Source organism: Manis pentadactyla, chromosome 15 (assembly GCF_030020395.1).
Source record: "Manis pentadactyla isolate mManPen7 chromosome 15, mManPen7.hap1, whole genome shotgun sequence".
In the NCBI taxonomy this organism is placed as follows: Eukaryota; Metazoa; Chordata; class Mammalia; order Pholidota; family Manidae; genus Manis; species Manis pentadactyla.
Genome location: NC_080033.1, coordinates 6084949 through 6206844, shown reverse-complemented (window position 1 = coordinate 6206844; position 121896 = coordinate 6084949). Strand labels below are relative to the sequence as shown.

The 121896-nt window shown below is 45.1% G+C and overlaps 2 protein-coding genes and 1 non-coding gene across 3 annotated transcripts; 1 reads left to right on the top strand and 2 right to left on the bottom strand.

Moving 5' to 3' along the window:
- Nucleotides 1-418: 418 nt before the first annotated feature.
- On the bottom strand, nucleotides 419-22742 carry LOC130680899 (zinc finger protein 541-like). Its single transcript, XM_057492679.1, has 13 exons — nucleotides 22244-22742; nucleotides 18784-20599; nucleotides 17064-17122; nucleotides 16627-16786; nucleotides 14992-15316; nucleotides 6400-6463; nucleotides 5668-5810; nucleotides 5188-5291; nucleotides 3914-3989; nucleotides 3275-3363; nucleotides 1040-1183; nucleotides 695-876; nucleotides 419-584 (listed from the first exon to the last, which is right to left on the bottom strand). Exons 1-13 carry the CDS (start codon nucleotides 22471-22473, stop codon nucleotides 419-421), a joined length of 3558 nt encoding a protein of 1185 aa, XP_057348662.1. The 5' UTR covers nucleotides 22474-22742.
- Nucleotides 22743-25911: 3169 nt separating this feature from the next.
- Nucleotides 25912-71571, top strand: LOC130681114 (synaptic vesicle membrane protein VAT-1 homolog-like). Its single transcript, XM_057493310.1, has 7 exons — nucleotides 25912-26052; nucleotides 28447-28543; nucleotides 33788-33920; nucleotides 46966-47095; nucleotides 50892-51107; nucleotides 70155-70297; nucleotides 71424-71571. The coding sequence occupies exons 4-7, from the start codon at nucleotides 46988-46990 to the stop codon at nucleotides 71569-71571; spliced, it is 615 nt and encodes a 204-aa protein (XP_057349293.1). The 5' UTR covers nucleotides 25912-26052; nucleotides 28447-28543; nucleotides 33788-33920; nucleotides 46966-46987.
- Nucleotides 50151-50288, bottom strand: LOC130681177 (small nucleolar RNA SNORA15). Its single transcript, XR_008994232.1, has one exon. It is a non-coding gene; the product is annotated as a small nucleolar RNA SNORA15 (small nucleolar RNA).
- Nucleotides 71572-121896: the final 50325 nt, after the last annotated feature.

Genomic DNA, 121896 nt, shown 5'->3' with positions numbered 1-121896 from the left:
AACAAGTGAGTGAGGCTTTGAAACTCATGTGTGCCTGTGGAGTAAACCATCCAATAGTTCTTAAATAACCTCTGTGGTTGTGATGGAATGCTGGGTCTGAGATATAATCAAAAGGATCACTGGAGAAAAAGACTAGGAAGCCTAACTGTGATACGTGACCCTGGGACACACTTGGAAGAGCAGGAAAAATCAGATGCAGCATAAATAGTGTGTGTATGGAAACCATGCTGCGCGCTGCTCCGTCACGGTGCCCATCGGTCTAAGGTGGACAAGCCGAGCTGGTCAGGGGGTCGGGGGGTGGGGGTGGAGGCAGAGGGATGCCCTGAACACCTCGGGGAGGCTAAAGGGAGAGGTGATGGCCCGAGGTCCTCATCCCGATGACACGCTGCCTGGCCCCGGTTCACGGCCCAAATCACCACTACAAGGGGCCCATGTCAGCCCCCGTCTCCCCTTCCTCCTCCTTCTCCTCCTCTTGCAGCTTAAGGGCCTTCGCTGGCCTCTCCTCCCCGTCAGTTCTTTCCACGGGGTCCTGAAGCCGGTGCCGCTTCATGTGGGCATTTCGACTCTTTATCTTGTCAAACACCCTGCAGAGTCAGCAGAGGACATGGGTCAAAGCAGGGGGAAGGTGGGCTGAGGGCCACGGGGACAGAGGGCAGGCTGTGCGGGTGCATCCGGGGACAGGGCTGGTGCCCACCTCTCACACTCCCCACAGGGAAAAGCTCCTTGGCCCTGGACGCACTCCGGAGGCTCAGGGGTCCGCTTGGGAGCAGCACTTGGGCTCGTGGTGATAACGGATTCTCCCCTGCCACTCTCCGTCTCTGTCTTCAACTCAGGGGTTGGATGGTGGTTGGGTCTCTTCTTAGGGTTGCAAGTGGCCTGCAGAAGGGGCAGAAACGACATCAGGGTGCCAACCTTCCACCCTTCTGAGAGTGATGCTTTCCTCTGTAGGGGCCCCTTCCCCACCCCAACCTGGGTGATCAGTAGGTCTTCAGACCAGCACTGAACTCCAGTGAGACCCCCTTGCCCCAGAATCCCCTACCTTTTCTTCTGTTGGGTCTGCCTCGGCCAGCTTTCTTTTGACCTTCTTTTTCAGTCCTGGGGCCCGAGAAGATGTAGTAAACCTGACCCTCTTTTTCCAGGTGTAGTAGTACTCAACACACTGGGCCACGGTCTTTGTCTGGACCTGGTGAAAGAAAACAGCAGCGGGCTTTGGGCACTGCCTCACATGCCCCCTCGCCATGGGGCTACGCACTTTCTGAAAGCTCTCCTGGAATGTCTCTCCCCTTGGGCTTGGCACGCCCCTGGGCTACAAGGAGCACAGAAGCACAGAGTCCTGCTGGTGATGAGGGGCTCAGAGTAAAGCCACCGTAGCCAGCACCGTCCAAGCTCTGCACACTCTCTGAGCCCCAAGTCAATCCCGGGAGGCCTTCCCCACGGGAAGGTGTACACGAGGGCTCCCTACACAGGTGCTCACTGTGACGTCAGGCCTAATGGCTATGCATTTACCAGCTGGGACTCCCTGCAGCAGGACGCCCTCATCAGCAGGTACCACACAGCCTTTGCAACAGCCAGGCAGAGCCCTACAGCACACAGATAAGGGGCCCATGAGAGGAGGGGTTTTCAGGGCACAGTCGGATACTTGGGCATTGAGACTCCAACATGTGCTCTCCCCCCACTAAGAATGGACCCCATTAATAATAACTTCTGTAAAAACAAAGCAGAACAGGAAAGTTTAATTGCTCTAGGAAAGCTATTTCTCAGGAAAATTAAATTGGCCATTTAAGATGTGGGGCTCACTTCAGAAAATACTTTCTCCATGTGAAATTTTTTCAGCTCTGTATATCTTCAAAGACTAGGAGCCAGAGTAGTAAATCCTCTGCCTAAGAAATATCACTACATTAGAAGAAAAAAAAAGAACTTGGACTTCTGCTTCCAAACAAGATGGAGCGAGCAGCAGGAGCTACACTGAGCTTCCCATTCAAAACAATGAGAAGAAACAGTCAAAATGTCTGAAATGATGTTTGGTGAGACGCTAGGCAAGCCAAGAACAAGTCTTTCTGAGAGACAGAAAATAAGCCCCCACTGTCCCTACACACTACACCCTGAGAGAGTTTCCAGGCCATGGTCTGGGGAGAGGGGTCCGGGCAGAGCCCGGTGGGCTTCCTGAGCTGAGATGGGAGGGGGGGTTCTGGGAGAACAAGGCGGTGAGAGTTCACAGGACAAGGCAGGACAGGGAAGAGAGCTGCACAGATGAAACTTCCACAGATCTGGGGGGCGCTCCCCTCGAGCGTTCAGCAATGTGCTGACCAGCATGTGCGAATGAGGTGACCCAAAACTGGGTAAAGAACCACCTGGAAGAAGTAGATGAAAAGGCACTTTCTTGAAAAAGTTCAGTGTACACCTATCATGTGAGCCACTCATTCCTTTCCTAAGTATTTACCACCTGCCCCGCCACCAACACTACTTGGTCATGTAGAGATTTGAATGTGAATGTTCACAGCAGCTTTTTTTATAATTGCAGATACCTGGAAACCACGCAGATGTCCCTCAGTAGGTGAATGATTAAACGAACTGTGTTACATCCACACAATGGAATACTCCTCAGCAAGAAAAAGGGTCCACACAGTAACATGGATGGACCTCAAAATAGTGATGCTGAGTGTAAGAAGCCACACAAGGCAGACAAGCAGTGCACATGCTGCAGGATAGATAGAAAACACTGGAAAATGCAAACAAACTTATAGTGACAGAAAGAAGATAAGGAGGTGATTAGGGACAGGGGTGGTAGGAAAAAGGGATTTATCACGGGGGCAGGAGGAACCTTTTGGGGGTGATGAATGTGTTTCTTATCTTGATCATGGTGATGGTTTTGCGGGTATAAACATCAAATCTTACATTTTGGTTACGTGCAGTTTTGTGTGTATCAAGTTAAAAGAACAAAAAACATCAGCAGACATTAAGTGTAGTATGTTCGCATCCTTTTCTGAATACATGTGTATGTGCATGTAAGATCTGTACGGACAAATGCCTGAGGTGCCCAACCAAAGTCAGAGGTCATCATTCAGAAGTAGGATGACGGGGATGGGTGTGGAGGGCTTTGAGCACGTGATGGCATTTCTGTACTCTCTGGAGTTGTTCACATCAGTGGCTTTATAAACTACAAGCAGTTTACAGTGTGAACAGCGTGTCACCCAGATAGGCCCTCCAGCTCTAGCTCCTCTCAGCGGTGAGAGATGAGGCCTTGTCTACACCAGCCCACCCACGTACACCTTACCATCTGGTGTATCAAGGAAAAGTTGTTCTTATGAGCCTGGAATGCCTTATTAAACAGCTCCTTCTCTGTGGGGGTCCAGACGTCTGAACCTATTGGAGAAACAGGAGGGAGAAGGACAGTTCTGCGGCCACAGCCGTGACTGAAATGCAGCCTGCCCTTTTTAAAGCTGTCATTACCGAGTACCAATGATGTGCCAAGAATTCTGTTTTATCTCATACAATCCTTAGAAAAACCTTAGCTGGTTGGGATCAGTACTATCCCCACTTTACAGATGCAATAACAAGGCTTCCATTGGTTAACAGACTTGCCAACGGGAGGCAGGGACCCCCAGTTGCCTGACTCCCAGGCTGGGGTGCTCAGCCACTGCATCTGAGCCCGCCTTCACCTCTCCCTGGCCAGGGGACCCCTTTCCTGGCTGGGCACAGACGGTGAGGGAATCCCTGGAAGGGGGAAGGAGGACCCAGCCAGGAGAGAGAGGCACCCCCTGAGGTCCCCTGGAGAGGAAATACCCTTCTGGAAAGGCAGGAGAAGGAGGGCCCCAAGAGCACGCCCAGGGGCACAAGCAGAGCCTGCTGAGGAGACCGACTGGCTCTCGGGTACTAGCCGGGCACACCCACCCCCGCAGCCTCGCTCCAGTACCTGCGTAGTGATAGTTGGCGAGAGGGTGAGTCGGCGGCTTCTGGGGTCCGCTCAGTAGGAGGGTCTCTAGGGCCACCTGGAGCAGGAAGGAAAGCAGGCTACTTTCTGAGGGAGGGAAGGTGAGGTGGAGGCCTGCCTTCATCCCTTCATTCATTTGAAAAGCACTGACAGGCCCCCCTAAAGCCTCCCACGCTCCACGGCTACTCAGCGCGTGGTGGGGCCGTGGGCTGGCCGCGGCCTGTGAACTGCAGTGGACATGCCGGCTCCGTCACTGCGCATACTGCTGAGTGCAGCTGGGGTTTTTCTCAGTAGGGTTTTCTTGATGAAGGAAGCAGTGTGCGGATTTATTCCGGCACCAGCTCCTTCCTTCGTCAAGGACTGGCATTTGGAGGAGCCCTGCCTGTGCCACGCCCCATTGTATTTTCTTCATAGCACTAACCACTAACAATTTTTGAAAACAGATTTCCCTTTGACTGTCCTAAAATTAAAATGTAAGCCCCACAGAGAAGGATTTTGTCTCGCTCACCAGTGTAAACCTGATCGGGACTGGCCGTGGAACCTGCAGGGCCCAGCACAGAATGAAAACGCAGGCCCCTTTTAGAAAATTTGTTAATTTCAAAAATGGTGGAGGCAGAGCATTAGACCGAGTGGGGCCCCAAAGCCAGCCGTGCCCCAGGGCCACGACACTCATGAGGGCCAACAAACATGTGCTGGTTCCTTGGCTGAGCACCTACTCTGTGCCGCCCACTGCCTTGCAACCTGAGGAAAAGTACAGTTGCCAACACTGACTCCTGGGGCCCTAACTCAGGTGACTTGACCTCCCTTCCCACTACTCAGAGTGGGACTTTTTATTTTCTAAACTTCAGGATGGTCAAGCGGGTCCTTGGAGGAAGCAGATATTTTTGTTGCATCAGGGGTTTTCGTACATGGGCTTTTAATTAAAAAGATAAAGCTCCATCAATAAACCAGATCAGTGCAGGACCTGAGTCAGTCTACTCGGCTCCACTCCCCATGACCCTGCGATCTCGGAGGAACCTGGTGCTCTGCTGCTGCTCCAGGTAAATAACTGACTAACTGAGCCCCATCTACACACTTGCCCTACAACTGACAAGGACATCAACCCCACAGCCACTGGGGAAAAGGATGGGTGGCCTTTCTCAGTTTTCATGAGCCGCAAAGCCCACAGATGGCACGTTACATGCACCAGATCCGCAGCCTCAGCAGGGCAGGGACTTCCCAGGGACCCACCAATCCCGCCCCTGCCTCTAGCTCACCGGGACGTCACCCTGGGCTTCGTGCAGGCAGTGCAGAGCGAGCTCCAGGTTGGTGCCCCCTCCTGGCATCGTGCTGGAGCAGGCCAAGTTGCAGAGTTCAGTCACTGTTCCCAGCAAACGTCCCCAGCCAAGCGTGAGAGATGGGAGACACAGGGAGTCAGTGAATACCGGGGAGGACATGTCCCCAAAAGCACAGGGAGGGGCTCCTTGTCCCTGTCTCCCTCACAGTTCCCTGAAAAGCAGGCGAAGGGAAGGACGGGGGGAAGGGCAGGAACCCTGCTCCTGGCACCTGCTCAGGATGGCCTGGCTGGTTACTGCATGAGGAGAATGAGGGGCGGGAGGAGAAGTCCTAGTCCCACAGCCTGCTACCCCACCCAGGGATACTGCTTCTTGGTCCAGGTGAGACCTGGGAGGAGGAACTCCTTGGAGATGAGGGAAGGGGGGTTACCCTTGGGAATTTGGCCCCCATGTCTCAGCCACCTCTATCCAGTGTTTCTGGATTGCTTGTCATATCGTCCCATGGCTTCCAGACGAGAGAAGCTCCATCTTCATCGGTCTCAGCAGGAGGGCGCTCCAGGAGCTCCGGGATCTCAGCCTGAAACTCGCCTCCTATCCTGATGTGTCTGAAATGAGGCCACACACGAGACATACACATGTGACTAATATGGGAAATAAGACGGAGATGTGTGACGTGCCCTGCTCTCAGGCCACAACCCTGCTCTGTGGAAACCTGTCATCTCCCAGATGCATCTGCTGAGTATTCGTCACCCCTGACAGACATGGACAAGTGTTCTAGATACCGTCCAGCTACACTCTCTTCCTCCAATTTTCTTTACCACCAGGCTTCTCCCTCAGGGGCCCCTCTTGGAGTCCAGGGCAGGGGAGGTGTATGCTGATGCCTGGCATGCTTCTAAACCCATGGCCACATCCCCCTAGTCACATTCCATGGATACTCAAGCCTCACATGTGCCATCACCAGTTCTACTTATATCCCCAGGGTCCTGGGCATTTGTCCCCGTGGGCCGAACTATGGGATGCCCAGAAAGAAGGAACACTGGAGGAACTTCCCACATACACCCAGAGAAATCTACCACTTCTCTCCCAGAGAGCAGCTAACGCCCCTGTGAGGAAGGAGCTCTGAGGGCTCACAAGGAGGGTAAGAATATCCCCACTTTGGTAGGACCTCCAGGATCTAAGTCTGTTCCAACTCACGGTTCAGTGCTGAGCTCCGTGTCATCCTCGAATGCGCAGATGCCAGAAGCGTCATTCACTAGATCTAGAAAACACGCAACAGAAAGCTTCAAGAACACGGACTGGAAGGCATGCAGGGGCCCCTTCTGCCTGCCTTTGTAGAGCAGCTGAAAGCAGGGTTTCCAAGCTTGCAAGGTTGGGAGCTCCCTCAGAACACTAACAATTGAACTACCGTATGATCCAGCAACCCCCCCGTGTGGGAATTGACCCAGAAGGACAGAAATCGGGGTCTCAAAGAGACACCTGCACTCCCATGGTCACTGCAACGTGATTCACAATAGCTAAGATGTGGAAACTCCCAAGATGCCCATCGACATATGAATGGGTAAAGAATATGTGGTTTATACATACAATGAATCCTATTTAGCATTGAAAAAAGGACATTTTGCAATATGCAACAACATGGATGAACCCCTTGAGAACATTAAATGAAATAAGCCAGTCACAGAAAGAGAAATACTGCATGAATGCACTTAACATGTAGTATCTAAAACAGTCAAATCCATATAAAAAGAGAGGAATGGTGATGTCCAGGTTTAGGGTTGTGGGAAATGGGGTGTTACTAACCAAGGAATGTAAAGTCTCAGTTAAGCAAGATGAATAAACTCTAGAGATCTGCTGTATGGCACTGCCAACAATACTATATTGAACACTTAAAAGATTCGTTAGAGGGTAGGTCTTATGTTCACTCTTCTTGTCACAACAATAATTGTTAAAAAGATCATGTGGAAGAGGACTAGGACTTCTGAAAATACAAAGAGTAAAGAATAAAAAAAAATACAGAGAGAAAAATAAATGAATGAAGGAAAACGAAGAGCCACAGACAAATGTGGGACATCAATAAGTGCAGCAACACATGCAATGGGAATACAAGGAGGAGTGGAGAAAGGAACAGAAAAATATTTAAAGTATTTAGTGGCAGAAAGTGTGCAAAATGTGACCAAAAAACAGTACATACATCCAAGAAACTCTATAAACTCCAAGTAGCATAAACACAAAGAGCTCTCCATCTGGGCACATCATAGGCAAAATACTGAAAGCCAAAGATAAAGAGCTTGAAAACAAAAAGAGAAAAATAACGTGATATACATGTACACTCCAGTAAGATTAACAGCTGACTTCTCATCGGACATGACAGCAGTTGGAAGGCAGTGGGACAACATGATCTCATTGCTGGAAGTAAAAACTCAACCAAGAATCTTATATCCAGCAAATTACCTTTCAAAAATGAAGGTGGAAAAAGACATCCTTAGGTAAATAAAAACTGAGGAAACTTGTTGCTAGCAGACGTATCTTACAAGGAACATTAAAGGGAGAGAATTATTCAGCCATGAAAAGAAATGAAGTTCTGATATACACAACATGGGTGAAACCCTAAGTTTTCATGCTAACTGGAAGAAAACACAAAGAAGCACACATTGTATGATTCCCACTTATATGAAATGTCTAGAAGAGCCAAGTCTACAGGACAGAAAGTAGATTTTTGGTTACCTACAGGTGGGGACAGGGTCGAGAGGGGAGGGACAAGTGACTACTGAGTACAGGGCTCCCTTGGACATGATGAAAATATCCAAAAATTGATGGTAGCAACGGTTGCACACACAGCTCAGTGAAATACCAACTAACAATGTATAGTTTATTTTAAGGGGATGAATTGTATGACATGTGAATTACACATCCACAATGAAAATAAATACTACAGGAAGTTCTTCAGACTGAAAGAGAATATGACATGAGATGGTAATCTGAATCCAAACAAAGAAACAAAAAACACTGCTAAAGGTACTTATATAGGTAATTATTAACCTCAGGCTAAATGCATACTTTTTCTCTTTTCTTAATTGAACTAAAAAGTAATTGCATAAAACACTACTGATACAGGCCTGTAATTTACAAACATATATATGACAACAAGAGCACAAGAAAGGGGAGATGCATTGGAGTAAAGAAATAGCACTGCATACAGTAACTCAAATCCACAGGAATAAATGAAGAGATGAGAAATGGGAACTAAAAATGTTATGTAACAAACTGTATAAATAATGCTTGCATCCGCTGATTCTCTCAGTTTTTGTTACATAAAACAAAATTGTATAATATAAGAATTGATGTTTTGCTGGGTTTATATACACACACACTCACATAAACATACATATATAAAGTACATATATGAATAATAAGAGCAAGAGGGTTCGGAGAAATAGAGCTGTATAGTAGTAATATTTCCGTATTTCACTGTAAGTGACGGGAGGGACAGGGAGGAAGGCAGAAACCCTACTCCTGGGACCTGCTCAGGATGACCTGGATGGTTACTGCATGAGAAGAATGGGGGGCGGGAGGAGAAGTCCCGGTCCCACAGCCTGCTACCCCACCCAGGGATACTGCTTCTTGGTCCAGGTGAGAACTGGGAGGAGGAACTCCTTGGAGATGAGGGAAGGGGGGGTACCCTTGGGAATTTGGCCCCCATGTCTCAGCCACCTCTATCTGGTGTTTCTGGATCGCCTGTCACATCGTCCGATGGCTTCCAGACCAGTGAAGCTCCATGTGCAATGGTCTCGGCTGTAGGGCGCTCCTGGAGCTCCGGGATCTCGGCTTGAAACTTCTTTCCTCTCCTGATGCGTCTGAAATGAGGCCACACACGAGACATACACATGTGACTAAGATGGGAAGTAAGACGGAGATGTGTGACGTGCCCTGCTCTCAGGCCACAACCCTGCTCTGTGGAAACGTCTGTCATTTCCCAGTTGCATCTGCTGAGTATTCGTCACCCCTGACAGACATGGACAAGTGTTCTAGATACCGTCCAGCTACACTCCCTTCCTCCAATTTTCTTTACCACCAGGCTTCTCCCTCAGGTGCCCCTCTAGGGGTCCAGGACAGGGGAGGTGTATGCTGATGCCTGGCATGCTTCAACATCCATGGCCACATCCCTCTAGTCACATTCCATGGATACTCAAGCCTCACATGTGCCTTCACCAGTTCTACCTATATCCCCAGGGTCCTGTGCATTTGTCCCCGTGGGCCCAACTATGGGATGCCCAGACAGAATGAATATTGGAGGAACATCCCACATACACCCAGAGAAATCTACCACTTCTCTCCCAGAGAGCAGCTAACGCCCCTGTGAGGAAGGAGCTCTGAGGGCACACAAGGAGGGTAAGAATATCCCCACTTTGGTAGGACCCCCAGGTTCTAAGTCTGTTCAAACTCACATTCGAATGTGGGGCTTGGTGTCATCCGTGATAACATGGTTGCCAGAAGAGTCATCCAGCTGATCTAGAAAACACGCAACAGAAAGCTTCAAGAACACTGACTGGAAGGGATGCAGGGGCCCCTTCTACCTGCTTTTGTAGAGCAGCTGAAAGCAGGGTTTCCAAGCTTGCAAGGACGGGAGCTCCCTCAGAACACTAACAACAGAACTACCCTTTGATCCAGCACCCCCACTTGTGGGTATTGACCCAAAAGGACTAAAATCAGGCTCTCAACGAGACACCTGCACTCCCATGTTCACTGCAACGTGATTCACAATAGCTAAGATGTGGAAACAACCAAGATGCCCATCGACATATGAATGGGTAAGGAATATGTGGTTTATACATACAATGGAATCCTATTTAGCCTCGAAAAAAGGGAATTTTGCAATATGCAACAACATGGATGAACCCCTTGAGAACACTAAATGAAATAAGCCAGTCACAGAAAGAGAAACACTGCATGAATACACTTAACATGTAGTATCTAAAGTAGTCAAATCCATATAACCAAAGGGTGGAATGGTGTTGGCCAGGGTTAGGGTCTTGGGAAATGGGGAGTTACTAAACAAGGTGTATAAAGTCTCAGTTAAGGAAGATAAATAAACTCTAGAGATCTGCTGTGTGGCACTGCCAACAATACTATATTGAACACTTAAAACATCTGTTAGACATTAGGTCTTACGTTAACTCTTCTAGCCACAACAAAAATTCTTAAAAAGATCATGTGGAAGAGGACTAGGAGTTCTAGAAAGACAAATTGTAAATCAACAAAGTAACAGGTAAAAATTATTTTTAAAGCAGTTAAAGTCTCCAGAAGTTATCCTGAAGGTATACAGCATTTTAAGAAATATTCATTCAGGACAACTGAGTAAATGTCAGTAAGAATAGTGAGTTTGTGGCACCTGAGCCATGACTTGCTCCCTTACCTACCAACCCCATGCACTGTGTATCAGAACCTCTACTTGGAGGGCTCTACTCCAGGGAGGTGTCACCAGGGACACAGGGGTTCCCTCTCCTCCCAGCTCTCATGCCTAAAGAGCTAAAGGAAGGTACAATGAAAAATGCTCAACAAAGAGAGAAAACTATTAAGAGGTAGAAATTGTTTTTTTAAAGAAACAAATGGAAATCTTGGAGTTAAGATCCATAACCAAAATGCAGATTGGAGCTGGCAGAGGTAACCAGCAGCCAACTTAAAGTGAGATCCATGGAGATGATGGATTTTGAAGAACAGAGAGAAAAATAAATGAATGAAGGAAAACGAAGAGCCACAGAGAAATGTGGGGCATCAATAAGTGCAGCAACACGTGTAATGGGAATACAAGGAGGAGTGGAGAAAGGAACAGAAAAATATTTAAAGTATTTAATGGCAGAAAATGCCCAAAATGTGACCAAAAAACAGTACATACATCCAAGAAACTCTATAAACTCCAAGTAGCATAAACACAAAGAGCTCTCCATCTGGGCACATCATAGGCAAAATACTGAAAGCCAAAGATAAAGATCTTGAAGGCAAAAAGAGAAAAATAACGTGATATACATGTACACTCCAGTAAGACTAACAGCTGACTTCTCATAGGACATGACAGCAGTTGGAAGGCAGTGGAACAACATGATCTCATTGCTGGAAGTAAAAACTCAACCAAGAATCTTATATCCAGCAAATTACCTTTCACAAATTAAGGTGAAAACAGACATCCTTAGGTAAATAAAAACTGAGGAAACTTGTTGTTAGCAGACATGTCTTACAAGGAACATTAAAGGGAGAGAATTATTCAGCCATGAAAAGATATGAAGTTCTGATATACACAACATGGGTGAAACCCTAAGTTTTCATGTTAACTGGAAGAAAACACAAGGAATCACACATTGTATGATTCTCACTAATAGGAAATGTCCAGAAGAGCCGAGCCTACAGGACAGAAAGTAGATTCGTGGTTACCTACGGCTGGGGACAGGGCTCCCTTGGGACATGATGAAAATATCCGAAAATTGATGGTAGCAATGGTGGCACAGCTCTGTGAATATACCAACCACCACCCTATTGTGTATTTTAAGGGGATGAATTGTATGACATGTGAATTACACCTCCACAATGTAAATAAATACTACAGGAAGTTCTTCAGACTGAAAAAGAAAATGACATGAGATAGTAATCTGAATCCAAACAATAAACACTGGTAAATGTACTTCTATAGGTAATTATAAAAGTCAGTATAATTGCATATTTTTTCTCTTTTCTTAATTGACTTATAAAGTAATTGCACAAAACACTACTGTTATAGGCCTGTAATTTATAAACATATATACGACAACAACAGCACAACAAAGGGGAGACGCATTGGAGTAAAGAAATAACACTCCATACAGTAACTCAAATCCACAGGAATAAATGAAGAGATGAGAAATGGTAACTAAAAATGTTATATAACAAACTGTATAAAGAATGCTTGCTTTCCTTTATTCTCTCAGTTTTGGTTCCATAATACAAATTCGTATAATGTAAGAATTAATGTATTGCTGGGTTTATACACCCACACACATACATATATAATATACATATATAAATAATAAAAGCCAAATGGTTAGGATAGATTGAGCTCCATAGGAGTAGTGTCTTTGTATTTCACTGTAAGTTATTATACATCTGAAGAGATTCTGATGACATTCAGATGTAATTTTACATTGTAGAGGAACCACTAAGGAAGGATTAAGAAAAACATGAAAAGCTAAAGGAATTAAAATGTTACAATAGAAAATACTTAATACATAAGTAAGCCAGAATAGAGGAACATAAGGAGGAAAAGGCAAGGTACATTCAGAAAAGGAAATGCATAAAGGTAAATGTAAACCTCCCTATATCAATGTAACATTAAATGACACCAGACTGAATAAACCAATCAAAATGCCGAGTTTGTAACATTAGATAAAAAATGTATGATCCAACTAATATTATCTATAGGAAACATGGTTTATTTAAAAAAAACACAAGCAGTTTGAAAATACAAGGTCAGAAAATATATACCAAGTAAACAACCTTAAAAGAGGCAGAATGGTACTGTTAGGCTAATTAGACTTTAAAACAAAAAACATAGAGATTATGATAAAATTATTGCAGTGATGATAAATAACATTGTAGTCATATCATGAGAAAAACAATCACTCCATCAGGATGTTATGACAATTATAAGCATATATGCACCTAAAAACAGAGTCCAAAAATACATGAAGCAGAAACTGACACAATTGAGTATGAAATACACAATTCAAAACAATAGTTGGAGATTTCAGTACTTGCAGTAATGGATCGGACAACCACACAGAATGAAACAAGACATAGGTACATTTTTGGTGTGTTCCACCCAACATCAGTAGAATATATTCTTCTCAAGTGCACATGGGACATTCTTCAGGACAGAACATATTGTAGCTCATAAAACATGTCTCAATAAATTTGAAAGGACCAACTTAATACAAAGCATGTTCTCTGACTGCAGTAGAATTACATTAGAAATCAATAAAAGGAGACAATTTGGAAAATTCACAAATATGTGGAAATAAAACAACACACTCCTCAATAATCAGTGTATTTAAGAAGAAATCAAAAGAGAAATTAGGAAATATTTTGAGATAAAGGAAAGAAGAACATAACATACTAAAACTTATGGAATGTGGCTAATGCAATGCTCCAAGGGAACTTATAGCTGTAACTGTCTGTATCAAAAAAGAAGAAAAATCTAAAATCACTATGGTCAGTTGATTTCCACAAAGGTGCCACACCAGCTCAATGGGGGAAAGAATAATCTCTTTAACAAGCGGTGCTGCAACAACTGATACCCCCACGCAAAAGAATGAATTTAGACTCCTATCTCACATAATATAGAAAAGGTAAGTTAAAATTGATCCAAGACCTAAATGTAAAAGTCAAGATCATAAAGCTCTTAGAAGAAAAAGGAGTAAAAGTCAGCATAATTGCATATTTCTTCTCTTTTCTTAAGTGACTTAAAGTGACTTTTGGTCAGGCAAAACCGTAGATACAACACCAAAAGCACAAGTGACAAAAAATAAAATCTCTTGTACCACAAATGCCATAAATAAAATGAAAATACAAGACATGATACAGGAGAGAATTCCCAAATCATATATCTAATAAGGGACTTGCATACAGAATATAAACGGAGCTCTTACAACTCAGTAATACAAAGATAATAACTCGATTTTACAAAGGGGCAAAGGATCTGAATAGACATTTCTGAGAAAATACACAAATGGACAATAAGCACATGGGAAGATATCAACATCATTAGCCATTGGAGAAATACACATCAAAACCACAATGAGATATCTTATGCCCACTAGGAGAGTTATAATTGAAAAAGGTAAGGATCGTTGACAAGGATGTGGAAAATTGGAACTTGCGTGCCATGTGCATGGAAATTTATTCCCATGGCTCAGCCGTTTTGGAAAACAGTCTGGCAGTTCTTTCAACTGTTAAACATAGTTACCAGTGACCCAGCAATTCCACTCCCAGGCATAAGCTCAAGAGAAATGAAAGCCTTTGTCCAACAAAAACTTGTATGTGAATGTTCATAACAGCATTATTCACAACCATTAAAAGATGGAAACAGCCCAAAGACCCATCAGCTATAAACGGATAAAATGTTGTGTATCCACACAACGGAATATTATTCAGCCATAAAAAGGATTGAAGCACTGTATACGCTATAACATGGATGAATTTTGAGAACATTATGCTAAATGAACAAAGTAAACACCAAATGTCGCATACTGTATGATTCCAATTACATGCAATGTCCAGAGTAGGTGCGTCCATGATGATTAGAGATGATTAGTGGTTGCCCAGGGCGGGGGAGATGGGAGCTGTGGGGGGGTGTGACTGCTAATGGATACAGAGCTGCTTCTGGGGTGATGAAATTGCTCTAAAATTACATAGTGTGATGGATGCACAACTCTGAATTTACTAAAACACATTGTATACTTTAATGGGTGATTCATATGGTATGTGAATTATGTGCCAATAAAGCTGCTAACAAAATTTTTCTAAAGGACAGGCAGAAGGGTGATCAGGCTAAATGGCCTCTACATTTCCCTTCTGCCTGTAAAATTCTCAGCACCTAGAAGGCTGCTGGTTCCACATGGTCCTGGGATACCTCTGAGCAGCCATGGGACCCTCAAGCCAGACACAGCCACAGGCCAGAGAGAACGCCTGGACCAAATGCTACACGTTGAGGTGGATCTGGCCCATTGCAGGCCTGCCGAGTGATGCCCCAGCCTCACTCACCAAGCTTGCTGCTGATGAGTTTGTCAGGACCAGCCTGAGTGGACATGGAACAGAGAGTGCTGGAATCCAGCCCAGACCCCTCCCGGATGGGGCTGAGCACCAGGGGCAGTGTATCGGGAGAACGCGGGCACAGTCCCTGCAGGGAGTGGTCCCCCAGGAGCACTGGAGACTGCAGGCAGCTCTGGTGGCCTTCTTCAGGGCCCAGCCCCCCAGAGGCAGAAGGGGTGGGAGGCAGGAACGATGCCTTGGGTCGGGGGCACTTTCTCCGCTTTCTGGGCTGGCTGGTCTCCTCCCCATCTCTCTCCTCCTGGTCTCCGTCCTGTCCCTGGAGAAGAGAATTCAAAGCCACAGGGGGGTGACTTGGGGCCACATGTGCACAGCTCAGTCTTCAAGGGGGTGCGAGCACCGGCAAGGGCACTGCCCACAGAGACAGAGGGAAACATAACACCCAACACCCCTGTCCGAGCCGGGCTCAGCAAGGGAGCCAAGCATGGCCACCACGCTCGATCCAGACCCCGGATTCTCGGCCTGGATGGATGATGCCGGAAGCTTCCTCATGTGCCCACCCCACCAGGGAGAGGCCCTGATACACAGGGTTTTGGAGATGTATGAGGCCAGCGTCAAGTTGGTAAAAAGATTGGCACTTAGAGATGGGGCCGGAGATGCAGTGCACCAGTATGACAAAATGAAAAATGACCGCAGCTCCGTGAGATGGATAAACGGATCTATGAACCCTGTTGCCCTGCCTGGAGGGGGCTTCTCCAGGTGGGACCCTCCAGTACGGGCTGCAATGGCTGATCCCGTGAACTTAACCACCTCCACACAATCTCCCCTTTTTCTGCCAATCTTACTGCTCCTCATCCCCCAAGTCTCAGCTCTGACCCCCTCCTCCAGGAAGTCCTCCTTGACCTCCTCAGGCAGGGTCTCTGGTGTCCCCTCAGTCCCTCTCCTCCCCCTCCCAGCCCAGCCCAGTCTGAGTCCTCACTGCCTGGCATGGGTTCATCTACTCGCATGGACTGGGAGCCCCAGGAGGCCAGGCTGGGGCCATCCCTGTCACCACGGTGTCCCCAGCACTGCCCCCACAGGGCCGGCCCAGAAGGTGAATGAATGAATGAATGTGCAAGCCAAGCTGTTCTGGAGAGATTTTTTGTGGCGTCTGGTTTGAGCTTTGCCTATGACTTCCACTGGCAGGTTGTGCAGGAATCAGTGGGAAGAAAGTGGACCAACCAGCACCCACCTTGACTGTGCACCCCGGGGGCCAGCTCACTGGGCCCAGAGGCATCCCCAGAGGAGCTGTGCTCATGCCATCTGGGGGCTTCACGGCTCCTGGGGGGCTCTGTGCCTCCACCTCCACCCTCAGCGCCTGACTCAGAGGCTTGAAAAACTCTGTGCCCGACACCTAAACACAGGAAGAGATGGCAGCGTAAGAGGAACCGTAGGCAGGCGGCAGAGGGGATGCTCCAGGCTCAAGCGCCGGCCTGCCCCCCAGAGCAGCGCAGCCTGACCCCTCGTCCCTGCCCAGGCTTCCCCGGGGGGCGCCTCCATCCTGAGACCATGACACCCAGCCACAGACACCCTCCCCGAAAGCCTGTGAGCGCCCTGCGAGCACAGAACCTACTGTGCACGCCCCTTCACCTGCTGGTCCTGGTTCGCTCGAGGTGACAGCCACTGGTCGTTGAGAAAACACATATGGCTGATTAGCCCCTCCTCTGTATAAAACATCTGGCTACAATTCTTGCAGACATACGCGCTCCTTGACTCTGCCCAGTCTGCAGGGCCTCCATTTTGCTGGTTACTGTGGAGAGACACGGCAGGGGGGAAGAACGGGAGAAGGGGACTCCACCCCTGTATTCTCTGTTTTTTTCTTTTTTTCTTTTATGTCTAATCCACTGACAACTCTCGATGAATCCCCAGAAATGGAGACGATACCCCCTTCCTTCGTGGCCTGGCATGTACCTCTTCAGGGCTGAAGCATCCAGAACTCACTGGCCCAAGGCCAGCACATAAAAGCCCCCAGAGCACTCCTGAGAGGTTGAGCCCCACGCCCGGCAGGGAGGGGTTTCTGAACTTACCATCCGCCTGCCGTGCTCTCCTCCTTCACTGGATCGGGGAGCTGGTAGGTATTTCCATCCTGAAGATGAAAATACATCTGAACCAACATATCAAAAATGAGGCATCTGCAAGGACTAAAACTACAAGGTGCCGAGAAGAAAACACAGGTGTGACTCCGTGACCTTGGATTAGGCCATGCTTTCTTGGATGACACAGAGAACAAACTGGACTTACCAAAACTTAAAACTTCCCTGCATCAAGGGACACCATCAATAAAGTAAGAACCCACAGAATGGGAGAAAGTCATTACACGTTATACATCTCATAAGGGCCTTGTATGTACAATACATAAAGAACTCTTACAGCCTAACAAAAGTCAAATAACCCGGTTCAAAAATGGGCAAAGGATATGAACAGACACCAAACCGAAGAAGACATGAATGGCCGATAAGCACATGAAAAGATGCTCAGCACCATCAGCCATTAGAGCCTCGTGAGTCAGACCATGATGAGGCAGCACCTCACAGCCACTAGAATGGCTATGGTAAAAAAAAAAAAATTGGACAATAGCAAGTGCTGATGAGGCTGTGGAGTAATCGGAGCCCTCGTACACTGAGGATGGGGATGTGAAATGGTGCAACTGCTTTGGAAAAGCCTGGCAGCTTCTCAGATGGTTAAGCACAGAGCTACCCCATGAACTGATAATCCCACCCCTAGGTCATTCCCAAGAGAAATGAAAATGTATGTCCCCACAAAAACTTGTATGAATGCTCACAGAAGCACTATTCACGATGGCCAAGAAGTGGAAACAACCCAAATGGCCATCAACTGATGAATAAACAAAATGCGATGTATCCACACAATGGAGTATTATTCATACATAAAAAGGAGCGAAGCGTGGCATATGCTACAACATGAATGGACTTTGAAAACATTATGCTGAGTGGAAGAAGGCAGACATGAAAGGCCACAGTGTATGATTTCAATAATATGAAGTGTCCAGAGTAGGCAAATCCATAGAGACAGGGGTAGATTCGTGGTGCCAGGGGCTGGGAGGTTAGGGGGAGACCTGGGGGGACAACTAAGGGTGTGGGGTTAATTTCTGGGTTGATGAAAAATGTTGTGGAAAAAGTGGTAATGGTGCACAACCTTTGTTAGTACTACTAAAGATCATCAGATGGTGTGATTTAAAATGGCCAATTAGATGGCATATGAATATTAAAGCTGCTTAAAAACGAAGAGGATACAGCTGTCGGGTGCTAGACCTGAGCACGTCGCAAAGAGAAGCGGCTGACCGCCTGGCGCCCAGGTCCTCGTGGCCACCACCTGGGAAGGAACCAGGCTAATGCTGCACAAGTGCTGACACATGTGGGCACCCCTGCCCCACAGCCAGAGATGGCTTCTCATGAAGGAATACTGAGGGGGAAGGAACTCTACCATTATATCCTCTGAAGAGTTTGAGGGGCAAACCCAGAAGGAAGAGAAGGGCAAGAGGAAAGCAGGCAGAAAAAACTCAGTGAGGAAAGGTGACACGGGGCGTCCCAGCGACTTTGCAAAGCCTTCATCCTGGCTTTTTTGCGGGGAAGGTTGGTGGGGGGCCATGATGTCTCTAAACCTTCACTTCCCCTCTGTAAAACTGGGTCTGAGGACTCACGGGCACTAAATAAAATGTCTGGACACTCAGAAATTCGGAAACAAGTGATGAGTGAGTCTCTCATCTCACAGCATAAAGTCAGGTACCTGGATCCTGTTGGATATCGTCAGCTTGGACTTTGAGTCCTGCGGGGTGTCCACTGAAGGCCCGGCCGATGAGAAGGAGGCCATGGCCACCTGGCTGGGAGAGGCCTCACAGCGCGTATCCATTTTCACCTTCTCCTTCTGGAAGTCCAAGAAACATTGGGCCCACATGTTGCCAGAGAAGAGCCTGTGGCCTCTGCCCTGGGAGCAGGCCGGGCCCTTTGCACCTTTCATGGCCCCCAAGGCCAGGCCATTCTCCACCTGGGCCTGCTTCCGTGGGAGCTGGGCTCCGGCAGGATTGTCCCCACTTAGCTGGGTCTGCCGTGGGCCCCCTGTGGGGAGGATGTCCCCCAGGTCTAATGGCCCTTTCGTGGATCTCAGCTGCTTGGCCAGAGAGGAGACATCTGCATTCCCAGGGGGTTCCCATGGTACAGGGGCCACTTTTGGTCCTCCCTTCGTGTCCCGTCTATTGATGCCGGGCAAGGCCTCTCTGGGGAAGGCGGGCGTGGTTTTTCTCTTGTGGGGCGGGGATCCCTCTGGCTCTGGGTTTGCAGGGCCAGGATGGAAGGAGTCAACTGTGGGTGCCAGTGGTGGGGGCTGGTGTGGCCGCGGCCCCTGCAGTGGCTTCAGCGCAGCCTGCTTGCCCTCAGGCACAGCATGCTGGGAGGAGGCCACAGCCACCTGGGAGCCAGAGATGAACACCTGGGAATTGGTGATCATCTGGAGCACCTGCATCTGCCCTTGACTCACCAGACACTCCTGCGAGTTCAGGAACAACTGCCCGGAGAGCGGCGTTGTGTTGTCAGATGACAGCCCACTCGGCTTCAGGGCCTCCTGGAGGCCGGGATCCTCCACGTGCTGCTGTGAGCAGGAGTCGCTGTTCTTGGAAGCCCTGGTGTCCCCTTCCTCGCCGGTATATCCAGTGCCATTGGAGGCCTCCCCAGGTGCCTTCCGGAGTGTTGGGGGGAGGGGCAGTGCATCCTCCAGACTGGGGCCACCGCTGGGCGAGGGCTCCCCCATCAGGGAGGTGCTGCTGGGCCTGGGCCCAGACTCGGAGCCCTCCTGAGGGGACATGGAAGTGGGCTTCTGGATGGCAAACGCATCATTCCCTTCGCTCTCGGGGCAGCCTGGCAGGTTCCGGAGCCACTGGAAGTTGTGGTTTGAAGGCTCAGCACTGGCGGGCGCTGCCTGGCCTTGGAACAGAGGCAGGCCGGCCGGCAGGGTCCCACGTTCCTGCCTGCTCTCCAGGGTGGGCGGTAGCTGGGGCGGCCGCTCCGACTCAGCTGGGTGTGGACCACCATCCTCTGCTACCCTGGAGTGAATGGCTGTGAACCCAGTGGCGGGCTCCTTCCACAGGAGGTGACACTCCTCAGGAACATCACTGCCCAGGGTCCCTGGGGCCGCTGGGGTGCAGGGGTAGGGCCCCAGTGAGGGTGGGGAGGGACAGGCTGTGTTTTTCCCTTCCCCGTCATCTGAGGGCCCGGCCAGGACTGGGCCGAGAGAAGAGATCTCCTGGTGGACCATGCTGCTTACAATAGAGCGCAGGGGCTCTCGGTTGGGCAAAAGGGGGCCTGGGGACCTGGCTTCTGGAGGCACCAGGGACCGCAGGCCATCCACAGCAGGCTGGCCGGCCACCTCGTGGGCAGGAGAGGAGTCCCCACAGGCTTCTTCCTCAGGGGGGGCCTCCTTCAGGATGCACAAGCCGTGCCGGACCTCGTAGTGCCGGCGCAGGGAGCGGTCATCACAGTAGCTCTTGCTGCAGCCCTGCTCCCTGCATGCAAAGGGCTTGGTCTTCTGGTGGGTGAGCAAGTGCCTAGTCCTGGAGTCACACACGAGAAGGGAGTCAGAGGTCACTGGGGCTCAGCCTCCCACTGCAGGGTCCTGAGCCTGACTCCCCCAACAGTGCTCCCAAGGGGCAGTGGAGCTCAGAACCACAGTTCAGAACCTGCACTCAGCCCCCGGCTACAGTCAAAGCATCTGGAAGGGGTGCCCCTCTCCCTCACCGTTAAACATACCCCTTATCTGAGAGAAAAGTCAACAGAAGCCAGGCCAGTGTTCCCCAGAATGGGTTCCCCAGGAACACCAGCCCTCCTGAGTGGCACCCCCGAGGACGTGGGCTCCACTGGCAAGTCAGTCCCAACAGAGCACCGTGTGCTTCTTGGAGGTTCACGGGAGCAAATGTAACAGCCACATAGCAGGTAGGTAGACAGAGGGTCATCTGCTTAACCTGCCATGTCTCTGAAACCTAGTTGCCCACAGAACTGTTTTTTGAAATAGTTCCTCTTAGTGCCCTCAAGAACCAATTTTGCAGAATACATTTGAGGAAAAGCTCATTTGGGGAGCATCCTGCCTTTAACAAAGGAGTCTTTCCCCTATCATAGAATTCCTATAAGGGGACAGCTGCCTGAAAACCCCCACAGGAAAAAATACAATTTACAGATGCCCAAACAGAACATTCTAGAAAACAGTCAAATGTGCCTCCTATAAAATAAAGGAATACAAATATGTCCTATGTTTATGTCATACTTATATCTACATTAATAACATAAACAGATGAGTAAATACCCTCCGCATTCCCAGCAGCCCTACTCTGGACAGTCCTAACAATGCGGCACATGGGGCATGCTGATAAATGACAGAGCCCTTCTCCAAAGGGCGGCCCTGGCCTCCAGTTGAGGAGAGTGGCAGAGACCCAATCTCCAGCTCCCCTGTTAATCGGTCTGTGACATGAGCAAATCGCTGCCTTTCCCTGGCGGGGGGGGGGGGGCTTGGCGAGAGGATGAGTGGGAAGGGGGGTCAGTCAAAGCCCTCTGGGAAGGCCAGGAGCATATAAAATGCAATGGACTGCCGACTCCCACTTGCCAGTCTCTTGGTTTGAGGAAGTCTGTCTGTCCTTCCTCACTAGCAAGAAAAGCTTATCATTTACCAGACATTAGGAACAAAAGGAATTCTGCTCCAGACTCCTTATGGGCTTTCTTTTAAAATCAAGAGTTAAAAAAAAAAAAAAAATCAGGAGTTAAAAGAGAGAGACAAGAGTTAATGTGCTATTGCCCCATTCTAGGCACAGGGATTTTGGAATCTCTCATGCCCTGTGGAGTCCCGGTACATGTTCCTCAAATAAACACGGGCTGGTTCTCCTCAGGCACCTATCACTGTCTCCAAATATTTCTCCATAAAGTTAACCTGATTCCCTCCATGACAAAATTGCCTCGGGATGTCCCGTCTGCAAATCAAGGCAATGATTTTCTCATTGGTGTGACTTTGGGAGCTCGCAAGGGTGACCTGTTCAGGGCAGTGGCAGACCTGTCCCCAGACACAGAGTCCTCGTCTAAGCACGGGTCACAGGGACCCAACACCGACAGGGTGTGTCAGGCTCATCTGGGAGGTGATGAGAACGACCTAGGAACATGCCCCCTCCTCCCCAGGCCCCTGCACAGATGTTGGTGACCAGACTCCTACATACAGGTGGTCCTTGCGCTTAAAGGCCTTGCTGCAGATTCCGCAAACGTGTTTCCGATCCTGGCTGTGCGTCAGGTAGTGCTTGCTAAGAGAGCTGGCGCGGCTGAACACCTTCCCGCAGAGGCTACAATCCAGAAGCAGCTTCTGAGGTGAAGTGTGATGCTGCTCTTCTTTCCCTGCGCTCCCGGAGGTGGCCCTGCCTCCTTCGTCACCATCTCTAGGCACCTGAAGCATGGCCAGCCTCAGGTCTAAACAAACAGAAGGAGAAAGCCCACGTTAGAGACACCTGGGGACATGGACGAGCTCGGCTAAAGCGCTCCCCGACTCTTAGAACCACAGTAGACGCGGGAAGAGAGACCCAGGAACCCTTTCTCCATCTCCAGTACCTTAATTCACAGAGAAAACAAGACGTAGACCGGGGAGTGGGGAGAGAAAGGACCCTGGTCTGGCCACACTGCAGTACAGTACCCAGTCAGAGGCCAAACTGTGGTCAGTTGTGGCCTGGAAGGATTCTAAAAACCAGGTTGCCGTGGCTGCAGGGGCCTTATGACATCATGGCCCTCTCACAAGGGCAATCCAGAAATACATCATCCAAAACTTACAGAAGTATAAATCCTTTCTCCCAGCCACTTTTACCTTTGGGTTTTTAAAGGAAATAATGTACACTTATATGAGGAGTTAACTGCAGGGGAATTACCCGCAGCATTGCCTTTCCTGTTAGAACAGCCTGCTACCTGTTCAGAGAGCATGTAGGTGACACCATCATGGTTTAAATGGTCTAGGACATAAGCATTTAAGGTAAAACTGTGGAAAACTATCTGATGACATGAAAGGACATTCATGCATTAATACTAAGAAAAGAGCAGCCTGTTACAAAACAAAATTATCCTAGTCTTTAAAAAAGAAAAATAAATTTTAATAAGAGAACAGAGAGAATTGAATAGACTGATAGGATTATGAGCCAATTTTATTTTCTTCTTCTTCGGTACTGGAATATGTCTCCATGCTTTCTGTGTCCCTTGGTAAAGTGATAAAAGGTATTTTAACAAGCCATGTCACCTGAGGACCAGACCGGGGGTGTGCAGGTGGCAGAGCGGAGGTCTTCAAATATCCCGAGGGCCAGCTTGTGAAGGAAGGAGCAGATTGCTTCTGTCTTGCAGAGGAATGGCTGTCTGCAGAAGCTCCTGTCTGGGACAGAGATAGCTTGGGGTCCAGGAAGCAAGGGAAACTGACCTCAAATCTCCAGAACCTAAGGCTCTGGGTGCCAGGACTCTGCAGGCTCCCTGCTGGGCTCACAGACACTCAGTAACTGTCTCCGGTATGCATGAATCATGGAAGATTTTTCTACCCCTCAGATTGGTCTTCCAGGTGGAGCACACTGCCTCATGAGAGGGCAAGTTCAGAATTCACCCTTTATCTGGGACTCTGCAGAGGTGGGATCCAAGAATCCAACAGGCCAGGTTGTGGGGAGCGGAGGGGGCTCAACTTTAGGAGCCAGAGTGCTCAGCCTCTGAGCCTGAGACCCAGCAGAGAGACCGAGCAGGAAGGAGCCTGGGGTGACTAAGGGATAGGGGTGCAGACTGGTTAAGTGGTCTGTGAATACTTAGAATTAACTTAACACAGGGAATTTCCCGCTCTGATTTCTCCCTGGAATACCGGGGTCTGGGTCTGGGAGCAGAGCAAACAGCTTCCTTCCCAGCCCCCAAGGTGGGATGAGGTGTTCTCTGTTTGCTAAAGAGTAAGTTAAGAATCCTACATTTTTAACTTCCTGGGTACTAAAATACAATCTTTAAGATGGAATCTTTCCTGCCTTTTACTATGTTGTTTAAGGCTGGGCCTGCATGCTAAATTAGTTGCCTAGGTTACAGAACTACTTAATTAGGGACCATATAGGTAAACTATATAATGTTTACCTATAGGTAAAGTAAAGATGAATTAAGCTGGGCCTGGAGAAACCTGGACTGGATCACCAACGGAAGAATCAAGCGGCCCTGGGAAGTCTTGGAGTGTTGAGGGTTTATTTTACACCTGCGGGCTCAGAGGGGAGTAATCTCCCAAGGTCTGAGCCCTGAACAAAGGCAAGGGGAGCAATACATATCTTTCTGCTTTCGTAGCTGCAACATTTCTGCAACATTTCTACGTGCACAGCAAACGACCAAGCAAGGGGGAGTAAGTGCCTGGTAGAGCCGGGAGTGAAGCTCGGGGGAAGTTGAGTTTCTGTTGTCTTTGCGAAGAAGAGCAGCAGAAGGGAGCCACCTGGGCCAGACCGCTGTCCTTGTAAGGCGTTCCCTGTCAGGTACACTGCTCTGACTGCCAACATCCCGCCTTGCTTTTTCCGGAGGTCCTCCCCCTACTCTGACTACACCCACGCTCCCTGTCTCACAAGGACTGGCGATCTGCATCAGCACATGTCTCCGCCCTCCTTGCCAGGTCTCCTCTCTGGAAAAGTCTTTGAACTCAGCGGAGGGTTGAGCTCTGACTCCAGGACGAATGGAGAAGTGCAAATGTGGTTACTGGGGTGTCAGTGTGAAGAACCCCATTCCCCCCAGGTAGACTTTTCGTTTCACATTCTAGTTTGCATGTCCCTCACACACAATTCCAGGGTTTAATTGCATTGCTTAAATTGATTTTAATTGCAGGGAGGTTCCTGGATCCAACCGTGGCCCCACGGTCCTTCCCCCCACCCCCCAAGGTCCTGGTTCCCGGATTGTCAGTTGCTTCAGCTTCACTGGCAGAACTTGCTTCCACCCCGCTGGAAAAAGCTTTTCACTTGAGCTGTTTTCACTGTGGGGAAGAAAACATCTTTCCCAGCGACAATGGTCCTCGCAACTCTGCAACATTGTATCAATAGTCTGAAACATCCAGATACGTAGGATGCAGACCTTGACGGAAAAAGGAGAAAAAGTTAGTGAACAAGGGACCTGCCAGCAGGGGGCGGGGCTGACCCAGCCCAGCTCAGGGCTCCGCCTCACCCGCCCGCCGTCATGCGCAGTCCGTCCCCGCGCACGCCCCGCCCCCAGGTCGCCCGCCTCTTCCTGCCGCGCGCAGGTCCCGGCTGACCTACAAGCTCCCACCGTGAGGCGGCAGAGGCCCGGAAGAGCGTGAGTCCTCCCGCCCTCCGTCCGCCATACGCGGCCCGGGGTCCCTCCGGTCTGTTCCCCGCCCACCACCGTTTTACCTCCGACGTCGCTGCGGCCGCCCACGCGCACCCCTTGCGGTTCACAGTCCCCGTGAGGCTGGGCCCCGCCCCTGGCCTCTCTTCCACTCCCGTCTCCCGTCGTTTTCCTGCCTGAATCCCTTCCCTGGCGTCTCGGGCCTCTCGCGTCTGGTGACCCTCCACCGGGGGCTGTGCGGCTCCCGAAGCACAGCGCCGGCCGCCCAGCTCCAGGAACAGGCCCACCGCGCCCGCCGGTCTCCTGCTGGCCCCTCCGGCCGACCTACGCCCCCAACCGCCTCCCCGCGGCCTCGGGCCGGACCCTCTGCCCCCCAGGCCGCCCCTGCGAGGCGCCTCTTCCCCAGAGCGCGGTGCGGGAGGCGAGCCGGGACTCCTGGGACGCCCGGGCTCGAGCCCTGATTCCGCCGACGGTGAACGTGGTCTACCGGGAGGCCGGCGCCCGGTGCCTCCGCGCCCCTGGGCTCGCGGGCGACGGCGCTCGGGAGAGGCCGGGCCGGAGCGGCGGGGACAGAAGCGGAACGAGTGCGGAGACCGGGGGGCTGCGGGAGAGCAGGCGCCCGGAGAGGACGGGCAAGCCCGTGAAGGAGCAGGCGGCGGAGCCGGGGAGGCTTAGAGGCCAGCGGGACCTCCGGGTGGAGGTGAGCCCCCGGGGAGGGAGGCCCTTGGGGGGCGGCGGGGAGGAGCTCGGGGGGAGTCCGGGGAGGGTGCGGGCTGGGAGCCATGGCCGCAGGGCGACGTGGTGCAGGGCCCGAGAGGACCGGGGCGGCCCGGAGGGCGGAGGAAGGGAGCAGAGCCGCCGGGGGTGCCGGAGAGGGTCGGAGGGCGCGTGACCGCGCGGGAGGGCACCGGAGTGACTGCGCTGGAGAGTGTAAGAGGGCGGGCATGCGGGGAGAGCGGGGACCGTGAGGAAGGCTGGGGAGAAGGGGCAGCAGGAGGGGAACCAGGTGCAGTGTGGGCGGAACAGGGGTGAGAGAAGGCACCGAAGGGAGAGACGGCAGCAAAGGGGAGGGCACCTGAATGAGAAGCAACCCAGCGGAAAAACACAAAATCAAAGAGAAAAAGAAATAGGGAGGTGGATATACAAAATAAAAGATGGTAACACAACATTAGAGAGGCAGGGGTGGAGGCTGACGGGGCGGTGGTGGTGAGGCTCTGGATCCTGGTGATTGCTCAGTGATTCAGTTGTGATACATTGGTGGCTTTAAAAATACATCTAAAATTCGTTTCAGTGGTAGAGATGAGACTGAGAATTGCAAAACTTCTAATAGGCTTGGGCAATTTATATTGTATGTCAGAAAATAGCTTAAATTTGCAACTTTTAGCCTGAGGGCAGTGACCTGACTTGGTCAGTGGTGGGTCACCCCCTTCCGTTTTCCTGGTGTGGGTTAGAAGTTGGGAAAGACAAGTGTGGACGAAACGACTCTCACTGTACGGTGCTCTTTTTAAGGGTACAGTAAAATGACTGCTTTGTTTTTTAGTTTCTTTATAATGGAATTTAATATATGTATATATATATATATATATATATATAGACACTTAACATTTAATTCATAATTTGGTAGTTTGAGATAAATGTTAGTTCTTTCATTTTCTACTTCCTTATGATTCTCAAATAAGTTTTGGTGGCCTTTAATGAACTCATGTCATTCTTTCATCAGGATGATATATTCTTACATTTATTTTTAACATCAAAATGACTTAGACTTGAAAAACTAGACGTCATTTCCTTTTTAAACTTGTTTGTGGTTTAAGTCAGGCCTGCAGTCTCTGTGCCCTGTATCTTCTGTCTTGGACGTGTTCTTTGGTGACCAGTTAATAATTTTAGACTGTTTGATGTAGTTGGTAGGGATGTCAGTGATGTTTTAAGAGTCAAAGACTAATTTAACCAGTTTTGTAGTACTCAGTTTTCTTCCGTTTTACGTGATTTATTAACATAGTGAGCTGTGACCTCAGAGTAGTTGTTCCCCTCTGGTCTCTCTTGTCTTTTTTCTGCAGTGTTGAAGATGTGCCGGATTGACTTGGAAGTTCTGTGCAACAGAGCCCAACTATGTCTGGTGCAGTAACATTCTCAAAAGAAAAACAAAACCGCACCCATGTGTAAAGCTGAAATGAAAAGGAAGCATGCTCAGAACTTACTTCTACAACTTACTCGTTCAGTGTTGTGCACACCTGTAGTCGCTTTTTCACAATTCTGCGTTTTAAAAACATTTCACAATGACTTTCTGGAAAGGAATTAAGTGTTGGTATCAGGGTGAGAACCTTGATGTGTAATCCTGACTCGTGGATGTTACTTCGGTCAGCAGCCACAAATGGTGGTATGTGCATCCGAAACACACAAAGGACCCCCGCACACAAACACAGGTCTTCTATGCACTCTATTCTCCCATCTTTAAAAGCAAACGTTATCGCACACACTGCAGCAGTGGGGACCCTGGCTGTCCCCACACCCCTCTTCAGGTCACAGACCCGGTCTTGATCACACCGCATGGAGGCCTGACAGCCCTCCCTGCAGCCACCCCCAGCCTCAGGAGAGAAGCTCAGCGCCCTGGTGCTCACTGCTGCACACAGATGACATACGTTAAGGCTGGTCCCGTCTCACCTCCTGGAAGGAGAACCTCTGGTCAGGTGACACTATATAAAGGTTTTCACACCGATAGTAACACGTAACTCGTTTCCAGGAAATAATTGTAAAACATTTTAGAAATACAGAATTGCAAAAACATAGCTATGCATGTGCAAAATATTGAAAGAGTCCGTTGTAATCTCTGAGCAGATTTCTTTTTAATTCACCTTTATTGATGCATAGGTTTTTGGTTCAGAGTGTGCAAGGGCTTCCCAGGAAGGCGGGTATCTGAAGAGATGGTGGAGGAACTCACTGGGTGGCCTAAGGAGGTTATTGTCCGCGAGTCCCTCCTGAGCAGTGGGCAGCAGGGGACTGTCCTTTCCACACCGGGAGGTCCCCCCATGTGGTTGTGGCAAAGGAGGGGAATGCGATGACTCTAAGCATTAAACGGCATGTTTTCCGCATTCAGGATTGGCTTCTAAGAAAGACTCACGTTCCCTGAGGCCAAAGTCTGGAAAAAGAGGAGGAGGATGGCAGAGAAGGAGCCGGGAATGGCTGTTCCTCAGGTAAAGTCCCTACCCTTTGGGTGACCTTCTGTCTGTCCTTCCTGAAGGGCCCTTCCTGGGTCTCCCTGAGCTCTGACCCTGACGGTATTACCCCTGGTCACTCCACTCACCCCTCAGCACCTCTCATCCCCACTTCGGTTCCATGTCAGCTGACCCAGTGACATGGGGCTTGTGTGGGGGATGGGGCATCAGGGTGGGTGGGCAGCAGGGACGCATCCAAGGCTGCACCTGGATACACCGTCAGCTCTCTGTAGCCCAGATGAAAGAGGCTGCAGGGGGAAGCCACATACTAATGTTCATAAATATGTGGTAAGTTGTGGGAAAGGAGACCAAAGAGGGGCAATCTTTTCAGCCTGATTTTTAATATATTTGAAGCTGGACACATGAGTCACTGGCTCAAAATCTTCATGATTGGGAAACACCATCAGAGATAGAGGGTGTGGGATTCTATCATGCATTTTAAATTATGGCGTCCACCTTTGCAGCACAAATGGCTCCTGGTCTTATGCGTGGTAATGACCTGGCTGGGACTTCGGGTAGTTCAGCACTTTGCACGGTACTCCGGGCCGGGTGCATCCTGGGCCGCTCCCCGGGCCTGAAGGAAAGCTTCCATTCTCACTGTTTTATGTGTGCCTTTCATACAGGGCCCTTGTGTTTACTATTCCTGGTTCCTTCAGTGTTTATCTTCAGTTTGTCAAACATTGTCAACGACTTTTTTCCCATTAACTGAGATGATTGTGTGTTTCTTTTCCCTTCCCTGCTATTAATGGAGCGCATTAGCATTGAGTGGTTTTTGTATGTGGAATATTCCTAGCCGTGCAGGAATAATTCCACTTGTGGTCTGTACTGGTTTGAATGTGCTGTTGAGTTTTATTTGCTCATATGTTAAGGATTTCTGCATCAATGTTCTTCAGAAATATCGGTCTCTACTCTTCTTCCTGTCTCTTTTTCTGGGTTTGGTGTCAGAATCGTGATTCCATACAAGTGTTTCTGAAGATTTATAGCAGGATTCATGTTTATTCTTCTGTAAGTATTTGGTAGGCTCCTGGGGAAGCCTTCTGGTCCTGGGTGTGTGTTGGAGGTTTCTGAGGACTGCTTGACTCTCTCTCTTTGTAACTGTTCACATTTTCTTTATTACTTGTTGATGTGGTCTGCGAGGTTGTATGGTTCTCTGAATGTACCCATATTTTCTAGGATATGTAATTTCTTGGCATATAATTGTTCATAGTACTTTCTTATAGAATATTTGCAACATTTCTGTGACACCTGTTGCAGTGTTCCCCTTTCATTTCTGATTTACTTGAGGGCTTATCGCCCTCTCTCTCTCTCTCTCTCTCTCTCTCTCTCAGCCTAGCTAAATGTTTGTCAATTTCTAAATCTTACAGAAAACTTGTTCTTGGTCTCTTGATTTTATGTAGTTTTCCTATTCTGTTTCATTTCTCCCTGCTCTGATCTTATTCCTTCTGCTAAATTTTGGTGCAGTTTGTTATTCTTCTGATTTCTTGAGGTATAAAATCCTATTTCTGATTGGAGACCACTCCTTTTCTGAAATGTAAGATTTACCACTGCAGGCATCCTCCTCAGTGCTGCCGCCACTACGTCCCGCGAGTTCGCTGTGTTGTATTTCCATTTTTATCGTGACAGTTTTAAAAATCCATGTGATTTCTTCTTTGACAGAAAATCTAAACTTTCAAGTAATTTCAAGTATACACTGTAGTGTGCCAGCGATACTGTAGATCTCCAGAACTTATTTCTCTTGCATAACTAAAACCTTGTACTTTTTGATTTTTGAATGGCATCTCCCCATTTCCTGCTTCCCCCTCCCCTGGCCAATCATGTTGTACCCTCTGATTCTCTAATTTAGACTATTTTAGATTCCACATACAAGTGTGATCATACAGTATTTCTCTTTCAGTATCTGGCTTGTTTTAATTAGCATAGTTTTCTCTAAGGCTATACATACTGTTAAATAATGACAGGATTTAACTCTTTTGTAGAGGTGAATAGGATTATATTGTACATATATATATAGCATTTTCTTTATCCATTCTTGTGTCACTATTCATTTAAGTTTCTATACTGGTCTACTGTGAACAGTCTTTCGGGGAAAATTCATGGAGTATTGGTATGTCTTTGAGATCCTGATTTCATTTTCCATGGATATAAACCCAGTACTGGGATTAATGGATCACATGGTAGTTCTGTTTTTAATTTTTTGAGAACCCTCCATTATGTTTTCCATAGTGATCAAACCCATTTCCATTCCCACCAACACTGTGACAGTGTTTCCTTTTGTTCCACATCCTTACCAGTTTTCATTATCATTTGTGTTTTAATAACAGCCATTTTAACAAGTGTGAAATGGTATGTCATCATAGTTTTGATTTGCTTTTCCCTGATGATTAGTGATGTTGTGTAACTTTTCATATACATGTTGACCATTTGTAGGTCTTCTTTGAGAAATGTCTGTTTAGGTCTTTTGCTGATTACTTTTTATTGAGGTGTCACCGATATACAGTCTTATGTTGGCTTCAAATGTACAGTACAGGGGTGCAACAGTTACCCATATTATTATGATTGTTATCTGTCAATGTGGAAAGATGTTCCAGAAACACTGACTGTATTCTCCATGCTGCACTACTGTCCCACGACCAACTTACATTCTGATTGTGAATTACTGTGCCTCTGTATCCCTCTCGCCCTTCCCCCCACCATCCCCAATTCCTCTCCCTTGGTAACCACTAGTCACTTCTCAATACGTTTGAGTCTAATGCTGTTTTGTTCCTTCTGTTTAGCTTTCTTTTCTTTCCATAAATGACTGAAATCATATGGTGTTTGTTTTCCTCCACCTGGCTTATTTCACTGAGTATAATTCCCTCTAGCTCCATCCATGGTGTTGCAAATGGCAGGATTTCTTTTCTTTTCATGGCCGAATAATATTCCACTGTGTTTATGTCCCACATTTTCTTTATGCACTCATCTACTGATGGACACTTAGGTTGCTTCCATAGCTTGGCTATTGCAAATAGTGTGGCGATAAACATAGGGGTGCATACGTCTTTTTTTAAACTTTATTTTGGTATCATTAATCCACAATTACATGAAGAACATTATGTTTACTAGGCTCCCCCCTTTGCCAAGTCCCCCGCACAAACCCCATTACAGTCACTGTCCATCAGCATAGTAAGATGCTGTAGAAACACTAACTTGTCTTCTCTGTGCTGCACAGCCCTCCCCGTGCCGCCTCCAACCCCGACATTACACATGTAATCGTATGCCCCCTTTCTTTTTCCGCACCCTTATCCCTCCCTTCCCACCCATGCTCCCCAGTCCCTTTCCCTTTGGTAACTGTTAGTCCATTCTAGGGTTCTGTGATTCTGAGGCTATTTTGTTCCTTCAGTTTTTCTTTGTTCTTATACTCCACATATGAGTGAAATCATTTGGTACTTGTCTTTCTCTGTCTGGCTTATTTCACTGAACTTAAGACCCTCTAGCTCCATCCATGTTGTTGCAAATGGTAGGATCTGTCTTGTTCTTATGGCTGAATAATACTCCATTGTGTATATGTACCACATCTTCTTTTTCCATCCATCTACTGATGGACACTTAGGTTGCTTCTGTTTCTTGGCTATTGTAAATAGTGCTGCTATAAACATGGGGGCGTATCTGTCTTTTTCAAACTGGGCTACTGTGCTGTTTTTATTTTGATAGGAATTGCATTGACTGCTTTAGGCAGGATGGCCATTTTGACAGCATTAATTCTTCCTATCCATGAGCACGGGATGTGTTTCCATTTATTAGTATCTTCTTTAATTTCTCTCATGAGTGTCTTGTAGTTTGCAGAGTATAGGTCTTTCACTTCGTTAGGTTGATTCCTAGGTATTTTTTTCTTTTTGATGCAATTGGGAATGGAATTGTTTTCCTGATTTCTCTCTCTGTTAGTTCATTGTTAGTGTATGGGAATGCCACAGGTTCTGTGTATTAATTTTGTATCCCACACCTTTGCTGAATTCAGATATTAGATCTATTAGTTTGGGAGTAGGTTCTTTAGGGTTTTTTAAATGTAGAATATCATGTCAAACTGCCCTTTCTTATTTTAAATTCTGTGAAGACAGAGGCTCAGTGCTGCTGAACACCCAGCAGCAACTGAAAGGAAAAGAATAACTATATTGTGAATACAGCAGGTAGAGTGGCATCTGGATACCCTAGTGTCTGGGCTCATGAAGACAAAGGGGCCGACAGTGGGGAAGCAGGAACGCAAAAATGGAAGAGAGGATGTAGAAAGATAGAAAGCTGCTCCCTAAGGCAGGATTCTTTGGGAAGCTCTGTTCTCAGAAGAAGATCTGGATGAATGGTTGGTCCTCTGAATATGTGGGAGTTGATGGTTCCATCTGCACAGGATGAACACCATATCTATCCACTTGGTCATGAGTCCAAAGTACAAAACACAGGAGAGATTATAAAAGCTGTTAGTCGGGGATGGTATTTTGCCAAGCATGCTGGAGCAGTAGCTCAGATCCTTTTCGTTGTGATGTTTTTCTGGCTTCATTCACTGGACACATATATAAAAACAACTCTATTTATAAGCAAGTGCAAAACCCATGGCAGGTCAGTAGAGAAGCCAGTGGAGCTGGGAGCTTTAACTTTAAGCTCTGTCCACATGGGGTTTCTGGAACTTGTTGTGATGGCCTGGATGAGGCTCAGGAGACATACGGTGCTGAGGGCATAACCCTGGCCACTCTGAGCACGGAGAAGTCGACCTCCAAAGTCACTGAGGAGATGCCTCCTTGTGTGGGAGAGACTTTTAGAAAGTAGTGCCAAGATATTGGCAAAGGTCAGGAGCCAAATTTGAGGACTTTAACCTGCATCCTCTGAAGTAAGTGATGACATCATAATAAAAGAGAAATTCCCTAAAATTCCAGCGATGGTCTGTGATAAGCAGATAACCTTTATTGCTAAATCCCTGGGGGCCATGCTGCGACTTCCCAGATACTGATAGTCAGAGTTAGAATATGATGGCACTGCAGGGAAATCAGAGATTTGTGTTACTGTTAACATAACCATTGATATTCACGATTTTTCATTCACAAACACTCATTAAATATATTTTCTGTTAACAAGTGAGTTCATAAGTTTATAGATTATGCTTCATATATGATGAAAGTAGACTCACTTGTTACTGATTTGTATGTCACAACTGATTGTATCTTCAACTCTCTAAGTATTGTTGTTGTTATTTTACAGATGACAAGACCCTAGGCACAGCATGTAAAAACCGTACCAACTCACATCTCCCTGTGTTGCAGCATTAGAAGCCAAACCTGTGTTTTCCGGCTTCAAAGACAAGCCTCTTAATCACGCTGCTACATACAGAAAGGTAGTTTTTCTCTTCAAGTTCTCAACATCTCTACTTACTTTTGCTCATGTCTTTCTCCGTTTTTAAGTAGTTTTATCTTCATGAAAAATTGTGATTGTGGCCAATTTGTAATTATGTCTCTAAATTTATTTTATAGACCGTTATTATGAATAAATATTTAAAGGTGCAAATAAGATGATACTGCATTGACTGCCATGAAACCCTTTAGAAAGATTATCCAAGACCAAGTGTTAGGTTTATATGGGCAAGACTGGCTTGATATTCTGATGGGGACAAAAGATGCAATTGTCCTTTTCCAAGGAACAAGTTTGTAATTGCAGCAACAACCAAAATCTGTATATCATAAAATGATGGGCTGATCTTTGGATTTTGAAACACGTATAAGAGACGAAACACTGTAAAATAGAGGCTAAATTATTATTGATTATATATCATTGATTAATAATGACTGAAACTCTAGAAATAATGTAACAATTATTGAAATAGACTGCATTCAAGAGAAATATTCAAAATAATATACAGAAGGGATGGACATGAATGTATTGAGTAAGTTTAACTGGTTGAATCACTGTGCGATTCACCCACCCTGTAAGAATCACAAACATTATTTTTCAGGATAGTAGAGGTATTGATATAAAACTTCCTTTCATGTGATGATTAATAAATATAACTCATAAAAAATTTGTATTTATTTTTATAAATCGTGTATATATACAAAATTAATTAATAATATGTGTCTAGGTATTTCTGTAGAGAAATGATGTTTGAGAGGCAATGGCTACAATATAAACATCTTTTTTTCCCCTTAAACTGGGCATATTATGTGATTAATAGATGTAGTTATTGTATCTACAGTGAGGGAAAATCTCTGGTCTACGGATTTTGGTGGAACTATTGTCCCTCTTGAAATCAGGCAATGACTGTCTGGGGAGAAGTTTATATGACTGAGGGTTTCAGACCAAAAAAATCTTGAGACTTGGCGGTTTGTAGCTTCAAATGTGTCCAGTGATATTTTTCTGTTAAAAATAAACATTTTAATGTCTACTGTAGTCTTTACGTTCGCCTAACATTTACTGAGCCCGTGCTGTGTGCCAGGACCCATGAAGGACACTTTCACATTCATGATCTAGTTTACACCCCCAGCAACCTCATAAAAGACATCTTGTTTTCTCCACTTTACCAATGAAGAAACTGGAACTTAGAAGGACTAAGCGTTAAGGCCAAATGAGAAGAACACCAGGGGTCCAAAGCAGGCGTTGTAGAGCTGGTGGGATCCATTTCCTTGAGGACCTCATCTTCACACATTTTACACCCACTTGTCACTACTCTGTCTGGAGTTGAAGGACCATCTGAGTCCTAGCAAATACCACAGTCAGAATCAAGCCTTCCTTTTGTTTTGCCACAGGCATCTTCATCGGGGCTTATATTCTCCTCCTTGAATTTCCCTTAGGATGAGGTTTTTTGTTTCTCCTAGAAGGCTTACCTGCTCTTCACATAGGTAGGTTCGTAGTAGGGCAGCCCCACTAGCCCAGAGAGTCTGAATTCTACAGTGATCTCCAATGAGGCTTTCAAACTGCATGCCACACAGCCCCCTCCACCTCCTCCCAATGCACACACATTTGCTTTTTGAATAGACTATCCATCAAGCTACAGACTTGCTTTAGAAAAAGAAAAAAAAAATCCCTTGTCGAAAGATCAGAACGAACTGCTTTTCATTTATCTATGCTACACCTAGTTCAATCAGCTGGTGGGGGAGCGATTAAACCCACCGTTCCTATGATTGGTCTGAATGATTTTGTGACTGGATTCTCTTCATCCTCCCAGCCAAACTTGCTGAAACTGTTCCGATTGGGGACCTTGTTATAAACTCTGAGTCAACATTTTGCTAGTGAAACCTGGGATGCATAACGCAGCTAAGGACATGCCCTCCTTCCCCTAACAGCCCATTCGGATGTATCTGGCTTCAGATCCTCCACATCCTTCTCGGACTGCAACCAGATGGCTGTGCCTCTGGGACTGCCTCTTCTTAGGAAAGAAACAGCAAAAGCAGTTTCACCCTTCCACCCCCTGGAGCCCCACCATCTCTACCCTCAACCTGCCATGCATAGGAAAGTTGACTTTCTCCTTTTTCTCTGTTAAGATTTTTCTTTCCTTTTCTTATTCTCTTCTCCTTTTGTATGCTTAATGTAGCCAGGCCTGTTGGCTCTTGAATAGAAGCCCAACTTCAGTATAATGAGAAGCACTGTCAAATTCTGTTGAGTCTTTTAGGAAACCCCAAAACTGGACCTTGTGCTAAAGAGAACATCGCAAAAATTTTCTCTCCTCATTTACATCCCCATCTACACGCCTCCTGCTCTAACTCTCTCCCTGAGCTCTTCAAATTCTCCCAGACTCTCCAACCTTGCCCTTGCTGTCTCATCTTTTGCTTCGACCTTTGCTTGCCTTTCACCTCTATCCTTTCATCTTCCAGGGGTAGATGTTTGCTCTCCCCGAAGCACAGTCATCAAGGTCGTTGGTCTTCTCTGTTGTGCTCTGATACCAGTGTACACAAGGCTGCTGCCATGCATGGCTGAGAGATGGTTCTCCTTAGCAAGAAGGAAAGACAGAGGTTGAATCACTCCTGCTTCCTACTTACACCTTCAGTGGAGGGGTCATTGTGAGACCAGTGTGCCCTGTGTTGCAATGGGCACTGCAAAGTGGATTTTAAGACAGGACTTTGTCCCCCCTTCTGAGGTGCTCACTGTCTATGGGGGAGAGAGCCCAGTGGTGATTCCAGTATTGCCTCCTTCTTAGGCTAATTGCATTTAAATGTTAATGAACTAAAATTGGAAGTTCAGTTCCCCGGTCACACAAGCCACATTTCAAGTGTGCGGTAACCGCATATGGCCAGTGGCCGCCCCATCGGATGGCGCAGACACAGAACGCTCCCACATTGCAGAATGTTCCAGGGGACAATGCTGCTCTAGTCATCGCTCCATTTTTCCTATTGAAACAACTGTTTTATGAAAAATTATTTTTATCAGCAGCAACAATTTAGGATTAGTGTCATGTGATAGCAAAAATGGACCATTCCTCTGAGGGCGCCCTGCCCCTCTGGGTCTCCAGTGAGAAGTCAAGCTAAAAGCACTTGGCGCTGTCTGATACGGCCTCTCCCCTCCATGGAGGGGGGCAGGAGGCTGGAGAAGTTAGCAGAATAGGCGCAAAGGGCATCCCCATTCCTAAGGGGTATACTCTCCCATGGAGGCCTCCATCCACGATTCCTGCAAGGTGAGGGAGCCCTCTCTCTGCTAGCCATGACTTTTGTACCACCTCTTGTTGGGGACCAGTGGCATTCCTGAGAGATTCATTTGTTGATCTCTGCATTCCTGGGAAGCAGAGACATCACTGTCATTCTTGTCACCCTGGGTCTGAACCAAGCCCCCGAAACCTTGAAGGATCTGTTGAATGTAAATTGAATTAGATTGAATGTTCTATGTCACCAATCACTGCCAGGCACCTGTTTGAAGTCAGTGACTTGGTGAACACTAACAGGGAGCGTAGAAATTTTAACCTTTTCAGAAACCTTCTCAGGAATAAATATATATTCCTCTCCCAGGGGAAGCTGAGAGTAAATAAATAACTCCAGCTCCAAACACCAAGGGGTTATTCTTGGCATCAAGGGGACCTTGTTTGGTCCCCATCGGTAATAGGCTTTTCTGTTTCTATTGAAAACGGGCTCTTGATATTTAGCTTCTCAGTGTATCTCCTTGGCCATTTTGTTCTGTGTTTGAAATACTACTGATGTGTGTGTTTTGAATAGTAATTTGGACAAAAGATATATTTCCTTTCTCAGAGGAAATAAAACAGATTTGTACACCTGTAGCCCCAGCTGTATGCCCTCATCACCAGTCCAGTTGTATGGCTAAAGGGATCTGAGTGGGGCGACAATGGCATGATTTGCTTAAGAAATAAAGTGGTAGATTACAAAAAAACACCAGATGTGTCAGAGAATTTCATATGTGTCCTATAGCTGCAGTGGTCTGTTTTTAATAAAGATAGTGATTGGAGAGGGTAGGAGGGTCATGTGGAGCCCGACACTGAGGGACAATGTCAGGAGAACCCGAGTACCCACAACACGCGCCTTCCCACCTCTCCCGGAGCGCAGGTGGCCTCTCTCTCCTGAGGTCCACCCAGGACAGTTCTGCTGTTCTGAAGGGAGAGATGCCCTTTGAGATTTGCCTAAAAGCTGTCCTGGCCTAGGACAATGAATGTATATGTTTGTCTTCCATAGCAGATTTGTATCAGTCTATTCTCTCAGTTTCAAGGTAACAAAATGAGTCCTTAAACCCAAAAAGAAAAAAAAAAAAATTAATAGCAAGATTTTCTGAGATCAATGCCGATTGTTCTAGGCATTGTCATGTTTTCAGCTGAGATGAAGAAACAAAAGTGAAAACATCTGGGGAAGTGAGGGAATGGCTCAAACATCTGCTTCTCGGCCACACCGTGGATTTAGAGTCGGATGTTTGGGTGAGCACAGGTAGCAGCCACAAGGCTAGGGCAGGACGAGGAAGGGCACACCTGGTGCTGCTCGGCCCAGAGCAGAGCCTCCCTCCGGGCAGGCCCCCAGCCCCCCTGGCAGGGCTGCTCCGGAAGCTGGCCGTGCCACTCAGCAAGCGGCGGGAATTGTACCCCGCGCTCTGGGATTCGGCCGTGCTCCCCCGTTGTGGCCGGGTCTCCTCTGGCTTCTGGGATCCCGTACTTCCCGCAGACACGTAGGAAGGGCTGAACCACTTTTCTTCATGGATTTCCCCAAGAGTTGCCAGTCCTGCGTGTATTATGACCGTTTGCCTGTACCCTTCTCTTTTTCCTTTGGCTCTGTCGCGTCACTGATGTGTTGATCTGTTCAAGTCATCCATTGCCCTTTCCTCTCGTTCTTTCGGGCCCCAATTTAAAGATACCATTCTTTTTTCCGCTTCTCTGAATTATTTATAAGAACCCGTAAGCCTTTCCTCCTTAAAGACCACCACGCTAAGGGGCTCCGTAAATGTCCGCCATCAGTCACAACTGCTCTGTGCCCACAGGGGATTAAAACTCTGAAAAGGAAGATCACACCAGCTCTCTTGTACTGGGTGCTGGGGTCCACCCACCGGGACCCCCTTTGGGGACCCTGGCACTCATTCTCCCCACCACCGGGAGTGATGGCTGCGGACGGCTGGCTCTGTAGCCCTCCTGAGGAATTGCCCTCAGCTGAAGGCAGCCTCTTTGCTCCAGGTTGCACCTGCTCCCTGGGGGCAGCTCTTGTCCCATGACTGGCTGATGTCAGGGTATAAAGGCCCCGTGCCCTTGCCGCGATTCATGATGAATTCAGGGACCATCAGCTATGGAACTTTCTCTGGATAAAATGAGACCCTTTAACTATGACATCAGTGTTCAACTTCTCCTTCTATCCAGTTCAGCTTCCCTCACACCAAAACGGGCGCTGTTCCCTACAGGACTCTTTGTCAGACCTCCCGCACGCAAATCTCACCTCAGAGTCTGCTTCCCAGGGACCCTGACCTGTGACACCTTGGTGTGATGGTGATAATGAGGACGGTGGTGGCGGTAACGATAGCTTATGCTCCCCGAGACTTACTGTGCGCGAGGCACTCTATGTTACATGTACTGTCAATGCAATCCACACCAACTCCCCATAGGGTCAATACGTTACTATCCCCTTTTTGAGAGGAGAAAACTAAGGCTTGAGGAGATGGAGCAACCCACCTGAGGAAGAGCCAGAGAGCTAATGCTAAGGATTTAAATTTAACTTTGATGACTGCAGAGAACCATGAGAACAATTCTTTGGGAAAACCTTTCTGGGGTCATTATTTTGACTGCTTGCTTGTCTGTGTGATTGCACACCTCCCGGTGGTGGTGGGGTGAGCACTCTGCCTGCACTTGTACAGAACCACTCATCACTCCGTAATGTAATCAGCTTTTGTGATTCTGTTTCCCCATGAGAATTTTAAGTCCCCCTTAACTGTGGATATCGGACACTTAGTATACACTCAGCATATAGTAAGTGCCCACTGAGACAGATGGTCGAGAAGTCTCCTTTTTGTAACTGGGAAAACGGAGTGACAGTCTCACAAGAGGAGAGCAAAGTAATTAGCTAAGAGCACAGTCTCTGCCGTCTCACTTCTTGCTTTCACACCTTGGCTTGTGAATGTCTATGGTCTTGGTTTTGTGGGTAACGTTTATCTCTTAGCATTGTTATGGTTGTTGTACACATTAAATGATAACCATGCTCATAAAACACTTGATGCCATGCCTGCCATATAGTAAGCACCCTATAAATGTTAGCTGTTACTGAATGTTACAATTCCTATCTACAAATAATTCCTTTTGTCCCTATGCCCTATCACCAGAGAAATTAGAGTGGAGGATTCTGGATATCTGCTAGCGTCTTGGGGTCCCTTCTGTCACAAAGCCCTATGTGAGAATCATGGAAAAGGTCCTCTCTTGGATATTTTTCTTTGTGGGATCAGAAAGCTGATTTTGGGCCAATGGAGCAGTATTTTCAACCCTAAAGGCACATGAGAATATGTGCCTGGGCTAAAAGAGACTCCCGGAGCTGGGGCCAGGATGTGTACACCATTATCACCCTGACACGCATCCAGAAAGTGATTGTACTAGAAGAAGCTCAATCAGGCAGCACCCTCTATGGTCAGGAATTACTGCAATAGGGGAAGGGAAATTCACTGCCGTTCCCCACAAACAGAGAGGCCTCATGGACTTACTGAGTACTTGTCACACTTGAATTCAGTGTCTTGGAGATGTTTCAGAGAATTGTAAGAGCTCAGGATTTGAAGAAACTTAAAACATGTCACCTAGTCCTGTGTTTTAAATCCCTTCTCTGACATCTTCACAAACACCCTTAGTAACCAGGAAGGTGAGGCCTACCTATAATTTTTATCAGCAATTTGGACATAGAAGTTAATGGCATGATAACCACATTTTCAGAGGACCCAAATCCAGGAGGAGGAGCCAATTTTTTGGATGAAAAAATTAGGATCCAAGAGCAAGCCAAACAAATCGGAATGATGAACCTGATCTAATAAGGCTACATTTAACAAGGGTAAATATAATCCTTTGGACTAGGATCAAGAAGTTCAACTGCTCTAGAGGACAACGAGAGCACTTTTCATTTTCTTATCTATTTAATCATCATCTATTAATTTTTACCTTGCCTCATTCCAAAAAGGACTTTAAATAGCTTAAAAAGAAACGATACAGCAACAGCTCCTCAAGTGTGTCCCCAGATCAGCAGCAGCAGGACCTGAGAACTTATTAGAAATGCAAATTCATGCACCTCACCCAGACCCACTAAGTCAGAAGAACTTGGGGATAGGGGTCCCGCAATCTGTGTTTTAACAAACCTCCTGGAAATTTTGATGCATGATCAAGTTTGAGATCCACCAGAAAAGAGTTTATGATTTAAGAAAATGGAAACTCTGAAGCATTCAGTAAGTTAAGATGAAGTTGAATCTAGAATCACATAGAGAATGAATGCCACAGAGCCCTGCAGCTTCGGAGAGAGAGAGAGAGAGAGAGAGAGTGTATGTGTGTGGGAGTTTGGGTGTGTGTGTGTGTGTGTTTTACAGATTTGGATCCGAGTGTGTGTGTGTGTGTGTCTGTGTGTTTTACAAATTTGGATCCGAGCTTCCTAATAGCCAATGGAAAGAAAGAAATTTAATTAGTTTATCCATAGAACTGGGCCTGTAAGACCCCATACAACCAATCTTTGTGCTGAGATTTGAGGAGAAATACTTCTGTCTTTATAAAGAATCAAACATCTATTGTAACAAATGATACACTCAAAGGAAGAAACACGGTGGCTTTCTGAATGCCATTTCTTTGGCTGGCTGTCTCTCAACGGAACCAGTGATGGGGCAAGACGGGATTCCTATTGAGTATGAGTTCAAAATGTGTGCTTCAGCATCAGTAGAGGCTAAGCTGCTGTTCCTCCTACTGTTCTCTGTATAATGGTCTGACAACGTTTGGATTCCCATCGTCAGTACTGGGGATCCTGACAACTTGACGAAGGAAAGAGATGGCAGGAGATCGAAACTCCTTTCCTATGGGCGACCCCTAACCCTCCTTTCACCTGGAGAATGCAATACGGGGGATATTCTCCTTCTCTGCGTGTCTGCTTTGCTAAACTCCTTTGGGCCAATTTTGTCTCAAATTAGAAAATCAGTAAATTATAGCTGGGCTGGTTCTTCTGTCGTCTACTTAGTGGTGTCCTTTAAGAAATCATTTGTGTCTTCTTTGATATACTGAGCACATCCAAAAGCAACGAACAGATCCCAGATCGCTGAGTTGCGGTGACAAGAAGACACAGCAGCCTACCACAGTCTGTAGATAACAGAACGACACCCTACCAGTCAAACACTCAAGCCTGGAAGTCAGGTGAAAAGGGCTTGTGTCACAGTGCAGGAACCTGCCATATGGCCTTGGACTGGTACTTTATTTTCTCTAGGTCTAGCCCTGCTCTTGCTCAAAATGAAGACTAAAATGGCCCAGACTTTAATACCTAACATGTAGCATCATCATCACAGCAACACATAAAATGAAGACAGCCAGACATTTCTCATGAGATGTTACAAGGCTGACAACCATCACTTAACAGATAACAGGAAATATAGAGGCCAAGGTGAGCTTGCCTTCCTTTAGCTTCTAGACAAGATCTAAGCATCCCGAGTCAGTGTGTTTCCCCAAGACCATCAAGCATCTCTGCCTCTCTGCCTAAGCTTTGATTTGATGCTATTTTAAGCAGAGCCACAGGATAAAGGACCCCCAGGTGGTGGCCAGAATATGAGAGCAGGGGAGGGCTGCAGAGACTCAGCCCGGGTCCCGCTGCTCAACGATGGCAGTACAGGAACTGGAACCCATAAGGCCTGCATCTGTTTCCTTTCTGCACTTTTTCTTAACCTTCTTGCTCCCAAATCTTGAAATTACTGATTTTTCGCAACATTTGATTTCCTTGCATCTGACATTTCATAGTGCATGGGATATACAATAAGCAAGGAGTGTGAAGACCTTGATTCAAATCTCAGCTCCGCCATGTACCTATTATGTTGTCTTTGACAAGTCAGCTTTCTTATCTAAGGCGTCTCAGTATTCACATCTATTGAATGGGAAGAGCAGTAGCTGTACTTCTTGCCTCTCCGGATTATTACAAGGTTGAGGAAGTGTCAACTGTACTCTGTAGTGCAAATGTAAGAAAGCATCAGTTTTCAAAGAGATTGTCCCCACATTTCCCTGCATCTGCTATCAAATCCCTCATCTGTCAAGCTTTTCAGGGTCCCTTTCTCAAATCCCTGCCTTCCTTCCTTCAGGATGTTGTATCTCGGGAAATACCCTTTATACCTAGGCTTTCAGTAATAATTTAGTATGAGAGGAAAAACAAAGGCCTTATTTACTGAAATCACACCAATCATCAAGAAAAATAAAACTCCCTAGCAGAACATGGTGTCCAGCACTTTCCAGCACTATTTTCTTTTGCACTGATCCACATAAATATTAGGTAATGTCTGAAGATCACCCACTCTGTAGGTCTGAGTCATCAGGCATAGTCACTACCACCACCCAAAAATTTCTAAATGAACATCAAATTATCCTACAGAATACTGGAAACTATAATTAAGAAGTTGTATAGCTTGATAAGCCCCTGTTTTTTCCTGTTGTGATGGAAAAAAGAAAAGTGCTAAGCAGTTCCAAGTTTAAGTCCATGGCCTCACCATTCACTGTGTGTGTGGCCTTGGACAAATAACTTAGTATCTCTAAACAGTATTATTGGTTTTGTCTGAAAAAACAAAACAAAACATGAGATCAATGATGTCTGTTCAGTAGGTGATTTAGGGTTATTGGTTTAGTATTTGTTTTGGTTTTGTATCTTTTGGTTTCACGAGGCAGAGACCACACACGTCAGCCAAAGAAAGAGGTTCTCTTATCAAGGTGTGTGTGAAATAACAAAGGAGCTCTTGGAAATGAGAGCTCGGGAGGCGTGCCGGGGCCTGGCCCCACCGGGCACAGAGACTGGACCTTCCCGTTCTCAGTAACTCGGCAATGACATTTGTAAAGTCCACCGCAGTGCAGGCTGTTGGGTTAAGTCCACCGCTCTGAATGTCTTTTCTTTCAATTCCCTCACCTTCTGACTCTTTCACTTAATGCTTTCTCAGAGCAAAGGTCAGTAGGTCCCTCTAGCTCAATTTTTTATTTTGACATCCTTTCTGATACTAGGCCGTTTTCTTGCTGCATGTTTCCGAATTCATAATTTTGAAAGAACATCCAGTTCTTAGATCAGCTCAATTATTTCATAGTAAGGAGTGGGTCCCTGCTGAGATTATGAATGGCCGCTCCTCCGGTACCGGGCTCGCTGCTGGTGCTGTCAGCTGTCAAAGAGGTAAGTTATAAACATGGGCCCTTGGATGACCCTTTACCAAAGATGGTGGGGAAAGTCCCCACAAAGAGGTCACAGAATGTCTTCTGTTAGCACTTGGGTTCTCGACATGTTTGAATTTGAATCCTAACTTTGACAGGTTCTAAAGACATGACCTTAAGCAACTTAGTTAATTTTGCGGAGTCTCAGTTTCCTCATCTGAGAAATGGGTGTAATAGTTCAGGCCTCGTAGGACTATTATTGAGTCTTAAATAACAAAAGCAAAACACTCAGTACAGTTCCTGCCACAAACTGAACCCTCAGTAAACGCCAGCTGTGCCCATCCGTGTCAGGATGAGGTGCGCGGGTCGTGCCATGACACAGGGCAGGGACAACATAAATATACTCCATTAGCAGCTGTTTACCCCCTCTTCCAGCTGAGACAAACAGCACTGACCCATCCCCTGTCCCCTGGGATATACCTGCTTCCTGTTTCCTTCCTGAAGATGGGCGGCTGTCCCCAGGATCCTGACGGGATCGCTGCATGCCTCCCCGAGGAAGGGGATGCTACAGGCTTCTCGGAAGCCAGCCTTAGCCCTTCTCACTGGTGTTGAGTAGCTGCCATCACTGGGCCCACCCCGTGCTGGGTGGAGGGTGACGAGTACCCAGGATGCAGCCTTCTCCAGGGGCTGGCACATTTACAGAACTGTCAAGTCATTGCTCCTGGCCTTTACCCATCGGGGTCTTGGGAAATCATAGGTTTATCACACAAAGACAAACACAGTGAGCTACAATATGCGTGAAATGGTAGGGAGCGTTTGACTTGGGACGTGGAAATTCCTCTCCCTGTTACACCGTGATGCTGCATTTGTTCAGTTGTGTTGGAAAACCGGCTGTGTCACAGAAGCGATGCTTACAGATAGCTGAAGTTTTCCCATTTCAGGCCTGAAACTATTTTTAACCTTTGTGTAATGGGTCTTCCTACGATGTCTCATGCACTCCTGCCTTCTTACCAGAAGATGCCGACGTAAAGGCTAGCATTTGTTGTACGCACACAGGTACCTGGCACCGTGCATAAGTGCATAACTCTTGTTAATTTTCCAGACAATCCTGTGACCCTAAAAACAAAGGAGGGCCCTTGTAAGTCTACACATACATTTCAGAAGTATGTCCATGACTCTGAGCATCCCTTGGCTGCCTTTTAAAAGAAGTTAGTACTCAATCAGGCAGTACATATTTTTAAGTATTCATGAATATTCCTTTATTCAAGAGATGCTACTTCTGTACCTAGTCTGTTCCTGTGGGCCTGATGTATGCCAGGCACTCTGGGAGCGAGGAAATATGAGGCATGTGGCTGCCTCCAAGGACGCACACGTTAGAGATACTGCAACTGGGACAACGTGTGATGCTTGCCTGATTAGTGGGCCAGAAAACCTTGAGAGGGTGATGACTCTTACACCCACCTTTCAAGGAGTCATCGTCCTCGTCATTATTCACTCCCCGGGGATAAGGCTGCTGAGCACAGACCAGAGGATGTAGGCAGAGTTAGACGATTCAGGCTCCAAAGAGTGCACGAGAGGAATGGGCAGGCCGTGCGTGAGAAGTAGCTCAGCCATCTTGCTCGGAGGAGAAGCTGTGGCCAGGGGCTCCTGGACCCTGGGCCGGACCAAGGACTTCGGTTTCTATAACCTGAGTCTTTCTTTAGACGGTGGCTAATGAAAGCAGGAAGTATATGAAAACTACACTTGGTGGGAAAAGTACACACTCCGTGGGATGTGTTTTCTCATTTGACTAGTGAATAATGTGCCGCGCAGTTTCCAAGAGTAGCTCTAAAAAAAGTAAGAGCCATTGGGAGCATTGATGGCATTATTAAAATCAAGTAGATGGTTTTCCAAGATGATGACTGTAGTATATTTTAATGATAACTATTTCAAAAGTAATATGTTAATAGAAAATAATCTAATTTCTCTTATCCAGAGATAACCAAGAATTTTGAAACCAAACCCCCAGTATTCCCATATCCACGGGTCCACCCCTTTGAGCCCTCTTCGAGTCACCCTCCTCCAGCTGGAAAAAAATGGGGTCTCTTGGATCACAGTCACCACTCTGGGTGCTGTTTATGGCACCCTGGGCTGGGTTAAGTCTGCGTGATGGTTGAGGCGTGACACTTGTTTAGAGACATTTTAGTGGGTCTGTTTTCTCTTTCTTGCTTTCTCATAGCCTAGCCGATGGCCATCGTGTCTGGCTGCTTTTCCTGTGTCTCCTTATAACATCTTCCTGGCGTATTTTTTTACCCTCTTTTAAGTGCTGGAATGGCTAGTGACCAAGCTAGTCAGTTTGTGTTTTCAAACTAAGAGGAAGCAGGCAGTGAGAGGGGACAAAGGCACTGTCTTTGGAGTTCCTGTAAACTGTGCAACTGCTGTTTGGCCTGCCAGGGGAGCTTAACTTGTCTAGAGAGATCATTGTTCTCCTTTATGGATGACATCTGGCCAAGTGATTAGGCCCATTTTCCAGAAAGAAAAGACAGTAGAGAGGGATGGGGGAGGAGCAAGGCAGGGAGGGGTCCGGAAGGAGAGAAAAGTCAAGCCAGTGAGTTTTTTGGCATCTTGTTTTGAATTTCTCTCTTTTCACGCTTGGGGTTCACAGTGGTTTAAACTTCCTGGACGTGATGGTGCAACAAGGGAATATCGACAACCCTCCCAAGACTCCCCTGGTGCCGGGGTTCAAGTGCTCCGGGATTGCTGAAGCTCTGGGGGACAGCATGAGAGGATATGAGGTAATATTTTGACTTCTGGCTGAAAGAGTAATATTTATCCAGAATCCATTGAGATTATAAAAGACTATACAACAAATGCTTGAAATAATCTATGATGCATGTTATTGTTTTATTAGCTTTATTAACAATGTTTATAAATGATAGGACTTTCTAAATGTCCCGCACCTCTCTTGTGTACCATCTTGGTTGTTTCCGGCAACCATCTGGTGAAGTAGCCAGAGGACTTCTTTACTCACGTTACATAGCTATTAATAAGAGTATTTAGCCTTGGAGTAACTAAGTGTGCACCCTCCCTCCCCTGGCCCATGCCCACCATTGTCTTATCACATCAGGTTCAAAAATCACTTGCAAAACACAAAAGTTGGGGAGAAATAGCCTCTGTATTTTATGATTCGATTCCTTTACATATATACTTAACGTGATGCATTGAAGTGACCATTTATAAATCATTATTCCAGACATTGGGGACGTACCACTTTGAATGGAGATTTTAAAGCCAGAGGACAGAATTGGCCAATGGGTTGATGACTTCTGGAGTGGCGCAATTGATTCAAAGTGTTATTAAATTACTCTGACTATTTTGTACATGTTCAGAATTTTCCATAATAAAAATTTTTGATCGGTGAAAAGATATATGACCCTTCCTACCATTGTTGTACAAATCAAATAGGATCCAGTCTATAAAAACTGGGGCAAATCAATTGCCCAGAATCGCAGCAGTTCTGAGTGAGAAAAGCCAATAGAAATCAGGTCCAAGAGCTCTTGCTTATAACTAAGTGCTTCCCCAGGGAGCGCTGAGTGGAGCTAGCATTTGAGAATCCACCATAACCAGAAATTGGGCAAGTTATCTTTCTGAGCATCACCACAACCCTACAAGGTTAAGGCTGTTATTACCTGCTCAGAGATGAGGTTCAGGAGGGTTCAGCAAGTAATGAGGTTCAGAAGGTCAGAAAGGAGTTAGTAAGAGTTGGACGTGGATTCAAGTCACTAGTCTCTTTACTCTTCCTGCAATGCCATGATCTTCATCCCTACTCTCAACCTGCAAATGCTGCCATATTAGATGCTGGGAAGAAAACCCTGCAGCGTGCAATGCCAGGGTGCCCTTGGCATTCAATCTAGCCAAGACTAGACTGCTGTCTCAGTCCTCGTGCACCTGAGCTTCAGTATACTCTGGGAATATCTATATGCTCCAAATTCACTCTGATGAAGGTCTGGAAATCTCAGTCTTTTTGTCAGTGGTTTCCAGGTCAAACAGCAGAAAAATGTTAAGAGGAAATAAATGCACTTTTTTTCTTTCCTTTCATAAGACGTTTACATTTTCTGTCCCCAGGTAAGCAATATAATCAGAGGCAGCACCGTCTCCCTGAAAGAGCTGTGTATAAGAAATACTCTGTGTTCTTCACTCCTACACATGGTCCCACAGGACCGCGAGCTCCTCTGTTAATCCTGAGCATGGATAAATAACCCATTATTGCAGAACATTAGAGTGGATTAAGGATGCTGTTGGCCTTGGTTTAGAGGGAGGACTTACTATACTTGATCATATCTGTTTTCCCTTACCGAGGTTCTTCTGCTGAGTAGCCCTGGCTTGCTTATTGTCAACCCCCCTTTCACCCCATTTCCCCGCTAATGACTTTCAGCTGCACAAATAAAATACAAGAGGCCATCTACAGGTTTCCAGTCGGTGTGATTTGGAAGAAAATCAATACAATTTTCCTTCTATAGTTTTTACATAAGACCTTCCATCAGGCCGGAGGTGGGATTCTGTGTGGCAGAACCCTAAATAGCTCCCTTGGTTTCATCCATTGCAAGGGAGGCTTGAGAAGGTGTTGCCAGGGGTGCAGCAGTAAAAGAAAAATTTGGGCTCAGTCACCCAGAACTCATTTCTGTTTCTTAAAAGAATCAAATAATGAGGTGAAGTTGGATATGTATTTTTTTAAGTTGCCTCCTCCTGGACTCAGCCTGGGGCCGATGCTGTGGCTTAGCCACTTTTGCCATTTTGATAATGAAATGTTAGAGATGGCGCAAAGCTGAACGAGAGAGCTGGTGCAGCAGCTCCGGAGGCAGTCGGCTCCTCTGTGCTGTCACGCATCTTGGGGTTTTCATGATCCTGTGCAGCAGAGGATGTCAGGGTCAGACCTCAGTTATCCTCTGGTCTTAAATATCCTTTAAGATGATATTCCTGACAGTCATCATTTGGTCTTTAACCTTTCCAGGAATTGGGACACTCACTGTGCCAGGAGCACAGCCTCTCCTTCCCATCAGTTCTTTCATTAAATAGCTATTCCTTCTGCTTCATGAAATATAGTGGGTCTGTATTTAGCTTTTGATCAGTAAATTGTGAACTCCATGAGATCAGAAACCAAACTGTTCACTTTAAGAGTAACACTGATTGCTCTCTCCTCCTTTTACATGCAACGGTGCGACATGCACTGCATGCATATTATGTTATTTAATCTTCATAAAGACCCTTTCCTAATATTATTCCCATTTTAGAGTTGAGGAAACTGAGATATGAACACTTAAACTAATATTTCCAGACTGGGTAGGATCCCCTTTTGTACATCCTTATATAACTCTGTCTTCTTGGCAGCACTTTTGTCAGGTGTAATGAATTAATTATTTTTATTTGGAATCAGCCTGCCTAGATTCAAATCCTGGCCCAGCTACTCTTTAGCTACATGACTTGGAGCATGTGCTGTAATCTCTCTTTGCCTCCTTTTAACTGTCTGTGAAATCTATAGTCATCCATCGGTAAACCGGGGCTCTTGTGGGATTCATCTCATAGGAGGTTTCTGTTGTTGTTTGTTGAGTAGGGGTAGAGAGAAATGCTAAGCTAAAAGGAAAATAGAACAGGAGAGTCAATTGTAAAAATATACATAAACTAAAACACACATACAGGAAAGCCATTAATTTATGGAGAACTCACTATGACCACAGCAATTTGAAGATTGCATTTGAAAGTCTTAGCACATGCAATTAACTTCAAATAGCAGAACGGTTCAATTTAACTGGCACTCGGCAGCTCATACAAGCTATTGGTAACAGTTCTTGGGTTTGTATTTCCCTTTAATAGTGATCTGCTAGGAAAATACTTAGCAGACCATCATAACCACTTTAAAGGGAAGACTGTTCTTTCTTTTTGCATGGTGTCTGGCTATATAAAATACTGATAAAAAGTATTCAGCCATGCCTTCAGAGGGGTTCTGTAAGGATTACATGAGTCTGAACATGTGACACCCTTAGACAATACCTACCATGTAATATGTATCCAAGACGTTAAAATGTTCACTGTTGTTGCTCACACCTGGTGGCATGCTCCTATTTTTGCCCTAACCGGGTTACTCTGGTTCAGTCTCCCGCCCTTAGGTTTACATGGCTCTTCCGATGCACCATGTGTCACGTCCCCTGCAATTAGTAGTAACCCAGTGCTAACCTTTGATGTAAATAATACAGTGAGTGAGCCTGGCAGGGAAGCTCCCAGGGTGGCGGGGGACAGAGGAGAGTAGGTGACTCCTGGCCTTGCCCATGCATGTTGTCTGTTTATGCTCAAGAAGAGGGTAGAGAACCTGGCCTCCATGGCCCCTGAGAAGTTTTCCTAGATGGGCTTCAGCGTACCCACCCATGCCTTGCAGTTCAGGGCAGGTAAAGGTGTGCATATTTGAGGGTTTCAATGTTTTGTTTTGTTTTTTCTGGGATGGAATCTATACGTTTCATCAGATTCTTAAAGAGTATTTGAGAAATTCCTCTAAACAGATTAAGAAACCTCCACTGACCTTGTGCTTCCCATGCCCAGATTGGGGACCGTGTCATGGCATTCGTCAATTACGATGCCTGGGAAGAGGTGGTCTGCACGCCAGTGGAATTTGTCTACAAGATCCCAGATGTCATGAGCTTCTCTGAGGCTGCTGCGTTCCCCATGAACTTGGTCACAGCCTACATGATGCTCTTCGAAGTTGCCAGCCTCCGGGAGGGGACGTGCGTGCTCGTGCACTCGGCTGGTGGCGGTGTGGTAAGTTGGTGGTGCCTGTGCGTGTGAGTCGTCTTCCTGGAAGTCGTAGCAGTGAGAGTGGAGCAGCAGCTGCCGATGAGATTCCTGGGTGGCATGTCCGTCAGTACGGATGAGCTGTACTGCTCTGGTGAAGGCCACGTGGATGGCGGGGCTCCTATAGGTGACTGTATTGGAGGCAGGGTGAGCCTAGCGCTGGTTTCTCCGGAGTTTGGGAAGGACTCCAAGATGGCACGTGGGGGCTCAGTGGGTGTCACAGGTGGTTTCTATGGAGAAGGGCTCTAAGTCCTGGTGCTCCGATGAACTGTCATGCCAGTCATTGTGAGACGCCTCATCACTCATGTACTGTAAATATTACCTGAAATACCAAAATGGTGGATGATCTACTTTTTCAATAAATTGCCATGGATTTGAGTTAGTTCCCATATTACTGACATCATTATTCATGTGTTCTGTTATATTTTCTTAAGTGGGAGAGAGGTGACTGGAGACTGTACAAGCACACTAGGAATTACACATAAACCCAAGTACCCCGACGAGAGTGAGTGCACAGGCGAATGTCACCTGTCACATGTGTCTTTGACTAGGGGAAAAATAATGGAAATAAAAATCACCTCTGTGCAGTTCAGGGATGGCAGAAATTTCTTCCATGGTTTGGATGTACGTCAGTGCCAGTTATTCAGCACATGTTGTATGCCTGCCAGAGGCAAGCACTGAGTTCTCATCATGGTCTATTGGCATTGGAGAAGAATCCTAGTCTTTCTGAGAGTGAGAGGGATTATTCGTTAATTCATCAAGCATTTATTGAGTACATACTATGGGCACAAAGATTAAAAAGAGAATGTCCTGATAACACCATCTAGTAGGGTTTGAGAGCTTCTCGGTGTTGGTGATTCTGTGATTTGATGAACTCAGAGATGAATTCTTCTGGCTGGGTCTATCTTGAAGATGTTTTCACTGGATGTTTTGTTAACATTAATTTTTTCAATCTTGAATTTCTATAACTATCGAACCACTGCTTGGTATAAAGCACATCGCTGTCTTGGCTTTCCAAGGAGACCAGCTCACACACAGAAACATGAAGGCAAAAAGACATGCAAGCTTTAGAAATTCTTTGAGAGGAATATCTTCAATCATGTTAGCAAAGTCGCTATTGTCTTTTGACCATGAGTAAAGATAAAACAAAAGCTAAATATCCCTCTGCAAAGAAATAGATTTCAGTGCCAGTGAATCTACAAACAGCAAGCAAGCCATTTGAATTGCTGGTATTTATGATCTGAGCGTGCTCAGCGTACAAGTATTAGAGACAAGTATAGAGAACTAGGACTCATACCCTCATCTGGCTGATGCCAAAACCTGTTCTCTTTCCACTTGACCACCCAGGGTGTTGATGGGAGGACGCCTAGTTCTCGGTAGGAGTCAGATAAGTAACTGACTTATAACTGAGAATATGTGAAGCAGAGTGTGAAGTCCACACTATTAGAAGCAATGAAAATAATTTGGGGGAAAGAATGATGAATTCTTTATGGGGAGCGATAGTCTGTCAGCAGAATTCTTATGGATAAGCAGGAGTTTTCTAGGTTGCCAAGAAAAACGCGCAGCAGCCCAAGGAGAGCATGGGGCTGCGGGGATGGGTTAGGTGACGGCAGGGCGAGAGGTGGGCGCGGGTAAGGCACGCGGACCCCGGCCCACCTGGGAGGCCGGCTGAACCACCCTCCCCTCTCCCTCCTCCAGCTCCACTCACTGAATTTTATTCATAACTCTTTGAAAGGATAAGCTGATGGATGAATGGGACCCAAGGTAATACCTAGTAGCAGTTAAGTTGTTTTCATTGTCAATTGACAATTTTTCAAATTTTGTGGATTTTATGAATATTATATATGTGTAAAATGAAGCATGGGAATTGGTTTTTGCTTAATTTTTCTACAAGCATGATGCCAAGTGCCTTGCACTCATTCTTTCTGTACGCTCACAACAACCCTGTGAGGTATATACTGTTATCACCCCATGGTGAGACTGAGGAAACTGAGGCTTGCTGAGGGGAAGGCCGTTATCCACAGCTGCATAGTTGGCCAAGACGGAGGCCTTCCACCCCCAGAGGGCTCTTCCACAAAGCCTGTCTTAAACCGCTAAGGCAGGTCAGGAAGCGTGGAGGGAGACAGCAGGGAGAGGCCCAACCCATCCTGCTCATCGCTTCTGCCTGCTCTCCTGTTTTTGGAGCGTCAGAGTGGCCTTGCTGCAAGCTGCCTTTTTTGATGGCCTGTAGTGTCATCTTGGCTTCTGAGAAGCCGGCTGAGCAGCAGGAGGGCAGGGGGAAAGCCGTAGGGCGGGCAAGGTGGTGGGTATGCCCCATGCTGGCTGAGAGGGGTGGGCATGTTACCCCTCTACTTCCTGCCTCTAACAGAAGGTCAGGCCCAGGACGGCTGCCAGATAAGCAGACGTGGATTTTATCTGTCAATTCTTACTTCCCAGGGACTCCCAAGATCTCCCACAAAAAAGGTGTAACCCTTCTGGGGGATCACTTAGATTAGTGGGGCTGAAATCCTGGATTGGAGGTGATTAGGAGATGCATCCCATCAGGAATGCATTAAGGACGGCAAGTACCTTAAGCCTCAAGGAAAGTGAGGCCCTGCTCTCTAGAATCCCTGTGATGAGAAACAGGCTCCAAGTTCAACACCAAGACCAGGACTCCCATTTCCAGGGCCAGGCGCCTGCTGCTCAGGGTTGTTCCTCAGCCACAGCATGGAGAGATGACAGGAACTTCAAGTCTGGTGCTATGGAGGGGGGACAGTGGAAGACGGCCTTCCTCTGCCATAAAGTACATGAGGCTGGTGATGGGCCCTATTCATTCGCCCAGCAGGCACTTACTATGTGCCAGGCAGCATGCTAGGTGTCTATAATGCAGTGGCAAATAAAGGAGATAGGCATATAGCCAAATAATCAGTGTAGGTTCATATGTCCATATATTTGTCTATGTATAAATAATATATGCACAAACATGCATATGTATATGTGTATATATTATATATGCATATGGAAAGGATCAACATGCTATCATAGAGAATAAACATGCATATGTATATGTGTATATATTATATATGCATATGGAAAGGATCAACATGCTATCATAGAGAATAAAGCACTGAGTGGGTGACATTTAAGCGGAGACAAGGAGGCAGTTCTGTGAAAAGCAAGAAAGCCCATTGCAGGCTGTGAAAGAGCAAACACCCCGAGCAGGGACTGCTGATGGCATGGAGGCACTGGAAGAGGACTGTCCTCCTTGTCTCATCACAGAGCGGGCTTGCTGAGATCTAGCCTGTCACTGAGATAGCCAGGCTTTGGGGCTGACACCCTGGATGCCCACCCCTACCCTCACCCCGAGGCCAGTGCACAGGCCCGGTCCCTGCCTGCAGATTCCTTCAGCTCTCTGCCCAAGGTCATTTCTGGCTTGCAGCTTGGTCCTTGCTTGGGGCAGGCTGGAAATGTACAGGAGTTAGAACGCCCAGGAGCACCTGTCAACAGGTGAGGGACGGGAGTCGGGGGCAGCCACCGGCTGCGGGGGAAGAACTGGGAAGTGTGGTCTGCGTGATCTCTCAGGGGGTCCCCACCAGAGCTGAGCTCCGCTGGGCACAGGGTAACACATTTTATAGGCTCTCCTCCCTTGCCTGTCTCAATACCACTGCTTCACCTTACTTGCAGGATCAAGTCCCACATAAACCACCTGCACACAAATCTTCATCTTAGGATCTGCTTTTGGGGAAACCAAAACCCTTTGAACAAGTCATTCGTGATCAGCCAAAGGTGAACTCAATCACCTTTCCCCACCATCTCTCTGCCAACCCTTTCAGCTCCAGCCATGCCTGTCTGTCATCTCCCCTTGCGGCCACATACTTTGCAACCTGACAGCCTTTGCTAGATTCCCTTATTTTTCTGCCTGGCAACTCCTATTCATCATTTAAATGCTACTTTCCCTTGGAAGCCTTCCCTGCTTTCTCATCTCTACATGTTTGACATTGTTTTACAGATAAACAATGACTTCACCAGACTTCATCCACCCATCCACCCATCCATCCATCCATCCACCCACCCATCCATCCATCCATCCGTCCACCCATCCATCTAACAGATACGTGTTAACTGCCTTCTCCATATGCCAGGCACTAGCAAGCTACAGTCACCCACATCCAGGTCTTCTCATCCAGACGGATCTTCTCGAGGTCACAGTGGGTCTTAGATGTGTCTGTGCTTCCAGCACACAGAGCAGAGTCCCGGAAGGAGTGAGTGTTTGCCAATCGTTTGGTCAATTTAAATTGATGAACTTCACCTGTTCCAGGCAGACAGCATCTGTGTAATGATAATGAGGTTCTTAATTACATACAGGAGAGTACATTTATTACGTATGTGGAATTAATAAATGAGTATGTTATCATCAAAATGTGAACTACAGGTAGACACAATTCCATTACTTAAAGTAGCTTGCAAGCCATTAAGTTAGTGGCCGTGTTTGATTTCCCAAATCCAAAAAGTATTCTTCAAAGCAGAAACAGACGGTCCTCCGCAGGCTTTACTTTATCACTCTTGGACGAGTCCGGAATTCCTGCTTTGCTCCCCACATCTTCTCTTTACAACCGTAGTAAGCCATCTGACCTCACACTGGTGGGGGGGCCATATAAAATATATGATACAATCCTATCTACTGGTAAGACTGTAAAGAAATAATCAGGGAGTTAGTCAAGCAGGGAGCCAATCTGTGTTCAAACACTGCGCATCTGCAGTTTGTTCAACAATGTGCCAGACACAAAGTACCCAGTAGGAGATAAAATGGATTTAGGCACTGCCTTCTGAAGCTTACAAAGATACAAAAGTACAAAGATGTTCACTGAAATATGGCTTATGATAGTACAGCAGTATGATTTTCTAGAAGGCAGGAATTGGTTAAAAGGAATTGTTGTATATCCACACAATAGAATATTCCCCAGCCATTCTAAATGATGATGTTTAAGAATTTTTCATGATCCGCACAAATGCTCACGATATAAGCTTAGAAAGAAAAAAAAATCAAGGATATACTCAGTGTGATTCCAAATCTCTGAACAAGCAAATATTGATATATTCGTGTTGGAAAACTGCTGGAAGAAAATAAGCCAAGTTACGTAGGGTCCTTGTCTATGAGATGTGGCATTACTTTTGACACAGTTTTCTGTATTTTCCAACTTCACTCTTTACAGTGGGCATGAACATGTGTTGCTTTCTTAATAATACTTTTTAAAAGAGCTCGGTAGAGATCAGAATAGATCCTTCCCCTGCAAAATGTGGCATTTCATTCTCTCATGTATCAGGAGAGTTTACTAATATGCTCAGTTTGCACCGTGCTTGGGGAAATAATAGCTTCCGTCCTGACAAGAGCCCTTTGGGAATGAGGAAGCGGCAGGACACTCTGGAACTGTGAGCGGCTCACCTTTAGCTCTTGCGTTAATTATGACCTATAAATACGTAGGGGCCAAAAGCAGTGGGCGTGGGGGAGGAGGAAGGCAGACAAAAGCCAAGCCACCCACCCCTCCCTCTGCCCCCCACGCTCCTGACACATAAACCTATGGTCCCCCAGCTGGGTGGCCTTAATACTGTTCCAGCGTGTTCCTCAAAAGCTTGGCAATAACTGACCCATGGGTACCCTTGACTTTTGCTATAACTGAGGAGACACATCCTGCCTGCCCGTGGGGACATGAGAGAGCTCTAGAATGCACGGTAGCAGGCAACACACCTTGCTGTGAGTAACGGGAGAAGCTTGTTGTCTAAGGAAGGTCACCTATTTACTGGGCCATGCAAGAAATTTATCTTGTGCATACGTGAGAAGAGAGCCCGGTCAGGCCACTAAGGAGTTCCAAAATCAATTGGCAAAGCCTGGGGATGACTGTGGTTGTGCGTAGCAGTGTAATCCTCCCTGCTTTTTTAGTGTTATTCCGGTCCTTTTGATCTATTCAGCCGCTACTCCAAAACTCTGTCATATGAAAGCAGGCTGCAAACACAGGAACAACTAGTGCCACTCATGCTTGGGTAGCGGGAGGTGCTCTCACCCTGCCACATTTAAGAGAGGATTTTCCCTCGACCTGCCATTGCCCACTGGACATAGGTCCATTTGCCAGAAAGAGGAGTTGAAGGGGTTCAACATGGTCAGGCTGGGAAAAAGATTTGGGATGCAGAGCAAGTATAAGGGGTACGGGACCCATGAGCCTATTGTTTTGAGTGCTATGCCTCCTAGGAGCAAACTCTACAGGGAGGCCGTACATAGCACAATACAAATAAGACCTTCGACACAATTAGAGTTTCCCCACAAAACAGAATGAGCCGACTTGGGAGGCAATTAGTTGGCCATCTCCGTCTCATCAGCTTTTGTCCTGGAACTATGCCGGGGGGAGCCAAGTCAGGCCTCCTCCCCCAGGCAGGAGGTTGGAGGGTGTGACCCATGGAATGCTTTTAGGTGTCGCGTCTCCGCATTGATGCTTCCCAAGCTCCTCCTGTGTCCCACCAGGTGTGACTGCCTGGTTGGGGATCTTGTGGGAGACACAGAAGAGAACTTGAAGTCCTTCATCATTAGTATTTGCTGGTACCAGGCAGGGTGCTCAGCCCTTTTAGCGTCACGTGCTTTCCTCCCACCTTGAGGAGGGCACCATGACCACGTGTGTGTGACAGCTGACATTCTGAATGCTCACCTGACTTGCCCAATCCAGATGCCAGTCAGTGCGGTCGGGGTACACCTCAGGTAACCCATGTTCAGAACCTGCCGCTTAGTATTGCTAGAGCCTAGCACCATGTGTGGCTCCAAGTGAATGTGCACAGGGCACACTGGTTAATGTGTGTGGCACGTAAGGTTTCTCTGAATGGAACAATGAACATGCAATTTATGGGACAGTGAAAAGGATACCATGAAAGGAATGGGGTGTTGACTCCTGAGATGTGTCATTGAAGAAAGAAATGCAAAGAGATTTTCATCCATTCTATCCCACATTTCATGAACAACTCCTCTATGCCTGGTGGTACGCAGCAGCAGGGGGCGGGGGTACTCAGATAAAGAGGTGATTAAAGACAGCATTAGCCCTGGTGCTGTCACTGTTTAAGTAGAGGAGATGACTTGATAAATGGTATTAACAGTGAAATAATTGTACACTTGTTACATTTACAAGGCAATTCAGTTTACTTTAAAGTTAGTTGTTCCTATGAAATGTCAGGACGAAGCTTTGGGCGGTGAGCTGCTCTTTAAAGACAGCAGGTCTGAGGAGGGAGCCGTAGACAAGGTCGGGGGACAGGACTAAGGATCGCATGGGAAGCCCCAGCTGGAGGCCCGGCCGCTGCCCTTCCCTCCCCTCCAGGGCGGAATAGCAGCGTGCTCCCACCTGGGAGCACTGGATGCCACCTTCCGGCTGTGAGGGGCTCGGCCCCGCCCGGTTTGGAACATCCGTGGAGGATTTGCAGTCACCGAGTCCGGGCGTCTGGTCTCTGAGGGCTGGCAGGGGACAGCAGCGCTTTGAGAGCTCCACCGTTCCATGCCCAGGGCGGGTGCTTGCCGGTGAAGGTGTTGATCATATCGGGGGACACCAACACCAAGGTCAGGCTCGTGGTCCTGTCGAGAGGCCTGGCTGACAAAGCGCCTTCAACTAACAGGGACACTCAGAAAAAGGCAAAAAGGTTTGAAACCTGGAACCAGGGCCCGTCCTTCCTGCCGGGAACTGTCACATGTTGGTTTCACAAACCCCTGTGCTTAGGGAGCAGGCAGTGTCCAGACGGGGAGAGGCAGGAGCAGGGAAGCCAGCACATACTCCCTACGTCCCCACTGTGTGCTTATCCTGTGCAGAGCTTTCTCCATATGGGTCAGCTTACACTCATGACAATCCTGTCGGGCAGGTGGTATTATCCCAAAGTTAGAGGTGAGGCTGTCAGTTCAGAATAAATGGACCACAGCCCCTGAAGGGATGCATGAACCAAGATCCAGGGACCCAAATCCTAGCCTAATGGACGCCTATGCCTTTGCTCTCATCTCTGGCCACCCTGTGAATTCCTTTCCTTGCTTATTATTAGGATGGCCACACCCTCACAGGTAGGGTGACCCGGTGTGCTGCGGTCACTTCCAGGTTCTGCCTGTTGAGTGGGCAAAGTTACTAAAGGCATCCCCCTCTACTCACACAGTTTCCCAATGTAGACAATAGATTGTATGATTTACCTAACAAGTATTTGGTGGAAATGATGCTCTAAACTGTGGGCACAAATTGTAGTGTGGCTGGAAATGTGGATCCGGCGTCCCACTATGCAAATGTAATCATCCAGGAAATGTATCCAGATGCACCGCATGGAAGGCAGCCAGCCTGGAAGTGGCTCTTCCCCACCAGGATCGAGAGCCCTGTGAAGGAGTCTTTGCCCTCTGGTGGGCTGGACTGGCTCCCTCGCTGGGATTCCAGCCGCACGGTTGATGGGTGGAAGGCTGTGGGCTATGGGTTGTCCTGTGGCCACCCACGGTCTCCATCAGCTGGGAAGTGGTACTGATGAGAGACCCGTGACTCGTTATGACCCCAAGAGGGTTGGTTAGTGGAGCTGCCCTGTGCATTGGGGTAAGCTGTACGTTGCACAAAACTGCCCAAGCCCTGGGGCAAGAGACGGATGCGCTTCCATATTCTTTTAGGAGCAGGTCAGTCAGATGCAGCCGCAAGGGGACAGCAGGAAAGGCTCAGGAAAACCAAGCGTGTGATGCTCACAGCTCCTGGAGACAGAAGGGCCAACATGAGCAGGGCCCTGGGGGAAAGTCAGTAGGGCGGTCAGGCGGCTGAAGACAGGTGCTGGAGAGGCACTTAGGCCTCGGCCTTTCCTGGGGTTTCTGCAGAAGGCAGCAGGGCAGGGCAGGGTGGGGAGCTTAGGACTGGCCAGCATGAATATTTCAGAGGGGTTTGGGCTATAGGGGTGGTCTCTGCTTGCCTGGTGTCTGGCCCTGGGTTAATGAAGGCAGAGGAATACCGCTTCCTGCCCAGTATGGACTAGATAGAGGAGGTCTGGCTCTGGATTCGGTTTGTTAGCATATCAAAGACATGATCCCAGTGGACCCCTTTGTTATTTGTAGGAATTGGCTTGCCCAGGGAGAGACAGCCTCTCCCCAGCCAGAAAGGATTTTTAAGATGGCAAAACACCATATAATACAAAGAAAAATTTAAAAATTTATAATACAGATGGCTACACTCCAGTTGCCAGGGCTCACAGCTGTGCCAGCCAGGAGGTAGGTGGCTGGGGAGGGTGGCCATAAATCAAACCCTTCCACCCAGCTCCCTGTCCTGCAGTTGACAATCCTAAATCCCAGAGGGCCTGAGAAAATAAGCTGCTTAGCCTGGAACCCCAGTAGGCTGAAGATCTTAGCATGGCATGTGCACTGTCTAGTGTAAGAGCAGAAGGGCCCTGACCGTTACTGAGCATCTTCTCTGTGCCTGGCATGTACTCTCGTCCATACTAAACAGCACTTGGCACAGTCAGCCCATTTGCCATTGTATAGATGAGACCACTGAGGCTCAGAGAGAGATGACCTATCTTCCCAAAGTCACACAGCCTGTCAGTGGTATAGCAAGGTGTCAAATTCTGGTTTGCCTGATTCAGAAGGTGCTCAACGTCACTAATCATCAGGGAAATGCAAATCAAAATCACCTTACGCCTATTAGGATGGCCATGATTTAAAAAGAAAGTGTTGGTGAGGATGTGGAGAAAAGAGAACCCTTATGTACTATTGTTGAGAATGTAAGTTGGTACAACCCTTATGGAAAACAGTAGGGAGGTGCCTCGCCTCCAAGAACTAAATGCCGTATGATCCAGCACCCTACTTCTGGGTATCCATCCAGAAGAGTTCAAATAAGAACACAGAGGAGATGCGGATGCTCCTAAGTTCACTGCAGCACCGTTTACAATAGCAAAGACATAGGAACCACTTAAATGTCCATCAGCAGATGAATGGATGAACAGAACAAAACTGGTACAGAAATACAGTGGGCTGTCATTCAGCCTGAAAAAAGAAGGAAGTTCTGCCCTGCCCTTTGCTGCCACATGGGTGAACCTGGAGGGCATTATATGAACTGAAATAAGCCAGACACAGAAAACACATCTTACATGATCCTACTTACACCAGGAATCTAACATATTCAAACTCATAGAGGGAAAGTAGAATGATGGTCACCAGGGGCTGCGAGGAGATGGAATCGGGCATGTGCTGGTCAAGGGCACATGGTTTCCATTGTAGGAGATGAGTAAGTCCTACGGACTCTGCACCCCAGGCTTTAGTTAGCACTGCTGCACTGACTGCTGAAACATTTGTGAAGTGGGTCAATTGTATGTTAAATGCTATCACAAAACGGGGGGAAGGAGGATATTTAGAGGTGATGGTGGTTCAGTTGATAGTACTGTTTGCAGTGATGGGAGTATACTTATCTTTAGATTCATGAAGATGTACATATTACATATATACAGCTTTTTCCTATATTAATCACACTCAGTTTCCTTGGGGCCCCTCTTCTCTTCCCACGTGCTGAGCTGCCGCGTGTCTGGCTCTGAGAGATGCGGTGCTCCAGCTCTTCCCGTTCGGATGAGCAACTCAAGGTGCGAAGGGCTGAAATGGTAGCAGTCCGACCTCCCTCCTGAGCCATCCCTTCTCTACCCAGCACACATCCCTGGTCCCAGCCCTCGATCACCCTCTGACCTCAGGGGTCCTCTTTGACCACTTTGCTCTTTGTTCCCCAAGCTTTTGTCTTTTCTGCTGTTTCCTCCACTCAACACAGTAACTGAGGTCTTTGCAGTGGGCCCAATACTTTGGATACAGAAGGGAATAAGATGTGGTTCCCCCTTAAGGAACTGAATGCCTAGGGGGAGATACAAAAGGAAGAGGTTTTTAAACAGAGAGGAGTGGGAGAGGAAGAGAAAGAAGAGGGGAAGAGAAAAGGGGGGAGACGAGGAGAGTCACAGCACAGAGATGAAGATGGCTGAGAAATGCTGCGTGTGAGTTTGGGGGCAAAGCTGGAGATAGTAAGTCTTCTGAGGATCTCCAGGAAGGCTTCCCGGAAGCGGTGGCATTGGGGAGCAACGGGGAAGAAAGCCCTGGTGACTCACACTACGTGTTGCCTCCTTTGTCCCACACCTGCCCTTGTGAAGTAGACATCATCCCCGATTAAAGAAGAGGAATCTGAAGCTCAGCCGGGTTGGGTGGCAGCTCCAGGACTCGGTCAAGGATGGGAACCAGGGGCGTCAGCTGGCTCTGCAACCTCTGATGGGCCGCATCCCCATTGGCCAGTTTGGGGGTCAAGAACAAAGAACTTAGCTTACTGACAAGGAGGCTTGGGTTTAAATCCCATCACTTTGGGTTGCTAAGTACTTAACCTTTCTGAGTCTGTTCCAGTTACTGGGAATTAGCAGGATGACCTTGAGTAAGTTCATCTCATCTTTCTGGGTCTACGCTTCTGATGGGAATACTTCCTGGGTCTACATCTTCTTGATGGCAATACAATGGCGGGAGTGCTTGACAAAGAGTAACTAGGCAGTAAGAGATGGCTCCCCTTCCTTCTCTCCTGTTAGCCTCCAGACCCCTTCTGGTCCCGCATTATGGGGCAGTGGCTAAGGTGCTGAACTTGAAGCATCTAGAGCTTCAGACCTGACCATAGGGAGAGTGGGGGTGGGTGTTTCCTCTTCCTGCATCTCTGACTCCCAGAAGACTGTGTTAGTCATGCCCTGATCTGCAGGATCCCACATACTTAACCACGGGCTATGATGTCGACCTCAACTAGGACAACAGGATTGTCACAATGCCATTATCAACCAAATTAGAGGAAGGAAAACTGTACAGAGTGCTGGATCTCAGCATGAGCCACACATTAAAATTACTCAGGGAACTTGCAAAATACATACTAATAATCAGGCCCTACCGTGGTTTTAAATAAAACACCTGATGTTAAGGTATTCTGAGCATCATGGGGCTTTAGCGCCTAAATCACGTGGAGTAGAGTGGTGCCATTAAGGGTGATCTATATCAGTGGTTCTCACTCTGAGCTGCATCAGAATCTTCTGGAAGGCTTGTTAAAACTTGGCTTTCTAAGCCCCACGTGCAGAGTTGCTGACTCTGTAGGTCTGGGGTGGGGCCTGAGAATCTGCCTTTCTAACACGTCTCCATATTGGATGCTGCTGGTTCTGGCTCTGCATACTGAGAAGCACTGATCTGTATAGTAAATAAAAGGGAAAAATATAGAACGTAGTATCTACTAAGACTTACGCAAAAATGCATCTGCACCCGTCAAGCTTCTTGCTGTTGAAATTCTTAGTACATGTATGTTATAGGGAGTGTCCTCTGTAGTGACAATCAAGATAAAGAAAAGCTGACTGATTCTTAGTGTACTAGGTGAGAACATAGAATATTCTCTCTGCCTTTGATGGGGGGATCACATAGATCAGCCCACACAGTGGGATTTGAATTCCCTCTCCTTATAACAATTGAGTCAACTGAATTGTTGAGCAGGTAGATGACAGCATCGATCTAAAAATATATAACTTGTCCCAGAGTATTTCTAAACCTGCGTCTAAATCTCAACGTGGAAATGTGGATTGTCATACAAAAAGCAAAGGGCTCAAGTACCCAATGCACTAGATTTTGTAATAACATTCAGGGATCTTTCCTAGTCCCTGTGCCTCTATGCGGGGAAGCAGATGAAAAAGCATACAGACAATTCTTTAGGAGTAAATAAAAAGTCTTACCTCATCATGCCCACCAGTTCATACATTTATACATTCACAAGTTCATTTTGCTAATTCTTTTCCATTCTTTCACTCTGGGAATGGTCTGTGGTTTCCGTGAGCTGTTTAAAAGTGAAGATAACTTTTGGAAGACAGGAACATAATTCTATTTTAAAAGTCATCTCGGAAATGGTCAAGTTAGCAATAGAAAGTTCCATTTTTCCCTAAACTTAGGGTAATGAGTCAACTTTCACTCTCTGGGAGGCTTCTTCAAGCAGCTTTGGCCTTGCCTGGCTGAAGAACCCGCCATTGTGACCGAGAAATCAGAGAGCTGGAGAGAGCACAGAGATCAAGTCCAAGTTCCCATCATCCAGCCTCCCCCTACATATCCACACACTTGAGTGCATGCCTCTCATTTTCTGCACATTTCAAAAACTGTACTGCACCCGTGTGGTCTTATCCTGGTCATTCAGTGTCGGGATTGGTGTCCTCACCCCTCTGGTTTGTATATATCACTGTGCCCTGAATTGTATACTTGCTTTATTAGTATCTGTTGCCTCTGTTAGAATGCAAGCTCCTATATGACAGGGACAATATATAACTTGTCTACATTTATCTTTCCTGCACCTCTTGTAATGTCCAATCTACTAGAGGCACTCATTAAATAGCCCTATATTGATGGAATGAATGACTCAATGAAGTAACAGAGATTCCAAGGATGACTGGGAATTAGCCAGGAGACATGATAGGGAAAAGGATTCCAGGCAGGGGAAACTGCATGTGGAAGGGTCCTGTGGTAGGAGAGGAAAGTGTGTTTCCCTATGGTCAAAGCTAGAGTTGCTGTAGAGAAAGAGAAACAAGGCTGAGCCTTTTAAGCCATCCATTCTTTGTCTGTCAGTTGAGCTTCTGATACTGAATCCTGAATGCATTGACAGGATCAGCTATTCTGAATTCTTATTTAGGAGGTAACTAGAATTCCAATCAGGCTCAGCCTTAATTCCAGGGCAGTTACAGCTTAAAAGCTACCATTTATTGAGTACGTAGTATGTACCAGGCAGTGCACTAGGCCTTTTATATAGCTGCATTTTTTTCCTCTAATTATCTGTCTACTGTGCTTAGCTTTTCTGGAATAGCATCTTGCTTTGAACTGCCAGTCTGTCGATAAGAGTCAGATTTCAGGGACCCAAAACAGCTATCCTGTAACTACTGTCCCTGTTTCTCACTGTCTGTGTGCTGCTTGAGAGGCCCCAACAGCCCTGGAACTTGGACTGAGCTGGTTGAAATCTGTTCACTTGGATGAACCTGAGACAAAGCTGTCTTGTCTCAGATCAGTGAAGCCTTCCAGACTGATACCAAGGACCCATGGTTTTCTCTGAGACTTCAGTTCCAAGTCAGCAACTTGAATGCTTAGCTGGAAGGGTAAGACAACTACTAGCAGAGTGGCCTTGGGACCGGGGAAACCTGAGTTGGATGCCCAGCTTTATTACTTCCAAGCCCCAGAGCCTTGGACAAGTTTCTTCCCTCCTCTGAGTTTGCATTTTCAGGTGTAAAAGGAACCAATCGTATTTACTCTAAGAGTGTTTTAAGGATGTAATGAAGCAATTTAGCACAGTACCTGGCCCGTGGTGAGACAAAAGGCCCACAGCCTCTCTTCTTGCCGTGCTGGTAGCCACAGGGAAGCGAAGCCCAGGCCTGCTGCAGAATTCTCACATTCTACAGAGGGAGAGGAAAATCAGTTGCAAGTACGTGCAGATCTCCATTTGCTGGGCTTGCTGGAGGATGGATCACCTTGTTCATTTCATGTTTTAGGTCCGCAGGTAAATTGCAAATCCTTTTTATTGAAAATTCATTCTGTCTTCCACAAATGTTTATTGAGTCTGCACAATTTGCTAGGCATGGGGGAGAAGCAGGGATATATTAGATGGTGATCCTGTACTCACCTTGGGAGTTGGAATAGGGAGAGTAAAGATTTTCTACAAATGGTGAGGGAAAGCACTTTTTTGCTTAAATACAGAACGTTAAGCATTATTTACTTACAAAAATCATTAAGGATCTTGCAAGGGCCTCTCATTGCCTAAGTGAATTAATAGAGAACTAAAAGGGGAGCAGCTGCTGCAAACAGATATGTACCGAACTTGTGTTTTCCTCCTGTTTTTATATAGCAATATAAATTATATATTATATGCATAACACTTGTCTATGCTAATTACAAGAATTACATATTATATATGCATATATAACAATTTTATTGGTATACCAATATATAAGTGAAATATAATATGCTATTCTGAATTGTATATGCATTTGTTTATATACACTAATTATACATTTACATATAATTATACATTGTTCTAATGATATATGATTTATATGATATAGAGTATGTGCATATATTTTATAATAATATAGATATAAAAATAACCCAGTTATTTATATCATGTTATTTCACTACCACATGTATCTTTCTCTTTAAAATGAAAATGGTAAAGTTCTGCTTAGGTCAGATACTACGTATGTTACATAAATCCATGCTTTATTCCCACTCTGTAATACTAGTGAACATGGAAATCTGCAAAATGATAAGGGGAATTCCCCCATTATATCCCACTCTCCAAGTTTCTCAAGCATCCATTCAGCGAGTTTCACCAAACTCCTGTTATGTGCCGGGCTCTGCCCTGGGCACTGGGGTGTGGAGCCAGATGAGGCCTTGGCCGTGACCTCGTGGGGCTCACAGATGGGGCAGTTGGCCACCTCAGAAGGCTGTGGGGCTGCTGTCCTGGAGGAAGGAGCCACAGACCCACAGATCCACAAAAGCAGCCAAGTGACTTTGCCTGGGACACTGGGAAGGATTTCTAAAAAAGGAGATGTCTACAGGGAAGTGGGAAGGACGTGAAGAAGAGAGTGGAATACGGGCCTGCTGTGGAGGGGAAAGGCACGGAGAAAACCAGCGCTGATGCTCACGCAGTGGGACACATTCAGGAGGGGGGACTGCAGATGTGCTCCTGCTGATAGGATAAAATACCAAGAAAGTAGCAGCTGTATTCATAGCGGTCCTGATGGCAAATACTGAGCATCTACTGCCGTCAGCCCCTGGATGCATTAGATCTATGGTCCCGCCACGATCTTAGAATACATATGGAATTACACGCCGCATAGTGAGACAAGTGCCCAGAGGATCTGCTCTGTCACTCGAGGCCACTTGGCTGTGAGCACGGAGCTCAGCTGATCAAGGTCTGCTCTATCTTACCCTGTGGCCTTGGGCCAGGTGCCTGACTCTGCAAACCTCAGCTCCTTCCTCAGGAAACTAGAGCTAACGGCTTGTTCTGCGGGCGCCACGGAAAGAGGGCGGCACAGGGCTAGGGTCATGGCGTATCAGTCAGCAGTGGCTCAAGTTCTGTGATACCGGTCAAGTGAAAGGATCTCAGGGTAAAGAGGCCCACAGGGCTAGATCTGGAGGGCTAGCCTGGGAACAACTGAAGGGTGTGCACTTCATTCTGAGAGCCATGACAGGGATCCTTTGAAACAAGCAGTGAAATGCTCAGTGTTGTATTAAGGAGCCTCACTGTGCCCGCGGTGTGAAGTGCACAGGGACATAGCCAGGCCCGTTTGAAGGGCACTGTCCTGAGCCAGGGGAGGAAGTTTGACCATCAGACTGAGAGATGACAGAGATGCCGAGAGGGAATGACACACTAGCTAGCTGGATGTGGGAGGACAAAGACAGAGGGGTCAGGGTGACCGCCAGGTTCCTGGCTTTAGGGTGACCGGTGTGGTTCCACCCACTGAAGCAGGAAATACAGTAAGAGTCCCCTCAGTTCACTGTTGAAGTCCTAACCCCCAGTACCTCGGAATGCCACCTTATTTGGAGGTAGGGCCTTCACAGAGGTAATCGAGTTAAAATGAGGTCATTAGGGGGGCCCTGATTCAGTAGCCTGGTGTCCTCATAAGAAAGGAAATTTGGACACAGGCTGGCGTAGAGGGAAGACCACGGAAAGAGCCCCAGAGAGAAGATGGTCTGTGAAGCCAAGAAGCCGCATCGGCCCCCACCTTCACAGCCACTGGAAGGAAACAGCACTGCTGACATCTTGGCTTTACACTCCCAGCCTCCAGAACCATGGACAGTACCTTTCTGTTGTTTAAACCACCCAGTCTGTGAAGTAATGTGCTGATAGCCATGAGTTTCATTTTGGATGAGTGTTGTTTTTGGATAGCCTTGCCGACAGATACCCAAATGGTAGTTCAATACACAAGTCTGGCCTCCGTGTGGGGGGCTTGGCACTGGAGATGGATTAAGGTGTGTCATCATTTCTGACACTCCAGCATCTACAGCAGTGTGACTGTACACAATAGGAGTTTGAAAACTAGTCCGGTGGATAAAGGTTATATTTCCTTAAGACAGAGGGCAGGACGGACTACACAGATACTGGCACTGGTTCTAATCTCCCATCCCAGTACTAACAAGGTTAGCTCAAGCCCTGTTGAATTTCAGAGGATTGCTGCGTTGATGCTGGTATTTATACCCACTAGGAAGGATAGTCCCTTCTTTATTCTCCATAATCAGGGGATAGAAATATTAAGCAAATATCAAAGCTATTCTTAGAACAGAGAACTATAGCCTCTCTGGAGTCTTAGGTTCATGCCATGTTCTGAAATGTTGACCTCCAAGTGAGCCTGTCAGTAACATGTCTATTTTAGGCAGCAACTTAAAAGTCTGCTTATCTTAAAATGTCAAAGTAAGCAGACAGTACGGCCTAACAGAAAATGGCAACAACCGGAAGTCAGGGGACCTTGTTTGAATCTCAGATCTGCCTCTGAAGACCTGGGTCACCTTACCCTTTCTGAGTCCCCTTTTCCTCATCTATAAAACAGTGATGGGAAGGGGGCAACTGGATAATCTTCCAGCTCTGAGATTCTGTGACTCTTTCAGCATTGCCTTTAATTGCTGATTTAATTGTGACTGTGGGGAAGAGACGTTTCCAGAAATTGACCTGCCAACCTGACTTAGTCCACCAACGTGAAGACATGTACATAAGGTGATAGGCAGAAGTTAATGCCCCAGCTGACTTTGGCAGAATAATTTCCCTCCTTAATAATTTCTGCCTCCTTAAGATAGTGAATGGAGCACTGGAAAGACATAGTACATGCCTTGGGAATGCAGCTTAATTATCAGCAAATTGGGTCTAACAAGGTTTCTGAATGCACATGATCACAGGATTTTGTCCAATGATGTAAATTTGTGACCATGTTGAAAAAGGATATGGAAAAACCACCCATTCCTAACTGCATCTGTGATGTCTCTTAGACCATTTAACATTTAAACCTCATCCATTGGCATTTCCTTTGTAACTGGGCATCTCAGCCCTGGCTATGATAACCCGCCAGAGGGTACAGATGATTAAGATTTATAGAGTACCTATGAAATGCCACGTTTTGTGTCAAGTGCTTGACCTGTGTTACATATGCCTCCTGTAACCCCTGTAGCAGAGGCTGTCAGCCATACCGTATCTTCTCTGCACTTAGCCCAGCCTGCTGAAGGTTGCTTACTTAGGGCTTCTGTCCAGCTGCGGGAGCTTTCTTGGCCCATGAGGATGAGCCAGATGTGCACAAGAAAGACTGCCACAGAAGCAACGCTCAACCTATATCAGATGGACATCTGGTAGATAAATACTCCAGCTTCCTCACCACTTGGTTGGGATAACATGTATATTTGTGCCCTTGCTCATGGAGTTCCCCAGAGGGATTGAGTTGTAGGAACCCCTGGTGGGTATGGACTTGATAAAAAGCCTATAATGGCTGCCTTCTATTTCTATCTTGGTATCCTGGCATTTCCTGCAATCATATTCCAAATAAAGCACTCTCAGATCCTTGCCTCAGGGTCTGTTTCTCAGGGACCCAAACTAAGATATTCCCTTAGGCCCCCCTAAGGAGGAGGTACCTTTATTGCTAATTTATAGATGAGGAACCGAGGCTCAGTGTGGTTACATGAGTTGTTATCTTGGTGCTCGGCTTCGCTAGCTCACACTCACTTTCCTCTACACTAGTGGTTTGCAACTGAGGGAGATTTTTGTCTCCCAGGGGATGTTTTGAAATGTCTGGAGACATTTTTACTTGTCACAAACTGCGGGTTGTTACTGGCACCTGGTAGGTGGAGGCTAGGATGCTGCTAGACATCAATGCACAGTTCAGCTCCTACAACAAAGACTGAGCTACAAAAGGTGAAGAGTGGCAAAGGTTGAGAAATCCCGCTCTCCACCCAGCAAGCCTGGTGGTCGGGTGGTAGCACTCCTGTGTGACTTCCCTATTATGTTTCACTTCCAGGGCCGGGCTGTGGCTCAGCTGTGCTCCACTATCCCCAACGTGACTATCTTTGGAATGGCTTCCACTTTCAGGCGTGAAGCCATCAAAGACTCTGTGACCCACCTCTGTGACAGAAATGCAGACTATGTGCAAGAAGTGAAAAGGCAAGGGTTTGCTCCCGGGTGGTCCTTGCTCTTTCCTCTCCTACAGAGCAGTAGCACCCATTTAGAGGGGGGATGACAACAATAATAATAGTAATAACAGGAAACATATATGTTGGGGGCCTGGCTTTCCTAGCTCTGTGATGAACACTTTGCATGTATTAGCTCATGTACTTCTCTCAAAAGATAGACCTTTGCCTGCCTGAAAAACCCTGTTATCCCTGTTTTGGAGAGGATAAAACCAAGGGACAGAGCAGTCCAATAACTCACGAAGCTAGATTATGACAGCTGCTATAACACTACCTTAGCACAGAGAGGCTTATTTCTCAGTCATTCACATAACAACCCAAGGAAATGTAGATTCCAACCTGGCTGTGACTGAGAGCCACTGAGGGACCAAACTAGTGACCCAACCAGCTTTGGGTTTTGAACAGTCACTGGTGGTGTGTAGAGAAGGAATGGGAGGTGGGAAGGGCTGCAGGCCGGGAGAGCAGGCGGCTGGCTGCTGTCGGGAGCTAGCAGACGGGGACCCTGGTTTAAACCCAATCCCTATTGCACCTGGGATCCCAAAGCCATTGATCACGGCCACATGTATGTCAACACAGGGAATCAGATGGAAAACCCAGCTGCCGCCCCGCTTTCGGGTGATCTGTGTGTGCCACCCGGCTGCTGCTCAGGGCATGAGGCTGACTCTCGGGTTCTGCTTCACTCGGGGCCCCTGAGGGAATTCGGAGATGTCCCAGAGCCACTGTTTGCTTATTTTCATTTTCCAGCCCTGAGCTGTAAGGTGTGAGGGAATTAAGTTGTCCACCGAGCATCATAATAAAGAAATGACTCTCTCCAAATCACACAATAAGATGAAAACTTAAAGGACTAGAGGATGTGGTTGTTTGAAGTGATAGATTCAGACCAGATTAGGGGACGCTTGGGACATTTCTTGGAGAATCTTCTGATGGTCTATATTTTCAGATCTGCCTTTAAATTTGAAGGTAGATATTTGCAAAAAATTTAAGGTTGCCCCAGTACTGACTGTGGGATGTGAAAAGAGAGCTTTGAAGCTAGATATTACAAGTTCACCAGCCGTGTCTCAGATGTCTGGAGATTGCAGGCATATTTTCAGGTCTTCCAGGGTAGACCTTTGCCTGCCTTCCGAGCCCTCGGGCAGCCTGCATCTCGCAGCTGCAGTGTGGAGGATCCGGAAGGAGCCCAGTGCCGCTGGAGGTGGGAGCATGTGCGAAGCAGTGAGAGGGGACAGTGAGAGGCGGCTGCTCTTCTGAAAAAGTGACCATTCATAAGCAGGACACTCCTGTCCTCCCATTGTCCATGCAGCGCCTCCATCCCCTGTTCCTCCTGTCCTTGGTCTGCTGCCTCTAGCCTTTCAATCCATGATGAATGCTGATGTCAGAAAAGCAAAGGGTAACAGCATCTGAGACCCACCTCACCACCACCTTCTTTCAAATGTGGCTTCCAAAAGCTCCTGTGCGTCTAAGCAGAGACCCTGGGATTGGACCAAAAATGACTGGGAAGCTGCAAATATGTTTATGCCCTCTGTCGCACTAATCCTTCCCTCAGGAAAGAATCCAAAAGGAGATCAAAGCAACAGGCACACGTTGCCCATTGCAGAGCTCAGCACGGCTTCTGCATCCCTGTAGTGCTGAGCAGAAGCTGACAGGGTGAATTGTAGCATTGTCTGTAATAGCAAAAATTCAGAACCAGCCCCCATTATCAACAAAAGGGAAACAGTTCAGTAGATTATGCTACACCCACACAGTTGAGTTTTATGATTGATAAATGATAATTATGAAGACTCTGTCAGAAAATGAAAAAAATGCCCCTGGTAGCATATTGAGTGAAAAGGCAGAGTGCCAAATTCTAGCTACACTGTGATCACAGCTTTGTATAAATTCTTGGTACATAAGGACATAAAATGAAAGGAGAGGGGGAAAGATCCAGCCACTAGTATGCAGTGGGAGTGAAATACAGAGTGAGTCTTCTTTATTTTTTGATCACAGATATTGTTACACTATCTTGGGTGTGATAAACTAGAAAAAAACAATTACCATACCATTTCTTGAGAGGAAAATTCTTTTATAAGCCAGTCAGTTGGTAAGGTTCTTCTGAACATGTTCTCGGCCTTGACTCAGGCACAGTAAAGGGGAAATGTTTATAATATGGACCCAACCTTGACATCACGTGGCCCTTCTCTGGGAAGGAGGGGTGACTGTGCTTGAAACCAAGCAGAAGAGTTCGAAGCCTTGAATCATGTGTGTCTTCACACTGTAAGGTCTTTAAACATAAAGAGGAGAGCCACACCAGAGAGAGTGCCGAGGCATTTTCCGATGGGACTGTTTGCAGAAGGTAGAGGGAGAAGGGGGCAAACCCCAGGCCAGGTAGGTGGGCAGGGGCCAGGCGGGTGGCAGCGCCAGGCCTTGCTAGCCTGGCCTCTCATTCTGCTGAGCACCATGTGTAGGGCATTGCATGTGCACCTCAGACAGTCCTACAAGGTGCACATTCCTCACTGTACCTACAAAGAAACTGAGAATCAGTGGAAATTAATGAATGCCTGATCACCTGGAGAGAACAGAGAGAAGGTGAACCAGAAAGGATTTTCAAGAGGGGGGCAGGGCCAGGTACGTGTGGGGCCGTCAACAGTCAACAAATACTAAGGAGAGCCAGGCACCATGCTCAGCACCCTTTGAAAAGCCTGTTGTATGGGGGGTGCTATGTTCAGTCATCTGTGAGAAGCCTACTGTGTGCCGGGAACTGTGCTGGATGCTCTGAAATCGCCTCACTCCCTGTTGCGAGCTTGGAAGTGATGGTTAAAGCTATGGCACAGATGAGTTCTCAGAGAAAAGGGAATTGAAATAGAGGAATGGAGTGGAGTGGAGTGGACACTCCCAAATATTGGTGGGGGGTGCTGAGAAATGAGGATGACCCCGTGCTTCTGATGAGCTACCTAGCTCTGCTTGTGGTTTTCATGACTATCCCATTCAAAGAACTGCTAAGGTGTCCCTCAGTGTGAGTGTGGTTGAGGGAGGCCCCACCCCAAGGCTCCTTACGGGGCCTGGAGCATTTCAAATGGACCAGCCAGTCCCATTCAGTGTGAGCATTGATTGGCCTTGTGCTGACTGAGTGGGGGTGGAGCACTTCAATTTCCCACCTCCTACCTGAGACCTGAGGGGCATTTCTAACCTCCAAGGAAGCTAAGAGATCAAGCATCCTCATCCTTCAAAAGGATGCAATGACAGGAGGCAGGCAAGGAGCAAATTGGTGGCTTATTTCACAAGCCCTGTTCATGTTCAAAGGGTATCTTACCTGATTCAGCTCTAAAAGTGCTGGCAAAGCATATCTCTTGGCATCTCTATTTGAAATAATATGGACTAGCTCAGGATAAATATTTTATTTATTTTTTAGGATAAATATTTTAAAAGATGAAATTTAAGTCAGAATTCTTCAAAGACTGAATTAAACAGACTGCTGTTTGCTAGAGCAATGCTTCCATAATTACACTGGCTTGAACATTCCTGAAGTGGTAAGTTCAGAATAGCGGAAGGGCCACCCACTTTGGAGTTAACCTAGACCGAAGTTTGAATTTCAGGCGTACCAGTTACACAGGCCTGGGCAACGCGCTGCATCTGAGAACCTCCATTTCTTCTTCAAAAAATTGTTAAAACGCCTGCCTCACAGACTTGTTGTGAGGACTAATTATGAAATGCCTGGGGTGCAGCAGAACTCAGAAAATGTGTTTCCTTTGAAGGAAGCATACATATAGAGACCGGAACACCAGTCTTCAAATGCTTTCTTCATTCCCTTGCATCCATTCACTTTTCATTCATTTACTCCTTCATTCATCCAATCAGTTACTATGCCAGCAAGATAAAGGCTGAAGATACTACAGTAAGCAGCATAAACATGGCCCCTAGGTCATGGAACTTACATTTTGGTGGAAGAGACAGTCCATAAATAAGTAAACAAGTAAGTAGAGTGATTACAGCCATGATAGATAATAACTACAACTCATGATAGATATGAGTATAGATGCTGAAGCATAAAGGAAGCTAAAAGAGATACTTTGGAGGTGGGGGCTGCCACTTCAGGTGGGGTTGTTAGTTACAACTTGTCTGGGGAAGTCACACATGAGTGAGACCTGAAAGGGGAAAAAAAATCAGCTCTTAAGGAAAACTGGGGAAAAGCTGTTCAGGCAGAGACTATAGCACATGCGAAGGCCCTGAGGTAGAAAGGTTTTAGGGCTAACTAGAAAGTCAAAATGCCTTGAGCAGTTAGTGGGAAGTGAGGATGGGGAAGTGGACAGGAGCTTACAAGTTACCCTGGCTGTGGCCTGCCCTGCATTGCTACAGAACCAGAGTCCACAGGATAGCTACCAAGACCAGGTAAGCAGCTAATGGAGGCGGTATGATGGGCAGTTTGTGCAAGAAAATGTGGACTCACAAGTAGAATGTAGATATGAGGAGCACCAGGCGAGGAGTGGGCAGTTAGGATGGGCAGGTCCTTCGGGGTTGCCCTGGAAAGTGTGCACAGCCTAGAATTTGGGAGGCTTCTCCTGAGCACAGGTGGGCATCCTGCAGGCTAGGAGAGAAGTCTTAGGGAAATGGAGTTCAGAGAGAAGACTTGATGGTCTAGGAGGGCTGGTTAGTAGAAGCAGAGCAAGGTCCTATTTCCATAGGAGTAAACAGACTTGGCATAAAAAGGGCCTGGTAGAAATTAGGAAAACAGGAGTATAGTTACTCAGCCCATGATTAAAGGTGGAGACCCAGTCACTGGTTGTGAAGTACCAGACTATAACCCACCACCAAAGGCTGTGTACTGCACCTCCCACCTCTTTGGCCTAACCTGGCAGCAAGCTCCCTCTCATTTTCTTTACTCCAGCCAAACTGACTGCTTCCCAGTCTTCCTGCTCATCAGCATCCTCCCACCAAAGGGCCTTTACACATGTGTTCCTCCTTCCTGGAACACTATTCCTGCCATCCTACCTGGACAAATCGTCTACTTTCCACTTCCCCAGGGATCCCTTCTATGGCAGGCCTTATAAGGCAAATTCTAGATTTACACAGTCTCATAGTGTATTTATGGCACTAGACGCCTTTCAATTTCAATGTGTAATTATTGGTTAATGTCTGCCAAACGTAAGTTCCAAAAGGGGAGAAATCAAGTCTGTGTGGGCTCACCACTATATCCTCCAGTGCCTAGTGAAGTGCCAGTGGTAAATATTTAGTGAAAAAATTAAATATTAATTTTAAAAAAGCTAGTTTGCATGCTAGTTTGGCTCCTGAGTAACTGGCTTAGACCAGTTGTTGTCAAGTGTGGAGCCAGAATCAACAGCATCAGCTTCTCTTGGAAACGTACTAGAAATGCAAATCCTTTGGCCTCGCACAGGATCAACTCAATCAGAAGCTAGGGAGAGCGGGGAAGGGAGAGCAAATTGCAGTCAGTGTTTTAGTGATCCCCCCATGAGATTCCAGTGCACACTTATGTTTGAGATCCACTGGCCCAATTCCCTAGTTCTGAATTTACAGGTGGGACTTGAAAGGACGCACAGGCAGATAAGAGCTCTAGTAGGTAGAAGCTAAGCTGATCATTTCTGATGGGCCTTTGTACCGGGCTGGATTTCAGACTTGACTTGAGGACTTCTATTTATTTTGCTGAATAGAAGTTTGCAAGTTAAATTAACATGCCTTTTAGCTTCACTGAGGAGGGAGATGGAGAGCAATGAAAAGCTGGGCCCTACTAAATCAGGAGCCCCATGAAGACAGGGAACTTGTTGGTTATGTTTGCTGCTCTCTCTTCAGCACCTTGGACAGAGCCTGGCTCTGGTTCCCGGAACATGCCTGTGGAGTTGACTTACGGTGTGATGGTTATGTGGCTGGCAATAGGCCAAGCATTTCATTTGTCACCTCATTTCATTCTTGACAAAGCAACTTGCTCGTTCCACTTCACAAAGGCGGAAACGAAGGCTCTGAAGTTGAGTGAAATGGCTAGACAGCAATTCAAACTGACTGACGCCCAAGCTTGTTCTCTCAACCGGAGGCGGATTCCTAATTATCAGCCACCAGCCAGATTCTGAGCGGTCTCCAACCCTGAGAAATTATTATAGTTGTACCCGGGAGGGTAAATCTACTTCTTGGACTCTGGCCCTCTTTATTGCAATTCTGAGAGCTCTCACTGTGATTCTGGGAGTGAACGACAGGACACAAGGAGGGAAAGGGAATGACAGTTTGGACCCTGACAGGTAACAGAATTTTTCTTTGTGTTCACACCATCTAGAATTTCTGCTGAAGGAGTGGACGTTGTTTTGGATTGCCTCTGTGGGGACAACACTGGGAAAGGTCTCAGCCTTCTCAAACCACTGGGAACCTACATTCTATATGGCAAGTGCTCAAGAGAAGCAGGGGACATGGCCAGTGACAGGGGACACTGCACGTGTGCTTACAGATGAAGGCTCTGGAAAATGAAATATGTTGATATGTTGTGATAATGAGATTGGGGGATTTAATTTTTACATGTTTTCTATAATATTACTGTTGCTGTTATTTTCAATTATTAGAGTAACATATGTGCCTACTGCCCTATTACCCCCATGAATACTCCTCATTCTAAACAGGATAGAGCAAGGCCAAGCCAGTGTAGTTACTGAGCTGGGACTTGACTACAGAAGGTGCTGATGGGAAATATTAGTGGCTTCAAAGGAGGTTCAAAATGAAGGAATGAAGGACTCACAGTTGGATGGGGAGGAGCGGCTGAGATACGAGGATTTTCAGGGAGGTTCTTTAGTCCTGGAGATGAAGGTGCAAAGTGCAGACCCTCCTCCCTTTGACCTACTCCTGTATGTCTCAGTCAAGAAAGAAGCCCTGGATGGTGGGTGCGCACATCTGCTTTTGCAGCCACTTACATGCTCTTGGATTTAGGGGGCTTATGAAAGGTTTTCTCCGGCAGAATGAGGTTCCAGAGCTTCCTCTCCCTCTTCTCTTCTGTCACACGCATGCACACATTAGTCGTCATCAAGTAAAAAAAAGCATATCTGACGCAAGATGTCACATTCTAAAGCTGAGTGATACTAAGATTATATGATGTTTCAGATTTTTGGCACCTCTGTCCCCTGCAGGTACAATAGAAAATTAAGCCTTAGCTCTGTACAACTCAGGAAAAAAATACTCATTTCCTTGCTATAAGCTGAGAAGCTTACAAAAGATATTTGAGAAGTACAGATGGTCCAGCATCTTTTTGTCATCATCTTTATGGCAGGTAGAAGGAATAAGCTTCCCACTGCTGAAATGTTCTGGGATTCTCAATAGTGGCCACACATTTCATAGTCTTTGCAGGTGGATACATAATTTTAAAATCACTGCTATTGCTAAAAGAATCTATGAATGTCAAGGCACAATGTAGGGATGGATACCGGATGTGGCTAACATGTGAGTCAAATGCAGATGGATAATTGATTCATCCTTACTTATTTACCAGTTATCATATCGGCAGAATACAACTAGATCATCTCATAAGTACCTAATAGATTACAATCATTCTTGATTGCTAAGTAATCAAAGTCTGGTACCGTAATGTTTGGTGGCAGTTACCCCATAAAAGCAGGAGGAGCAATTAACTAACTTTTTAACACAGGCCAAATAATTAAGTTTAAGACATTGTATTTTTACTAAATAACAGTTCTCTGAGAAGGACTTGCTCCCAATCTTTAGGGAAAGGCAGGAAACTCCTTGAAAGGGCACCAATATGGTATCTGATGTGTTAAAAGCTCTCTCATCCCTCTCACCTCCAGGAATCCCACGAAGGGGTCTTTTCTCTTTGTAAAAGCACCTTAGGGATCTTTCCCAACTCTACCTCTCATCCGTCTTCTGAACACTGTTGTTTCCATTAGCAAATCTATTTCTCACACATTTGCTTCAAGTGGTTTTCACCTTTATGCCTAGACCTCTTTGGAACTAGTATGTTGGTTACACCATTTCCTTGGCTTCTGAACCTGTTTCACCCTCACCTACTCTTCTGTACCCTATTTTTTCCATCCATCTAAATTCTAGCTCAGCCCTACCTTTCATATCACGCAAGTACCCAGTTCCAGTCAGAGTCCAACCTCCTCACTTCTCAAGGAATCAAATTCAAATCATAAAGGAGAATCACGCAGAGATTCACTTCTTAGTCTTGAAGAACAGAACCAACCATTTCAGCAACTCATCATTTTATTATGACCTACATCACCTACAGTTTTGCAACATACCTGTTTCCAAAGTAATGACATGATCGCCTTGAGAAATATCACCTCCCCTTTGAGCCAGTGACACTTGGCTAAAATTAAGTCAACTGGACGCCACCCATCCATTTCCCTTTTTCTTCCAAGGCTGGATTACATTTATTTTCAAGTTCTTGACCAAAGAACTGCCATTCTTCCATGTGTAGCAAAAGATACTGATTTTCATTAGCAATAGCTTGACTTGGGAATCTTTCATTTGCAGGTTCATCCAATTTGGTGACTGGAGAGACCAAGAGCTTCTTTAGCTTTGCAAAATCAGTAAGTATCTGCACACGTCGACCGTGCTCTGGTCATGCAGTGATTTGCATGTTGTGAGCTCTCCCATCCAAGGATTTGACCCGATGAACTAAATCATGTTTGTCCCTCATCTACACCATCCATTTTCAGTAAAACCCGCATTCCTTCCCTTCTCACTACACATGGGCAAGACTGTATATTCACTTGGGTTGCTTTTGTCTAAATGAAGCACAGAGATTGTCAGATAAACTCAAGAAAGCTTCCTTTTCATTTTAACAGAGATGACTTAAGTGTTGGTGTTTTTAATCATTGGTCAAAAATAAACTTAGTATTAGTGCATTTTATGTGCTCAATGGAAAGACGGACCATTTGGTTTGGCTACTTTCTGCCCAGGTTTCTGGGGATACTTGAAATTTCTCTGTATCTCCATACTTCTGAAGTGGAGATACAAATGGGATCTTACAATTTTAGCTAGCTCTTGGGGTGATTTTTGGACAAAAGCAAGTTCGTGAATCCCTAGTGTAAATAATCATGCTTTGAACACTGGTTATGTTGTCTGCAATGAGAGGTAACATCTCTGGGCATTCACCCCACTAGGAACCTACTCAGATCTACATTCCCACCGAGAGCAACACTTGCTAGAATTAAACCAGTTGGGGCTTGAACTTCAGTTCTTACCCCCACCCCCACAACAGGGGATCGCTGCTTCTCATAAGAGCTTGCTTTTGTCTTGTCTCCTCTCAGCCTCCTAAAGCAGCCAGCACGACACTGATTGATTCACTTGCTTCACAAGCATCTTCTGAGCACCTACTGTTTGTGGCATGTGCCAGACACCAGGGTATCACAGTCAATGAAATGGGTACATTTTAGACCCCCTGTAACTTATATCTAATGAGGGAAACAAACGGAAATAAGTAGAACGTATTAATAAGACAAATATAAATAGTCATAAAACCTCTGCAAGGGATAGAAATGGGCTCTGAAATAGTGAACAACAGGATGGAGGCATTGTGAATAGGGTGGCCAGGGAAGGCCATAGGAATGGGTATGGAATTTATTCTTAGGGTGTCCATATGCCCCCTCATTGCCAACACTGACTGCCAAAAGCATCACCCCCCAGGCATTCCCTGATTCTGGAATGATTAGTGCTCCCTGCCCTGTGACAAGAATTAGAGGACCTGCCTTTGCATTTGAACTTTGAAGTTCAGGTCAAGGATCAGCCCAAGTACAGAATCTGCAAGGGAGCAAGAACAGAATCTATGGAAGGATGCCATCAGGAGCGTGTTCCCTGGAGACAGGCTTTGCGCCGCTCTCAGCTGTTTCATTGCTGTGGCTGTGATTAACGTGATGCTGACAGCCTGCTGTGGGTAACCAAATTGGTCCCTATTTAAATACAGTTGTAAGAAGTGGTTTCCCTTCCTCCCCTAAATGCACAGTCACAACACACAGTGTTAATGAAGTAATTGCAGCGTCCCCAGGTTCCATGAGGGCGCTCACGGAACAGCCAGGAAGGAGGCTGAGGTTCTCCTGGCTGAAGAGGGAGTCCCGGTTTCCAGGATGCTTTATGTATACTTGGAGGTCAAGAGTGAACAGTGTTGCCTTTCAGAGGCCTGGTCCGTTTATTAGCTGGTCAGTTAGAAGCCAACTGAAGATAGGGCATGCCAAGGAGTGGAATGGTGACTTTGCTCTGGAAGGTTCTAGAAAGGTACTTCCTTTTATCCATTGGAAAAAGGCTTAGAGATTAAAGACATATTTGGCATCACACAGGAATGTCTCCCTTAACCATGTTCCACCTTAAAACTTGTAGAGCTTGTTAAACTCTTTGTCAAACATGCCACTTGCTTTTAGACCATAGTGATGGTGATAATAACAGGTGAAGTTAATGTTTAGAGAGACTCTGACTCCAAATTCAGAGCTCTTACTCACAAAATCAAAACATTTCTTCCAACTTAAGATGATAATATAACAATTTTATTTTGAGCGAGAACCTACTCTATGTCAGACACTGTTCTAAATACTCTGCATATATTAACACATTTATTCCTCATGACAACCCCATGAGGTACAGAAGGGAAACTGTGCACAGAAGGGTTACCTTATTTGCCTAAAGTTGCACAGCTAGTAAGTAGCAGAACTGGGATTTCAAAACCAGGCATTCAGCTCTTGAACTCACTTAACCACAACTGGGCAGCAATCGTGGGTTCAGCAAGCATTCCTTTCACGAGCATTGATTGCAGACACCCTGTGAATCAAGTTATTAACCATTTCCCTACCTTTGCTTTTGCATAAGCCATTCATGGCCAAATCCATGTCTCCCCAGCCTCCAGGCTGTGGGGAAATGTACACTGGTAAAGAATTTGTGCATGAAACTTACTCCTGTTTTCAACCTTTTTCACACATATTTTGCTAACGATACAATTTTCCCACTTAAAAATATGTCAAGATCTTTTACTTTTGTGAGCCTCCCAATCCTGGGAAATAGCAAGATACAAATAAAGTAAAAATTTAAATATTATAAATATTCACAAATGACCATCACATTCCTCTTTGCCTTCTACATTAAGCTGATACTAACCATTTCACCTCTTAGAACCCTCTAGAAACTGGAACTTTGAATTCCTAAATTCTAACCTGCACCCAAGGAAATGCATTAAATCAGAACAAAGCAGTTAAATAACCATTTCTGTAGTTTGTTAATGGATTACCTACTTACTTTCTTGTGGGAGATGAGAGACTAGAAAGAGCAGCCATCTTTGCTACTTAAGTGTGTCCCACCTAGCACTTTGGGGCTAGTGACATTTGGGGCTGGATAATTCTTTGTGTGAGGGGCTTTCCTGTGCGTGTAGGATGTTTAGGAGCATCTCTGGCTTCTACCCACTAGATGCCATTGATTTTCCCTCCGGGCATCTCAGCAAAAGAAGGCCCCCAACATTACCATATGTCCCATGGGGGGTCAAACGTCCCCCAGGTGAGAAGCACTGATACGAGGGCCTCGTCGCCCTGCCGTGCTGCTCCCTCTTCCCTTACCCTGCCTCACTCTGCTTCATCTGACGGACTCCTACCCACCTTTGCAGGCTTGCCGCCACTCCCCGCTAGAAAACCCGCTCCTGTAGTCAGAAGCGTCACTCCCACCGAGTCGCCGCCACACTCTGGAACTTCTCTGCCACTCTGCTCCCTTCACCGACCCTGTCCCCACCACCACCACCATTCACTAAGCCTAACGCTTTACACTCAATCCTCCAGGACACCTCAGAGGCAATATCCTGCCACCGTATGCAGATGAGAAAAATGAATCACAGCCAGTAACAGGGAGCGTGCTGTCGAGCCAGCATTCAGCCCTACAGCTGATGGTGACACTCATCATATGCCTTCATGTTCCAGTGACATAAGGCCTCGTAGTTGTTCCCACCTAGATTCTTCTCATAAGCATCACCGTGCGCTCACAGTAGTGCCTGGCCAAATGGATGCTTAGGAAGATGCGTCAGCAGTTAGAGCTGCCACGTGGCCAGCGGGAACCTGGTCCCTGCAGCCCTGTTCACCCTGCAGCGCAACAAACCCGGCCTGGCCTCGAGTCCTTGTAACGTGGCACCCTCTCTCCTTCCAGGGGTGGCAGGTTGAGAAAGTGAACCCCATCAAGCGGTACGAAGAGAACAGTCATCGCGGGGTTTTCCCTTGTAAATCTGCTCTTCAAACAGGGCCGTGCAGGCCTCATTTGAGGAGTGGTGGACAAGCTCATCGGGCTCTACAACCAGAAGAAGACCAAGCCCGTGGTGGATTCCATGTGGGCCCTGGAGGAGGTGAGCATGGCGTTTTTCCCCAGCAAATAATCTCTTCTTTTCCATCTAGGCAGACCTGGGCAGCCAGATACAGTCTTTTAGCAAATGACTATTCTCCAGGTTTGTCTGTTTTAAATGAGAGTCCTAAGAGTCCCTATCCTATAGGAGAGTGGATGTAAGAAACACCTTAAGGTCTGTGATGGTTCTCCAGCCATGCGCCTCAATATACCATTTTTGCCTTGAACCCTTCCCAAGCGGGCCAGCAAATTCTAGTGGGTGTGTCCAATACAATTCACTTCGCCTACACGGGAGTGTGAACATTGCTACAGAGCCGTTTCGGTCACCTTGTGGGTATATGAGATCCAGGTCAGGGCCGACAGTGGCTCATGGCTGGAACCGGTCTAAACCCAGATGCTCGGCGCCTCCGTGCGGCCTCGCTGGCCAGCTGCCCCACGGGCACTGTAATTATGAATGAATCGCCGAATCTAGTATTGCACTGAGTCTTTTTGTTCACTGATTTGCCAGGAGTTCTTGTATTTGAAAGCATTTCTCGATCACAAAAAAATCAAGAACCCCTAATGGAACCTTGAAGGACAGCGAAGCGGGAACTGGATGTATTACTGGTTTCCGGCACCACAGGAGCAGCCAGGGTCTAGAAAGCCCTTCAGGACAAAGGACACTTTGAGCTCTTGGGAAGCCAGTCACGGCAGCCCTGCAAGGAGGAAATGAAGGGCTGGGGCGTAGGTTTCAAGAGGCGTTTCCTTAAGAAATCTTCTTGTGTCAGGATTTCATGATGTCAGCTTCAGGGAGCCAGGATGCCCCTGGGAAGTACTTTAAAATACGTGGAATATCCTTTTTGTTTGCTTGGCTGGTTTCTGCATTCTGTGCGGTGAGCACCTTACAGTACAAGTGCTTTTTTGTACTTCTGGGAGGCAGGGACACCTTTGAAAAAGCTGAGGAACTTCTGTGCAGCGGATGGTCGGTATTGTCCTGTCAAGAAAGCTAGGGCTGTTTGCCTAAACAGCAGGATTCCGAAAGTCCAAAAGCTTCAATACATACAGAAACCCCCCCCAAATGTTGTGGGGTCACCCTGTAACCTATTAGGACTGGTCCTGCATCTATGGGCCCAGAGTACGCCTGTATCTATGCCTGAGACTGCGGTGTCATGGTCTTTAAAAAACCCAACCATCGAAAACCTTTGTTTATTATGATAAAAGAAACACACGCTCCTTGTAGGGAAGTCCTAAATTAACCAAGAACACAGGGAGAAAATGAACTGCAAGCCCACATTCCAGAGATGGTCAACATTGTGAACATTTTGGTTTGCTTTCTTAGGGTCTCTTTTTCTATTGCAGATGCTCACCGGGATCAGGTCATTGCTAAACTGAATCACATAATCATGCATTCCCTCTGCTGAGTAATTTCCAAGATGGGTAGTCGATTGTAATGCTCTTCTTGAAAATGCTGATTTAATGAGTCAGATATCCATATCAGATATCCATATCCATTCACTGTGGTACCTCAGTGGTGCAGAGACAGGCTGGACTGCATGGTTACCGGGTTCTAAGTGGTCAGGGAAAAGGGAACACGGAATAGTCAAGACCAAGGCTGAGAGATTAATGCGGCTGTGGGGCAGATGGGGAGGCTTATCCTTAAACCCTGTGTTAAAAAGGACCCAACAGACCTGGTAATATTTAAGTGAGGGGTTGAAATCCAAGAGGGATCCAGTTGGGCTAGTGGGTCCTTCTTCTAGTATTTGAAATCATTCCCTGGTCATGGAGGTAATTGAGTATCAGCAAATACGTGTTGACTAACTTCTGTGTGCCTAGACTGCGCAGGTGCTGGGGTACAGCGGTGAACAGAGGGTCACCTGGCCTGGGTTCGTGGGGCTTACATTCAGAAGGCTGCAAGGGGCAGCAAATACTGATGAGAACAAAAATAAGCAGGGTATTTGCCAATTGTAGTAAGTTCCTGGAAGGAATTAAATAAGGGAATATGTTGGCAAGTAAGGGGAGGGGCAGGCAGTTTGCAATCTCCTTTTCATTATTACCCTCCAGGGAGACAGACTTCCCCCCCAATCAAACCCCTCTATGAAACAGAAGTATGCCATCTGTGTATATCTATCACTCTACCTACATATCATCCATCTATGTCTTGTATATATATCTTTATATATCTGCTTGCAGATTTATTTATGATTTTTTCCATCCTCCAAGAACCAGTCTTTACCCGTTTGAGGGGGTGTCATTCCCACTGAGAATGCATGCGGTACAGTGACTTTAGACTTTACAGAACGGCAGGTGTCACTGAGCTGGGACATGAAAGAGGCAAAACACTGGAAAAAGAGCATCGAGGCAGAGAGGCGCTCAAGAGCAAAGGGACGAGGAGAGAGAGATCTTGGTGGAGGCGAGGGACAGTGACGTGGCCCCTTCCCAGGGATTACTGTGAGCAAAGGAAGGAGTGGTGCGCAGAGCCTCCGGGTCAGCAGAGGCCAGACAGACGTCTAAGTTCCCATGAGAGGCTGCTGCAGGGTCAGGGGTGCCACATGGTGGTCCCAAGGGTGTCACCCTCCAGGGAAGCAGCAGAAATTGTCAGGCATGGTTCCAGGCTCCAGCTGCAGAAGTCCAATGTCCAGATTTCAATCCAGATGGGAGGGGGCACTAAACTAAGCTCAGCTCTGAGTAGAGGGAGACCTGGCCAGCTGCAGCTGAGACACGTAAGGCAGCCAAGGGCACGTCAGTGTGGCTCAGCTGAGGACGCAGACCAGAGGTTCTCAGGACCCACAGAGACCAGGGATGGGGCAGCTGCAGCCGGCAGCCGTGGCTGACTGAGTAAGGGGTCAGATGCAAGCGAGTCCGGGGACTTCATTGCAAGCACTTCCCCAGTTCACCCACTTCCTTTCATCTCTGCTCATGGCAGTGTAGCCGGAGCTGGACGTCCCCCCTCCTGCCTGACCCCACAGGGCGCTCTCTGCCCAGCTGCCTGAGTGGGCTCATCACCGCCTTGCCCAGGTCGCCTCCACCCTGCTTAAATCCTCCCACAGCCTAACACTGCCCTGAAATGGCGTCTACATGCCTTTCCCTGCCTGGTGCAGCCCTGCCCAGTCTTAACTCCCGCCCTCTCACCGGCCTCACTCCCCCACATCACCTCCGCTATCCCAGCTTCTGTGGCACGCATCTCTGTTCCTGGCACCCACCCTAGGCTTTCCTGCCTTGGGCTTTTGAACCTGTTGCTTCCTCTATTTTGCACACTCCTCTAGAGTGTCACAGAGCTGCTTGCTTCTCATGCATGTCTCAGCTTCCATGCCACCAATAGAGAGAGGCCCCCCCAAGGCCCCTCCTGAAGGTAGCATCCCCTACAGCCACGTCTGCCCGGGTCATTTGCTCTCCCTTTACCCTGCCGGTAATTCTTCATTGCATTATCACTGGTTGAAATGATCTCGTTCATCTGTTGGTTGACTTGGTTAGATTCTGTCTCCCTTCCAAGGGAATGTAAGACCTAAATGAAGAAAGCCCTTGAATGTGCTGCTCGAGATCCCAGTACTTGGTACAGAATAGCTGCTCATTAAACAGGCATACTTGATTAAGTAGGTGAATACAGGAAGATATGACCACTTTAATATTTTCTGCTTGACAGTCAAGTGTTTGTTGAATGAATGAACAAGCTATACTAAAACAAGGTATTACTACTTTAAACAACTTGGGCACAACTCACATTGTGGCTGACTAATCCTTTCTCTGCATGGTAGTATGTTTAGTGGCATCTCTGTACTTTACCTGTGAGAAGCCTAGAGCATCTCCACCATCAGCTGTGACAATATAAGGTATGTCTAGACATTATCAAATGCCACCCTACTTGGAATGGGGGTGGCAGTGAGGGGGAAAACCTCCCCTAGTTGAGAACTAGTGGTTTAAAAGAAGCCATATGGGTTAAGACAGTCACCAGGAAAACAAAGGAATCCTAGGTCCCACAGCAGGCGAGTCAATCCACAGGGCAGAGACAGACAACTGTTGCCTGTTTGCCAACATGAACGTCCACAGCCACTCTTCGGTAACACCCACCAACTTCCTGAGGGTTCTCTTCTGAAATATTTACAGGCATCTGTTCAGAACTGCAGTTGGGCCAAACTCAGCTATCTGCCAGGCCCACACAGCTCTTCTGGGCTTGGAGAGCTTGAGCATGTTTATAACTTGTGACCCTCAGAAGGAGGATTATAATGTTCCCTCCCCCTACCCTTTGGTGAACGATTTCACCAACTGCTTTTCAGGCCAGTTCTATAATTTCATCTACAGAATATAAAGCCTATAGAGATTAAAAGAAAATTTTCCTGGGCTCTCTGAGCCCTCCAACTAGAAGATTTAATAATATCAGAGATATAAAAAGATATATATCTTTTTAGCCATCTGTCCTGACTTTATTGTAAATTTAATACATGAAGTAGAGCAGATATGCCCCAGACCCAGATTTGCTACCAGATATTAAATGTGCAACTGTACTTTAAGATGGAAAAAAGTTAATCTCTCCAAACAGTTCAGAAGTGAGAAAGGGACAAAAAAATACTTATATTTGTCAACCAAGCAGCAGTGACATTATTGAGCACCTGCTGTGTGCTGTACTATTTTAGGATGTCAAGTCTACAGAAGGAATGGGCTTTGTTTCCTGACCCTGGAGATTATGATCTAGTTTCAGAGCAAGACTAAGACCTATGCAACAATGAGAAGCTTAGCGTTCAGTCATGGGGTGTTGTTTTCAGGTGCCACCGGATTTGAAAATGAGAAAGAATGATATTAAGTGAGAGTGAATGTCCAGAGGCGGTTTCAAGCATAAGGTGGGACTTTGTTGAGATTGGAAGGATACAGAATCAGAGTGAAAAAAATAAAACGAGGCATTACAAGCAGGAGGGACAGTGTGAACCAAATCCCCAAAGTCGGAGCGAGTCTGGGGTGGGTTAGGGCTGACAGGTGTGACCTAACAAAGCAGAGGCGACTGGCTGAGCGGGAGAGGAAATAGGCTAGTTCTGGTCAATGGAGCCAATTCTTGGAGGGCTTTGCTGCCAAGCACAGGAGTCTGAGTTGATATTGTGGGTGAGGGAGGGGGGCTGAGCATTCACCATGTGATCTTTCCATTCTGGAACGAATTCTGGAACAAATGGAATGGGTTTCCACAGAAACCCATCCTGGTCCCAAGCATGACACTGGGAAGGCCCACAGCTGGGCTGTGTGGCCGTGGCCTCCGATTCAGTGTCTTTTCCCACCGGCCATTGAATAGTATGCAGAGGGCCCTGTTCTGAGTGGAAATGGGTTTCCTAAGTTCATTTGTTGAGGCCCCAACCCTCAGGACCTCAGAATGTGATTGTGTTTAGAGAGAAGGCCTTTAAAGAAGTTAAAATGAGGCCTGTGGGTGCCCCTGATTTAATCTGAGTGGTGTCCCTCTAAAAAAGAGGAGAATTAGGATGTACAGACACTGCTGATGCACAGGGGAAAATCCATGTGAGGACTCATGAAAAAATGGCCACCTGCAGGCACAGGAGAGGCCCCAGAATGGAACCAGCGCTGCTGGCCCTTGGCCTTGGCCTTCTGGCCTGGAGAAGGCTGTGAGGAAGCCGGCTTCTGCTGTTTGAGCCTCCTGGTCTGGGAGCTTTCATTATGGTAGCCTCAGCAAACTGCTACAGGGTTGCATGGAGAGCTTGGTGATATAATAAAATAATGAACAATGATCATATATTAATAAAACAATTATAATTAACAATACAATAATTGATATAATTTATTATAAAATAATATCTTCTATTAAAGGCATTATCTACAGTGTTCTATAACATTATTTACATAAACATCTATGATTGAGCTCTGTGATATGCATGGCACTAGCCACATGTGGCTATTTAAATTTTAGTGAATTAAGATTAAGTCAAATTAAAAATCCAGTTCCCTAATTCTATCAGGCATGTTTCAAAGGCCAGTAGCCACACGTGGCCAGAGGTTCCCCTGTGGGACCACGCAGACATGCAAGACGCTCTCATCTGGGCAGGAGTCTCCTGAAGCTGGTCGGTGAGATGATGTCATCATTCTGTTTGAAGGTAGGAAAAAGCTCACCTCCCAGCAACCTGGCGCGATTCGCCTTTTACTAAACTATGTTACCCACGCCCTTCCCTGTGGATCTCTCCTTACCTGGACCTTTGTGAACACCACTATCCAAATGCACTCACTTATTTGATGTAAGTGCCCCTAATTCCTCATTATGTGACCCCTGCATTTTTATCTTCATGTTAATAGTCGTGGTTTAATTATATGGGTATCTTTCATTGTATGCCATCGCAAAACTTATACAGAGATAGGTCTGCTTAAAAGAATAAATGAAGGAAAAATCATGTGATGCTGAGCTTGCCAGGCACCCTTATCTGTGTCAGAGCAAAAGGGTGACTTGATAAAAGGAAGATTAATGTTGAACAGCAGCAGCAGAGAAGGTGGAATGACCCAAGAGGCGAGGCTGAGTGGGGGTGTGATTGTCAGTTTCAAAAAGGCTACAGGCTTCAACTCCAGCGCCAGCCTGGGAAGTCTGGAGAGGATGAAGCCAAGCATCTGAAACCGATGCCCAAACTCGAACTCAGAGAAAGACTTAAGAAGAAACCGTGGACATTCCACTTAACTATGGCAGGTGGCAACTGGCTGGCATGCACCTCCTTTAAAGGGTTAGACGCTCCTTAGAGGCACACCTGGGTGTGGGGAGAGTAATTTAAAAGCATCGCTTCAAAGCAGGCAATGTGTGGTGCCCCTGTGCACATCAGTTTGGAGCACGGACTTGGGGCAGCGGGTCTGGCCAGGGGGCCACGGGACACATTTAGGCACGGGAGGTAAGCCCCAGACAGAAGTGGGGGCAGTGGAATAAGAGAGAAGAGGTGTATCTGAGTCACTAGAAACAAAAGCCAAAGGAGAAGCAAGAGTCAGATGAAGATGGTCTTTTCACCCGGGAGGCCGGGAGAGGGGTTGCCGGCACTACCAGAGAAGCAAGAGTCAGATGACGGTGGTCTTTTCACCCGGGAGGCCGGGAGAGGGGGTGCCGGCACTACCAGAGAAGCAAGAGTCAGATGACGGTGGTCTTTTAACCCGGGAGGCCGGGAGAGGGGGTGCCGGCACTACCAGTTTAGTCAGCAGCGGCAAGGGCGGAAGCTGCTGTGCAAAAACTGATACGCTTAGACGTGAGTTTGACTTGAAGTGATGGTAAAACGTGCAGGTAGAGCTGTCCACAGGCGATTCGAGCCCACGGTCACGTGGAGATGAGAGGAGAGGGCTGGGTGCTTGTTCCTACCGCCACTGCTAGAGGATTTACTATGGCCCCTCAAGATGGCCACATCCTAATCCTTGAGGTCTTTCAGTGTGTTGCCTTATATGGCAAAAGGGACCTTGCACATGTGGTCGAAGGTTTCATGATAAGATTGCCCTAGATATTTTGGGTGGGCCTGATACAATCCCAAGAGTCTTCATCAGCAGGAGGCAGGCGAGCCAGAGGCAGAGAAGGGGATGCAGCACAGGAGACAGAGCAATGGCGCTGGGACGCGGGGCCACTAGCCAGAGAACGCAGGCGGCTGACGGAAGCGGGAATGGGCTTCTCCTCTAAAGTCTCCATAAGGAACCTGTCCTGCCGACACCTGACTTGAACGCAGAGACCCATTTCAGGCTTCTGACCTGCAGAACTGTAAGACAGTTCATTTGTGTTGTGTTAAGCCACCGAGTTTGTGGTCCTATGTTACAGCAACAATTGGAAATTAATATGTCATCCAACCAGCACATTCTTGCAAAGGCTGGGCTTTAAAATCCACTTCACAAGTGAGAACACCAGGGCTTGCACTCCAGGAGCAGCCAAGGTGGTGAAGGTGAAGAGCCAGACAATTCCAGTCGCAGAGAGACAGGGGAGAGAGCTGAGTGCATGTGACCTCGGCGTGCACCAAGCCCGGGCAAGGGCCTGGAGGCTGGGGGGAGAGGGGTTGGCATATCCAAGCACAGAAGAAGCTGCATCCAGCCAAGCATAAAGGGGAGGGGAGGGCAGCAAGGCTGGGCCTTGAGGGCAGGGGGGAGGAAACTGGGCAGGCAGATGCTCCCACTAGCTGCCCGACTGCACCGTCATCCCCCCAGCCATGCCGGACCGTTGCGGTTCTTCCAACACCGGAGTCTCTGCTGCCTCCTGGCCTTTATTCATGCACTTCTCTCAACCTCTCACGCCCTGCCCCGTCCCTGTCCTCCTGCAAAATTCCCGCTTACCGTTCAGGACTCAGCAATGGTGCTGGCTCTTCTGCAGAAACATCCCCGATATCCCCCAAACTTGCTAAGGCCCCAACCCGGGTCAGAAATTCCAGCTTTTGGGTCCCACGGGCTTGCTCCCCTCGTGGACAGTTACCTATGGCAGATGGAGAGAATAATGGTATCTCCCAGCAGTTCCTAAGCGAAGGAATCTGATGACTTTAGGCTCAAAAGGTGTCTGACCTAATGCTCGACAGACAGTGCGTGCTTGCCGGCTCTTCTGCTTACAGCACATTGCAAGTGTGTCCCCCAGAGTTGAGATATTTGGGGCGAGGGACTCTTAGGCAAGACCCCAAGCAAGGAGAACACAGAAGGGCTGTGCAGAAGCTTTCCAGGGCCTCGGGGCCGGCGTTTCTGTCAGCCTGGTGCAGCTTCTGCCCTGCAGGCCCTCACCAGACCCTCTCGCCTTCACCGGAGACCCCTGCGTGTTGCAGAACTGGGTGCCTTCCAGCGCAGCGCTCCTTGCTGGAGGTCTGGAGCTCATCTCCAAATACATTTCTGTTAAGAAAAAACTGGTCGCTCTTGCCTTCAAGCCTGTCATTTGGCTGAAAATACATGGCAGAACTGGATTTCCTTGTGAGCCAAGGACAGAGTCGATGGAGGCTGTTCTTGGCTGTGTTTCTAAAAGACCCAGGCAAGATTCTGCTGCTTCCTTAGGTTGGAAATGCCTGCTCGCGTCTGTTTGCCGCCCAAAGTGATGGAGGAACCGCATCCTATGTCTTGGTTGCTAGGTGGCACCTGGACTGTTTTCAGGTATTTTCTGAGGCACCTGTGAATGTGTTCACCTTGGATTCTGACTGTTTTATATTCGCTAGACCAGACAAGAGGGATACTGTGCTGCAGACCAAGGTCATTTGACTGCTAGAACATAAGGGATGCAGGAACAAAGGTCACGTCCAGGCAGGCGAACGTGCGGTGGATGCTGCCTAAACTTCCACCTTCGGGAACCCACCCTCCTCCCTCTTTACTTGCCCTCCCCCCGAGGATGTGGCTCCTGCCACGTCCCCTGCCATTACCAAAGAGTTCATGGTTATTGTGCGATTGAGTCCATGTGTACTGAACTCCTGTAAACTGTCAAGCACTCTGCAAAATGGGGCATATCATAAAAAGCAGGAGCAACTCGAATCAAATGCGACAATCATTTGAACAGGAGAACAACACAGAGGGCTTCTTAACCTCTCACCTGCTGGCCGTTTGGCCTCTAACCCCTCACTTCTCTGAGCCTTCCTTTCCCCGCCTATAGATAGAACTGACCCTCTCTCCCAGAGCAGCTGTGTATTAGTTTCCGAGGGCTGCCATAGAAAGTGCCGCCAAGGCTCCGTCTGAGGGTTGAGGGAGAATCTTCCAGGCCTCTCCCTGAGTTTCTGGTGGCTTGCTGGCAAGCATTGGTGTCCCTCGGCTTATAGAAGCGTCACCCCCTTCTCTGCCTTCCGTTTCGCAGGGGTTCCCTCTGCGTGTCTGCCTCCGCATTTCCCCTGATACGTCGTACTGGATTAAGGTCCACCCTACTCCAGTGGACCTCATCTTAACTAATTACATCATCAACAATGCTGTTTCCAAATAAGCTCACATTGTGAGGTTTGGGGGTTAGGACCTCAGGGCAGGGTGGGTGGCTGGGTGAGGCACACTTCAAACCAGAAGATCAACAAGAGAACAGTATGCAGTGAACTGTAAAGGGCTGAAGACTCAAAGTCTGGCACAGGGTTGAAAGGGCCGCCTCCAGAATGGGTTCAAATCCTCCTTCCTTTGCCTCCTTTCCTCCTGTACAGCTGTGAGTTCTTGGGTCACTCCACTTCTTTTCTAGGCTTTCCTTTCTTCTTCTGTTGAAGGGGGTTAATGGCAGTGCCTACTCTACGGAGTTGTGCAAATGTCATGAGAAGATACCGGCAAGGTCTTGGGCGCGCCCTGTATGCCGTAAAAGTCAGCCTCTGTGACCGTCTCAGGAGGGGTGGGATGGTGGGCCCTGCCTTTCTCTCTTGCAGTTGAGCCTCCCAGGGCTGCTTTCCTCCCTGATCTGCCACTGTCATGATGCCAGCAGGCTTACTGGTGCTCTCACCTTATGCTTTTGTTAATTCCCAAAGGCATTTGCGGGAGTTGCGTTACGGAACAGAAGCTCTGAGCAGCACAAATCATAACCACATGCTGGTGTGTGGATCCTCGGGTCCTCCAACCACCTCGTCCCTGATTCTTAAACTGGTAGCTTGTTTTGGGATGCGCTGCCAGGGAAGTGCCAGGCTCTGGTTAGTCATTTAGTCGGTTCTGAGCAGCTGCCTGTGGAGCCCTGGAGAAGTGCCAAAGTAACAATAGTGGCTACAGTTTGATGTTCGCACTGTACCAGGCACTGTCCTTAGCATTTTATAAACATTGTTTCATCAGACTCACAGCAGTCCTGCATCCTGCAGGGTTTATTTCCCCATTTTACAGATGAGGAGATTGAGGCTTGGAGAGAGAGTGAAGCGGCCTGGATGAGGTCACACAGCCAAGAAGCGATGGAGTCAAAACTTGACCCTCAGTCTGGCTCCTTCCCAGAGACATGCTCATCACCAGGGCCTCACACCTCCGGGACAGGGCTGACTCTGCCGCCGTCCCAGCACCCTGCCGGCCCCCTCTACCCAGTTGGAGGCGCCCTGGTTGAGGGAAAGAGACTGGTTTCCAAGAGCCTGGCTCATCAGTGCCCACCTGCAGGGTGACTTTGATTGCAGGTAACTTTGAATTGCAAACCTTAGTTTTCTGCATCCGTGAAATGGGGCTGATAACCTTTGCTCTCCCTGCCAGTTTTAAAGCCTGTTGGAAAGCCATGTGTAAGCTGCAAACTCCATGCTGTCTAGAAATGCCACCAAGTGGGCGCCTAATACAACTTCCTATGTTTCTTCCCTTCTGCTTCTCTTCCTAAACAGGGGTCATTTGCAGTTTCTCTAGCACACTCACACACAGTATCACTCAGTGAGTTTGCTCACCCAGTATCAGCTGGGTGAGGATGGGAATACGGTGATTAAGCCATGTGATGCTCACCTCAGCCCTCCGGGACTAGTGTAGTTACGTCCAAGTTTCGGATGGAAAGACTGAGACCAGGAGAGCTGATAGGACTCCACGTGGCAGCACAGATTCCCCGACTCCAAGGTCAGTCCTTGAGCCATTCCGCCTCCCTCTCTGTCTTGCCCCAGTGGCTATAAAGTAGGCAGTAGCTGGGCTAATTTCACTACACTTTGATTCGTTGGCATGTGGGCATACTCCACATGACCACTTTCACTATCCCAGCCACTGAATGCAAGGATGTGCTGGGAAGTCTAAAGGTGACAATTCAAAGAGGCTACCCATCCATATACCTTCTGTTTGCACAGCATTCTACTTACCTCATGGGCATTGAGCCCCACAGTAAACCCACAGAGGCAGGCCAGGACAGGTGGCACTATACCCATTGTACAGATCTTTAAAAAGAAGGGCTGAGGTGATTTGTATGAGGTAGTAGGACCAGGAACCCAAGCCAGGCTGCCTTTCCCGGGGCTCACGCGGCATCTGGTGAGTACGTGTGCAGCATGTCTATGTGCTCCTGGCCTATGTGTTTACCTCATGTCTTTCTTGCAGTCAAGAGAATAAAGTATATAAACATCATGTAGCCACAATATCTGACATTTGGAAAATAGAAACAAAGAAAAGAGATCACCTATAATTGTGCCAACCTAAACAGTTAATATTTTAATGTACCCCATTCCTAGCTTTATTCTTACACATTTTACACACACACACACACACACACACACTTGTAATTGTGAGTGCCCCAGGTCTGCTCATGAGCTTACGTGAGCAAATTAGGAGTATGTTACGATCCTTGAGTGAGGAGGCACATGATGTCATGACAAAATGGAGCAAGTATTTGCTTTGGATCATTGTGGGGTGGGGCTGCAACCCAGAGGCGTTTTGGAGCGGAGGCACTCAGTCCATAACACTTCTTAAATTCCGTAGAGACTTAGAGCAGTTCTTGACTTTTTAACTAGTATACAAATTTTGGGTAAAGAAGTGTGCTTTCAATGTTGTTTGGGCTGCACAGGAATTCCATCCTTGACCCATTTTTTTTTTTTAAATAATTATTTTTTATTGAAGGGTAGTTGACGCACAGTATTACATTACATTAGTTTCAAGTGTACAACACAGTGGTAGAACATTTATATACATAATTCTAGGTTCCAGCTATCACCCTACCAAGCTGTTACAATATCTTGACTATATTCCTTATGCTATACATTACATCCTGCTTACTTATTTATTTTACCATTGGAAGTCTGTCCTTTTTTCTTTTTTTTTTTTTTTGTGAGGGCATCTCTCATATTTATTGATCAAATGGTTGTTAACGACAATAAAATTCTGTATAGGGGAGTCAATGCTCAATGCACAATCATTAATCCAACCCAAGCCTAATTTTTGTCAGTCTCCAATCTTCTGAGGCATAACAAACAAGTTCTTACATGTAGAACAAATTCTTACATAATGAATAAGTTACATAGTGAACAGTACAAGGGCAGTCATCACAGAAACTTTCAGTTTTGCTCATGCATTATGAACTATAAACAGTTCAAATATGAATACTCATTTGGTTTGTATACTTGATTTATATGTGGATACCACATTTCTCTCTTTATTATTATTATTTTTAATAAAATGCTTAAGTGGTAGGTAGATACAAGATAAAGGTAGAAAACATAGTTTATTTAGTGTTGTAAGAGAGCAAATGTAGATGATCAGGTGTGTGCCTGTAGACTATGTGTTAACCCAAGCTAGACCAGGGCAATAAAACATCCACCACGTATGCAGAAGATTTCTCTCAGAACAGGGGGGGTGAGATTCTAAGCCTCACCTCTGTTGATCCCCAATTTCTCACCTGATGGCCCCCCTGCGACTGTGCCTGTCTTAGGTTGTTCCTCCCTTGAGGAATCTTACCCGTCTCTGGCTAACCAGTCATCTTCCGGGGCCATACAGGGAAATGTGAAGTTGGTAAGTGAGAGGGAAGCCTTATTGTTTGAAAAGGTTAGCTTTTTACTTCTTTGCAGATTTATGCCCTGTGGCTTCTATGCCCAGCATTTGTCTTGAGGTATCTTTACCACTTGGAAGAATTATGATACTCGGTAAATTTGATATGAGGCACGAATTCTATTTAAGGGTTGTAATTAGGAAGGAAGAAGAAAAGCTATAGAAGTAGCAGGGGGAAGAAAACATGGGAAGATTGATTATTTCTTTGACATATCTTCTTGTAGAGTAACTTCAGCATGTATAGGTTTTAAGCTACTACTTAAATTGCACACACACATTAACATAATAGGAGTATAGTTACATAACCAAAGCATATCTGTAATTACCAGCCATCTCCAGTGAAACCAAGAAAATCAGTTAGGCACCTTAGGCATTTGTGAAAACTTATCTATGATATGGTGGATATTGTCCAACTGAACTTGAACAGTCTGAGAGAAATCAGACAAATTAAAACAACCCATTCCTGGGGACAGTTCACATGCCATATGTTCTTTTAACAGTAAATAGTCTGTAGTTGTAAGACTTTGGAGCGCTACAATTTGCACTTCTCCAAATTCTTGGTTGAGTTCCAACAGTATAGATCCAGTCAAATTTGTTGTTTTACTGTATGCACAGGCCAGCTTAGATATCTCCTTCCTCATTCCCATGGCAAGTCCAGGAACTGGTGGGATGAGTGCATCTACAGCTTTAGCAGTGCGTGGATCTTTGTTGGGGTTTTTTGATGATCATCTTCTGGCATGAGTCTTCCAGAGAGTGCAGATGTTGGAAGTTCTTTTTCATATCGTATCTTAGTTCATTTTCGGGGTAGCCCAATTAGGCTTTGATCCTCTGTATAAACACAAACCGACCCTTTGCCTACACTTTTATATGCCCTTTATACCCTTGTGTAGAACTCGTTGGAGGTTACCACACAGGAACTGCCCTTTTTTTTTTTTTTTTGCTTTGTTTTTGGTATCACTAATCTACACTTACATGACGAATATTATGTTTACTAGGCTCTCCCCTATACCAGGTCTCCCCTATAAACCCCTTTACAGTCATTGTCCATCAGCATAGCAAAATGTTGTAGAATCACTACTTGCCTTCTCTGTGTTGTACAGCCCTCCCTTTTCTCCTACCCCCCCATGCATGTTAATCTTAATACCCCCCTACTTCTCACCGCCTTATCCCTCCCTACCCACCCATCCTCCCCAGTCCCTTTCCCTTTGGTACCTGTTAGTCCATTCTTGAGTTCTGTGATTCTGCTGCTGTTTTGTTCCTTCAGTTTTTCCTTTGTTCTTATATTCCACAGATAAGTGAAATCATTTCCTTGACCCATTTTTTATTTCAGAAAATACTCTTTTCCATTTCCATGTGGTTGGATGCAATCCTTTTTCCTTCACTTGGAAACCAACTTGCACTGATTGGGCACCTCCTATTTACCAAGCCCAGAAGTAGGCCCTGGAGAGGCAGAAGGCAGCGCACTATGAAGGAGGGCCAGCGAGGGGTGCCGCAGACTTGGAAGTGGGTGATCGGCACTAGTGCTGCCGGCTCACTAGTGGGAGAGGCTCCTGGGAAATGCTGGTGTCAGACAGGAGGAACCCAGCTCTGCTGGAATAGTTACATGGCTGCAGACCCCCATAAATCACCCTCTGTCTGTTGGGGGGCTGGACTTTATTTGTACTGGGCTTTATGTTTACAAGTTGCTGACAACTTGTAAAGAGAGTCGAATGCTTAGGGGCTCTGAATCTTGAAATAACTTACATGGGACTGAAAAGGGGAAGGTGACATTCAGTGTGTTGGCATGGAGAAAGGAAGAAAATAATCTTGAAGGAAGAAAATAATTTGAGGCAGAGTCAAGACAGCACAAGAACAGCTGAGAGGCGATGCTTGACGTTGCTCTCACTGTCCTTCTCTCCTTGCCAAGGTTCTAACTGTATTTCTTAATCAAGTTGTATTTCTTCAGGTCTTCCCTGGAGGAAGCTTCTAAGAGCACACATGGGCTGGTCCCTGCTACCCCAGCCGAGATCATTTCTCTGTTCAGATCAATTTTATGTTGTTTTCCTGCTACGATTTTGTAGAATCCTCTGTTGCTCTATTATTTAAAACTTGATTTTGTTTGCCTTGTTTTCTATGTTGGCAGGCTTCCCCGCATCATCATTCTCTGTTTATATCATTAGATGCAGTTTAGGTTTGTTGTGTTACTGGATCTTCCCTCAGTGTTTTGTGAGTATGACTCAGCCCCTCTCCTAGGTCTGTGCTTCCCCGGACGCGGTCATAAGCTTATGAGAGGCCTGCGGTGCTGAGAAGCATGCCTTTGAAAATCCATTCATTAATAATAGCCCGCTTTGCTCACTGCCATTGCAAGCATGTTCTTGGAGCCAGGAGGCAGGGCCCGACACGGCCAGGTTGCACCTGCACGAAGTTGGTCCTAGCAGCAGTAGCTAGAGTGTGAAGAGGACCTGGAAGATTTAAAGTGCTGTACAAGAGGTGTCTGAAGTAATGGAGAAAAGTTTCTTTAGTGGCATAAGACACAAAGACTGGTGAAGTGGTACATCCTGCCCATGGTGTGCTGATAAATGTCTCAACAACTGGCCCTGGAAAAGAAAGTCCTGGTATGTTGCATTTGCCTATTGCTGTGGTGTAAATACCCCCCACTGTGGCCAATATCCAGTCACCAGTGTGACATCAGTCGATGCACGGCTGGGAAGAGATGCGGTCAGCTGTGGAAGCTAGCTCCCCTCTCTGCATTCCCTGGCCCCAAGTTCCACAGGTTCGCTGATGATATGATCACTTGGAGGGCGGATTCTGCCAGGCATAAAGCTCAGCTTTGCTAGTCTCCTGTGTGGAAAAACTACTCTCTGGTGTGGCCGTATGTTGCTTGCCCACCTGGTACAATATAACTGCAAGAAACAATCTCAGAACATTCCAGAATTTTACTATGAGACTGTATTTTTAAAAAATCAATAGCCAGGCTTCAGGCCTGCCTTGGGTCTCTTTCTGCACAATGCTCTAAGCTTCCTTTAAGCTCTCATTCCCTGGACCCTCATCCCCCAGCTCATGTCCCTCCCATGCGCTTCCCAGCACCCTGTACTTGCAACACTGAGATCTATTGTCGTGTCATTGTCCATATTCCCCAGCAAATGGTAAGCTTCCTAAGGGCAGGGACAGACATTGTGTTTAGTTTTATATTCCAGGCATTTAATTTACTAGCGCAGTGCCCAAAACCTCATAAATAATGATTCTCTTCTCGACCTCAAGGAGTAGTGCCAAGAGGTGTTTGCCCTGAGCTGGGCAGTTTTGGTCTATCACGAGCAGAAGCAGCAAGTAGCTGCCTTTCCTTCCCACTATCACTGATGAGAGAGAAGGCCTTTAGTCACTGCTTAGTGCCTGATGAGACAGAATGGTAATAAAAGCAGAGAGGAGCAAGGGAAGATTGGAATAACCGCTCCGACAACAATAGAAAACCCATCACAGGGTTCTCGGTGATGAACTGTCAGTCACCCAGATCATAGGCGCTCCTGGAGTTCAGAAAAAGCCAGAGGACGTGCAGAAACTGCAGAAGGGCAGGTGCTCATCATCTGCTAGTGATGATCCTTCAGTGGCTCAAAACAAGAAAAGGAGATTAGGATTGAGAGAGAAGAAAGGGAAACAGGAAGATGTGGGCGAAGGGTGGTAACAATAATACAAAACATGCATGGAGCACGTACTGTGAGCCGAGCTCATCCCTAAATATTTTATATGCTCCACATTTAATTCTCACGATAACCAAAGGAAATAGTTTATATTTTTTTCCTCATTCCACATGAAAGACCATGAGGCACAGAGGAGCAAAGGAACTTGCTCAAGGTCACACAGTAAGGCATGTAAAATAAGATGCTTATTTTTAAAGGTTTTTTTTTTTTCTGAGAGGGCATCTCTTATATTTATTGATCAGATGGTTGTTAACAACAATAAAATTCTGTATAGGGGACTCAATGCTCAATGCACAATCATTAATCCACCCCAAGCCTAATTCTCGTCAGTCTCCAATCTTCTGAAGCATAACAAACAAGTTCTTACATGGTGAACAAATTCTTACATAGTGAATAAGTTCTTTACATGGTGAACAGTACAACGGCAGTCATCACAGAAACTTTCGGTTTTGATCACGCATTATGAACTATAAACAGGTCAAATATGAATATTCGTTTGATTTTTATACTTGATTTATATGTGAATCCCACATTTCTCCCTTATTATTATTATTATTATTAATAAAATGCTGAAGTGGTAGGTAGATGCAAGATAAAGGTAGAAAACATAGTTTAGTGCTGTAAGAGAGCAAATGTAGATGATCAGGTGTGTGCCTGTAGACTAAGTGTTAATCCAAGCTAGACAAGGGCAACAAAACATCCACGGATGCAGATTTCTCTCAAAACAGCGGGGGAGAGGTTCTAAGCCTCACATCTGTTGATCCCCAATTTCTCACCTGATGGCCCCCCTGCGACTGTGCCTGTCTTAGGTTGTTCCTCCCTTGAGGAATCTTACCCGTCTCTGGCTAACCAGTCATCTTCCAGGACCATACAGGGAAATATAAAGTTGGTAAGTGAGAGAGAAGCCATATTGTTTGAAAAGGTTAGCTTTTTACTTCTTTGCAGATTTATGCCCTGTGGCTTCTATGCCCAGCATTTCTCTTGAGGTGTCTTTATCACTTGGAAGAATTATGATACTCGTTAAGTTCGATTTGAGGCACGAATTCTATTTAAGGGTTGTAATTAGGAAGGAAGAAGAAAAGCTATAGAGGTAGCAGATGGAAGAAAACATGGGAAGATTGATTATTTCTTTGACATATCTTCCTGTAGAGTAACTTCAGCATGTATAGGTTTTAAGCTACTACTTAAATTGCGTGCATACATTAACATAATAGGAATACAGTTACATAACCAAAGCAGACCTATAATTACCAGCCATCTCCAGTGAAAGCAAGAAAACCAGTTAGGCAGCCTAGGCATTTGTGAAAACTTATCTATGATATAGTGGATATTGTCCAACTGAACTTGAACAGTCTGAGGGAAATCAGTCAAATTAAAACAACCCATTCCTGGGGACTGTTCACATCCCATATGTTCTTTTAACAGTAGATAGTCTGTAGTTGTAAGATTTTGGAGTGCTGCAACTTGCACTTCTCCTAATTCTTGGTTGAGTTCCAACAGTATAGATCCAGTCAAATTTGTTGTTTTACTGTATGCACAGGCCAGCTTAGATATCTCCTTCATTCCAATGGCAAGTCCAGGAACCGGTGGGATGAATGCAGCTACAACTGCAGCATCGCCTGGATCTTTGTTGAGGTTTTTTGATGATCATCTTCTGGTATGACTCTTCCAGAGAGTGCTGATGTTGGAAGTTCTTCTTCATATCGTATCTTAGTTCATTTTCTGGGTAGCCAAATTAGGCTTTGATACTCTGTATAAACACAAACAGACCCTTTGCCCACACTTTGATATGCCCTTTATACCATTGTGTAGAACTCATTGGAGGTCACCACACAGGAAATGCTTTTTTTTTTTCTTTTAACATAAAGGAATATTATCAGAAAAGTGTACCTCCATAGCCAATCATCTGACACCCTTTAAGTGATCAAAATTAAGGATATTTAAAGCATGCATTAATCTTGATTTACAGTTAGATTTATCCTATCAGGGAGTAATCCCCCTTTTCTTTCTTTCTTTTTTTTTTTTGTTATCTTTAATCTACACTTACATGAAGAATATTATGTTTACTAGGCCCTCCCCTATAGCAGGTCCCCCCTATAAACCCCTTTACAGTCACTATCCATCAGCATAGCAAAATGTTGTAGAATCACTACTTGTCTTCTCTGTGTTGTACAGCCCTCCCCTTTCTACCACCCCCCATGCATGCTAATCTTAATACCCCCCTTCTTTTTACCCCCCCTTATCCCTCCCTACCCACCCATCCTTCCCAGTCCCTTTCCCTTTGGTACCTCTTAGTCCATTCTTGGGTTCTGTGATTCCGCTGCTGTTTTGTTCCTTCAGTTTTTCCTTTGTTCTTATACTCCACAGATGAGTGAAATCATTTGGCACTAGTCTTTCTCTGCCTGGCTTATTTCACTGAGCATAATACCTTCTAGCCCCATCCATGTTATTGCAAATAGTAAGATTTGCCCTCTTCTTATGGCTGAGTAGTATTCCATTGTGTATATGTACCACATCTTCTTTAACCATTCATCTATCAATGGACATTTAGGTTGCTTCCAATTCTTGGCTATTGTAAATAGTGCTGCGATAAACATAGGGGTGCATCTGTCTTTCTCAAACTTCATTGCTTTGTTCTTAGGGTAAATTCCTAGGAGTGGAATTCCTGGGTCAAATGGTAAGTCTGTTTTGAGCATTTTGATGTACCTCCATACTGCTTTCCACAATGGTTGAACAAGTTTACATTCCCACCAGCAGTGTAGGAGGGTTCCCCTTTCTCCACAGCCTCGCCAACATTTGTTGTTGTTTGTCTTTTGGATGGCAGCCATCCTTACTGGTGTGAGGTGATACCTCATTGTAGTTTTAATTTGCATTTCTCTGATAATTAGCGATGTGGAGCATCTTTTCATGTGTCTGTTGGCCATCTGTATTTCTTTTTTGGAGAACCGTCTGTTCAGTTCCTTTGCCCATTTTTTAATTGGGTTATTTGTTTTTTGTTTGTTGAGGCGTGTGAGCTCTTTATATATTCTGGACGTCAAGCCTTTATCGGATGTGTCATTTTCAAAGATATTCTCCCATACTGTAGGGTTCCTTTTTGTTCTATTGATGGTGTCTTTTGCTGTACAGAAGCTTTTCAGCTTAATATAGTCCCACTTGTTCATTTTTGCTGTTGTTTTCCTTGCCCGGGGAGATATGTTCAAGAAGAGGTCACTCATGTTTATGTCTAAGAGGTTTGTGCCTATGTTTTCTTCCAAGAGTTTAATGGTTCCATGACTTACATTCAGGTTTTTGATCCATTTTGAATTTAATTTTGTATATGGGGTTAGACAATGGTCCAGTTTCATTCTCCTACATGTAGCTGTCCAGTTTTGCCAGCACCATCTGTTGAAGAGACTGTCATATCACCACTGTATGTCCATGGCTCCTTTATCAAATATTAATTGACCATATATGTCTGAGTTAATGTCTGGATTGTCTAGTCTGTTCCTCTGGTCTGTGGCTCTGTTCTTGTGCCAGTACCAAATTGTCTTGATTACTATGGCTTTGTAGTAGAGCTTGAAGTTGGGGAGTGAGATCCCCCCTACTTTATTCTTCTTTCTCAGGATTGCTTTGGCTATTCGGGGTCTTTGGTGTTTCCATATGAATATTTGAATTATTTGTTCCAGTTCATTGAAGAATGTTGCTGGTAATTTGATAGGGATTGCATCAAATCTGTATATTGCTTTGGGCAGGATGGCCATTTTGACGATATTAATTTTTCCTAGCCACGAGCATGGGATGAGTTTCCATTTGTTAGTGTCCCCTTTAATTTCTCTTCAGAGTGACTTGTAGTTTTCAGAGTATAGGTCATTAACTTCTTTGGTTAGATTTATTCCTAGGTATTTTATTCTTTTTGATGCAATTGTGAATGGAATTGTTTTCCTGATTTCTCTTTCTATTGGTTCATTGTTAGTGTATAGGAAAGCTACAGATTTCTGTGTGTTAATTTTGTATCCTGCAACTGCTGTATTCCGATATCAGTTCTAGTAGTTTTGGGGTGGAGTCTTTAGGATTTTTTATGTACAATATCATGTCATCTGCAAATAGTGACAGTTTAACTTCTTCTTTACCAATCTGGATTCCTTGTATTTCTTTGTTTTGTCTGATTGCCGTGGCTAGGACCTCCAGTCCTATGTTAAATAGCAGTGGGGAGAGTGGGCATCCCTGTCTAGTTCCCGATCTCAGAGAAAAAGCTTTCAGCTTCTCACTGTTCAGTATAATGTTGGCTGTGGGTTTATGATATATGGCCTTTATTATGTTGAGGTACTTGCCCTCTATTCCCAGTTTGCTGAGAGTTTTTATCATGAATGGATGTTGAATTTTGTCGGATGCTTTTTCAGCATCTATGGAGATGATCATGTGGTGTTTGTCTTTCTTTTTGTTGATGTGTGGATGATGTTGATGGATTTTCAAATGTTGTACCATCCTTGCATCCCTGGGATGAATCCCACTTGGTCATGGTGTATGATTCTTTTGATATACTTTTGAATTCGGTTTGCTAATATTTTATTAAGTATTTTTGCATCTACATTCATCAGGGATATTGGTCTGTAATTTTCTTTTTTGGTGGGGTCTTTGCCTGATTTTGGTATTAGGGTGATGTTGGCTTCATAGAATGAGTTTGGGAGTATTACCTCCTCTTCTATTTTTTGGAAAACTTTAAGGAGAATGGGTATTATGTCTTCTCTGTGTGTCTGATAAAATTCTGAGGTAAATCCGTCCAGCCCGGGGGTTTTGTTCTTGGGTAGTTTTTTGATTACCGTTTCAATTTCTTTGCTTGTAATTGGTTTGTTTAACTTTTGTGTTTCTTCCTTGGTCAGTCTTGGAAGGTTGTATTTTTCTAGGAAGTTGTCCATTTCTTCTAGGTTTTCCAGCTTGTGGGCATATAGGTTTTCATAGTAGTCTCTAATAATTCTTTGTATTTCTGTGGAGTCTGTCATGATTTTTCCGTTCTCATTTGTGATTCTGTTGATTTGTGTTGATTCTCTTTTTCTCTAAAAGTTTGGCTAGGGGCTTATCTATTTTGTTTATTTTCTCAAAGAACCAGCTCTTGGTTTCATTTATTTTTGCTATTGTTTTATTCTTCTCAACTTTGTTTATTTCTTCTCTGATCTTTATTATGTCCCTCCTTCTGCTGACATTAGGCCTCATTTATTCTTCTTTTTCCAATTTCGATAATTGTGATGTTAGACTATTCATTTGTGATTGTTCTTGTTTATTCAAGTGCGCCTGGATCGCTATATACTTTCCTCTTAAGACTGCTTTTGCTGAGTCCCACAGAAGTTGGGGCTTTGTGTTATTGTTGTCATTTGTTTCTATATATTCCTTGATCTCTACTTTAATTTGTTCGTTGATCCATTGATTATTTAGGAGCATGTTGTTAAGCCTACATGTGTTTGTGAGCCTTTTTGTTTTCTTTGTAGAATTTATTTCTAGTTTTATACCTTTGTGGTCTGAAAAGTTGGTTGGTAGAATTTCAATATTTTGGATTTTGCTGAGGCTCTTTTTGTGGGCTAGTATGTGGTCTATTCTGGAGAATGTTCCATGTGCACTTGAGGAGAATGTATATCCTGTTGCTTTTGGTTGTAGAGGTCTATAGATGTCTATTAGGTCCATCTGCTCTACTGTGTTGTTCAGTGCTTCTGTGTCCTTACTTATTTTCTCCCCGGTGGATCTATCCTTAGGGGTGAGTGGTGTGTTGAAGTCTCCTAAAATGAATGCATTGCAGTCTATTTCCCCCTTTAGTTCTGTTAGTATTTGTTTCACAAATGCTGGTGCTCCTGTGTTGGGTGCATATATATTTAGAATGGTTATATCCTCTTGTTGGACTGAGCCCTTTATCATTATTTAGTGTCCTTCTTTATCTCTTGTTACTTTCTTTGTTTTGAAGTCTATTTTGTCTGATATTAGTACTGCAACCCCTGCTTTCTTCTCGCTGTTGTTTGCTTGAAATATGTTTTTCCACCCCTTGACTTTTAGTCTGTACATGACTTTGGGTTTGAGGTTAGTTTCTTGTAAGCAGCATATAGATGGGTCTTGCTTTTTTATCCATTCTATTACTCTGTGTCTTTTGATTGGTGCATTCAGTCCATTTACATTTAGGGTGACTATTGAAAGATATGTACTTACTGCCATTGCAGGCTTTAAAGTCGTGGTTACCAAAGGTTCAAGATTAGCCTCTTTAGTATCTTACTGCCTAACTTAGCTCACTTATTGAGCTGTTATATACACTGTCTGGAGATTCTTTTCTTCTCTCCCTTCTTATTCCTCCTCCTCCATTCTTCATATGTTGGATATTTTGTGTTGTGCTCTTTCTAGGAGTGCTCCCTTCTAGAGCAGTCCCTGTCAGATGTCCTGTAGAGGTGGTTTGTGGGAAGCAAATTCCCTCAGCTTTTGTTTGTCTGGGAATTGTTTAATCCCACCATCATATTTAAATGATAGTCGTGCTGGATACAGTATCCTTGGTTCAAGGCCCTTCTGTTTCATTGCATTAAATATATCATGCCATTCTCTTCTGGCCTGTAGGGTTTCTGTCGAGAAGTCTGATGTTAGCCTGATGGGTTTTCCTTTATAGGTGACCTTTTTCTCTCTAGCTGCCTTTAAAACTCTTTCCTTGTCCTTGATCTTTGCCATTTTAATTATTATGTGTCTTGGTGTTGTCCTCCTTGGATCCTTTCTGTTGGGGGTTCTGTGTATTTCTGTGGTCTGTTTGATTATTTCCTCCCCCAGTTTGGGGAAGTTTTCAGCAATTATTTCTTCCAAGATACTTTCCATCCCTTTTCCTCTCTCTTCTTCTTATGGTACCCCTATAATATGGATATTGTTCCTTTTGGATTGGTCACACATTTCTCTTAATATTGTTTCATTCCTGGAGATCCTTTTATCTCTCTCTATGTCAGCTTCTATGCGTTCCTGTTCTCTGGTTTCAATTCCATCAATGGCCTCTTGCATTCTATCCATTCTGCTTATAAACCCTTCCAGAGTTTGTTTCATTTCTGCAATCTCCTTTCTGGCATCTGTGATCTCCTTCCGGACTTCATCCCATTTCTCTTGCATATTTCTCTGCATCTCTGTCAGCATGTTGATGATTCTTATTTTGAATTCTTTTTCAGGAAGACTGGTTTTGTCTGTCTCCTTCTCTGGTGTTGTCTCTGTGATCTTTGTCTGCTTGTAGCTTTGCCTTTTCATGGTGATAGGAATAGTTTGCAGAGCTGGGACGAGTGACGGCTGGAACGACTTCCCTTCTTGTTGGTTTGTGGCCCTCCTCTCCTGGGAGAACAGCGACCTCTAGTGGCTTGTGCTAGGCAGCTGCGCGCAGCCAGGGCTTCTGCTTCCTGCCCGGCTGCTATGGAGTTAATCTCCGCTGTTGATGTGGGCGTGGCCTGGCTCGGGCAGCTGCTCCAAAGTGGTGGAGTTGCGTTGGAGCAGGAGCTGCTGGGAGGCTATTTATCTTCGTAAGGGGCCTCCCTGCTCCCTGCAGACCAGGGGATTAGGGTGCCCAGAGATCGCCGGATTCCCTACCTCTGGATTAAGTGTCCCGCCCTGCCCCTTTAAAACTTCCAAAAAGCACCTGCCAAAACAAAACAACGAGTACAAAAAAATAAAAAATTTAAAATTCAAAAAATATAAAAATAAAAATAAAAATAAAAAAATAAATAATGGCTGCTCGTTTTTCTTTATTCTCTGGCGCCAGCCTCAGGCATCTGCTCACCGGTCTTGCTGCCCTGTTTCCCTAGTATTGGGGTCCCTATCCCTTTAAGACTTCCAAAAAGCGCTCGCCGAAACAAAACAGAAAAAAAAAAAAATGGCCACTCGCTTTTCTTTTGTCCTCTAGTGCCAGGCCTCCGGTACCCGCTCACTGTTCTTGCTGCCCTGTTTTCCTAGTATCCAGGGCCCCGCGCACGCACTGTGTTTGCGCTCTGGTCCGGGTGGCTTGGGCTGGGTGTTTAGCAGTCCTGGGCTCCCTCCCGCTCTGCCTATTCTTCTCCTGCTGGTAGCTGGGGGGAGGGGCACTCAGGTCCCACGGGACCGGAGCTTGTATCTTACCCTCTTCACAAGGCTCTGGGTTCTCGCAGGTGTGGATGTGGTCTGGATGTTGTCCTGTGTCCTCTGGTCTTTATTCTAGGAAGAGTTGTTTTTGTTATATGTTCATAGATATATGTGGTTTTGGGAGATTTCCGCTGCTCTACTCACACCACCATCTTGGCTCCACCGGGAAATTTTTTTTACTACTGATTCATTTTTATTACGAGTAATGAGTCCATTCAGATATTCTATTTTTTCCTGGTTCAGTCCTGAAATATTGTATGTTTCTGGGTATTTATCCATTTCTACTAGGTTTTCTAGTTTGTTGGCATATAATTTTTCAGAATAATCTGTTACAGATGTTGTGGTGTCAATTGTAACTTCTATTTCATTTCTGATATCATTTATGAGTCCCCTTTCTTTTTTTCTTGATAAGTCTAGCTAAAGGTTTAATCATTTTGTTTATCTTTTCAAAGAAATAACCCTTAGTTTCATTGACCTGCTGTATATATATATTTATAGTCTCTATTTCATTTATTTCCAGTCTGATATTTCTTATTTTCTTCTTCCTCTTAACTTGGGGCATTTTGTTCTTTTTTTCTACCTCTTTTAGGTGTAGGGTTAGATTGTTCACTTGAGATAGGCCTGTAATGGTATAAACTTCTTTCTTAGAACTGGTTTTGCTTTATCCCAAAGATTTTGAATTGTTGTCTTTCTATGTTCATTATTTTCCAAGTATTTCTTTTTATTCCCTCTTTTGATTTCTTCATTGATCCATTGGTTGTTTAGTAGCATGTTTTTTAGTTCCCATGTGTGTGTGATTTTCCCAGTTTTTTTCTTTGTAATTGATTTCCAGTTTTATACCATTGTGGTCAGAAAAGTTGTTTGGTATGGTTTCAGTCTTAAATTTTGAAACTTTTTTTTGTGGCTTAACATGATCTATCCTGGAAAATGTTCCATGTGCACTTCAAAAGGATATGTACTCTGCAGTTTTTGGGATATAATGTTTTGTATACATCTATTAAGCTCATTTGTTCTAATGTGTCATTTTAAGCCACCCTTTACTTATTGATTTTCTTCTAAATGATCTTGCCATTACTGTAAATGGGTGTAAAGCTCTCCTACTGTTATTGTTACTATCAATTTCTCTTTTTATACATGTGAATATTTGCCTCATATATTTAGGTGCTCCTCTGTTGGGTGTGTAGATATTTACAATTGTTATGTCTTCTTTCTAGATTGAGCCCTTAGTCATTATATAATGTCCTTTTTGTCTCATTATAGTCCTGTTTTAAAGTCTGTTTTGTTCTATGTAAGTACTGTTACTCCAGCTTTATTTTAATTTCTATTTGCATAGAATATCTTTTTGCATCCCTTTAATGTCAGTCTGTGTGTTTTTAGGTATGAAGTGTGTATTTTGTAGACAGCAAGTTGAGGGTCCTGTTCTTCTATCCATTCAATCACCCTGTGTCTTTTGATTGGAGCATTTAGTCCATTTACATTGAAAGTGATTTTTGATAGACTTTTACTATTTTGTTAAATGTTTTATGGTTGTTTTGCCAATCTTCTCTAATCCATTCTTCTTATTCTCTTTTCCTTTGTGTGTGATAACTTTCTTTAGTGTTATTGGTAGATTCCTTTTCTTTCCTTTTTAATTTATCTATTGTAGGCTTCTGGTTTGACACAGGGCTTATCTATGACATCTTATGTATATAATTGTCTGTTAAGTTGATGGTAACTTAGATTGGAACACATTCTAACATCAGTCCCCTTTTACTTTGCCTCCTCCACATTTTATGTATATGACATTTTCTTTTGCTCCTTTTTATTTAGTGATTCCGTTGACTAATTTTTAGAAGTGACTGATTTACTACTATTGTCTTTTATCTGCACACTAGCTTTTAAGTGATTGATCTACAGCCTTTGCTATGTGTTTGCTTTTGCCAGTGACATATTTTTATTAATATGCATGGGAAACATAAATGATGTTCTCACCCTGCTCCTTCTGCACTGTCAGTATGGGTGTGGAACATACACAAGATCACTCAGTCTGCTGCAGTCTACACCAGCTACATGAGGGGGAATGTAAACAACGGTACTCACCCTGCTCCCACCTGCACTGTCAATATGGGTTTAGGACAGAAACAGTATCACTCGTGCTGCTTCAGTCTGCACCAGCAATATGGGGAGGAAATGTAAACACTGGTACTCACCCTGCCCCTTCTGCAGTAACAATGTGTGGAGGAACATAAATGAGGGTGTGCACTAGCACCTGTAGTCCCAGAGCAAGTTCTAGCAGGTCCCCCGGTGTTTGGTGGGTGCATTAGTTCTAAAAACGGTTTCTTACATTGATGGTATGGTTGTTCTTTGACCCACAAATTGTGGCTTTTATTCCATTCCCCGGAGAAGGTTATTCTGTGCTCCAGTCCCTCAGCGATATCCTTTCCTAACACAGAGCTGGGCTGGAGGTGGGGCTTCCTCTGCTACGATGTCTCCATCTCACCTGGATTTTTTATGTGGTCTTTTTTTATTCCCTTATTGTGCAGTAGGTGTTCATTCAGGCCTCTTTCCTTCCTTAGGATAAATTACTCTGTGTATAAGTGTGGAATTGGTGTGTATGTGGGATGAGGTGGGTTCAGACTTTTTCTACACCACTGGGTAGGATCAGTCCCCAAGTGTTTTCATTTGTATGCATTTTTATTTTGAAATTTTGGGGCAAATATGATTTTACTGTAATTTTTCAAGTTCATTAGAATCATAAGTTTTATTACCTTAATTATGTTAGAAGAATCATGACCTATTTCTGATGAAAATCTTGATTTCTTTTTCATGTCAGAAAAGCTTTGTATACTTCAATTTATTCTGTGTTCTTTTTCAATGACCATATTTTTAAAGCTTTTATTGTATTTCTAATTTTCCTGTAATCTAGATTATTGTTTATTGATGCACTCAAAAAGGTTGTGTTTCCCCACATATTAGGAGTTAATCTTGCATAACCCCTGGCCAATAGCCAGTTTCCTTGGCAACCATAGACCTAAAATAGGGGTCAGCATACTATGGTCTGCAGGTAAAATCAAATGTACCACTTATTTTTGTAAATAAAGTTTTATTTAAATACAGCCATGCTCGTTTGATGTTTCGCTTAAGCTAGGCCTGATCTAACATTATTTCTAAATGTGACCATGTCTATCTAGATCCTATTTGACATTAGAAATTACCCAAATTCTTGAAAGAAAAGTTATTAAAAGTTATTAATAACCAAAAAGAATATCTAGCACATTTTGTCACATAAGTCTATAAAGATAGGACCAAATATAAGTTCAGAAGACTCTAAAGTCTTTTCTCTGTGACTTATTTCACTACACTTTGGAAAAGAATTTGGAATGGTCAATAATAGTGTAGTTTAGTTGTGAAACCCATTTACTTAATATTGGATTGAAAGACTCATTTGTTGCTGAGTAGCTCAGAAAAACTTCAAGTATAGACTATTGAGGAAAGTCTGGCAAAACAAATTATCTGTATTTTGCTTAAACAAATTATGCTTAAACAACTCATATAGACCAGAGTTCAGCAAACTTTTTTTCTGTAAAGGGACAGATAATAAATATTTTCAAATCACAACAGATCCCGCAGAAATACAAAGAATTATTAGAGACTACTATGAAAACCTATATGCTAACAAGCTGGGAAACCTAGGAGAAATGGACAACTTCCTAGAAAAATACAACCTTCCAAGACTGACCCAAAAAGAAACAGAAAATCTAAACAGACCAATTACCAGCAACGAAATTGAAGCAGTAATCAAAAAACTACCAAAGAACAAAACCCCCGGGCCAGATGGATTTACCTCGGAATTTTATCAGACATACAGGGAAGACATAATACCCATTCTCCTTAAAGTTTTCCAAGAAATAGAAGAGGAGGGGATACTCCCAAACTCATTCTATGAAGCTAACATCACCCTAATACCAAAACCAGGCAAAGACCCCACCAAAAAAGAAAACTACAGACCAATATCCCTGATGAACGTAGACGCAAAAATACTCAACAAAATTTTAGCAAACCGAATTCAAAAATACATCAAAACCATCGTACACCATGACCAAGTGGGATTCATCCCAGGGACGCAAGGATGGCACAACATTTGAAAGTCCATCAATATCATCCACCACATCAACAAAAAGAAAGACAAAAACCACATGATCATCTCCATAGATGCTGAAAAAGCATTTGACAAAGTTCAACATCCATTCATGATAAAAACTCTCAGCAAAATGGGAATAGAGGGCAAGTACCTCAACATAATAAAGGCCATCTATGAAAAACCCACAGCCAACATTATATTGAATAGCGAGAAGCTGAAAGCATTTCCGCTGAGATCGGGAACTAGACAGGGATGCCCACTCTCCCCACTGTTATTTAACATAGTACTGGAGGTCCTAGCCACGGCAATCAGACAAAACAAAAAAATACAAGGAATCCAGATTGGCAAAGAAGAAGTCAAACTGTCACTATTTGCAGATGACATGATACTGTACATAAAAAACCCTAAAGAATCCACCCCAGAACTACTAGAACTGATATCGGAATACAGCAAAGTTGCAGGATACAAAATCAACACACAGAAATCTGTGGCTTTCCTATATACCAACAATGAACCAACAGAAAGAGAAATCAGGAAAACAACTCCATTCACAATTGCATCAAAAAAAATAAAATACCTAGGAATAAACCTATCCAAAGAAGTGAAAGACTTATATTCTGAAAACTACAAGTCACTCTTAAAAGAAATGAAAGGGGACACTAACAGATGGAAACGCATCCCATGCTCATGGCTAGGAAGAATTAATATCGTCAAAATGGCCATCCTGCCCAAAGCAATATACAGATTTGATGCAATCCCTATGAAACTACCAGCAACATTCTTCAATGAACTGGAACAAATAATTCAAAAATTCATATGGAAACACCAAAGACCCCGAATAGCCAAAGCAATCCTGAGAAAGAAGAATAAAGTAGGGGGGATCTCACTCCCCAACTTCAAGCTCTATTATAAAGCCATAGTAATCAAGACAATTTGGTACTGGCACAAGAACAGAGCCACAGACCAATGGAACAGACTAGACAATCCAGACATTAACTCAGACATATATGGTCAATTAATATTTGATAAAGGAGCCATGGACATACAATGGCGAAATGACAGTCTCTTCAACAGATGGTGCTGGCAAAACTGGACAGCTACATGTAGGAGAATGAAACTGGACCATCGTCTAACCCCATATACAAAAGTAAACTCAAAATGGATCAAAGACCTGAATGTAAGTCATGAAACCATTAAACTCTTGGAAGAAAACATAGGCACAAACCTCTTAGACATAAACATGAGTGACCTCTTCTTGAACATATCTCCCCGGGCAAGGAAAACAACAGCAAAAATGAACAAGTGGGACTATATTAAGCTGAAAAGCTTCTGTACAGCAAAAGACACCATCAATAGAACAAAAAGGAACCCTACAGTATGGGAGAATATCTTTGAAAATGACACATCCGATAAAGGCTTGACGTCCAGAATATATAAAGAGCTCACACGCCTCAACAAACAAAAAACAAATAACCCAATTAAAAAATGGGCAAAGGAACTGAACAGACGGTTCTCCAAAAAAGAAATACAGATGGCCAACAGACACATGAAAAGATGCTCCACATCGCTAATTATCAGAGAAATGCAAATTAAAACTACAATGAGGTATCACCTCACACCAGTAAGGATGGCTGCCATCCAAAAGACAAACAACAACAAATGTTGGCGAGGCTGTGGAGAAAGGGGAACCCTCCTACACTGCTGGTGGGAATGTAAACTTGTTCAACCATTGTGGAAAGCAGTATGGAGGTACATCAAAATGCTCAAAACAGACTTACCATTTGACCCAGGAATTGCACTCCTAGGAATTTACCCTAAGAATGCAGCAATCAAGTATGAGAAAGATCAGTGCACCCCTATGTTTATCGCAGCACTATTTACAATAGCCAAGAATTGGAAGCAACCTAAATGTCCATTGATAGATGAATGGATAAAGAAGATGTGGTACATATACACAATGGAATACTACTCTGCCATAAGAAAAGGGCAAATCCAACCATTTGCAGCAACATGGATGGAGCTGGAGGGTATTTTGCTCAGTGAAACAAGCCAAGCAGAGAAAGAGAAATACCAAATGATTTCACTCATCTGTGGAATATAAGAACAAAGGAAAAACTGAAGGAACAAAACAGCAGCAGAATCACAGAACTCAAGAATGGACTAACAGGTACCAAAGGGAAAGGGACTGGGGAGGATGGGTGGGTAGGGAGGGATAAGGGGGGGAGAAGTAGGGGGGTATTAAGATTAGCATCCATAGCGGGGTGGGAGAAAGGGGAGGGCTGTACAACACAGAGAAGACAAGTAGTGATTCTACAACAGGTTGCTACGCTGATGGACAGTGACTGTAACGAGTATATAGGGGGGACCTGGTATAGGGGAGAGCCTAGTAAACACAATATTCGTCATGTAAGTGTAGATTAATGATTAAAAAAAAAAAATGCAGTTCCTATGTGGTGACCTCTAATGAGTTCTACACAATGATATAAAGGACATATAAAAGTGTAGGCAAAGGGTCTGTTTGTGTTTATACAGAGGATCAAAGCCTAATTTGGCTACCCCAAAAATGAACTAAGAAACGATATGAAAGAGAACTTCCAACATCAGCACTCTCGGGAAGACTCATGCCAGAAGATGATCATCAAAAAACCCCAACAAAGATCCACGCACTGCTACAGCTGTAGATGCACTCATCCCACCAGCTCCTGGACTTGCCATGGGAATGAAGGAGATATCTAAGCTGGCCTGTGCATACAGTAAAACAACAAATTTGACTGGATCTATACTGTTGGAACTCAACCAAGAATTAGGAGAAGTGCAAATTGTAGCGCTCCAAAATCTTACAACTACAGACTATTTACTGTTAAAAGAACATATGGGATGTGAACAGTGCCCAGGAATGGGTTGTTTTAATTTGTCTGATTTTTCTCAAACTATTCAAATTCAGTTAGATAATAACCATCATATCATTGATAAGTTTTCACAAATGCCTAGGGTGCCTAACTGGTTTTCTTGGTTTCACTGGAGATGGCTGGTAATTACAGGTATGCTTTGGTTATGTAACTATACTCCTATTATGTTAATGTGTGTGTGCAATTTAAGTAGTAGCTTAAAATATATACATGCTGAAGTTACTCTACAAGAAGATATGTCAAAGAAATAATCAATCTTCCCATGTTTTCTCCCGCCTGCTACTTCTATAGCTTTTCTTCTTCCTTCCTAATTACAACGAATTCTTAAATAGAATTCGTGCCTCATATCAAATTTACCGAGTATCATAACTCCTCCAAGTGGTAAAGATACCTCAAGACAAATGCTGGGCATAGAAGCCACAGGGCATAAATATGCAAAGAAATAAAAAGCTAACCATTTCAAACAATAAGGCTTCTCTCTCACTTACCAACTTAACATTTCCCTGTATGGCCCCGGAAGATGACTGGTTAGCCAGAGACGGGTAAGATTCCTCAAGGGAGGAACAACCTAAGACAGGCACAGTCACAGGGGGGTCATCAGGTGAGAAATTGGGGATCAACAGAGGTGAGGCTTAGAACCTCACCCCCCCTGTTCTGAGAGAAATCTTCTGCATATGTGGATGTTTTATTGCCCTTGTCTAGCTTGGATTAACACATAGTCTACAGGCACACACCTGATCATCTACATTTACTCTCTTACAACACTAAACTATGTTTTCTACCTTTATGTTGTATCTACCTACCACTTCAGCATCTTATTAAAAATAATAAAGAGAGAAATGTGGTATCCACATATAAATCAAGTATAAAAATCAAATGTGTATTCATATTTGAACTGACTGTTTATAGTTCATAATGCATGAGCAAAACCAAAAGTTTCTGTGATGACTGCCCTTGTACTGTTCACCATGTAACTTATTCACTATGTAAGAATTTGTTCTCCATGTAAGAACTTGTTCGTTATGCTTCAGAAGATTGGAGACTGACGAAAATTAGGCTTGGGGTGGATTAATGATTGTGCATTGAGCATTGACTCCCCTATACAGAATTTTATTGTTGTTAACAACCATTTGATCAATAAATATGAGAGATGCCCTAACAACAACAACCAAGAAAAAGTACACACTTCCAATTGTAAAATAAATAAGCAACCGGGATGTAATGTATAGCATAAGGAATATAGTCAAAATATTGTAACAACTTGGTATGGTGATAGCTGGTACTTAGAATTATCATGTATATAAATGTTGAATCACTGTGTTGTACACCTGAAACTAATGTAATGTAATACTGTGTGTCAACTACCCTTCAATAAAAAATAATTATCTAAAAAAAAAAAAAAAAAAAAAAAAAAAGAGAATGCTACCGCCCCAAACTTCATTGTTTGAAATACAAATAGGCAGCTATTTGAGTATAGCCCTTGAGACTGTTTTGATTTCCATTCCAATAATTCAATAGCTTTACAATGTTGTGTAGACCACAGGGTGTCACAGCTCACTTCCTGCAGTAGGTGCATGTGAATCAAAGCACATATGAGCGGAAAGGTGTCTGAGAGAAGGAAAATTCTGATGAGGTGGTCAGTGTGACACAGCTTGGAGTTATTTCACAATAAGTTAACTTGCAACAGGAGAAAAACAATCATTGGTAGTTGATATAAAGAAAAATGTTTAAATTTGAAAGTAGTACAATGACTAATTTCCACAGTAACATGATTTTTTATTTTATTTATACATCACCAGTGGAGCTTCTGTAACTCTCCAGATTAAGTATAGTATGCGATCTTATTTAGTTTCTTCTATGTGTAATCTTTGACCTTCTAAGAGAAATCTTGTGTTAATAGACTTGTACTTTAACATATTTTATTGCTTACTCTAACAGCCAGTGTTTGCATAATTGCAATTTGTTGCTTATTTCATATATATACACATACATACATACATGCACAGGCTTCCTTAATCTTTTCAGTGAATAACAACAGCTTCCTTTATTTTTACTAATCAGGACTAAATCTCTCCTATGGTATTAACGGAAAAGAATCGTTAGTGAAATTTTTTGTCTCTTACTGCTATTTAGGGGCTGTTGTACTTTCTTACAATGTCCTGGTTTGCAAAATTATAGAACATAGGCAGACTGAACAAGACCTTAATAAATGGCCTCAGGTACTGACAAGTACAGTACCCTACCCTGACCACACCACAGAGTTTAGTAGTTAAACCTGTCTCTGTAAGAACTGCGTAAACCTTTATCCTTCATGGAAAATGCATTAAAAGAATTTTTACACACTTGTTCTCTCAAAATTTCTCTAAATTGCTGAGTTTATTCTCTGCATTAAGCAGCAAGTAAATTGATTATAGGACTTCCCTGATAAATTTAGATTTATTCAATTAATGCAAAGCAGAGAATGAATAAAAAGTTCTTTCAATTACTGCATTTTTTAATATTGCAGTATACAATTATTATAGTTTATTAATATTACTAGAATTTTAGGGTGCTTGATGGATCTCTGGTTAGAGAAGTTACTGGATATATTAATGGTTAGGCCACTGGTTGTTTCAAAACTATGCATTGACAATATTAGAACGTGTCAGTTTCGGCTATGTAGAATTGTGTTCGCTTGCAGCTCTGTCACTAAGACGTGGTTGGCCTCAAATCTCTGGTAAGCTATTATTGGCACATTGCAAGGAGGGGGAGTTTGCTGGGTAATTGCATTATTGGTTCCAGTTGTTCATTATTCCTTGTGTCCATGGCCTTTACCGTGTATTTCCATGTCTGTGCATCATAGCTGGGTCAGACTTCCTACACCTTAATTTTTGGTTTGTACATACACAGTGGTCATAAATGAGCAAAAGCTAGTTCTGAGTCAAGACCTCAAAGACCTTTTCTTTGTGTTTTCTGTTGTGCGTTTGTGCCTCGGCCGTTGTCAAAAAGAAAAAAAAAATGGAAAAGGAGGAAAAAAAAAAAGAAAAAGAAACAAGTTTGGGTCATTTTGCGTCTTAGGAAGACGAGCTTGTTAAGCAGAGATGGTGCCCCAGCCCAGGCTGGCTTAGATTAGCTCACATACACCTGTCCACCCTCATGCCAATCAATGGTTACTAGAGCAAGCCCCACCCAGGGTTAATGGTGCAGCCAGGGGGATCCAGCCCTAGTGTACAAATCTTCAGCCAAAATACTGCTCTGTGACAATAATCATGATGACCTGAAAAATATAAACTGTCTATTCTGCCCATCTCTCTATAAATCCATTTATTAATAAATAAATATCTACCAATCCTTCTATCTATACAGACTATAAGTAAGATTCACTAGCACACGTTGTTGTATCCCTAAAGCTTGGACATTACACATAACTTTGTATGCAATATTTACATGTTGGTCGGAATGTGGCACCATAAAAATAATTTTCCAGTTTTGGAGAAGCAAAAGCAACTATAATCCCCAGACTAACAAATAAGTCTAAATATTTCAAAAGCAGCTGGAATTAAGCAGAATTGAAATGGGAAGAAGTAAAGAAATTTGGACAGAGATTTCAGTAGTGGGGGTGTATTTTTGTTAGTGCTTTCTGAGATATCTTGCAATGGCCAAAAGTACTAAAAGAATTTACAAATGGGAAGGGAATACCTCAAGATGCACAAATATACCCTCACTTGCAATAGCATGTTGAAGCGCCACAGGAGAGAGCGTGGCAGCAGAGGCCAAGAGACCCAATCTAGTTTAAAAAAGAAAGAGTTCAACAAGAATGACAAGGCCTAGGCAAACCCGGAAGTGTACGTGTATCATGTGTACCTGAGAGAAAGGGTCATGGAAATGAATGAGCCTCTATCTGTTGAATCCTGTTATCTTTATATTCTACCAGTTAAAGCTAATCAAGATGGCAGTTTCCAGTGGTTTGACACAATACATGGCCATATTTCCATTCTTCAATCAGGAAGACTCATTCAGTATGATAAATACTAAAAAGGAATTAACACAGAATGGAAAGATACCAGAAGAAAAACAAGAAATAGAGCAGAAAAGATTTACCAGCTGATTAAGAATAATGACCTTGTGTTGGATATCTGTTATTTGCTGTTCCTGATACATGCTTCTCTCTTCTCTAATTTGCTAGGTACACATGGAGGGTGGTCCTTGAGAACTTCTCAGCAGCTCTCTCTTGCTCCTTCTCGTTGATTGGCCAGTGGGCTGGTGGGAGTGCTGGCAGGAGGTCGAAAGGCAGGAGAAGATTAAGTTCAGGACATTTGTTCCCCAGCTTTCTCCCAGCCAGGATGCTGATATGCTGTGTTCCTCCACTAAAGGTACAGCAGTAGATGTGTTGCTGCTTCCTCTGGGCTCCAGCAGTCCCCTCTTTTCAGGTCTAGATAGCATAATGCGTTTTCCACTCTTGTCAGCCTTAGGTGCTTCGCCATCTATCTACTTGCTGTAATAATCTGTTTATTAGAGTCTCCTCATTTGCGTGGCCCCAGCTGAGTGGTCACCTGTTTCTTTCTGGGATTTGGATTACTCCAGCCACAAGGCAGAACAATAAGAACCCAGGAAGGACATAGAAAGAAATCTTTGGGAAGCAAGGCCAAAGTATAAAGTCTATTTTGAAGGAAAATGGAATTAAGCTAGCCTCGGAATTCTTTAAATTTGTATACCAGAAAATAGAGCAGCAAAGTTATAATATACTCAGAAGAAAGTGATACTATGGATTTCATATACAGTAAAAATACTCCTCAACTGTAAAACCTGAACATACATAAAGACTTGAAAAAATGTTTTTACTCAAGAGTACTTCTTAAGTAAACTACAAGAACTTAACTATGGGAAATCTCAAGAGACTATGTACAAGATGAGATTGTAAGCACTAAATATATGAAACTGTGAAATAAGGTTTAAGATATATTTCAGTTATAAGGTGATAGAAAAAAATGTAAAAGTGATACACCTCACTATGCCTAAGTGATTAAGTTAAAGGAAAATGTGAGAGAAAAAAAGACAGAAAGTAGAATAAGTTCACTAATTACCTCATCCAAAGTATCTGGAAATAGCTAACATTGGCAATGCAAAGCTAAGTAATAAAAATAATGCTATTTTCTAAAACCAGATGTAGCTAAGAGGTAAGAGACAAAACAGTAGAGAAAATACAGTAATAATTTTCATGATATAGAATTAATAAAAGACTAATGGTTTTAAATTAAGATATTATCATAAAGATGCTACTACAACAAAATGCAAACTTTCCTAAATATCAGAAAATCTCCATAAAAAAAGAATTTAAGCAAACACACAGTTTAAAAATCAATACAATTTTTTAAAAGTAAATGTAACATGATGCAATATGAAACCATAATTGGAACAGCAAGTAAGTTTGAATGGGCTAAAATCAATGGGAAACTAATTTCACATTACTTTACAAAGAAAAATCTGACATGAAAAATTCTCCTAAAACATAATTAAAATCTGTACAGGAAAACATACTTTAATGAATAAAAGAAATTCTGCAGCTGTACCAAAAAAAGTAAAAATAAAGTTAAGAAAAACAGTATTATATAATAATAAATAAATATTTAGAATATGAAAGAAGAAACAGAATCAAACAATAGTTAATTTCAGTTTTTTCACTCAGAGATCAACTGAAAAAATAATAGTACGGAACAAAATGACTTAATGCAGTGCTAACTGGTTCTTATATGCATATACTTTACTATGTATAGATTAATGTATTTGTGTATATGTATATATCTTGTGTAAATATAAAATTTTATATACATAGTATATATAAATATACAATATGCATATTATATAAAACTTCTCTAAAATTGATGTTATAATTTCTTTTAGAGCACAATAAAAATTGATCATATATTAGATCAAAGATAAAATTTTAATATCTATCAAGAGAATATAGAAACTATACTGTGACCATAGATACATAAAAATGACAGTAGTATAACAAGAAAATAAAATTTTATGGTAACTGTAAATTTTAATACTATGTTTTTTAATAAGTCATGGTTCATGGAGCAAATGTAAAGTAATGTAATAGGAAATCTACAAAATAGATATAATGAATTTAAAAACACTGTATTTAAGAATTTCTGGGATATCGCTAAAGGAACACTTGGGAGAAAATAAATAGTCCTCAATACCTAGAGCACTATACAGAAAATAATCATCATTATTTAACATTGACTTGAATACATAGAAATTTAAAGAACAATTTTTAAATTATTAAAAATACTGAAACAGAGTTCAGTGGGTATGAGGAAAGAAGTAAAGCAAGTCAGTTAAGGAGAGAATCAGTAGAGTACTGTGTGTATTAGAGGAACAGAAAGAAAACGCATGAGACTGTGGCAGTGAACAAAAAGGAGATCAGAAAACAGGAGGTCTGAGAACTAATAGGAGGTGCAGACCATGCAGGGTCTTGCAGGTGATAATAGTAAATTTGACTGTTGTATTTAGAATAGGTTTCAGGCAAATAGAAAGGGAACCCAGATCAAAAGTTACTGCAGTAGTCCAGGGGAGAAACGGTGGCTTTTACCAATGTCAGTTGGCAAATGGAGATGGTGAGCCGCAGTTGACTTCCGGATACATTTGGAAATGGAGCCAATAGGGTTCGTTGTTGGAACCCATATGAGAAAGGGGAAAGGGCAAAGGTGACGTCATTTGCCTGAACGTGTAGAATGGAGCTGTCAGTGACTGAGATGAAGAAAGTCAGAGAGAGAACTGTGGAAAGAGAGGCCTCCTGACCTCATTGTGAAACAGCTTCATTTTGAGATGCCAGTTTTTTATCCTAGTGCAGATGTCAATTAGGTGATGAAATATGCGGGTCTAGAATTAAGCAGAGAGGCCTAATCTATACACAGAAACTAGGGAATTACTAGCCCACATGGAAAATGCAATAAGTAAGAGGGAAATAGTGTAAAGTACATACCTGTTGAGTTAAAAAAAAATCAGGTGGGGAAGGGATATATAACCATGTTTACTTGTATATGAACACAATTTTTTATAAATATACCTAATAAATCTACATATGGAAATCCATATAACTGCCATTCATTTGATGAGATGAAACTGGGAATGTGTGAGGGCAGGGTTTGCAGGTAGATAATGATTATATATCTTTTAATAATTTAACAAAAATGTAGACATGTGA

Bases quoted from the DNA above. Each gene is read 5' to 3' on its own strand.
- LOC130680899 (XM_057492679.1), bottom strand. From the start codon at position 22,473: ATGCTTCAGGTGCCTAGAGATGGTGACGAAGGAGGCAGGGCCACCTCC. The intron at 15,317-16,626 runs GTGAAGGGGCGT...TCTCTTCTCCAG, and splicing joins GAGCGAACCAGGACCAGCAG to GGACAGGACGGAGACCAGGA. The intron at 1,184-3,274 runs GTAAGGTGTACG...TTCTTTCACCAG, and splicing joins TTTCCTTGATACACCAGATG to GTCCAGACAAAGACCGTGGC.
- LOC130681114 (XM_057493310.1), top strand. From the start codon at position 46,988: ATGGTGCAACAAGGGAATATCGACAACCCTCCCAAGACTCCCCTGGTG. The intron at 51,108-70,154 runs GTAAGTTGGTGG...TTTCACTTCCAG, and splicing joins ACTCGGCTGGTGGCGGTGTG to GGCCGGGCTGTGGCTCAGCT. The intron at 70,298-71,423 runs GCAAGGGTTTGC...CAGGTCTTCCAG, and splicing joins TATGTGCAAGAAGTGAAAAG to GGTAGACCTTTGCCTGCCTT.